Source organism: Musa acuminata, chromosome BXJ1-11, assembly GCF_036884655.1.
Source record: "Musa acuminata AAA Group cultivar baxijiao chromosome BXJ1-11, Cavendish_Baxijiao_AAA, whole genome shotgun sequence".
Taxonomy (NCBI): domain Eukaryota; kingdom Viridiplantae; phylum Streptophyta; class Magnoliopsida; order Zingiberales; family Musaceae; genus Musa; species Musa acuminata.
In genome coordinates this window covers 4,281,180-4,396,286 of record NC_088337.1, presented here as the reverse complement: position 1 = coordinate 4,396,286, position 115,107 = coordinate 4,281,180, and the positions used below count along the sequence as shown (strand labels likewise).

Here is a 115,107-nt window from a genome sequence, read left to right as displayed (position 1 = left end):
TGATTTTGACTTTGCAGGCAAAAGGTGGGGTATTTGATGTGTCACAACCATTGATCATCATATCATATCATGGCTTGGGATTCAAGCTTCCTTTTGTCTTATTGAGGCAAAATAGTCTCTGTATCACATGGGATTTAATCATGATTGTGAATGCCATTGGGACCAAATGTTCCTTGAAAGAGTTGTTGTGCTATCTAAATAAATAATTAATCATGCATGGTTGATTGGCAACACTACCATCATGTCACTTGATTGGATCAGAATGTTATGGTGCAACCTTATAAACTATGTAAAACTAATATTTTTTGTTCTTTTTATAATTTAGGTGAATCATCAAGATTTACCAAATGAGTGTGCTCCATTTTGGTAACCCATCATTTTCTTTCCTTTGTCTATATTTTGTTGATTAGACCTACCAAAATAGACAATTATGAGAACAATGTTTGCCTTTGTTTTTGGATAAATCTCCATTGTTCTTTGAAATGTCATAATTCAGTAATGATAAATTGATGAACAAAAGAGAATATCCCATCCTTTTCTTTTCCTACAAGTATTCCTCTTACAACATCAACACCAAGTTTGCAATCAAAATAAAAAGACTACTGGTCAAAGTTTGAATAGAAAAGTGTAATTATTTTTTATGCATTGCTAATAATCCATGAAGTAATTATTTTTATCATATGCTAAGAATTATTTAGTCTAATTCTTTTTATATAAGGATCAAAAGAAATTTTTTGAAACCTAATAATCATAAATTAGATATGTAATATGATATGCTTTTCAATTAAAAACATCTTTCCAAATGATAAATGGGAAGAATATATATATACATATATATATCATTGGAGCAAAGTCAACTCTCAAATCAGTGTCACATCGACATCCAACAATCTCATCATCGACTTAGGACCTCACAATCTCCTATCATATAGAAATTAGCCAATCATCTCATAATTAAATTTATTTCTTTATAAATAGGAACTTCCGAGGGATAAAACTCTCTTTAGATTCTTTCTTTCTAAATTTATTAATCAAACTAACATGAATTTATTTCTTATTGGGAACAACACAAACATACCCCTTAGGAGACCTTTATTTTTCATATAGAGAAAAAGTACCCAAAAGTAGAAACATATTTTTGTGTTTGCCCTAGAAGATTTGATACATGAAGAACACCTCTGTCCTCGAGATTCTTTCATGATAGATCCACAAACCTAACCTTGTCAAATGAAAAGTATGACTGACTTAATTTCTGATAACTTAAATCTCTTGTTGATGAGTGATTTGAAGGTGCTCAACTTGTTTCAATGTTTACAAAGGTTTTAGTTACATGTATCCATCAATACAATGCATAGCATTTTGATGTCATTGGAGCCATGGAATCAGTCAACTTCATTTTATCATCAAGAAAGTATGTGACAAGAACTAATTACCTAACTCTTTGACTAGGAAAATAACCATAACACTAATAGATTCCTCCTCCTCCTCCTCATAGTCCAAACACTACTTGCATGGCTTTCATTTTTGGACCAAATCTTTGATTGACAAAGGCAAACCCAATAGAACATAATTAGCATCAAAGGAAGAACTTTGGGTTGATATTGATGATGAATCGCATACAGATTCTAAAAGCTCTTGAAACGGCAACAATCTCCAAGCAACTCTCGACGAAGACATCATGCATCTCCTTTTGACTTTTAGAAATGCCTTCTCACAATTAGATGAAGACACTCCACCTAATTAGGATCTTTGGCTCTTGATTCCATTGATTTTGATAGGTGCAAGATCTTTTCTTGAGTCATGAAATAAATTCCGAATCGAACACAAAAATTTCATCTCTATATAACAGTAATTTAGAAAGAAAAATAATAGTTTAAAAAATATTAATATATACCGCCTTATCTCTATATAGATAGAGATTATAATTTTTTACAACAATCTTATTATTGTACTGAAACTTACGATCGTTTGTCACGTTAAAAAGAATATAATGAAAAACAAGTAGAAATTGTGATCAATTAATTGTATGGGGGTAAAACAAAAACCATATGACATTTTTGGGGATAAAATAGTTGTTACTCTATAATTGAAGTTGATTGCGTCGTCTTCTTCGTGTGTTTTGGGAGCTCTAAATTTGTTTGGGTCGGCCTAATTTGGGCAGCAGTTGGATGGGGGACTTCGGTTTGGTCCGATGCGGACGATTTCTTGTTGCGTCCGCCTAACTCGGACCGAGTCGTCTTGAAAGTCCACGTGCTTTCCACGAGCCGATGCGGTGGTGCGGGCCAAGTCACCTTCGGTTGAGTAACGTCTCCGAAAAGGCCACCCCCGACTCCCCGTCCCCACCGATCTACCAACCGCGAGGAGCGTGTACCGCACCCCCCCGGGATAAGTCCTGCGCGGCACATGGCGCCAGGCTCAGCAGCCAACCGACGGCCGCCCCCTTCCCCCACCCACCCTTCCGTAGCCGAGTCAAACGGCGGGGCCCACCAGTTTGTCGCTTGCGAGGTAGCCAAGCCCTCGGAAGCACGTCCTGCGTGGGCCCAAGCAGAACGTGGAGGGCCGCGCGCATCCTCGCCGTCCACCTGGCACGCATTCGATCTGTACCCTTGGGAAGGCGGGAGCGAGGCGAAATTACGCGCACGCCCTTGGCTCTTTGTTTCCCTCTCTACAAGACGGCCCCGTCCCCCTCCGACGACTCTTCAAAGTGGAAGGCCCCCTTGCTACCTTCGCAACCAGATCACCGGGCTATCGACGATGGCCTCCGAGCTCATCTACCGCGGCGGCCACGACGCCCACCCGCCGGAGAGCGGCAGCGGGTACACCCCGAAGCCGGAGAAACACCTCCTCTGGCTCTGGCGCCCGCTTCGCTACCTTCTGCGGGAGCAGCGCCTTGTATTCGTGCTCGTCGGCATGGCCCTCGCCTCCCTCCTCTTCGCCCTCGCTCCCTCATCTTCCTCCACCAACTCCCACTCCTACTCCTCCGCCGTGGCGTCCGAACTCGCCCTCCGGTCGGCGATGGACCGCCAGCAACAACAGCACCACCATAGGGCGGCGTTCGAGGCGGCGGCGAGGGGATTCGTCGGGGGGAAGGTGCCGCTAGGGATCAAGCGGAAAGGGCTCCGCATCGTGGTGACGGGCGGGGCCGGGTTCGTGGGCAGCCACCTGGTGGACCGGCTGATCGCCAGGGGTGACAGCGTGATCGTGGTGGACAACTTCTTCACGGGGCGGAAGGAGAACGTGATGCACCACTTCGGGAATCCCAACTTCGAGCTCATCCGCCATGACGTCGTCGAGCCCCTGCTTCTCGAGGTCGACCAGATCTACCACCTCGCCTGCCCCGCCTCCCCCGTCCACTACAAGTTCAACCCCGTCAAGACCATCATATCCTTTTTCCTCTCTATTTTTCCTTTCTTCTCTCATTAGTCTCTTCTTCTGCATTTTTTTAGTGCTAAAAATCTCTCTTTTCCAAGTTGGCTGAAGTTTCTGGTTTTTCGTATTCATTCTATAGATCATTTTCAAGTTTGCATTTTTTTTGCTTTTTATTCCTGTAATTTATATTCCCTAAAGGTCTTTTAATTTTGTTCGTCTTTGGTGGTAGACTGTCTCTGTTGTGTTCTTATCATTAGATCTCCTAAAATTGGCTTCCTTTATCTCTTCCATCACCTAAAACTAATTCTTATAGCCTTGTCCTACTCCGTTGATCATTGATAAAAAGGACTGTTTTTTGGCTCAGTACTGTTCTATGTGATCTTGGTTCTTTAATTCTTGGTGGTGGTCTCCTCATGTCTACAACTTGATGAAAACAGTGTCCCTTTTAACCTGGTCTTCAGTAATTTGAACTTCTGAAAGCTAGTAGTTGTTGAACAGATCTTAATGTTGGCCTTTTGAGATCAAATTGTTGCTTGTTTCTTGTTCCAAAATGTTCGATTTGGTTTCTGTGGTTGTTCTTAGTCTTTCAGCCAAGATTAGAATAGAATAAGAAGGAAGAAAAGCAAGAATCTTTCTTTTGCCTGTTAAAAGCCTTGATTCATTGAGCTTTTTTTGTGGAGTGCACAAGACCAACGTTGTGGGAACTCTCAACATGCTAGGCCTGGCCAAGCGAGTGGGGGCCAGGTTCCTCCTCACCAGCACCAGCGAGGTCTATGGCGATCCCTTGCAGCACCCTCAAGTTGAGACCTACTGGGGCAATGTTAATCCCATCGGTATGCATCTCTCTCTATCACCATGTCTCTCATTTCTTCAGCTTTTTCTCTCATAGAATCTCAAGTGTAATAAATTTGATCTAGAGTTGGTGAGTGTCCTGTTTTTTCTTCCTTTTGTGTATTAGTTAGATGCTTACTTTGTCATATAAAATCTATAAAAGAATCTAACAAGCTGTTGGTATGGGCACAGGGGTTAGGAGCTGCTATGATGAAGGCAAGCGTACAGCGGAGACACTGACCATGGACTACCACCGTGGTGCCCAAGTCGAGGTCATACACCTTCTAACTAATCCATAATATAATGTGTCTCTGCTCTAGATTTAGCTTCTTGATTGGCTCGTTTGGTATTTATTATATGCTAAATTCCTTTGATACAGGTGAGGATTGCTCGAATCTTCAACACTTATGGGCCCCGCATGTGCATTGACGATGGCCGGGTTGTCAGCAACTTTGTTGCTCAGGTGTGTGACAACTTTGCTGAGATTTCGAGATTTCTGTTTAGTTTCAATAAATAAAGCGATATGCATTGGATTAATGAGTGCAAAACCGCTGTTTGAATTTGATACATGATTTAGGCCTTGAGGAAGGAGCCAATGACGGTTTATGGGGATGGAAAGCAGACAAGGAGTTTCCAATATGTTTCTGACCTTGTAAGTCTTCTTCCTATTGCTCTACCAACTTCAACTTTTGTGTCCTTTCTTGTGTCATATATATGCTTGTTTTTTATGTTGGCAATTGTGATCATACAACAAACCAATAGCTATGGTTTTGGTACATATTAGGCCCACATGGACCAGTTAGGTTTCTCAAGTTCTTGTGGTTGGTGGGGGTGGGTCCAAGTGTTATTTGGACATTCAAAAACAGCACATTCATGTGCAGAATCAATCTACCATGTCTAAACAGATTGTTCTCCTTTCCATTGGCTTCACATTGTTGTCCTTTTGCCCAGTAGTGGTCACATCTTTTAGACCCCAGTTGGTCCTTTAGTTAGTCTAGCAATCAAAGTTTAGATACTTTATTAAGCTTCAATTCCTGGAGGTCATTAATAAAAGCATAGTGTTGTTTGCCACATATTTGTTGCAATATTATTTCTAATTCCATGAATCTTGCTAGAATGTTCTATTCCTGAATATGATTCTGACCAATTTTATTCTTAAGATGAAGAGAAGCATATCTATTCTATACTCAATAAGTACCGACCGATACACACCGAGGGATTAGCTCTAGTTCCAAAAATAAATACATAGACACTTGTTGAACAAGAGGCTTCATGTATTTTAAGAATTCATTGGTGGTCTCTTCAAAAGGTACGTAGAAAAGGACAAATAAACAAAAATGATATTGGTAAAGCGGTAGTCCATGCTTGACCAAGGGACAGAGAGTCCTCATATTCAATGTGTGAGAATCTTCTACAAATTTTGCTTAGTGTTTAACAACAAAATACAGGTGGAGGGCTTAATGAGGCTGATGGAAGGAGAACACATTGGTCCATTCAACCTGGGCAACCCTGGAGAGTTCACAATGCTGGAGCTTGCTAAAGTTGTGCAGGAAACCATTGACCCCAATGCTAAAATCGAGTTCCGTCCCAACACAGAGGATGATCCTCACAAGCGCAAGCCTGACATCAGCAGGGCCAAGGAACTGCTCGGCTGGGAGCCCAAGATCCCTCTCCGCCAGGGTCTTCCTCTAATGGTCTCCGACTTTCACAAACGTATCTTTGGTGATCACTCTGATGCTAAACCATCCACAACTTCCACAGCCACTGGAACGGGATCCTCCTAAGATTCAAAGTTCTCTTTTGGAACGGGATCCTCCTAAGATTCAAAGTTCTCTTTCGGACCTGGTTTGTGCTATACAGGAAATTTACAGACTATAAGAATCCCATTTGGTAGAAGCGCAGCAAGAGAAGGATCATGCCTTGATTGTTTTAGGTTCTAAATGACTTGGCGATTATTGTCCTTTTGCTGGTTGCTGTATAAGCTACTAGAGATTCCTGCATTGCAGTGGGACAAGTCCCTTTGGAGACATTATTGCTTTATTTTTTTTTCCCTTTAGTTTTGAAGCAGGTGTCCTCATGTGTTGTCATCTAATTTGAGTTTAATACAGGTGTTATATTTGCTTTGAATGAATTAATAGAATCTCCTATATGTTGTCTTTTTGTCATGTTCTGATGCTCATGTGGGTGCCATGCCCTCCTCTGTTCTCAGAAAATGTTATGCTCATTGTTCTGGTGCAGTATCAGTTTTTTAAGCTTTGGTAAGTGGTTAATAGCCTTTTGGATACTTTGGTGTATTATTGAAATAAAGGGTTAAATCAAAGGCTATAAAAGCTGGATCTGATTTCTCCTTGCGAAAGGTTGTTTGTTTTTTCATCTCCTGACACTCAATCAATGCTTCAACCAATATTTCTGTCTTTTACTTGCTTAGCATTTGAAATAGTTGGTATCACTGAGACAATGCTGAGTTTGCAGAGAGATCAGAATCAACAGAAATCAACAAAACTGAATACTTGTATAGGACATTGTGTGCAAGTTTAGATGTTCTCCTTGACCTTGAAACACAGATGAAATTACTGTATATTTATTGGGGGCACATGTTTCCTATGCAAATTACCAACCTGATGTCTAATGGCATAATGATATATTGGTTTTTTTGGTCTTCTGGTTAATTACATTACTCAAAGATGATGAACAATTGGTATATCTCCATTTATTGGCAAAAAAGTTGCATGCAGCTTGGTCAATAGTCCACTACCAATCTCATACTACTGGTTGAGAAAATAGATGGAGTCATCAGAAATCACTTGTGAGAGAAGCAGCTGCAGTTTCTCCAAATTATCTCAGTTGAATGTTCAAGCACAAGTAGCAGATCAGAAACTGATTTAAGTTCCCAGATCACCTATGTGAAGTCCCTTGCCTACAGTCATGTTAATGTCACAAGAAACTCAAGACTAATTTCAGTAGCAACAATGCTGGTGATGCCAAAAATATCAGCACTTGTGGTGTGTGTTGATGACTAACCACTGATTTCAATGGAGTCACTGAGTTCATCAGGTTAACCTTGCCTAAAGAGTCACACAAATCCTTATATCTTACCTCATTCCACAAGTTCACCCAGTATTTATCAGTTGGTAGAGAATTTAGACATGTTCTTTAGCCAAAACCAGACAAGTATGATCAGATTTAATAGAGGATTCTAATGATAGAAATAGGAATCTTATTCTAAGTTCATCTACCATAAGTAATACTGAGCTTAGTTGACTAGGTTTTGGGCTGCTTCCAGTGAACTGATTAGACCAAAGAATGTTGGCTTCACTCTCGAAGAGTCTATATTACTGATGATAAGCATCATTTGTCTTCAACAAATACTCACAAAGAATTATTTATTTTGGATGGACTTCATACAGTTTTTGCTCGTTTGAATGGACCCAAAAGATAATATTGAGGATAGAGGTGACTGTAACACTTGTAAGGTCTTAGTTTCTCTATTTTCCGATTGATGTGAGATGACTCTAACACTTAAAAGATGCCTCCGAGATGGTAGAGATATGACTGTGACGTCAATAAGATTTTGATTCTTCTACTCCTTAATACTAGATATGTATGAGATAGCGTAGGGTTCCTCAGGTTTTAAAATGAAGACTAAAAGGCTTAGAGCTCAACACTGTAGAGAGAAAGTGAGTTGCATGAGGTTATAATTGAAACATCTCTTTTACCTTTATTTAGAGGGGACTAATTAAGATCAGATTTTTAGACTTAAAAAATTTATATTAAAATTCATGTAATTATGAAAGTGATACATCTAACTTTATTTATGGTAACGTCATCAGTTTTACCGATTAAAGTATAAAAATGATGGATAAAAATATAATTTTAACATCCTAGTTATGTTTTCGATTGTGATGGACAATAATATCGTTGAGAGTTGTGAGTGATTATTATGAATGAGAAGGGATAGCGATGGCGAGAGGTGAGGTAAAGAGAGAGGAGGAAGAGGATGACGCAAATACTGACACTTTGTATTTGCGTCGCCATTGCTCAACAACTGTATCGGTGTTGACATAGATGCAAATATAGAGCGACGTCGCTCTACATTTGTTTTGGCATTGTCAATGATGTGGGGAAGGGCGGTGCCGCTCTGTATTAATGTGAGTGTCGATACAGATGCCTAGCAGTTTTTTCGTCATTCTACATTTACGTCAACACCACTCGACAACTATATCGGCACCATTCGACAACTATGTCAACAATGATGCAGATGAAGAGTGACAAAAGGGTTGCTTGGCATATGCATCAGTATTGATGCAGATGCGGTGTGATGTTGACAAAGATGTAGAGTAGTGAAAGGGTTTCTCAACATCTACATTGACGTCGACACAAATGTCAAGCGGCCCTTTCGTCATTTGACAACCGCGTCAACACCGACACAATTGTCGAGTGGTGCTGACGTAGATACAAAGCGTCAACATCTGTATCATCCTTTTTCTCCTATCCTTTTGCCTCACCTCTTGTCGTTAGTCTTCTTCCTTGTCTACAACAACTACTAGCTGTCTCTAATGACGTTGTCGTCTGTTATCACAAGAAACATAACTACGATGTTGAGATTATTTTTTTGTTCATCGTTTTCATATTTTCGATAATAAAACTGACAATGTTATTGTAATTGAAATTTAATATTTCACTTTCATAACTATAAGAATTTTAATATAATTTTTGAAGTATAAAAATCATAGAATATAATTAGCGAAGATGGACCACTAGTCAGGCCAGTGTTGTCGTATGGGAGTATGGGCAGCCATGGAACATAAGTCAATATGTAGCCAAGTTTGTCCCTCATCAGATTGATTAACTAATGAGGGAATGAATTGAAATGGTTCTTATTGACTAACTAATGTGTTACTCTCAACTATTTATTGATTAGTAGGTGTTGTTAGAATATAGATCAGATCATGTATCATCTATTATCTTTGAATTTTCAGGTACAGTGATAAAAAATTTATCATAGTATTAAAATGAAGGATCCTATATTTAAATCTTATTCAAGTCACATTAAGGAAAAAAAAAAAGTATATCCTAATCAATTCCAATTTCATGTGTTGGGTATGAACCAATCTGACATCTATGATGAGGTTAGAGGAAGATTTTTTAAAATCATATTCACCTACTCAAAAAAAAAAATGATAAAAGATCATGATATAGATAAGTATGGAATGATAACTTTACATTTCTTACATGCTCTAATCCTCAATCAATCTATGATTAAGTATCAATTATATATTTGAGTGCATAATTTGAGTAAACGATTGAAGAAATTTTTTTCCTCACAACCTATGTACCTCAATGAATGAAATCATCTCTTTCACAATAAATTTTTTATGGTATCATAGCATTCTTGCTTCAACCATGGCTCCCTCTTCCTCATAACCCTACTAACCTATTGGCGAATGTTATTCATCTTTCTCGCCTTCTTTGTTATTGTCTTACAACTCTTGATTTTTGCTTCTCGCTTTCAGATTCTAGCATTGTATTGAAAACGAAGACGTGTGACTTCTCCCTATCGATCTCCTAGCGTGACTCATTTGCAGTAAATTTACTTCACTTTGTAATCTAATCAGCCTTCTTTAATGATCGATCGACTTCTTTGATGATTCTCTATTGCTATGTAGGTCTACTTGGTAGGTGTTCCCTCTACTCTTACCTACTACCAAGCATCTTCTTTATCGATGTCCTCATCCCTTTCCTGTTAATCACCAAACTCACTGACACCTTGGATCCACGATTGACCTCTCAACAATAGTCCAGTGCCTTCCACCATCCTCTCAACTATGTCATCAATACTCGTGATCGAAAGAATGACTCAAGAGAGGAAGAAAGAGATCATCCTCTCCTACACATCTTAGATCAGATCCTCTCTTGTGCACTTCTTAGATCTAATATCTTTCATTAGATTAGATCCTCCCTTGTGCATTTCTCATATCTTATCTCCTCCAATAGATTATATCTCCACTATTTGTGTATCCAAAATATATCATTAGTTGTTCAAGATTTTCCTAGTTGGATCACAACATCTTCTCAATATGTGTTCCTCATCTGCATTTGACGCTCTAATTATTGTTTCCTCAAGAAACAATAGTTCATCTCAACTTACAGGACTTATATATATCAATAAACCAGCTCTAATCCCTTCAAGCTCTTGAAAGATGATAACTATGCATTTTAGCAAGCACAATTCAATAATCACCTCTTTGGATATGATCTATTACGCTACATTAATGTCTCTCTTAGTTGTTCACTAAAAAAGATCCAAATATCGAGAAAACACATCCTAATAGCAAACATTGATCACAAATTATGGCTACGATAATATCATCTTATTCTACAAGTCATTCAAGTATCAGTCATTGCTTTCATCGCACCACTAGTCATTGGTTTCATCGCACCACTAGTCTCTTTATACTGCATAAGAAGTCTGGTCAAAGTAACAAACAATCTTTACAAATTGCTCTCGCACTTGCAAGCTAAGTCTTTTATGTACTTTGATGAAGATAACATAAAAGAGAAGTACTATTACTGACTATATACAAAATCTAAAAGTTATTATAAATGATTTACCTTTAATGAGTCATCTTTTAAATAATAAAAAAGTCATTATTCATATACTCAATGGTCCGAAAGACGAATATAAAGAATTGACGATAGCAATTCAGGTAAATAACTCACTAATATCATTTGAAAAACTATATAATAAATTGATTGATCATGAAATGTATCTGAAACAAGAAGAGAAGAAGACGAGATCAATTATCACAACTTAATTAAATAAAAAATATAGAAAAAAGATAATTAAGGCAATAATAACTTTAATAAAAGACCAAACAAAATACTTTTGGACATATGGGTAATGCACAAAGTCATCACTTCCATTATATTATTAACTCTTTAATCATGGTGGCAACTTCAACCTAAACAACTCAGAAAATAACTTCAACTATCTGTAGTTTTGATTTTTCAACAATAATAATCAGTAAAAACTCATCTGTCACCTTTGTGATAAAATTGGACATATAGCAAAAGTATATTGATCTTGATACAAGCCTATTACTATACTTAATTGGCCTCAAACAAACATCATGACTACTCTGCTTACCTAAGCAATTAGATTGTTGATTCTTGTGCTTCTCGTTATATCACTTCTGATTTGTAAAATTTATCTATCCATATTAACTAGGAAGACATCATCATTAGTGGCGGTAATGGAATCTCTATCACTTATATTAGTTCCACAACATCTAATTCACACACAAATACTTTTATACTCGATGATATTTTATGTACACCTTACATCAAAAGAAATATTATTCTTATTTTTTAATTTTATAAATAAAGTAACACCTCTATAGAGTTCTTTCTTAGTTCGTTTCAATATAAGCATGAGACATCCTTGGTCTAAGGTCATAATAAAGACAACATATATGAGTGACCATTAGCTTCACAAAATACTAAGCTAATTACTCTTGCTTTACTTGTTGCTCCAATTGATGTGTGACATCGTCACCTTAGTCACCCATCATCCTTTATTTAATAATAGCTAATTTTTTGTTTCTCCCTTCCAACTTTTAAATCAAGTAGAATTATAACTCATTATAATGCTTGCCTTAGTAATAAAAATTACATACTACCTTTTAGAACATCTTCCATATCCTACTTTAAACCATTTGAAATCATTTACATTGATGTTTAGAACTCTACTCCAACCAATTCCTTTGATAATTTTAGATTTTATATTATTTTTATATATTATTTTATTAAATATATATGGCTATATCCTCTCAAATATAGATATGAAGTGGTCATAGTTTTTACTCATTTTAGAAAGATAATCGAAAACATCTTCTAATCTACCATTAAAACAGTTTACTTTGATAGAGGAGATGAATACCAAGCTCTAATGATTTATCTCTCATCATGTAATATATAACATTTTAAGTCACTACTACATATATCTCAACTAGTTAGCTTCACCAAACAAAAGCATCGACATATAGTTGAGATTGGCCTCACCCTCTTACACTAAGTCTCTACGCTACTAACCTTTTGGTTAGTAGCATATCAAATTGTAATCTACCTCATTAACAATATGTTCACCCCAATCCTACAACACTAAGCATTATTTGAAAAATTATTTCATAAAATCTCATATATTCATTTAAAGTAATTGGTTATTTATATTATCCTTAGTTATACACATACGTTTTATACAAGTTAACACCAAGATCTAAGCCTTGTATATTTATTGGGTACTCCCTTGAATATAATATTTTTCGATGCTATAATCCCCAAATTCAAGAGATCTTTCTATAACGTCATGTTATATATTTTTTTAGTCTACCTTTCCATTCTAATATCTTACTCATTCAATAATGTGAGCTATTACAATAATACGAGTACACTTCAAACCTCCTCAAATGCACTTCTCATCGTATCAATCAGTAATTCTCATCGAGACCCATACTCTCTTATTATTTCAATTTAGCAACACCTCACTTCCTTTATAACTTCTCTATCTTCCTCTCCACCTACTCACTTTATAATGCTTAATAAATCAACGTCCTCGACACCAAATATGATAACTTTCTCATCTCCTTGGCCAAGTGACATCGAAGTGCATCAGCCTAATCAAGTATGTGTCACTAACTTTTCATTAATTCTTATACCTTCAACATAACCCAATAATGCTATCAAGCTTGGATATTATATGACAACACGCTCTAAAAGACATTCAAACAACCTTAAGTCCTTGATCTCTATGCTACTACAAACTCTCCATCTGAGCTTATTGAACCCACAACCATTACCCAAGCCTAAAAACCTCCATACTGGTGCAAAGTCATGTATGAGCAATATAATGCCCTACTTTATAATACCACGTTGACTCTTGTACCATCTTACCTCATACAAAATGTCATAAGGTGTAAGTAGATTTTTTGAATTAAGTAGAATCCAAATGAATCCATTGACTCATACAAAATACATCTAGTGGTCAAAGGGTTTCACCAACGACTAGATGTTGATTTCACAAAAATTTTCAATCCAATTATTAAAATGATAATAATTCGATTGATCCTGAGTTTGGCTATGACTCAAGATTAGCATATACGACAACTAAATATTAACAATGCTTTCTTATAGGGGACCTTATCTGAATATGTTTTTATGTAGTAACCCCTTCACTTCATCCACCCTTAGCATCCAAGCCATATTTGTAAATTATGAAAAACTATTTTATGAACTTTGCCAAGCTTTGAGAGCCTAATATATTGAACTTGGCTTGTTTTTTATGTTAACTAGCTTCGTTAACTTTAAGTTTGATACATTTTTATTCCTATGATAATAAAAGGGATGTACTATATATATTTACTGATTTATGTGAATGACATTATCATCACAGATAATAATTCTATAGAGATTAAGTAACTGACAAATCGATTGTCCATCAAAGACTTAGAAACCTTAAGTTATTTTCTGGGAATGAAAGCAACATTCACATCTTTTAAATTTTTCTGTCTCAGAAGAAGTACATTCATGATCTAATATTAAATACAAACATGTAAACTATCAAAAAAGTCATTACCCCACTCTCAACTATTGAGTCAATCAAATTATATGATAGATAGCCCTACTACGAATCTAATATAGTACCGACAAGTACTTGGTTCCTTACAGTATTTATCTCTCACACGTTCAGATAATTTATTTGCAGTCAACAAATTATTGCAGTTAACAAATTATCACAATTCATGCATCGACCGTCAACTACGTATTATTTTACATTAAAACATATTTTATGATATCTTATAAGGACTCTCAATCATAGACTTCTCATTCGTAAACACTCGTCACTTCACCTTTATTCTTTTATAGATGTTGATTGTGCAAGCAACCTTGATGATAAAACATATCAGCTTACCTTATAGCAAATCTAATCAGTTAGAGTTCCAGAAAACAAAACATAATTGTAAGATCTATCACTGAAGTTGAATATTGAGTTATCGCCTCCACCACTACACTACGGAGCTCAATTGGGTCACCAATCTGCTACACGAATTTGGTATCACCTCTCAATCCACTCATACAATATACTATGATAATGTTGGTATTACGTACTTATCTGCCAACCCGGTATTCCACTCACATATGAAACAAATTATCGATTTCTATTTTGTTAGAGATCAAGTTGTCAAACGTCAATTATATATTTCTCTTGTCCATACTTTTGATCAACTAGTAAGCTCTCTCACAAAACCTTTTGTCTGAAGGATATTTCAATTGCATTGATCTAAGATTGATATTTTTAATGAAAACTTAATCTTACATAGGCATGATAGATTGATATTTTGAATGAAAGCTTAATTTTACATAGGCATGATAAAAGAACATAATATAGATAAATATAAAATAATAATTTTACATTCCTATGATAAAATATCATGATATAGACAAATTTGAATGATTACTTTACGCTCCTTATATTCTCTAATCCTTAATCAATATATAATTTAAAAAATAATTATATATTTAATTATATAATTACAAATTTTTCTTTCATAATCTATAGAAATGAATATGATCACGATAAATGAGATCAACAAATTTTTATTGAACTCCTGGTAAAGAAGATAAATATTAGAGATTAACTTGTTTTCATGGCCACCATGAAACTCGAAGAAAAGATCTCTCATGGCAGAGTCATAACTGCGGAGAACTCATGCAAAAAAAAATACATTTGATATTTCTTCCTAAAACCCAATAAATGATCTTTATCAACGTATACATGTGAAAGAAAGCACGACCACTACTACTCTTTGCGATGCCGTGCACGGTTTTGCATCTGATAGGCCTGACATCCTGTCAAAAAGCGTTGCAAATCGTCATGGCTGGGGATATCTCCGAGAGGATTGACTGATGAGCAGCAAATTGTCCTTCAACCAATCATCGTAATTGATCACAAACCAAAGGGCTATCATTAATGAGTTTGTGTTGATCCTCTTCAGCAGGAGAAGAGATCGAGACTGATGAGCCAAAGATCAATAGCATAGAAACAAGCTCCAAACCAAACTGGCACACATGAAATGTATCCCATGCAATGATGCTGGGTGTTGGTTTAGGACACTAGCAGTTGGACATCTGGTCGGTGCATCGTCTTTTGGTGCTTTTGGGCGAGCAGATGGAGTGTTGGCTCAACCACAACCAGGGTTGCCCAGCTAGCTAGCTTGCTTGTCAAATGCTTGTCCTTCGTACCGAGGAATTATTTCCCAGGTTTTGGATCTTTTGGCCACCGAGGTCCCAGACTTGTAAGCAGAAGCGGGGCCATGGTTAACGAAGTGGAATGTTGTATTTATCTCATCACCGGCCACTCCCCATGAAGCTAGAGAAAAGCTTTTGGGGGTGTTTTACCTCACCCTCTGTGTTGAGGACATCAGTGCATCAAAACCAGCACCGAATCCCCCGAGAATCCCTCGCGCTCCTGTTTCGGGAATAAAACCCTACTGTCCCCCGGAAAACCCTCTCCCCCTGCTGCTGCTTCTTCTCCACAGCTTCTGTCTCGTGATGCGTGCGTTGCGTGTGCGTCACAACCTACCATCACGTCCCCTCTTTATTCCCTCTCGGAGTGCAATAACTTCTCCCTGTTCATCTCCTCCTCCCATTTAAGCTTCACAGGAACAGTCAAAACCACGCCAGCCAACGTAACACGTGTGGCCACTACCCAGAGCAGTGCTCGGAAACTCGTCTCAAGCTCGATACCAACTCAAACATGGGCTACGTATAACTACGTTATACGATACATATATATTCATCTTAATTTGCCTTGGCACAAGAAGCCAAATAAGGTAGAGAAGAAGAAGAAAGAGATTTAGAGGCGCATGCATGTCTTTGTTTATGTTCTTGAGTTGGTAAGATCTTCCCATGGAGAACAGGAGAAAGAACACTTTCGAGGATTCCATGGATCACCCTATAACAAGTCAAGAACATAAATGATTGAATACAGAAGCCGCTTTCTCATACCTGCAGGACGAGTTGGTTTGCGGGAGATGGAGGAGGTGAGAAGCCTATGTTGGAGAAGGGGAGCACGTGCAAAGGTGGAGAGTTAGACGAGAGAGCGAGAGAGAGAGAGAAAAGCTTTGCACGTGCCCTGCTTCTCCAACAAGGGCTGCCTCACCATAGAAGCAGCCTGGTTCAGCTTTGGGGCTCTTTGAGGGATGGCGAGGGAAAGAGTAGGCACCTCCATTTATAAGAAAGCGGAGAGAGAGAGAGAGAGAGAGAGACGGATTCTCGAATTGGGGTTGCTTACAGGAAGAGGCGGAGAGGAGCAATTGAGTAGTGCTGGGAATGGTGTGGAGGCCATTCCTCACTCCCATATTAATAGAAGAATTGAAGTCTGTAGGAATACTTCCCACAGAACAAGTGACACTTCACCTTCTTCCCCACAAAGCATACACATATATATATACATGCACGTCACATGTACAAACAAGTAAACAACCCACATATGTAATTAATACACATTGTTATCATGCAAAACACTAGATATATGTTGCTCAATGTCAATGAAGCTGAGGTTGACAGCATTACAAGCTCCACATATGATGGCTTTGAGCTTTGCTCATCTGCAAACAAAGGGAAGACAAGAAAGTAACTGTTAACGAGAAGTAGGACAGGGTAAAGTAGAATACATTATCTCTGGAATCTATCTTAGTTTAACACATCATGTAGTGGTACCTTTAGACAACTAGGCAACATAGTTGGTTGTCTTTTTGCGTCGACATTTTCATCATCATCCTTGGAAAAAGTTTCCAACATCCAAATTACTCTCAAGTATAGCATATATTATATGTCGAAGATTATACTGAAGTAATTGAAAGAATAAGAACGTATTAAATGATCAAACTCAGTCGTCATGATCCTTTACAAACAATTAAAGTATGAGGGAACCTTATATATGTTTTATTTAGTTATGCTTCTCATATATGTTCACAAAAGAATTAATAATGGTTAAAAATGATAGATTTTGGCAAGAAAATGGAGGTTGCAAATGGATATATGATCATTGCAGAAATCGAAACAATAAAAAGAGAAGGACAAAAGGAAGAAAAGAGAGGCTGTGAGTGAGGTACTTAACACACACACACACACTCTCTCTCCCTCTCTTTCTGGCGTCAGTAATGGACTGTGGATTGAGCTGTGGAGGAGTTTGCAAGAGACACAGCGGTGGGGTTGCGTGAGTCACAAGCCGTATGGACAAGATCATATGATGGACACATAGAATGATGGATGGATAGAGATATATTTATATATATATATAAATATAGACAGAGAGAGACATATATATAAATGTGGCTCGGAGTAACTTCTGTTACTGAGTTATGGCTGTTCTCCAACACCGGAGTATGACGGACATCACATCATCCATCATCCCCCACATGTGTGTTTACCACGAAGGTGAGAAGCTTTTTATGCAACACATATACAATCTGTCTTTAGCATGATATTTCCATACAACAAAAGGATTTTTGTAGCATAAACACAGCTTTTCTTGTAATATTTCATACGTTCTTCCTGTGTTTTGTAGCATTTGAGGAGAGTTGGTAGTGGGCAGGCAAGCATTCATGTCACCGTATATTTTTCCACTGCATGGAGTTAAAGAAGGTTGCATGATTTGGACTGCCCTATTCGAGCACAAGAGCAATGGAGAGTGTTCAAGGTGTCATTATTGTTCCACCAAAATGACACCAGCTTGCAATCGATACACCTGCATTCCTTGGATTGTGGCTGGATACTTGCTGTGTGTTTGCCAAGCACTCAACCCCTTGGAATTGGATGCTTTTTTACGTGAAAGATTACGAGGAAGGACACTTTTAGATTCACATGATCGAAGCAGGAGATGAAAGGGGAGAAACCGGGCAATGGCTTTTGACCTTTCCATCCCATCCAGCTAGTTTAAGGAACTGCTTCGGAGATGAGGGGGTTGAAGCAGATCTTAGGCCGCTTGATCTTAATGGAGAAACAAGAAAGAAGAAAGAACTTGTAGCAAGAAAAGAAGTTCTTAATTGGAGAAATAACAAATGCCACAAACGTACAAGAAAAAGAAAAGGAGAGTCTTCCGATATAATTTTCTTAATATTTGGTTTTAATTGGCTTGGACGAGTTATTTTGGTCGAATTGTATCCGTACGGTTTAATTGGATCGGGCCATTGGGCTCGGGCTGAAGCCGAACCGAATCGATTCTACTACTTCTCCATCTCTTAAAAGGGCTAACGGGTCGGGCTCCATCTCTTAAAAGCCACCCCTTCGTCGTCGGCCTCACTCCACGCGCAGGTTTTCCCTAATTTCCCACGCCTCGACTTCGCTGCCGGCGCCGTCGACCGCTACTTCCGCTCCTGTCCCTCCGCCCGATTTCTTTCGTAGGTGTTCTCTCATTCTTGTAAATCTTGTGTAGTTCAGTCATTGCATCACTAGATTGATCTTAAAATGATCTCTTTTATTGAGATTAGACACAGATGATCTTTTGTTGGGCGTTCTCGTACGTCTTGTTATGTTGGGGTTGCTTGAAATCTGGAATGACATTGTGATGATTTGTGATTGTCTGAATTCACTTGTTGTGATTCCTTGAGCCATAGGTTTATAAATTGAGGAAGCACGACTGTGTTCCCTTATATTTTTTGGCTTTTTTTTTTAGTAATTTTATTAAGCCTTTTCAGTTCTCGTAATACTGGAACTGTGGGGGGGGCAACTTGCTGCGGTATAGGGTTATCGTTGTTATCACTTCAGTTCTATTGGTTCCACAATCATCTTGCTTTCAAGTGATAATTATGTAAATCATTTTTCATTGGAAGATGTTATTACCTTCATCAGAGCTTAGGGCGCGGACTTTTAGCTTGTGCCATAGCATCTTCGTTGAATTTGCTTTTGTTGATTATTTAGTATTACTGTTCAATTAGGCATTTACACTATGAAAATAATGAAAAGAAGTGGCATTCTTTTACAAGGATCAGAACCTTTTATGCTGGCTTATCTGATGGTCTTCTCTATTCACCATCTTGTAGATCATGATACAGAACATGACTTGAAGATGGAATCTCTTTACCAAATTTAGGAACATGTATATCCCTCCCATTGAAGGCTAAGAATGTTATTTGGAGATATTTAGAAGTTTTGAGATATCAAGGAGCAGGGTTTCCAAAAACCTTACATAGGAAGATAAGACGTAAACATTTCTTATGGGAATTGAGTTAAAATCTAATGCAGTTATGAGAGATGACCTACTCTTGAACTCGTCCAGTCTGATAGCTATTTCCTTAAAGGTATAATCACTTCAACTTGAGAGTAGAGAAATCTTTTGGCAAATATTCCTAAGGTTTCATCTAATTTGACAGTCAACTCTTTAAGGGAAGTACAGCTCCAAAGTACATAGGCAATTTATGAAGAACATGTTAATAATGTATTAGAGGAGATGAGTTCTAGCGAAAAGAATACATGAACGGAAGTCCATTGTGAAAATATGAAGAGTTAAAATCTTTAATGGTTCTTTTTCTTTATTTAATATGATTGATTTGAGGTTTAATGTGGTTTATATGTCATCTACTATGTTATAATAAATTTGTTTTTACATATTCCATTATTAGTTTATAGTAGACGTAGAGCTCGAAAGTACATAGGAAATTTATGAAGAACATGTTAATCATGTATGTGAGAAGATGAGTTATAGCAAAAAGAATACATGAACAGAAGTCCATCGTGAAAATATGAAGAATTAAAATCTTTAATGGTTCTTTTGTTTGGTTTAATATGATTGATTTGAGGTTTATGTGGTTTATATGCCATCTACTATGTTATAATAAGTTTGTGTTTACATATTCCATTTTCAGTTGATAACAGTTGGTACAAAATCATTTTGCATAAGTTTCCGTTATCAATTGGACATCCCTTCTTTTTAACAACTTGGCATTTGATTGCATATGCTATTGTTTTTTCTACCAACACAAGTCTACAATTGATATGCACTACCATCTTCATTGACCTATCTGCAAAATGTCTTTGGTTTTTGGTAATTTATATATCTCCTTAAAAGCACTTATGACTCATGCAGGTTGGTTGTATCTATAATGTGCATTTACCTATCTATGTGCATCAAGTTTTCTTGAGAGTTGAGAAAATACATAAGTCACATTGATTTTTCTTATAGTGTGCAGCTAGACTAATATTTTGAAGCCTTTTTTGTTTCTGTCTTCCAGCCTGGCCAAAGCTAGCTATTCTTCATTTAACCATCTTTTTCACAAAAAAAAAAAGAAACCCATCTTTTACACTACTACTAACTAATGTCACACTCTAGCATGGGATGGTTGCTAGTTACTTTCTTATATTGGTAAAGAATCCCATTAAGATGACACTCTTGGGTGGATCAGTGCAATACCAAGATGGTTGGATATACCATGTTTCAGTACACCCTTATGTCAACCGGTACAGGTCCATCTGAAGGAGGACAAGGAGATGGGGGAGGAGGAGGAAGGAGAGTTAGAGGAGGATGTGGTGATGCAAATTTCTAGGAAGAGATGGTGATGTCGTAGGGAAGCGGTTGAGGAGAGAAAGACAGAGACAAATAAAAAGAGAAAGACAAACTACATGATTATTGTTAGTATTAAAGGGAATATCAGTATCAAGCGGTAGGCTTACCATCCTGTACTGGTTTTTTTTTTCTATCCAATAAGCTTGGTACCATAAGCTTACCAAGCGATACAGTTCAACTGAACCAAATTGAGCAAAATTGTCCAGTCCATGTCTCTATTGGTTATCAGATCCATAAATACCGGCTCATCCCAATCAGTATCGGCCAGTATTTTATGCCTTGCTATTTGAGGTCACAATCATATAAGCTTTGCATATTTAAGATAATCTTTATATCCTCAGTAAAAAGCTTTGTAATATTGTTTTTGTATGATATAATCCATGCTTCTAATTTGCCTGAAACTTTTGGCATCCACTATTATTACTTGGATAAATTTTGACTCTTGAGAATCTAACACCATAAAGCTTTGCAAGAAACCATAGTTGCAAAATTAAGTTATTGTTATCACAATTTAGTACATGAAAAAAGTACAGAAGTTCATAAGGAAGAAACATAAGATAGAAGGGAAAGAAAAATATAGACGATGGCTGAAACTGTCATATGATATCCCAAAAACCTTTGGTCATCAAAGCTAGAGACTATGTGACGCTTGGACATAAACTCAATCAGCATCTCATGAAACTAATAATACCCATCTGTTTAACTTTTAGGTCAATTTGTTCAGTTTAAAGGTTACTGATTAGAGATTATGTCAACCACCTGTTTGGACCCCAATCACAAAATGGCAGTATAAAGTTTATATTGTAAAAAAAAGTAAAAAATAGTGGAAGGGAAGAACAAGAAAAATTAGACAACTTCTTCTAGAACTTAAATTTAGACTAAGACTATATTAAACTTAAAGCTAACCTGATTTTACTTTGCTTGAGCTCCTAGTCTGCATTGGATTGCATCGTAACTTTGTAAATAGTTGGCTTGAATCATGGGGAACAATGCCTCCAAATATTATGATTGCAATCTCACATGTGCATATAGCAAAAACTTATTGACCTCATCAAAATTAAACTTATGTTTAATTTGTCTATGGAGTGTGTGAATAAGATAGTTTGTTGTTGGTCTGAGTTAGTGTTGTTTCTACTTGAAAATTTACCATTGATTCTAGCCATGTTTAGAGCTGTCTTGAATGTTCTCTCTGGTATCTTCGTTTTAAAGTTTGCAACCAAGGTTGATAAGATTGGGATTGGTTTTGGTCATATGATTTAAAGCAACACTCGTCCACATTACTTGAATTGAACCATGGACCAGTCCCTTTTTAATTGAAATACAGAGAGGTTTAAGTCTAACTACACCAGTCTTTTAAAAGCAGTAGGCATGTCCTCTGGTCATTTGCAGATTTCTTGTACCAGTGAGATCAGACAAATCGATGTAATTGGCTTGATATCAGTTGGGATTAGTAATAAAAGCAGCTGGAGCTGGCTTGATTAACTGGTTGAACGCTAGGATTGGCCAAGATTAAGCATCATGATGGCTATCTCACTGGTGCCTGATGAGGGGCTGAGAAATATAAAGTACTTGTTGCGTATCCATATCTGATAATATTTGAAGTCAATATTCTGATAACACATGAATTGTTTAAGACCTATGCATTTTGGCTTGTGAGTTAGATTTTCTTTCTTCCATGATCTCTCCGACCACTTATGACTGAGAGCGATGCATTATTTTTCCCGAAATAAATATCAGATGACAGGTATTGAAGGCTTTGGCATGAAAATATGTTTACAATCAGAAGTTCTAATGAGCTGCTGTGACATCTGATAGAACCAAATATATGAAGGCTTCGGCATGAAACTAGGTATACATCAGAAGTCCTAATGAGGTCTTGTGACATCTTATAGCACTAAATATCTGAAAGCTTCAGCATGAAACTAGAGCATTGTTAGGCCTACTATTTGTTGTTACACAACCTCATTTATTAGTGCAATATAATGCTAAAAACCACTACCGTTGAGAGTAACATGACTTTGAAACCTTGTCAAGTTTGTTTGGAACTCTCTTTTATTTTCCATCTTTGCTTTACATGTTGATCTATTAAATTAGATCTCACTGCATTTCTGTACTTTGAGATGTGCACAACTAAATGATCAGATGATCATCCATTTTACAAATTCCCTCCTTTTTCTTTTCTTTTATTTTTTTGTATGTGCTGTATGGGTTTTAGAATCTAATGCTTCTTTTTTATCCTTTTAGGTTATCAGCTACTACAATTATGGTTATTCCTCCTCCAGTTAGGCCACCAAGGATCATCATGTACCTTAAGCCATATGTGCTCAGGATGCATTTCTCTAACAAATATGTCAGCACCCAGGTCGTCCACACCCCTACAGCTACTGTTGCTGCCTCAGCAAGCTCAAAGGAAAAGTTGTTGAGGCCGGTCATGGAGTCCACACGAGATGTTGCAGCAGCTAGCAAGATTGGGAAGATTCTTGGCGAGCGTCTGCTACTTAAGGGTATCCCTGCTGTTTCTGTGTTCTTGAAGAGGGAACAGAAATACCATGGAAAGGTCAAGGCTGTCATAGATTCCGTCCGAGATGCTGGTGTGAAGCTGCTTTGATGTCTATTCCTGAGTATATCCCAGGAGTATTTCCGCTTTATGATGCTACTTTCCATTGAGGCATTGCACTGGAACAGTCTGCCATGAGATTTGTCATTCAATTGCAATTGCTCTTCTGAAGATGGGGATGAAAACGAACTAGAGCGATTTTATGAACATGAGTAGTTCATTAGCTCACTTGGAAATGATTCTCTTTAGAGCTGGACTGCTAAGAACAATGTGTTCTTTAACTAGTTCCTGAGTTGCATATCAATTATCCGCAGACATACGTCCAACTTATCAGATGTCACTGTAAAATAACAAAGTATTTAAAAGTTATCCTGTCATTTGGTTTTTGATATGATTAAGCCTTTTTAATTTCTGCTATCAACATTTTGGTTTAATGAGTTCTAGAATCATCATATGTTCCTTTTGGCCAATTTTTGGTGGTGTATGACAACAGCCTGGAGGCTAATTTCATGAGAGCTTTTACCATGAAGCATATTATAATCTGAATTAATACGAAAGACAATTTGTGCTGCTGCTTTCTTGATGTCTCGGCATCTCACGACACAGCCTAACAAGACGCCATACACCTCTGAAGACGGACTACGACACCCAATAATGTCAATCCTGGAAACATCTTTCTCACCACATCCCATATATTCTTAGCAGCGTTTCCTACGCACTTCGCTTCGGAAGTGCACGTAAACACCCGACAATAATCAACAAAAGTGATGTATATATCATATCATAATTGGCGTAATAATAATTTGCCCCCATCAAGAGAGTTGGATGGCGTGGGGAAGACGATGGAACCATCACAATCATGCAGTGAAGATGAAGAACTCGGTGCGATGTGTCAGCCACCGGAAGGAATACATTCCCTTTATTCTCGTGGAAGCCATGCTTATTCCCTGTTTACTAAGGTGTTTTGCTCGCCAAGGACATTGGATTCTTAACACATACGGACTGTGACTGTGCCCGTGAATCCATTCCATTGTGAGGTACTCCAACACTGTTCCAATTTAAACCTAGTCGATGAAGGGAATTTGGACGTGAGCACAAAAGTATATTTGGTATTCATACAAAAAAAATATATTATATATTTTTTATTGTAATGGGTAACAGACGAAAACTTTTCGAGATTTAAAATTATGATCTTACGATCAACTGTTAAAGTTTTTATATAATGATTTTTTTAAATTAGAACATGATAGTTTAACTTTCCTTTATTTCTTATTTATTTATTTTATTAAATTTAAATTCAATTATGTCATTTATTTTAACTCATAGAGAAAAGCAAAAAGTTTAACACGTGTCAAGATAAACTTGCCGTCTTCTCTTCCGGTGAAGCCGAGCATCAGATCCCATCCCTCTCATCACGTGATGCTGCATGCTAACTCGTACGACCACTGGCCCCCACCTCCCTGCCACATCTCTCCTCTCTCGCCCTTTCCCTCGCACTCGCCCACTAACTTACCCATTGGTCCTCGACCCGTGCCTAGCTGACACGTAATCTGCAGATGACGCGTCTTCGTTCCATAAGTTATACTGTCAATAGCGTGTTTCCTGCAATCCACAGGAACAAACCCACGAACCAGCCGATCTTATCCTGTACGGTGGTCTCTTCCTCACGCCACGTCATTATCCTGATCTAAATCGACGGTGCAGATCGGTCTATCGCCTTGACGCGGTCTCTCTATAAATGCCCCTCTCCTCTTCGACTAGAGATCTATTATCGGCGGGGCTGCTCACCACTGAGCTCTCCTCAGGGGCAGTTCCGTGATTTCGGGGGCGGATTATGGGCCTTCTCGACAAGCTCTGGGACGACACCCTCGCCGGGCCTCGCCCCGAGACCGGCCTCGGCCGCCTCCGGAAGCACTCCTCCTTCGGCTTTCGCTCCAATTCCGGCGGCAAAGGTCTCGCCTCCTCTTTCTTTGGTTCTTCCTACTCTTGGACTTGATCTCAGATCCGAGGCGCCCCTTCATGCGATGCCTTTGGTTCGACGGTTTTGATGGTCATCATGTGGTGCCGCAGCAGAGGGAGCGGCGGCGGGCCGAGGGATCGCCGGATCGGATACCGGCGGCGGCGACGAGGTCGCAGTGCGGGTGACGCGGAGCATCATGATCAAGAGGCCGGCCGGGTGCCCGTCCCCGGGGAATGCCACACCGCCGGCTTCGCCCGCGGGATCTACGCCCCCCATCTCCCCCTTTTCCGGTGAGGGTTTCGTGTCTTCATCAGGGTAATCTGGAGGGCATTTTGGATAATCCGGAATATATTCTCTCGATTTTACTTATTTGTCCCTTGCTTGTGTCCCGACGTAGTCATCCTTGCAAGGTTAATTAGGGTATTTAATCATCAAGAAGTAACATATATTACTAACAACCTTGAATCAATCTTAATCTGTCGTGAGGAGCTAATTATGAATTACTTTCTATAATTAGCTACTTTTAGCATCTTGTTTTTGTACTTTTAAAATTTATATTAGAATCAATGAAAGTTAAAAGATAATTTCACAAAATTTAAAAAAATCAAAAAATATTTTATTAAAATTAAATATTTTAATTTTTTAAGAATAAGAATCTTAATGTAACTTTTGAAAGTATAATAATCGAAATATTAAAGATAATTAATTACAGGAGATAATATGTAATTGATCCATTATAAAGAGTTTGGAGCTTCAGGGTATATGTGGATCATCTCGACCTTCTCATACAAGAATAATAATCCAAAACTAATAAGTGTTGAATTGTTAGGAGCAGATTGATGATAAGATTGCATATGTTTGAATATATCTACCTCTAGTGTACCAATTTTTAACAATGTTCAGTAGCCTCACACTTGAGAGAGTTGTGATGACACATATGTTGTTTGTTTAATGCTCTCTGGACATGACGACGTAGGTTCGTTTTCTTGTCTTGGTACCATCCGACATGCATTTTAGAATTATTTACTGCTTAATGATGTAACATCTCGTATTGTTATAAGCACGATTAGATTACGTGAAGATATAGTGAATCTAGCTAAACATTATTAGCATATTAGGGTTGACCGAGTACTTTCCTGGTGTTACTAACCAGGAGGCAGGGAGTGGAACAGATTTAAGAGGAAATCACCATTTGATGCTTATGAAAGAGTGGGACGAGGAGAAGGAGGAGGAGGAATGGTGGGTGTCGGAACACAGGATGCTGCTGCTCCTCATGAGGTTTGAGCTGTGCTGAGCTCCCTCTTCTCTCCTGTGTTCTTATTAGATTACTAACCTTCTCCAGGAGAAAGAGAGATGCATGTCAAGGTCAGGGTTTCTTTCTCTGATGTCCTACCTATTTTGTTGATGCTTGTAGAATTCTAGGTGTGTGGACTGTGGAGGGGGTGAGAGTCCATAGAGGAGCTCTCTTTAAGTGTAGGGTTGGGGAGGCTGTTTGCTTCTTTGTTGTTAGTGGCACTTGTTATGTTATGATGTCTTTTGCATGTTAATCACTGGTGAATGCAGTTTCTGGAGATATATATATATATATATATTGCTTATATGATTTTTATTGGATCAGAACATCCATGAAGCATAGTGCCAATTCTCTCTCAATTTCTCATGAGAGAGATCCTAATGATGTAAGGTTCTTCAATTATTTGTAAGTTCCAGGTCTAAAACTGTACAAAGATGAAATGTGGAGATCTTATCAGTTAGGTGGACTGGGGGGCACCTCTTTGAATAAAGACTTAGCACCTGACAGTGAGACTTCTGGTTTAGGGAATCTTAATGTTACTTATAAAGCAAGCATCATGAGAAAAGGGAGGACCAACGCAAGTGCATTTGATTAAGACATTTCTCTGCTTCTCAATGCAACTTTGTCTGTGTTACTTATTTTCAAAGCATAATTTTTTTTGTTGCTGATTGGTTATTCTATTTCCAAGCAGTAATTTGCTACTGATTGACTATTCTATACCAACAAGTGAGCCATTGATTACATAACTACATATACAAATTTTTCCAGCACTCTTTGTTCCATGTGACATTCAGTTTAGGTAATGTTTGAAGTCTTGATGAATCTAAATACTAATTTGTTGGACTATGTTAATGCTTGTGCATATGTTTGCAAGATGTTAGATAATGTTTACATGTTTGTTTATGTATGAAAACCAAGAAAGATGCTTCTTTTCCCATTCTTTCAAGTGAATATAAAAATGAATCAATGGTTGTACTATTTCATCTAATTTAGGTAATGATAGGGTTCAGAAAGACGTACATGATAGGTAGATTTGTTCTTAAACAAAGATCCACTTGGTTGATTTATTTCATTCATTTGATCATTGCAAAATTGTACGACTATTGTATTATAGTATTCCCTCAACTCTAATGTGGTACTCAATTGGTAAGAGGAATTGTGAGACAAATCTAATAGTTCTCAAGAGCAAGGGGAAGTGTCTAGTTGAAGCCATTTTCAAACTTTGGTTGGATATATTTGACCTACAAATATTTTATTGTCATTGTTGCTTTAAAGTATTTTTTGAGTTAGTTATATATTACATTATGTAATTAGTTATCTTTAGCATTCCTATTTGAAGTTACATTAAGATTCCTATATTTATAAAAGTAAAATAGTTAATTTTATTTTTTCTTACATCGTCAATTTTATTAATGAAAATACTACACGTGCTTAGTGGTAAATTGAAATGAGACAGAGTGGTAAATTCTGTGATATTTTCGTTAGTAGAATTGACGATGTAAGAAAAAATAAGATTAAATATTTTATTTTTATAAGTATGAGAATCTTAATATAATTTTTGAAATTATAAGGATCGGGATATTAAAAATAATTAGTTATAATTTATAATTAGTTCATATTTTTCTTATGTCTTTCATCATGACAAAATGATCGAGGTTTATCATCTCGTTGCCTTAATAATGTCTCAAATGGATGATCAACTTATTGAGATAAAAGGATATTGCTATTTCACCCCCATCAAGGCATATACCATTGCAATCAACTACTACCTTTAGGATGGAATATTACAATCAACCTTTAATGGCTGTCAATTCTTTAGGTTTTAAACATAATGATAATTCAATGCCTTTGGTTGAAAAAGAACGTCACAATTGCCATAATTTCTACCTATTGCACGCACTCTCATGATGCAATTAACAATGAATGAATCACATATATCTATTTGCTAATGAAGTCTTAGTTATACACTGAAATAGGTTGGTAGAAGGATTATGACATCAACTGTTCATTTCAGAAACCAGTGGTTTAGAAAAGCTGCTAGTTATCTGAAATCATGGGTATTTTCAGATTTTATAAGGCTTAGGACTTATATTAGGAATTTATTAAAAGGGTGTTTCTTTTTTGTTTTTTTAATGTCTGATGACATATAATGACGCATGAAGATGATTCTACTCTCATGATCTATATGGATGAGATAATTGATCCATTAATTTATATTAAATTATTAATTTAAAATATTTATATTTAAAATAATAATAATAATATACCTATCAATCCCTTATAATATAATTAATTTTTTTTTTAATCTTATTTCGAATGTGAGATTAAGCTAAGGTGTTGAGGTCTCTTATTTTCTATCGAAGTTTCTCATCATTCCTAATACTAGATCGATTCTGATATCATTTATCATGACTCGACTAACTTAATAATTAAACTAATTAATTTCTTGAGCTTAAATCACTAACTCAACTAACTTAATAATAATATACTCATCAAATTCTTATAATTAAAATTAAAATTTTAAATTTCAAATAAATTATGATAAACACCTGATTAGGAGAACATTGTTATTCTAAGAAATCATGAAGTACAAAGGGATCAAATATCTAAGGGATGTTAGCTTCGTTGTTTGCCACAATAAGCCGTTGTTGTTGGGACTCTTGATATGATTCCCCTGATAGATTGGAGGCTTCAGAATTCATGTAGATCATGTACAAGATTAGCTGAGATGTTCCTAGGATGAATCCAATGCCATTTGGTATCTGCATGTTTAAACAAATTGTCAAATTTCAGCAAAATTCAAAATCCATTTATTTTTTTATTAATGCATCACCACATAGTAATGATAAACAAAAAACAACAATGTACTATTATTTTCTATCATTAGAATCGCTTATAAAAATAAAAACTAAACATATGAAACATGTATGTATGTATGTATGTATATATGTATGAATAATTATGAATAATTAGGTATAGTTATTATAAAGAATAGAATAAGATAAAACATTATAATATATTCTATTTAGACAAATTAAGTTGATTAAATTAATGTGTTATGAGAGGTAAGGAAAACTAATATAATTTTATTAAAATAACAAAAAGTTAATTTAAATACTCTCAAGGGATATTGTTCTTTGTGTTGGAAAAAGATTCAGTGGCAACATTGACATATGGGGATCTTGTTTTGTTGCATTATTATTCTTATTTCTCTCACATATAGTGATTTTCTCATGCTTAATTTTATACCAATTTAGATTTGATTCTTTCTACTTCCACTCATGTGGATTAGAGGCATTGCACACATCCTCTATGTATACTTGTACTACCAAAATAAGCTTGTAATAAGAGAATTTATACAAGGATAAGATGATCAAACACAGCAAAGAGGAACATACCCCAATAAAGATATCCTTATCAAGTATTGCATAGAGTGTCCAAATTCCACCATTTAGGAAGAGAAAGAATGAAAGAAGGAATGGCATATACTCCACACTCCTTGTGATCACACTTCTCTGCTTGTATTTGGAAAATGCAAGTCCATAGAAAGTTAGTGCTTTAATGTAATCAAGACAAATGCAAGATACCACTGCCAATGTAAGTTTAGTTATTGTGTAATCTGACATCTTAATTAACTATGTCTAAAATAATTGTCAAGGAAACATGAAGCTATTTCCATTTTCTTGGTACTGTTATCACTAAAATATATCTATAAGCAAATTAGAGTACACAATTATAGGAAAAACTTGGATTCTAAATAAAAAAAACCTACATAATAAAAAAGGTTTCTTAATGAAGATTTCAATCAATACACAAATTTTAAAAGCTTAATTTATTAGGAAAAAAATCAATATATTTATGCATATCGAATTAATGATAATGCAAACTAAAATGATGAAATTATCTTTAGCCTTTGAGGATATTTTGCATGGACTAGTAAATTCATATTATCCATCATATTTAACTCTATAAATTGATATAAAAATGGGAAAATAAAAAAGCAAGTGATAGAGACCAACTCTAAACGAATAATAGTGGCCACGAAAAGGGAGATAAATTAAAAAAGACCCCGATTCAGATGAACTAATTACCAAATTGCAATTAATTCCATGTATGCATTCATCATTTAATCTTAATCTTTGTTGTTCGACTAATCTTTCTCCTCTTTCGCGTGCTCTATGTGATCGGTTGTTTCATGTCAAACTCTACGGCACAACAACAAGACGACACAGACACGCAACATCATGCTGAGCCTTCAAGGAACCAAACAACGACGTCATCAGCAACCCCCCTCCCCTCTTCCACAGCTTCTATAAAAGCTTAGAAACCATTAAAGAAGGACGACAGCAAACGATGATCACGTAACGTGTCTTGATTCCAGGAAAAGAAGTCATGCAATGAGTTGGTGCAACTTGTAAGCTACACTCACTAACAAAACAAAAAAGCTGTTTCTACTTGTCACAAGCAAACGACCAATCCATGGTTAAGATGGGCTTTCTCGCCACCTTCGTTTGATAGAAGCGACCTTTGAATCTTGATCATCCACATTTAGATTATAGCCAATAATTTATTCTCATTTTAGCATGTGCAACATGTCATGTCGAAAGTCAACTATCCAGCAGATGGGAATCCTATATGCTTATATAAAGATATTCTAATCTTCAACTTGAATCTAATGAATACCTCAGTTGACCTGTCGACCCTCTAATCCAAGTATTCAAGAAGAGTTCAAGTAACATTGGAAGAAGTAATCTTACCATTGCACAGAGGGGCGATCCATACATGAGCACATTGAGAAAGGCACACACGAATCCTATCACCACCACCCTCGAGCTCCCATGGACAGCCAACCTCGTCACCAGAGCCACAGCTCCAAAGAATCCAACATCCAGCGCGGCAACCAAAACAGCCGTCTTAGCCTTCGATCACACCCAAGAGTTCATGATCATAAGCTTACAAAAGCTAGCATGTCGATCTGAGCAACCACAAGCACTTGCGTACCTTCAGCGGTGGAGCAGCATACAGCAGAAAAAGGGCGACGTAAACTGCTTCCATGACGACGCCGACGCCGTTGACGGTGACGATGAGGAGTCCCCCGGGCTTGGTGATGCCGTAGTAGACCCATAAGGAGGAGTTGAGGAGGGTGATGACGTAGGGAGACGGCTCGAAGTCTTCGGTTGATCGATTCCTCACTATCCTCCGAAATGTATTGCTGTTTGTATGAGAATACAGTGTCCGTTCACGAATGCAATCATATGGAGATATAACATGGAGTTGCATCCAAGCAAAGAGACCAGCATGACTTACATGGGAGAAGCAAAGACCAGAACTGAGATAACATTGCCTACCAACGATACAGACCAGCAGTTAATCACATGAAGAGATCTGAAACGAAAGTGAGAAATAGATCGAACAGCTACAGCTCACCAACTATTCCTACGAACAGCAGCGAGGCCTCCATTGCTGGTGAAGGATGTGCGAGGAGAAGGGTGAGAGACAGGAAGAAGATGGAGAGAAGCGTCGACAAATGGAGTACGTATATAAATAAGCGTGGACAAACCCCAAGTTTCGCCACGTTTGAGCCAATAGGCTCTCCACAGTGTGTGAAAGCACTGTTCATGCTTACCTTTCTATATTATTTAAAAAATATTTTCTGATATAAAAATATATTTTGTAATCCGATCCGTAGAATGCAATAACATTGATCTACAAGAGAATTACTCTCCTTCTTTTCTTTTTTTATATTTTATAGGACTACCGTGAGTTGTAAAAAAAAAAATAAAGAGAGATTAGAAGAGATTAGAACTGATTTGTACTATTGTGTTGTTATCGTATATTTTCGTATTGAGTTCATTCGAGTTCTTATCTATCTTATGTAAATAAATAAATATATATATATATATAATCGATAACCATAATTAAATTTTAATTAGATATATAATATATCTTACATAATTAAGTAGAGTCACATAATATGATATTCTCTCACCTAGCCCATTAATTAATAAGATATAAAAAAAATTAAAATTAAAATAAATAAAAAAACTATTTTAAGATAATTTTACTTAATTGAATCTTAAAAATTTTGAAAAGTATTTTATATATAACCATAAATTTTTTAAAATAAGTCAATAAGTTCAATAAGTATAATAATATTTTATTAAACTTAACTATCAATATGAGTCATGGTGCTTTGTATATCATTAATATTTACTTATTCTATATACCATAACACTATTAGTCTTTCTTAATATAACCCATAATGACTCTTATAGTTTGTATAATCAATTCAACTATAAATAATATGATAAATATAACTAATATGATACTATGATAGAAATAAATATAAATAATATGATAGAAATAAATAACTTTAATTAAGTAAATAAAAAAAATTAATAATAAGATCCATTTAAATATACATTATTATATCTTTTATGAGTTGATCGTAAGTCTTAGTTCTTTAAACTCTTTAAGTTATAAAGTTTTAGTAAACAAATTAGCAATCATCAAAATAGTGCTAGATTCTCAATTGACACTTGTTATTTCTATTTTTTTTTATGATCAAGTACTTTATTTTATTCTTAGGTTATTTTATTGTCTACCCAGTATTTTAATTATACATTTAATATATAGTCTCGTACAGGTTTAAACATATAATAGACTTTCAACAATGCCTAAATAAGAAATATCATTTATTTGATTTTTTTTCCAAATATTCTTATGACATTAGTTTTGATTGAATTTTTCACCTTTGATAATAGGTATATTATTAGTTGAATAAAGTTATATACTAAATCCCTCCAAAATTTGATTAATATTTTTTTTTTCTGAGGTAGTCCTAGTAATATTTGAGATCTATCTCTAAATATCTCAATACCAATAATATAAGCTACCTTATTCATATCAGCTATTTTAAAATTTTTAATAAGAAGTATCTTTATTTTATGTAATAAACTAATATTACTACTAGCAAATAAAATATCATCCACATATCATACCAATATAATAAACTTACCCCTATCGAGCTTCATATATAATATATATATTGATCCAAGGATTGCGTTATTGACACATACTTCTCGGTACGAGTAGCACATATTAATCGAGAGGATGTCGATATGTAGACTACCCTTTACCGGGGCAATACCAATATGCTTTTTTCGCTTTAAAGGTTATCTCTAGGTCAACTTCTATTCTTGAGCGTCTTTTAGTGGTAACTCAAGTATAAGTCTTACAACTCGAGGAGCTATTCCTCCTGAGACAGGTCCACCAATGATGACATCAATCTGCCTTTTCATCAAACCCTAAGGTAGGAGTGAGAGTTCCCAATGCTTTCAGACAAAATGCTTGGGGTGTCCTCGTTATATGAGCTCTTTAATTTGTTTATTCAAATCATGATAATCTTTAATGTTGTGGCTATAATTTTAATGGAACTGAGAATACTTGGATCTATCTCTTTTCGTTAATAAGATCTTATTATGTGAGGATCCCTTGAGAGTATCTTTTCCTTTATCTACAATGAAACTTCAATTCTAGTCGTCTTTAGATGAGTTAACTTAGACCTTTAGCAAGGTAACTTAGGTTATTTATTTATCCTCCACTGCGATGAGCTTGAGGTCGAGGTTGATTGTGGCTACTTCTATTTCAGCCTCTTACGTGACTCCTTATGTTTGCCTGAGACCATTACCTTGATGATGATGTATTAATTAATCATTTGAAGTACCTTAGGTATAATCACTAGTAGTCTTTCTATCAAAGACCAAAAAAGATAAGAGGGCCCGAGCCTCATCATAAAGATTTATATTATGAGTGATAAATGAGTATCTACAACACATTGGATTTCATTGATAAATCATGCGATGAAGTCTATAGACATTTCTTCCTCCACCTCCCCTTGTCTAAGTCCGAGGAGTGTTGTCGCTAAAGGCAAAGGGCATATATTTCTAAGAAAGTGAAGTTTAAACTCTCTAGCTAGCTAGGCGCAAGAGTAGATGAATAATAACTTCAAATGAGCATACCATTCTCATGCTGAATCTTTTAACATGGTCAAAAATGTGCAACACATTAGAACATTTGAAATGTAATATAATAATATTTGAGCATGAAAAATTATAATGTACTTCATCAGATTGGCACTAATATTGAACGCTTCCAAGAATGGGAGATAAAAGTTTAATAGTATCGATTCCTCTTGGATTTTTGAAGTGAATGATGATCGACTCAGATGGGTCAAACAACACTTTCTCTTTTGACTATTAGAGCTCTCACTATATCTCCTCCGAATGATAGTTCATTTGCCAAAGTTGGATTCATAGAGAATCCTCCGTTGAGTCTACTGACTAGGCCTTAGATTTAGATAGGATAGACTGAAGGTGGTGCGGTTCACTAAATTCCATGGTTGGGGATTAAAGTACTTCGATGATGGTTCAATAGGCCTCGAGAGCTCTTGGGATGTTATTATCGCGTCAAGGTAGGGAATCTTGATAGGTGCCAATGGCGATGGAGCCGAGACTATGACTAAGTTGGTGGCATCGTTTGTTGGACCAATTAAGACAATAGTAGAATGACGACCTATATTATGCCTATTAATAGTTGTACTTATTAAGTGAGATTTAAGAACATTTTAAGGGAGACGAGTAAGTGGCTTAGGGTCGTCCTTAAGGGTGAGAGACTAGGGTTATTGAAGAAGCACCAGTATCATATCAATGTTTATATCGAGGTGGATGCACTGATGTGCCAAAAGGGTGGCTATTGGCCCCCTTGGGTGAGAGCACTACAAGTAGGGGGCAAAACCTCTTCGCTCAAGCATTCATTGAGGGGAATAAGTGGGTGTTCTTACGATATCAGACTCTCATAATACAAAAAATGTTACAATAAGATGTCGTTGGCATATTGACCAGCCCGATATGTTCCAAACTGTGTGTAAGGTTATCTAAGCTACGATCGAGGTAGAAACACTGAGCCCTTGAGGTGTCACTTGTATGAAGATCAAGATCGGTAAAAGGTTTCCGAACCTGATCTTTTTAATGCTCAAGTTAGTAATATAAGGTGGGTGAGTGTAGTCATAAGTGATAAAAAAAAAATAATCTCTCGTAACATTGAAAATTAGCTCTTATCCATGATAGTGAATAACTAAAATATTCTATGAAATATTCTTTGAGGAGAGTAATATTTAATCATCTTTAACAATCTCAATTTGACTTTTTATCCACTTATGCAACAAAGGTGGAGACAACCTATAATTGCTTGCACAGATGAAGATACATAATGATTGATAATGTCCTCCCTATTAAGTATAATAATAATTTATTATAAATATTTATCTAAATCATAATTATATATGCATATAATTTTAATTAGGAACTTGATAATGTCCCTCTTTTTTTTTTTTTTCTGTTTGTGACACGGATAGTGATATTTTTGTTTAAGATCTTTGAGTTTACATGAAAATTATTAAACATCCTAAAACAGAGAAATAATAGAACGTAATAATAGAAATAACAAAAAATATAAAATAAGTCATTATATCAATTATTTAGAGTAGACTATATGAACTTTCTTATATTGATATTTTTTTCTCACACCAACTTGTTTTATGTTTTCCCCTGCATTGTGCAAAAATCAAATCTACACAAATCGTAATGCTTGATATTTCCCTTACCTAAGATCACCTTACGTCCTTTAACTGATGACACCTTACGTAAGAGTAGGCTCCTCTGCCACCAACACGTGTATTTACCTGTTTGTTCATTGGTCTGATCTTAGCCCGGTCTTCGTTGCATTTCATAACGGCCGTTACCGTCCTTGCCGATTTTTATGATTCTTAACGTTACATGTACATTATGACGCCCGTTATCTTCTACATTTCAGCTTTATTATGCTTGCCGTTCCGTCCCGCTTCATCTGCACGCGACACCGCGCCGCTGCCCTCTCCCTCTCTGCCCGCACTCCAACATAGCCTTCCTCGTCTTTCACCGCGTTCCGTTGCTTGTCGTTCGATCTTTCTGCCCTTCACACCATGTTCAAAAAGTGAGCTTCCCCATTAAACCCAAAATTTCGTCAATGGTGTCTATAAATTTCTTTTCTATTCAAGAATCTGTTGTTTCTTTTTGAGTGGGATCAGGCATCGCTAATCGCGGTGTTACATGTTTCTATCGATCTGCTATGGGTTTTGTTTCTCTTGGTGCCATGAATGCTTGTGATTTTAGGGTTTCCTCCGCCGACGTTTAGTCTCAATTACCTGTCGTGCTGCAGCCGTAAGGCGTTGGGATGTCTGCCAATTTGATTTCTTGGTTGGTATTGGTTGGTAAGCCTTTCATCTTTATATATGGGACGTAGGAGTGTAGGCTTTGTTGATGGGAGGAAAATTGTTTGGTTAGTGGCCTATAATCATAATTATTAACGCAGCTGATGAGTTCTGTGAGGTAGGAAAGTAATGCTGTAACAAAGAGGAGTAGGCCAAACCATCTCTGGGGTCAGGGATCTTTTGAAACATACATAGGAGAAACAAGATTAAGGGGGATTGATTTCTCTGCATCATAACCGTGGTATTGCTGGGCCCTTCCTCAAATTTAGAATGCAGAACATCCAAGGAATCTGTGGCTTGGTCGATTGTTTTATTGGATTTGTTAACTGGGAATGCTGAGCATGCATGGAATGTGATGATTGGTCCATGATTTTAGTATCTCTGATTGTTAAGTGAATTTAGTCTTGGACTTTTATGCATTACTTCTTTGTGGAGACTTTTATTGAGTTGCAAACAATTTTGCTATCTGTGAAAGAACTAAAGAAACGCAGGTTAATGTATTGATATTCATGTAGATCAAGGGAAGGAGAGATTATTAGAGTTATTAAGTGACTGAAAGCTTATAGCTATTAAACAGTTTGATTCAACATCATGAACTTTACTAGCTTGTCGCTGATTGAGGTATATACTTTAAGAGTTAAAAGTAGGTGCTCGATTAAAATTCTATAATAATCTGCAATGTGGAGACAAACTCTTTGCTCTTCATAATTTGCACAATCATGTATTGGTTCAGGGTCCAACTTGGATGAAATAATAAATAATTTTAGGGCACCTTCAAGAACGTAATGTTGAGAATGTTCCCAAGTTTAGGCCTTTTCTAAACCGGATAGTAGATAAACCTATCATAACAGCAGAGACTGAAGTGAAGTGTTAGCATGAAGTCTTATGGTATTGAAAGCTTGACAATAATCATGGCCAAGATTTGCGATTTCGAATTATACCACCCTTACGGGTGGTATGTATCGGTCCACCTGTGAATCAGTCCACGTAGCGGGCGGTCTGCTCAATATAGCGGCCTGGCTACGGCGAGGCTAAGGGAGAATCATCGAAGAAGGAAGAAGAAGAAGGAGAGGGTGTTCGAAGAAGTAGGAAAATTGGGAGAACCTCGGCGCGAACTTGTTTCCATGCCCTTTCTCGATCCCGATCTGGCGTCACCCTCCCTCGACGATCCTGATCTAGGAGGTAACAACTAGGAGAGTCGTAAAGAGGAGGATTTGGAGGCACGGGGATCAAGGGAGGTGGTGGCTAGATCAGCGGAAGAGGCAGCCTCCTTCATTGCCTCATCTGCGACTCTGTGGCCTTCTTCTTCGTCAAAGGCTAGAGACGTCTGCGACCTTCGTTATGTTCTTCGCCGAAAGCGAGAGATGTCTGCAGCCTTTGACGTCTTCGTTGCCTTTTTCGCCAAATGCTGCAGACGAGGCGATGAGGAGAAGAGGAGGCGACATCGCCTAGGTTGCATACGCCTTTTTTAAAAAATATTTTATATTTTTATATATTGATTTTTATATTTTTTATACAAAAATTATATATATATATAGGCGTACCGCTCGGTATAATGTACCGAGCAAAGCTCGATACACCGATATGGTACGAAATTTCAAATCTTGATCAAGGTTTTAACAATGCTAGATGATTGCAGATAGAGAATTCTAATATTGTCACAAGGCTAGATGTCTAGCTTGACCACATTAATAAACAAGTATCCTGATAAATAAGAACCTGATAAATAAGTATCTTACTTCAAGTAAATTTGCCATCTGGGAGTAAGTACTATTATTAAGGGAGTCTCACGGCCCATGGGATATGGCTGCTTGTTCCATGGTCCAATGTGTTATCATTTTTGTTATCCTGCTTCCACTGCCCCTTTTTGACTTTATTGGAGGTTAGAATCCCCAATATTTGAATTGGGAGTAGAACAAGCCTACTGTAGACCATCTATATTATAGTAGGGGTGTAAATGGACCAGAAATGGATAAGAACAATAGTGATATCCACCTTTAATCAGTGCACACAAATGCAGATACAGATAGTCAGTGGGGTGGATGAAGACCATCTATGGATTATATGATGGTTACTGATGCATGTTGATCATTGCACAAATGCAAACACAAACTATATTTTGGATATGAATTTAAATGTTCCAAAATGGATATTGATTTTGATGGATGCTGAAGGAAATTAGATATAATCAACATGCATATGAAGTCAAGTTACTGGACTATTACTAAAACACATTTCGATTTTCGCATACATATAAAATAAATTTTAAAAAACTGAAAAAACTATGCAATCAAGTGATTGGAATATTACTAAGTGACATTCTGTGAATTGCATACATATTAAGTAAATTCAAATAAACTGAAAAAAAAAGCAACAATCAGCATACAACAAAGAAAAAGATTTGGTAGTTGGATTGGCTTAAAAAGTCAATTGAGGCATGAACAAGTAGGTTGCTTATTCACTTTTTATTTTTTCTTATTACTAGGTGTCATACTAGTGTAATAGATTGATTAACATTAGTTCATATATATTTGGACATCCAAATCTGAATCCAAATGTTTTCCAGATATATAAATCCTGATCCAAATTTCAATCTGAGCCGATAGCTATGTAGTATCCATGTGATCCAGGTATTTTTGGATTCAATTGAACATTATGTCATCAATTTTCAAATGAATTGTGCATTGAAGTTTTGTTAAGGCTACAATTCTTTCAAATATAATTTTTTTCCTTTTTTTTGGTGAGGACTAATGGAGCATTACTGCTATAGGCTTGAACCTATTTAGCACTCTTTGTGAGGTTTCTTTGGGCAGTTCTTTTGGTTTAATAGAGGTATAATAGTTGGATAATATTTAGGAGAGATAGTAGAGGATTTAGAAGCTAAATTTGGCTATGGAATCATTTTAATGAATAGATTCTTGATATGCCATGCTCTATATTTCAACCTTCCTTGACCTTTCCTCTGATCTTTAAAAAAGGACCCCTGGGAATCTTGCTTTAGATGTACTTTTATATATGGAATACTTAGCCATACATTTCCAGATAGAGCTATCATATTGAATACAATCTATGAGATAATCTTGATGACTTTTTGAGAAAATTAATAACCTATAATGATTAGTGGAGATTATAATACTGCCTTTCTACTTGATGATATCTCTATATCCATACAGGGATTATATTTTTATTAAGTTAAGATGGTCTGGGGTATGATCATTCAGAACACGAACATTCTATGTCATGGTATGGGCTAAGGTACATGGTACACCACTATGATTGATTTTTTTATTTATAAAAAAGTTGATTATTTTTTAATTATGAATCACTTTGGTAACTTGGTATATCAGGTAAGATATTTTAATCTTACTAAGTGTCAACCGTGCATTTAATTGGTTCAAAAACAATGGTGGTTGAAGAGCTGAAAGCTATAAACTCATTGTTCTTTTAAGGGTGCTCTTGTTTTTTGCTTTTCTTGAATGGATTTCAGAGTATGTATGGCATTTCATTTTATTTATCTTTTGCTTATAATCTCTATAAAACTAAATTTATGCTTATTTTTAGTTAAGAAATTCATGTTTATTGAATCGTATATTGCTGACTGAAATAGCATTGTTACTCCAATCTCCAAATGTTTTGAAGATTCTCCTTTGAGGATATATCTGCACAAAACCAAGTGAAGGCATCCGTACAAAGGAAGATTCGTCAAAGCATTGCTGATGAGGTTTGCAGTTCTCTGTTGTGTTGAAGCTTCTCCAATATGTTTCCTTTTTCTGCAGTGCAACTATTATATACCATGTTCTTTGGTGGTATTATATATCTCCTTGTTCTTTGTTATAATTTTATCTGATATTCTTACTCCATTAACAGTACCCTGGTTTTGAACCTTTATTAGATGACATACTACCAAAAAAGGCACCACTGATTGTTGCAAAATGGTTAGTATAATATTTTTGCTTATACATTATTTTAATGGTTGATGATGTCAAGAGAAAGGATCATGTATAGTTCTACTTGTTGCTATACTATTGCATCTATATCATGTCTTGCTACTTAAGCTGACTTAGATAATTATACTTATCATTGATTTCCATTTACTTGTATTATCATTTTAGCTAATTGCTTCACATTAACATATGCCTTGTTTTTGTTTGGCTAACATTGAAACATCTTTAAGGTTGTTCTATCCAAGGTTTGCCATTTCAGGTATCGGATCTGTCTCGGAGATTTGTCAAGCTGGTATGTACCAATCCGTACTGATGTACCGACACATGGTATACCAAGTGTCGGTGTTTAGGAGAGAAAGAAACAGAGGGAGAAGAGGAAGGGATGGTGGAGGAAGGAGGAAGAAAGAGGAAGCGGTGGAGGAGGATGAAGGACGAGGAAGAGGAGAAGAGACATACCAAAGAAGTGATTAGGGCAAATATCTTGCATGGTGGTGTGCAATGTGGTCGCAGCAAGCGGAGGTTGTCAATAGCTACCTGTGTGAGAAGCGGCGATTGTAGCATCAGTTGTGTGGCAGTGTGCAATGTCGATCGTGGCAAGTGGAGGTCGTGGTGGTGAGAAGTTGCAGGCTTGCAACACCAATCATGTGAGATGTGGAGGCGATGCGGAAGTGGGATTTAGGGTTTTCCACTTTTCCTTTTATATGGACTGGACCGGGGTGGGTTCGCATATCAGTCAGCGTTTGGACTGATATGTGCCGCCCGTTTTGTATCAGTCCGGGTGAAATGGAAGACTCTGGTTCTATCTTTATGCAATCCCTAAAAGATTACGGCTGCAAAGAAGGTTTTACTATCTAGGCAAAGAGGAAGACTTAAATATGAAAATCTGTAGGAATCTTTTGTAGTGCAGAATGAATATCTAAATTTCAATTTTTTCCAGTGATTCAGGTAATTTGGCAAACACTTGTTGTTTAAGAATTACAACAAGCACTGGGAATTTAAAATACAGGAAGAAAAAGCAGTTTCAAGCAACCAAGCATGAAAAAGGAAAAAGAAGATTCATGAACTGTATAAAATAGGACATAATCTAGTCTGTTTTTCTTTATCTTAAGTTATCTTAACATGGCCGATTTACCAACTCCAACTGGACTCCTAATCCATATCTCAAAAATTCAATACAATAATAAAGAAAATTCGTTAGAGAATACTATTATGAAGCAAACATAAATCAGAGTTTCTTGTTGGAATAGCTCATGCCAAAGTCGATGCATTGATTTCCACTTTATCCTTTTACAACAGATCTTGTTCTTAATAGTGGCTCTCTCTGCCTTGAATATTTGTGTTGTCCGTATATTGGATTTTACATGGATTGGGTCTTTTGACTTTGATAATTTTCTAATTTAGTTTGTATTTCAGATAACTTCTGTGTTCACTGTTAGAAGTAAAAGAGTTCCCCTTTTTAATACTGTTCTCTCGCTTGTCAACTTCGTTATATTATCATTTTGAAACATTGACTGTTTCGATTATTAAAATGAATTTCTTTATTTGATGAAAGTTATGACTATTTTTGTCTAAATATGCATGCTACCTTATTGCTGATCGCCAATCATTTGGAGTTCTAAACTAAATTCAAGTGCGCTAGTGCATTCCCTTATCATTCCTTTCCTTTTCTTCATCTAGTCAGAATCATCTCAATCTTGTGCTGGTGAATAGTGTACCACTTTTTTTCAACATTCGTGATGGACCTTATATGCCAACATTGAGGCTTCTTCATCAATGTAATGTATCACTTGTACCATTTTACCTTTCAAGTTTTGCAGCTTAGTTTTTGGTCCCTGGGTATATTACGTAAAGAACATTCCTGTTGCATGAATGTTTTAGCTAATTATAAAATCATCTAACTTGGATCCATATATCCTTTATCTTGTTAAATATGGCTAGTCAAATACCAATCTTCTAATTGGTATTTATTATGGAATCAATAATGTTCCATTATGAACCATGGACACTTCAAAGTACTTGTTTGTATGTCCATGTTGGACCATCTTTTTTATTGGATAATTGAAAAGTATATAAGAACAGGTCTATCTTTTTCACATATTTATTTCCATGTATAGCAAATTTGTAAAACTTGATATTATCTGCTGTTTGGTATATCAAAATTTTGACATATTGTTCATGTGGATCCAACTATTTGATATCAGCTCCATGGATCTTTTCTTGCCATCTAACTTTGTCTAGGAGTTATGACAACAATACTAGTCAAACTAGGAGTCATCAAATCTCTTTTTATCATTTCTTAGGAAGTTTCTCTTGCACCGCTATTCTGATTTCTTGACTGATACATCTATAGATATCTATGAACACGTTGGTACAATCCTAAATAAGTTTCTCTCGTTTTATACTCAAATAGAAGTTAGAACTATCCTTGATTCTTCTCAAATGTGGTCATTCCATATTCTATCTTTTCTGGTAGCCTTATACATCTATTTCAATATCCTCATCTTAGTGACACTAACTTTCATATGCATTGTTTCAAAGCTACCCAATATTATGATTGTGAATTTATTTACTTTATTTATGGATTTAATTATTTTGCAATGATTTTCTATTTATGTAAATAATTATTCTTCTTCTTTGAAGTTACATGTATGACAATTATAAAATTGTATAAATTGTTATAATTGCATCTTCATGTATAAAACTTGCCAATATGTAAAAGATACATCTATAATGTCATGTCCTATTCTACAAAGATTTTTCATGTTAGCATGTTTATTTCTGCCCTTATCCTGTGCCCAAGGATGTTACTGGGATAGATCCATTCATGATCAGAATCTATCAAGGAATGCAGAATCCACATCCAGATTCAAGCCTAATAATTATCTAAGTGGGTTCAGAGTTTGGATTGGTTATCGGATATAAGATTACTACCATTATGGATTGAGAAATCATACCTGATCTGATTACTCAATGCCTCCAGTTCTAGGACCCAAACCCACTTTATTGGGTTAAACTTAAGTCAGATAAGCAGGTAATTGTGGTCCACTGATGCTCTACCATGTTCATGTCCATGGTTCATAGATGCCACACCATCCCTGATAGTATGTGATCCTGCAGAAGTTGAAAAGGAGTGCTTCTCATGTATCATTTCTATCTAAACATGGTATTATAACTGCATAATTATTGTTTTTCTTCTTTTGCTCTTGAAATTTTACTCTTTTCAGATCCAGACATAATGAAGAAGTTTCAAGTAGATAGAGGTGCTATCAAATTCGTCCTGTCAGGTGCAAACATAATGTGTCCTGGTCTCACATCCCCTGGTGGTGCATTGGATGAGGAAGTATTGGAGGAAACCCCTGTGGTACTCTCTCATCTAGCATGGTCATATTTATCTCAGTATAAATAATAAGAATTAAAACTTATTCAGTAGGACCAGCATTGAGATTTGTCTAATTGTAAATCTTGACCAAGTTCTACTATTTGTCTACTTGGAAACTCTGTTATTACCATTGACTATAGTGCTTGCGGTCATATCTTATGTACCATAGAACTATTGGCATGGTATAGAGGCATGCGATGTCACTGTTCTTTATCATGTCTGTGCATGCTGGTGTGGACCATTCTGTGCCTGTGCACAGTAAACATGCCTCAAAATTGCATTCATAGGTCCATACGTATGACCATGACATATCAATGCATAATGTTGAACAATATGGTTGTCATCCCTTGCCAGCCTGTGATTGGCATGGGATCAGCATTGGAGTACTTACTGTCCTTAATTACGTGGGTTACAACTTTACTAATTCGGCACATTAGTGAGTACTCTTGTACAAATGGAAAATTGGAAGTGATTGTGCAGAAAAATAGACAGCAGTATTTGAGAATACATCTTAGATTAAATGCACTTTCTATGGACCAATCTTCACTGCAAACTATGATCTGATTTAGTATCTGGTTTTTTTAGCTTGATATTCAGTTGTTTAAGTTTTCTTTTCAGGCAATAATGGCTGAAGGAAAGCAACATGCATTGGCTATTGGGTATACAAAATTGTCAGCAAAAGACATGTGAGTTTTCTTGTGTTTTTCCTGTTGCTTTCAGTGGTAGAAGCTATATGGTAGGAAATTACACCTTTGCGAACTGCTAAATCCTCATCTCAATAGTGTGTCTGTCTCTCTTGAACCTTTTATTTGTAACACCAAATCTCCATTGGAAGTTGTAAAATCCGTGCAGATTGATTGTTAGTCAAACTAAGGGGTAAAATTGGAAATTGAAATATCTGTTTCACGTGGTAAAGATGGTTTTAGTTGCTATTATGGCATCTATATATATGGTTGAAACAAATCACCTTAGATTTGTATCCCAGAACATTAAAATGTTCCTAGTAGACCAGAAATTAAGTGATTGGTTTCTTCTGAGTGTACCAAAGGCAGCAGATTGTTATCTTATATGCAAATGTCTTGCTTTCTTATAGATCGCAGAGCAGTATTAATTGGTAGAAACCGATCACTTTGGAGTTGTGTTCAAGGCCTTTTTTTGAAAGGAAAATATTATTAAAGACTAACCTGGGGTTATAAACTTGAGCTACACGAGGGTCAGTAGAAGACCAAAACAATGGAAAGCTTATAGTTCTCCCAAAATTGGCAAGCCGATAGGCCACGTCATTTGTGGCCTTGGAAACATGGACCACATAGAGAAATAATAGCAAAATTCATAGAGAAAGATCTAAAACCAATCACTTATAATTGTGGATGTGAACATCAATGTCTTATCTGTTATTTTTTTTTATCAATTATTACACCTTATTTGTGAGTTCAGAGTTCAAAAAAAATGCAGTAGCTGAAATAGTCGTTAAAAAGCTGAAACCATTCAATCTAGATTTGTCGTCAATGCCATTGAAAGGCATTGCCAATATTTTCTGGCTTAATGGCATGTGTAATTAGATTTTCTGCAGAAATTCAGTCGGTAAGCAAGTGAGCATTAGTGCCACCATGCAAAGCAGTCAAAACCTAACTTTCAAAATCTGTGGTCTTTGCTTGTTCTATTTTGTAGCATGTAATGTTAGGATGTGATTATTTGCTGTTGGTGCAGAAAGACTGTCAACAAGGGTATTGCAGTTGATAATATGCACTATCTGAATGATGGCCTTTGGAAGGTGTGCTTTCTTCATTTCTTTTCTTTTGTTGAAATAAAAAAACATTTAAAAAGTTCCATGCTGTCTTCCTATACAAGATCTTATTCTTTTTCATGTTATGTTGTTCCTTCACGTAGATATATGAGATACTTATTCTTCCATCATAGTCTGTTCGTGAAAATTTAGGGAATGTAGCTCTTCCTTGTGAAATTTGGCTGTCTTTGATGCACTGGACTTGCACCTTTGCTTCTGTCTAAGAGACACCATTATCTACAAGTTCACCTCGACCAAGCCTGTCAACCAAAAAACTAGTTGCATCTTCTGTATAATAATACCTGCATACATTCTTGTTTGTAGAGCTGATGGGTCTGCATGAGCTGTGTTATCAAATGCTAAGTAATAAAACATGCAGAATGATGCTTGTAATAATTAATCTATATTGTTGTACATTTGATTTGAGAAAAGATTATATATAGCATTAGATTTTCAGTTTTATTTCAATGCCTGTTTTTATGAGTTTTAAGATTCTCTTACGAGCCCTAATTTTCCTTGTTACAGATGGAACGTTTGGAATGAAGGAAATGACTCGAATTATGTTTCCAGTCACAAAAATCCAGGCAAACTTTTTATTCTAGCTTGTAACTTTCTCCCCCAATAGCCAAAGTAATCAATCACTTCATCAAATCTAAATAGTGTACATTGTAGAAGCAACTTGCAGCTCTAAAGGGAGGGAGGGAGGGAGGGAGGGTGTTGGAAGCTACTTGTAGCAGCTTAGTACTAGAGAGTGTTTTGAATATATTAGTCAATCATTAGCATGTAACTTTTTATAAGACCGTATTGTAGATTTATTGTCACTTTTATTTCTAGTATTTGGAGACATGCACCTAAAATAATCTTCTTTGTAGCCTTTGGTCTGGTTGATCTTGGCTAACCGAGAGTGGGGATAGAGCTTGTCTTTATTTATACTTAATAGAGTTGAATGTAATAATAATCCATGATGGTTCTTTTAATCTTATAGCAATCACATCTAACATCGCTACCAAATTTTCAAAGTAACAAAAAGAATATTTATGAAATTAATTTTCATAGTTTCACTAATTTACAAATGAAAATTCATGAATTATTACAATATTTTGTACGGTACCCAAATCATCGAGTCAAAATTAACATCGGATAGCAAATGGTGGAATTGTTAAAATATTAAACTAAATTTTATGTTAAATAAATATTCAGATTTGAGAAGATTGGTGAAGAGTACCCGTCATCCTATCCAACGGATTAAATCTCACCATCGTACTGTAAATACCCAATCTCTGCTAATGAGCAATGCAAACACCGTCTCGAAGAAAAACGATGCTTTGGGAGCCGGAGCGCTAAAACCCTACGAGCTAGGAGGGAGAAGCAGCGAGCGGTCATGGTGATCAAATTCGATACCCTCATCTCGACTCAATTGCCTGAAATTCTTCCCTCTTCTCTCATTCGGGATCCCTCCACGTCCTTGGTTCGATTCAGGGAATCGATCTCGTCGCCGGCGGCCGGAGCAAGAAGGCGAGGGGCACGGCCCCGATGTCCGACGATGTCTACCTCATGCTCCTCGTCAAGGTCACATAGCTCTTATTGTTCGTCTTTGGTTGATCTGAGCCCTCTCTCTCTCTCACGCACACTCATAGACAGAGAAATTCTCACATCAGATCTGAAATTGAACTGGTGGATTGGTTTGTGTTCTTTGTTGGATCAGCTCTACAGGTTCTTAGTGCGAAGGACGGGAAGCAAGTTCGATGCGGTGATAACTGAAGAGGCTTTTCATGAGCAAGATCAATAGGCCGCCAATCTCCCTCAAGAGGCTCGTTACTTTCATGAATGGAAAGGTTGGGCCTTTCCTATCTGTTGCTTTTCTCTCTAGATTTTCTGGGATTCGGGTGGATGTTGTGATTGGAACCCTCCTAATTCATTTGATTTGGACCAGGACGATAAGATTGCTGATTGTTGTGGTTGTTGGGACGGTGACTGACGATGAGAGGGTCTATGAGGCTCCGGCGCTGAAGGTGACGGCTTTGAGGTTCATGGAGACCGCAAGGGGCTAGGATTCTGAAGGCTGGCGGGGAATGCTTGACTTTTGATCAGCTTGCTCTTCGAGCTCCATTTGGGCAAAACACGGTATATACACAGCACTTACCTCCTTCTTCTATTGCCTTCATTTCTCAAATCATTCTATTGGCTTCTCTAAAATCCTGAGTGGTTTTGATGATATTTTATGTGCATAGGTGTAACTGAACTAGTATCTACTGAATTATAAGAGAAATTGTTTTCTGCTTATGGTCACTCTGTTGGAGACCAAGATGACCAATCTATAAATGCATGGGAGGACAACTGTGTGGGGTAGCTGTTGGATGATCATGGTATTATTGCAAATCAGTTTATTCATATCAAAATGTAGCATGACCAGACAAGTGTTTACAAAGTTGATATGCTATATATTACCAAAATATAACATGATCATCCACGAATAATGTAGTATCAATATATGGCATGGTCATCAACATTACATTGAGCCTATCCTCCACATGGACTAAAGCAAGGAATGATTGATTCTGAGACAGGAGCGTGAAATTGAGATATATATGCAGGGGGGCAGGGAGGTAAACTGAGCATGAGAAAATGAGATAGATAGAGAGAGAGAGATTACAGGGGTACAGTGTAGGTCAATGAGACAGTGAGTGATGAGTTTGTGGACTATCATCATTTTCTAGCTACAAAGAAGGATTGAGATACAAAGTCCAAAATTCCTTTTATCTGGGCACTAATTATTTCTTAAAAGTCCAAAAACAAGTTAACCTGTTCACTCAAGTATTTAACATATTTGTATGGCCTGATAATTTTAAATTATAGGTTAACCTCTTTAACCGAAACATATGGATCTGTTGGTTAAAGAGACCATTAGGTCTGAATATCTGCTATGTGCATAGTGTAGAGTCTGCTAATGCTAAAAACAGCATAAGTGAACCCAAATCTTTGTCACTGTTCTATATTCAATATATACCATTATTGAGGCTGCTTTGACCATTACTTAGAGCAATGTTAAAAGTAAACAATTCCATCATGCTCATTCTGATAAAATCAATCTTGAATCCCCTTGTTTTATGCTCCATTCAGCATGGTTTCTGACTTGCATATTCTTTAAAAGGAAACTCTCTGTTTTGGTTCCTTGAAAGCAAAACATTGCAACAGGAAAGGAGTTTTGTTTGCTGAAGGAACAATATTTGGAACTAGAACTGCACAGGTTGCAAAATCCAGATCTCACACCCTGTTTTCAGTGTTTTGTTTTAATTTTTAAAATTATGAAAACTATAAAGTTTTCTCTGATAAGTTATAAATGCTTTTGACAGAACACAAAAAAATCTTAAACAAACATGTTTAATTCTCGGTTTTGGAGATTTGTTCAGAAAATAAAAATGATGCTAGGGATTACTTAAGTTTCTGATAACTTCTGGAAAAGGAAGATAAAAAATGGTTATTAAATGGTATAGAAGTGATACATAAAGTTCTGAAAATCCTCTCTTGTTTATCCTCTCAGTTTGGTGGCTTCAATTTGTTATTCAAAGTCATTGATTAAAGATTTTCTCCTAGAGGTTCTACTCATGTTCTTTTCACACTTGAGGTTGAACATCAGGCTTATAGTCGCATTTAGTTAGATGTTTCTTATGAATATAGCAGCTTATTTTTCATCATATATGAACATAATGGAATAGTTTGACTATTAACTACCTAATCATGAATCTAGTTTTAGATTGTGTAATCTTATCGACCTGTTATTAGGTGCAAAACTTGATGCTTTATCATATTCATTGCTGTTCAGACCGTTTCTTATTTGTGCTCCAGTCAAATGTCTATTGTGTGTGAATGTGCTTTTTAAAATTATATTTAGTTATGATTATCTGATGAATTGTTGCTTACCTCATTGTTGGAATTTGTTAACCTTAGCATTATGCAAATTACTTCTCTTTCCTCATTGTGCAACCAGTATATGTACCTGACATGTAAAATTATGTAAAGCAAATATGGAAAAGAATAGCTTGATTGTGTTTCTCGGAATTTAGTTTAATGTTATATACAGGTACTCCTTCGGGGTCCAAAGAATGCAAGGGAAGCTGTGAAGAACTTTGGTAAGGCACCAGGAGTTCCACAGGATTTCGGGTTTAAGTGAGGTCATCTCGTTCATGTTACTTCTTTGTCATTACTAAATGCTGCTGTTGTAGCATTAAGGGTTTACTATTATCATCAGAGTAGACATTTTGTTTGAACAAGTACCATTTTAAGAAGCCTGATAATTTTAGCTGTTAACTAATTTTGGTCCAAGGCATCACATTTATTTGATCTGCCATTTGAATCCAGATGGTTCTGTATACATTTAGCTCAGTGAGTTTTCCAACAACGCTGCACAAGGATGAACATCACCGTGCCGAACCTTAATCAATGTGCCTCGGTAAGCCAGCAGACTTCGTGATTCTTTATATAGCTGCATCTATTCAACGGTGATGAACAAATATTTCTTTATATAGCTGCTGCCATCTTCACATGCATCTCCTTTTCTTTTCTGTTGTTGGAGTAAAGCTGGCATATTAGAATTTTTATTGATGGTCAAAATGGCTGTAGAGCATAAAGCAGGCAGAAAGTTATAGCTTGCATTTAATGCTTCATAGCTTATATATCTAAGTAATCGGACTACTGAACAATTACCTGCTTTTACAATAATAGAATTTGTAAATACAAGCTGCAAAACAGCTTGATCGAAATTGCCAATATATGATTTATGATATAGGATGAGTGATAGATTTTTTATTTTCTATAAAGAGGTAGAGAGAAAAGAAAAGAGATAATAATAGAATGATAATTGAAAAAAAAAAAGGATAACTATTAGGACGATGGCATCATACCATCGGAAATATAATCATGATTTTGTACCGCTCATCTGTAAGTAGAAAAAGAACATGATACATGCATTATAATGTTCTACTCTTTTTATATACTCAAGTACAAGAATAAAAAAATATAAAATAAAAAAATTACAATCATATCAAATCAAATATGTGATCTATTTATTCCTAAGATATATTCTCGACTTGATTTGAAAGATATTTTTTCTTAGTTTCACAACATTATTAGAGGTGAATCTTTAAAATCTTGGATCAATAACGAATTTGATTTTCTTCACTCTTTTTTTTTCATCTTAAATAAATATTGTCATCTGACACCTTATGACATGCAAGACATCTCTAACTAATAAAATTTATTTAAATAATATATAAACTAAACTGCTCGAGAACTCATCCTGAGTTCATAGCTAAACCAAAAGAAAACACAGATAATAAAAAATATATAAATCTAATGTAGGAGATGATAAAGAGATAGAGAGAAAAAAAAAAGATAATAATATAGAAATAATAATAAAAAAAGATAACTACTATACTCACTTTGGCATAAGAAAACACAATAAAAAAAATATAAATCTAATGTAGGACTTTGATGATAATGAGATAAAGAGAGAAAAAAATAATAATATAAAAATAATAAAAAAAGAGAATTACTATACTCGCTTTGGCATAAGAAGTAAACTCCAAGACCTTACACCTTCGCATGTATCAGAAAAAAACTATGATTCATCTCTAATTCATGTATTAAAATATTCTAACCTCTTTTTATAGACTTGGGTATAAGAATAAAAAATATTAAAAAATATAATCGTATAAAATCAAATATATAATCTGTTCCTTATTTTGAAGAAAATAATATTCTTGACTCGAAGAATAATTTTTCTTTATTCGATGATAATATTAATCCATAGACTTCAATATTAAATAGAGATGAATCCTTATAATCTTCCATCAAGATTTACAATTTTCAGTCAATAATGAATTTAATTTATTTACTCTTTTCTACATTTGTTTTTTTCATTTTGAATAAATACTATCATTTGATATCAAATAACATATAAACCAAATTACTCGTGCCTTGATACAGCTAAGTTCCTCTCCCATTTTCTTTTTTGTGGGATTGCTCTTAGGAAGGTTGCTATGAAACAGCTAAGTTTCTCTCCCATTGTGTTTTCGTGTTTTTTGGGATTGCTCTTAGGAAGGCTGCTATGATACAGCTAAGTTCCTCTCCCATCGAAGCATTTGCCATCGTTGTTTTGGCAAACTGGAGCTGCCCACCGATTTGAGCTACACCCACCTCCCACTTCAATCCGTACAATAACTGCGGAGGCACCTAACAAGCGATGACAAAGTGGGGGCAGTCTTAGCTCGTTGAAATGATGTGCTTCCAGTTTCTGGCAGCACAGGAATGGTCAACTTCTCCGCTAGACTATTATGTTCTTGTCCAAAAAGCTGCGAAATCTCAATTTAGAGACGAGCATGGAATTAAAACGACCGCAACTTTACCAGTCCAAATGCTAAAAGCATTCAGATCAATCTACCGTATGAAAAATACATTGAGAATGATGATGCCACAAGACCATATTTTAAATATAGAAAAGGAATTCTGATCAATTATGATTGTGAATCTCTTCCAGCTGCTGCCATTGTTCTACTTTATTTACCTACCTTTGTCCCTGCTTCTCATGCAGTTGCATTGAACGCTAATTAGGCTTTTGATGCGAGAAGCAGTTCAACCTTCTATCAGAATGATGGTGAGTTTTTGGTGTTCATTCGAACTGCATGTATCCATAGAGGTAGAGCGAAACAGAATGCAGCAATTCCTTGACTTGGGAATAATGAAAGATCACATGGAAGAGTCTCTAACACAAAAGCAACAACAGATCAACCAACAGAGCAGGAACAGTATCCTGAAATCCTACTCTTCCCGACTCGGAAGAACCACGACAAACCTCAGAGATGATGAAATGTACAACACAGCGCTTGAAGAGATGACAGCAATCATATATTACGGACCATATGATGTTGGCAGAATGTCCTCAAAGCTCCAAAGCATCTCCATGCCCGAGGAGACCGGCGGGTTACACACTTCCGTTGCACTCCCTGTGATCCCCACCTGCGCCGCCTCTGGTTCCTTGTCCGGCGCTAACGATGCTTCGGCGGCAGAACCGCCCTCCATGTACGGGATCCCGAAGAAGTTCATGTAGCACTCGTAAGCCATGAGCTCCTCCGACAGCCTCCTCACCTCGGCGTCGCCGCCGTCCGCCAAGGCGGGGAATTTTTCCAGCTTGGGTTCCATGGAAGTGCGGGCGAGGTTACAGGGGACGGACTGGTCGACCTCGCCGGGCTGTACCTCGTTGGGGAAGTTGACCTTGGCTTTCTTGCCGCGGATGCGACGGGCCTCGCGGTCGTAGGCGCGGGCGGCCTCCTCGGCTGTGGCGAAGGTGCCGAGCCAGACGCGGACGCCCTTCACGGGGTCGCGGATCTCCGCTGCCCACTTCCCCCAGGGTCGCTGCCGTATCCCCCTGAACAGGTTCTTCCTCTCCCGCTTCCGAGGCACTGCGCTAGCAAAAGACGCCATCAAGACGCCTCCTTTCATACAACAATGAGAGAGAGAGAGAGAGAGAGAGAGAGAGAGAGAGAACCTTTGTCCTGAGCAGGGACATGGAGGGGTGCGTCGGAGTTGGGCCAGAGGTCAGACGCGGAGAGGAGGTTGTCAGGGTTAGGGCGGCGGCGGTGCTGGTGGTTGCGGGAAGGGATGAAGTCGGAGATTATGGCACCTCCACACATCTTTGCTGTTCGGCTGGCTGCTATGCTTTTCCTACTTAGCTTGCTTGGAAGATGGAATTTTATGAGAAGGGAACGAGTGTCGAAAGAAGGAATAAGGCCGCTGCCTTCGTGAACGATAGGAAAGGAGAGTAGATGAATGCAGAGTAAAGCAATAGACAGAGGAGAAGAGGCCGTGGTTGGGGGTCTACTTATATACGAGACATGGACGCGCTGATGGCGGCGCTACTGGCGAAACGAAGGATTGCATTGAATGGTTAGATTGCGCGTGGACCAGTTTAAGTGGCGATCTGGGCTGTTGACCAGTGTACAGAGCACGACTTTGAACGATCTTTCCACCCAAGCCTGCCATTTTATAATAAGCTATCCATCTTCCTTCCTTAGCTGATGACAACCTCAACAAACTAATCTATATGTTCATCTCCACTGGGATCCCGAGCGCGACACCGACGGCGCCGAACCAACCGCACATAGAATCTTCCGCCGCCGTTTCTAGGACTTCTTTAGATCTTTTCCTAGATTTTGAGCACTTCTTTTAGACCAAAGAGGCTGGCTGAGAAGAGTCGTACATCGCATGTGACTTTGCTCGTACATCGCAAGGGATTTTGCTCATTGGACACTGTCACAGTAATTTCCTTATATAATATTCTAAACATTTTTCGTTATCGTTTTCATCCTACCATAAAATCCTGCACATAACCTCATCACCTCCACCCCATTGTGCTCGGACACCTCAATATGATCGCCTTCGCTCTACCCTATCATACGAGTATTCATCCCCTTCATAAGGCCCCATCACTCCTTTGTTGCTTTCACCTGCCATTGTCACCTTTGTCTTATCGTGAAATTGCATCACCTTTATATGGTCTATATAATCTTAGGTGAAGAGAAAAGAAACAGAAAAATAAAATAAAATCACAGTGGAGTTTGATAGTGGGATGAAAATGATTATGATAGGACGAAAGTGATCACACGAAAGACAATAAGTTGACGGATGACGACGATAAGAGATATTTATGATATTACAAGAAATAATGATATCAAATGGAAAGAATGATAATTAGAAACACTTTTCGAGAAAAGTCTGAAAAGAAATTTTATGAAAAGTCACCCAAACAATGGTAACCAAGCAAATAATATGAATAATATGTTTATCACATCGAGGAAGAACAACGAACACGAAATCAAAATTTTCTCTTGCAATTAAATTCTTGACGACCGCAAGACAACATATTAGTTTGGGAAACAGGTTGTGATTTATCATATGAAATTAAATGTCTCAATCTAAAACATAAAATTTGAATATGTATAGTATGGAACTATGCATTTCGTCAAAAGAATCATATACATATACATATGTTACGCATGAAATTTATTTCCATTGATGCAAATCCAATCATGTATATTTGAGATGGCAAACCTATCCATCAAACAGAGAAAAGAGTATTATAATAGCGGACTGAGAGGTTCAGCTGCCTCACCAACTTTCATAGTTAAATGTTATTTCTATATAAATATTTCTTTTATAAAAAGTGCTGCCACACTATAATTGATGGATAAAGCAAAAGAGTGTGAACTGTACAAGTCCACAAGTATTGTCATGAATTGTTTGCTTTGCTTAGAGTACAAGTCGATTTTGATTGTTGATGAAGCATTTGACATGATGCATATAACAATAATTAATGTGGTAATGACACTAAGAATATACTAAGTTGAAGCTGAATGAAGCGCTTACGATAGGCACACACCACAGTAGACAAATGAGGGTGTTTTCTTAAAATGATGAAACCGGGATTCGATCTTGCGATAAATTGTCAAAGGATTGGCACATAAGTCTTATTATCGAATATATTAAGGAATATTTCTCACTAATAGCACAATGATATTTAGACATAAAGTTGTTTAAAGTAAACTAATATAATCATCACATAATATTTTATAGTAGTCCTCTCCTATTATACTAAAAATTTTTCACCGGGTCAATTCTAATTGAGAGTAAGAGTAATTTCACTTCATACACTCTAGGTAAGCTTGTATTGGAGCTTGATGAACGGTCTTGACACATCCTCACGTCGTCCACCTTTGAGATCAAATGCTAAATCTCGCTCTTCTCTCTCGATTTCATCATGGAACCTAATCATAAATTTAATCATGAGATCTTTACCTTATTACTAGATGGGGATGCAGCACCATGCCATCAACGATGGCAAATGACTTAGAACAAACCCAAGCTATCATTGGTCACCCTCCTAAGATATTGCCTACCTTAGCCACAATAAACGAGGGGCAAAAGTGGACGAACTAGGGTGGAAGCTATAAATAAAGATGCAACGATAATAACGACCTAGGATGGAGATGACAAGCAAGTACAAGAGCGGAGACTACGGACAAAGGCACAATGATAGTGCTTAAGATAAATTATCAAAACCCTTTTCAGTTAAACTAGTAATTGATTCATTCACAAATGAAAGTTCTGACATATAAGTCTTATCATCAAATATATTAAAGAATGTTTCTCACTAATAGCACGACACATTTAAACACAAAGTCATTTGAGGTTAACTAATGTAATCATCACATAATATTTTATAGTGGTCCTCTCCTATTATACCAAAACTTTTTGGCTAGATTAGGTCAGTTCTAACCGAGTATTGGAGTAACTTCACTTCATACACTCTAGGTAAACTCATATTGGAGCTTGATGAATGATTTCGATACTTTTGCACCTTGTTTGCCTTTGAGATTAAATGCTAACACCCTGCCCTCCTCTCTGACTTCATTATGGATCGTAACCCTGAATTTAATCATGGGATCTTTGCCTATTACCTGCTGTAGCAGGTGAGCACCATGCCTAGTGAATGACGTGAAAAAACCTAAGCCACAATTGGTCACCTTCCCAAGAGATTGCCTACCTTAGCCACCATCGTGGTAGCAACAGACGAGTCACAAAGACTGTGAGGTGAGGGGCATGACAAACGAGGACAAGAGTGACGAACTAGAATAAAGGTGACAAATGAGTACAAGGGTGGAGGCTACAAACAAGGATGTGATGACAATGACGAACTAGGGTGGAGGTAGTAAATGAGTGCAAAGGTGAAGGTTATGGACAAAGGCATGACAATAGTGACTATAAGGGGTGAAGATGACCATTGATAAGACAGAGGCTATGAGTAATCTTATCTTTTAAAAAATAAGAGGCGTGACCCAAAAATATACCAAAAAGGGATCATTACCCAAGAAAAGTTAAAAATCGGAGACTTTTGAGAGAAATTTATCTTTTTATTTTTTGGATGACAAATTTTTTTTTTTTACCCAAACCAGTGTAATTTTAAAAATTATCAGAATCAAATGTCCTCCAGTCAAATGGTAGTATAATTTGACGCACGAATATTCTTGCATCATTTGGTTTGTGCATTGCTTATTAAACGTATAAAAAAAGGTTTTCAAATATGAGGATCCTTTTGAGTTAAATGTAATCTAGATATTATCAAGTATATGAGATAGAACCGAAAATTTGTCCATCTCCCTCTATTTCACATGTTGGACTTTTCTCATTTCCTGTTAATTGGGAAAGATCTGAATAGGGATGAATTAAAATTCATTTTGCTCGTGCTCGTGATCACAAATGCGATGGGTATTAGTTTTGCTGTTAAAAAAGGGCTGATGCTTCTTATGCTCTTCTTCCTTGTAAGTTTCTTAATGATCGTGACAGACTTGACTGAAACATAAACTAATTCTAAATTGTTGATCGACATTCTTCATAGAAATTCTCCATCTCCTTGGAAGATTTTAAGGTTGTATTATCTATTATTATTTTTTATGATCTTAAGATAATACATATATTTAGTGAAGAAAAGCAAATTTCATGAAGAAAAGCGTGTCGTTAAATAATTCGAACCGGTGTGATATGTGATAAAATGAGAAAATGAAAAATTAAATCGTAAAGGTAAAGAGAAAAGTACATATCAATTAGTAGTCTATTTATACACGGTGAAAGAGAAGATTTCTTTAAAGAAATTTTCTGAACTGCATGAGAAAATCTTATCTACTATACAGTTGAGGAAATCTTTTTATTATCAGAGAAAATCTATCTATTATCAATATGAACATAATGGTTGATTTTTAATAAACAATAGCGTGTGTCAACAATTTGTTAGCTACTAATAAGTTTTACTGATGAATTATCATACGGATGTTTAGCTGAGAACCCATTTTGCTAAATGTACAATAAGATGGGCGTCTCTTATTCTGTCAATTTATCTAATTAATTAGCAACAAAAGACAAGAAAAATGACAAAACATTAGCTGTGTCTTTAAAGAAGAGGAGCTTAAAATCTCCAACTCCAAAGCTTCTCACAGCGAAACATTGCGTGGGAATCGGTCGCAGACACGGTTGTCCTATCGCCAGCGGTCGACCACTGTTTCGTCCGAAAACATAGAGATAAAAATTAAAGAAAAAGGGATAAGTTCGAGAAGCTAAGATGGTAGTATGCAAATGACAGTGTTCTCACTACGAGCACATGTTTCTTGAGAAATCAAATATTAAATATTTTAAAATATTTATTTTTTATATTATATTTATATATCAAACTCAGATAAGTTTAATGTTAAGTTCAAGAAATATATTTTTATTAATTACAATGAAAGAAAGAAAAATTAAAATTATGTGGATTCACAAATACATAGATACATGATATCTCAAGATATTATATTTGATGAAGTTTCTTCTTATTATCTTCTACATATAGTTTTTTTTTTAAAATATCAAGTACAATAATGAAAGTCATATATATTCAAAACCTATGGTTGAGTCTTCTTTTATCATCTAATGTTTTTATAAATTTTTACTCTTCTTCTTTTATATCTACTTCTATTTTTTTTTCATCACCAATGATGAAGAAAAGTGATAGGGAGAGTACTGATGTTTATGAAAAGAAAATTTCAATATTGAAAAGATCAAAAAGAATAATTATTAAACTAACATGTTATAGAGATAAAGACAATATAAGTATATGTTATTATTTATTTTCTGAACTAAAGGAATTAAGGAGTGGGAGGATGAAAGAAATAAAAGTTCTTCAAAAAAGTAAAATTTGTGATCTTATGCTAAGCTTACAAATGTTGATCTAATTACTTGCAAATGGATCTATAAGATTAAACGTAAGTCAAATGAAAATATAGATTTTTATAAGACAAGACTTTTTGTAATAGGATTTTTTTTTTAATAATATGAAGAAAACTATGATAAAACCTTTTGTCATGTGATCAAGATACATCTATTAGGATAATAATTACTCTTGTAGCGAATCTTAGATCGAAGCTTTGGTAACTTGATATGAAGAATGCATTCCTATTTGTAAAATTGATAAAGATATTCATATGGAACAACCGGGTATACTTCTATTTTCAAACCAAATCTCTCTTTTGAAGATTTTTAAAGTAAGTTAAGACTTATATTTAAAAGTATACGGGAAAGTATTAAAGGTTAAAATATATCTTTTTGAAGATCTTAAACTATTATCTTATTTTTAAAATAAGATGATTAAATAGAATTGTAATAATAAGGTACTCTTGGTTTAAATTATATTTCACACCTATAAATAGATGACATCTACATGTATTGATCTATCATTATATTTCACACCTATAAATAGATGGTATCTATACGTATACATCTAACCAAATCTCAAATATTCAAATCTATAGAACTAAAGTCCAAAAATAGTTCAAGGTCTCTATAAGAGTTTTTCTTTTCGAAAAGTTCAATATAATTTTTTTCAACTTAGTTTCTTTTTTTTTCTATTTGGTTTGATCTTAGGCAAGTAGTATCGTATTACTATTATTTAAGAAAGAATTATACTTACAGATGGTCTCTTCATTTTTTTCACATTATCGTCTTTCTTAGTGGCCACAGTTTCGAGGGTTTTCGAGAGGAAGTGGTCCATGTTTGTTGCTGAAGCAATTATCAATAGTGTCGTTGACAGTACTTTGATGCTAATCCTTGGCTATTTCCTCGATGTGGGTGTTGGATTTGCAAACCAAGTAAACTCGCTCTACATGTTCTAATATAACATGTCATATCGTTGTTGTTGTCGTCGTCGACAAGAAATTATGTAGCCTCAAACAATATAATATAATATAATTTGAGCATAGTCGATGTCCATTTATCTCTCTTAGATGGCACCCACAAGCTTAGTGAAATGCTCGATATTACCTTTTGACATATGATCACCATCGGCATCGTTGCCACCCATGAAGAATATGGGAGATAACATATAAGTGTAGTCATTTTTCAAGTAGTAATAACAAAGTACTATTAGTCCAAGATTAAATCAAATAGAAGGAGAAAAAATCAAGACGGAAAAGAAAAACTATATTGAACTTTTCAAAAAAAAAAATTACAGAGCTCTTGAATTATTCTTGGACCTTAATCTTATAAGCCTAAATACTTGAGGTTGGATGAATCTACACATATAGATGCCATCTATTTATAGGTGTGAAATATAATTTAAACTAAGAGTCCCTTATCCTTATAATTTTATTGAATCAACTTATTTAAAAGATAAGATAATAATTTAAGATTTTTCAAACAATATAACTTTTAACATTCTCCCTTAAAGTATATTTTTGGAGATAAATCCCAACTTGTTTTAAAAATCTTCAAATGATTCTTTGGATAGAGATTTGATTTAGAAATAGAAGTATATCCCGATAGTTATTTCATATGAATGTCTTTGTCAAATTCATGATGTAGGAATGCATTCTTCGTATAAAATTACCAAAGCTTCAATCTAAGATTTGTTACTAAAGCAATCACTATCCGACATTTTTACCATATGACAAAAGATTTCATCATATTCTTCTTCATGTTTTTTAGAAAACCTTACTGGATAAGGTCTTATCTGATCTATACTTTCATTTGACTTATATTTCATCTTATAATTTATTTGTAAGTAATTAGATATTTATTTGTAGGTTTTGGCACAAGATCCCAAGTTTCATTTTTGGAGAACCATCATTTCTTCATTCATGTATCCTCCCATTTCTTAACACCTTCAGCTTCATCAAAATATGTAAGCTCAAGATCATCAATTGGTTCAGAAAAGAAATAGTCACATATACTTATATTATCTCTATCTCTATAATATGCTAGTTTGACAATTGTTCTTTTTTATCTTCTTAATATCGAAAGTTCTTCTTAATGAATATTATTACTCTCTCTATCACTTTGCTCTACCATTGGTGATGAAAAAATAATAGGAGTAGATGCAGATGTGGAAGAAGATAAACCAAAATTTATACAAGTATTAAATGATAAATGAAACTCAACCATAGATTTTGAACTCATACCACTTCCATTTTTGTGATTGATATTTTTCAAAAAAACTATTTGTGGAGGATAATAAGAAGAAACTTCATCAAACACAATATATCGAGATACCGCATACTTATATGTTTGTGGATCAATATATTTTCAACTATTCTTCATTTCATCATAGCTAATAAAGATGAATTTCTTGGCATTAGTATCAAGCTTGCTTCTCTTTGAATCTAGAATTTAAACATAGCATAGAGAACCAAATATTAGGAAATAACTAATATTTGGTTTCTCACCAAACATAAGCTCATATGGAGACTTTAAATTGATTAGACTAAGGAGAGTTCGATTAATAATATAACTTATATATGTTATACCTTCTGCTTATAAGACTTTGGATAATTTTTTTACATGAAGTCAATACTTATAAGTTTCTAAGAGATGTTGAATAGTCTATTGTACCACACCATTTGTTATAGTGTATCTGTACTTGTAAATTCTCTTTTGATGTCATACTCTTTGTAAAATAAGAAGAAACTATTATAAGTGAACTTTTTGTCATTATCGATGCATAATCTTTTAATTTTCCTTTTAAGAATACTTTCAACTGTTAATTTGAACTCTTAAAATTTTGAATAAAATTTTAACTTTTCCTTCACAAAATAGTCTCCAGTGAACATTGTAAAATCATCAACAAAGAGAAGTATATAATAAGAACCTAGACAAGATAGTGTTTGAGTTGAGCCCATTAGATAGCTACTAATAAACTCTTAAGGAAAATTTACATATTGAAAGTGATCTATCAAAATGTTGCCTATATGTTTTGCCATATTGACAATCTTTACAAACTTTATTATTAAAAGTAGTAAGATTAGAAAGATCATTAACTAGACTTTTCTACATTATAATCTTTAATTTGAGAAAACTTATATGACAAGTCTAGCATGCCATATTGATGCACCATGCAATAAAATATATAAATATTTGACCCTTCTACTAGTATATACTATATCCGCATTTAATTTTTTTATGTTGTGAAGAAACATGACTTAATTAGGACCAAAAAGAGCATAATTTTTAGCATCAATTGTATTTATAACAAAGAAGAGATTTTTCTTTATACCTAAAACATGATACACTAATAGAATATTATCTTTATCTAATGTTATGACGATACCTTTTGTTTTCACTTGGTGAATAGTATTGTATGCCGTGATAATTACTTCATTACCTTCGTATTGATGATGATTGATGCATTGGTATCATCACCAATAAGATGATGACCATATCCTAAATCAAATATCTAGTGATGCTCGAAGTTGATAGATGTCATGGTATTAGTAGTTTTAGTCATAAAATATTTGTCCCAATAGTATTGAAACAATCTTCTTTATTTGTAATATTTTCTCCTTTAATCTTGACACGATAATTTTTCTTGATATGACCTAACATGTCATATCTATAATACTTGATTTCTTTCGATATGCACCATTGTTCGAAGAAGACTGGCTTGTTATTAGCATCATCATTTGTCTCTTTATCTTTATTATTATCTTTTTTATTTATAAAAAAGGTATTTGTATCTCCTCTTAAAGTAGAAACTTTCGTCATTTTACAAGTTATAAATTACTAAGAAGTAAGAAGATTTTTTTACTCTACTAAGGATGATTGTTGAACTTATCATTGAATAGATGTAACATAAGAAACATATTTTTTCGAATACCATGAATAATATAATATTTTATTTGTGTATTAGAAATAGGCTCATCTAGATCTAAGAGTAATACATTTGAACATAAATTTTTAATCTTCAAAAAATATTGAGAAATTGATATATCAGCTTGGATAGTATTTATCAAATCATTCTTCAAATACTAAAGCCATCTTTTCTTTTTTTTTTGAATGTATCAAGAGTGATCCAAATCACTTAAACTGATTTACAACTAATAACATATTCAAAACGATCATGAGAAATAGATTTTTAATATATATTTAGTTTTTTCATTTAATGACCTCTATCTCTTCATGGCGTCTCCTTCATCCCATAGATCTTCCCCTATATGATATTATTATAAATAAATCTTTTATATTTTATAGTTAGACTGATTGAAAAGTTTAATATCAAATCCACTAATGCAACTATAATAATCTATAATCGAAAAGGTTATCTTTTTCATCAAGAAGATCTTGAAATATATTCTGTTATCATGAAATATAGATTATCTTGAAATATGATTCTGTTATCATATTAAAAAAAAAAAAAGAGAGATCACATTCAAAGTACAGTCCTTTCTCAAATAATAGTAACAAGGTACCATTAGTCTAAGATCAAGTTAAATAGAAGAAGAATAAACCATGATGAAAAAAATATTATATTGAACTTTTCAACAAAAATTTTTTTTATAGAGATCTTAAATTATTCTTAGACCTCGAGACTGAATACTTACTTAACACTTGAATGAATCTGTACATATAGATATCATATATTTATAGATATAAAATATAATTTAAATGTCTTATCCTTATAATTTTATTTAATCAATCTAATTAAAAAAAAATAAGATAATAATTTAAGGTCTTCAAAAATATATTTGAACTTTTAACACCGCCAGCCTCATCAACTTTGCTACTGCTAAGATCGAGGAAGGTTGGGGGTGGCGTGTCAGCTTGGCCCTCGCCGCTGTGCCGGCCGCCATCACCACCATAGGCTCGTTGCTCCTCCCTGACACTCCCAACTCCCTCGTCGAGCGTAGGCACAACCAGAAGGCCAAGGCTATGCTCCGAAGGATCCGTGGCACCGATGACATCGACGAGGAGTACAAGGACATGGTTGCGGGCAGCGAGGAGTCGAAGACGATCGAGCACCCTTGGAGCAACACAATGCAGAGGAAGTATAGGCCTCAGCTCACCGTGGCCGTCCTCGTCCCCTTCTTCCAGCAACTCACTGGCATTACCGTCATCATGTTCTATGCCCCGGTGTCGTTCGAGACCATCGGCTTCGGCGATAATGCCTCCCTCCCTCATGTCCGCTGCGATCAGTGGCCTCGTCAACGTCTTCGCCACCTTTTTGTCTCCATCGCGACCGTGGATAAGTCGGGAAGGCGCCGACTCTTTCTGCAGGGCGGTGCACGAATGTTCATTAGTCAGCTATTACAGCTAACGACCACACAAATATTGCTGAGTGCACAGTAGTAACATATAGAAGAAGATCCATAAATCTTTTAACTGCCATTGCTCTGTTCTTATCTGCTGCGCTTAAGCGAGCCATCTTTCTTGTTGTAGTTGATTGTAGGCACCCTGATTACACTCAAATTCAAGAAAGCAACCTGTCGAAGACACAAGCGAGCCTCATCGTCCTCTTCTTGGCTAGCTGGTGCCCAGTGAGATCTTTCCCTTGGAAGTCCGATCGGCAGGCCAGAGCATCACAGTCTCGTACAACATGCTCTTCACATTAATCATCGCTCAAGTGTTCCTGACGGCACTCTGCCACTTGAAGTTCGGCCTCTTCTACTTTTTCGGGGGATGGGTTCAGGTCATCACGCTATTCATTGCTTTCTTCTCGCCGAGACGAAGAACGTGCCGATCGAAGAGACGATGCTACTGTGGGAGAAGCATTGGTTCTGGAACAAGTCTATCGCCGATGAGGATGTCCATGTTGGAAACGTGGATATAGGCAAAAGCAAAGTGTAGGTCGTCACCATTGTGTCATGGATTGGCAAAGGAAGGAAGACGAGATGGATGACCAATTCACAATGGGACATATGCGAGTGCTTTAATTGGAGATACAAGAATTGATATGTTGCACACACCCTTACCACATTTATGTACATATGATTTGTTTTCATCACATCTTATTCATAGCAAAGTTTTATCAAAATGAAATGTACATAAAAACATCGAAAAAGTTAAGATTGGTAAATATTTTTAGAAATTTTAATTATATTTAAATTAATTGATAGAGTTTTAATTAAATTAAAACTCCTTGATAAATTATGGTTTATTCCTATAAATACACATCTTGAGTTTGGCCTTAATGAGAGAAAGAGTTAAGACACTTTGATTGATTGCTGATTTCCAAAAAGAATTGAGAGAAAAATTTATGTAAGAGATATAAAGGGGAGTCAGACCTCAAGAATATTATATTTGATCTTATATATTAAAAAATATGATTTTTTCAATGAATATAGACAGAGATTTACTAAACTACATTAAATGTTACATTCAAAGTTATGGAATCTACCTGAAGTTTTTCGCTTGTTAATCTCCGAAGTTTTTCTTTTGATTTTTAGTCTTTCTTCTCTCCATCACTAGCACTCGAAACCTAAAAGAGACAACAAGAACATGAATATAAATTGAACATCTCATCTTCTCTTTATCTACCTTTAATAATAATGTAGGAGATTATATATTCAAAGTGATGGAATCTTACTTCTACCGACTAAAAAAATGAATATAAATTGAACAAAGAAATTTAAAATTCACAAGAAAAATTAAAAGTTCATTTTCATCACATCTCTCTCAATCTCAAAGTCTCTTGTTACAACTCACAATGCTAATTAAACTTCTAATGTTAAATTAACAAACTAGTCAAGAAAACATTGGTGACATTTGGTCCATGAACTAAAATTTCACTCCCAGAAATTCCAGAAACTCTACCAACATATATCACGTATATATTTATATTAAAGAAAGGTATACATAAGAAAAATAATTAGATTTTCATAAGTATTATTAACAAAATTAAAAGGCTTAAGTGCTAAGACTATGTGTATATATGTATACTAACTAATCATATTTTGACAAGCATTGTTAAAATATTTTTTTTCTTTTGAAAAGATTATTTGTTGTCTCTCTCTCTTTCAGCAATATATTTGTCTTGCTGGTATCATAAGCTCCACAGCAAGGACGAATGCTATGGTAAAGTGAGATCTAATGTCAGTGTTTCTGTAGCTGTTGGATATGAGGGAAGGCCAAGTTGAACTGTATCTCTAGTGTTCCTTTTGTTCTCTCAATTTGCTATGAGCACTCTGATGTTGACTGTTCCATCGATGTTCTGTTCACAAAATGCAGATGGTCATGCTTGCATTGTGATTCAGTAATGGCTGACGAGGTGGATCAATGGGTGCTATGTATCCGTGAATGCTATTACTTCACTTCCCATCCTGCATCTGCCCACTTGTTGAAGCTCAAGATTCTTGTCTCACTTACTTTCTTCTTCAATAGATGGATTCTTAGCCATTTCTTACTGCTTTGGATCCTCAAACACCGAGATCAAAAGACATTAATGAATGGCACCTTGTACTGCGAAAAAAGAACTGTCCTCATCCCATGCTCTGTCTGACTTTTCTGCTGCCTCTTACTCCAAAGCTGCATTAACTAAATGAAAAGATAAAGGTGTCAAAGCAAACTGCCCTGCGTCCCTCCACGCTGCTCTCAGCAACTACTCCGTGTGGTGATCAGGAATCTCTCGTGTCCTCTGGTCTCTCTACTTGTCAATAATGTGTGTGCAGCTTTCTATGTATTTGGTTCTTTTTCTTTAGTATGTGGGATAGTTGCCAAGATGGAGTGGATTTGCCTCAGCTGAGTTGCGGTGGGATGTTTGTTGGTCTGCCATTGTTGACAGAGAAAGAGGGGGCTTAAAAGACTGCAGGGTGCTGCTCCCATGTTGTAAGAGCCGCTGCACCCTTGTTCTTGGCTCGGTTCCACAGGGAGACATGCATATAGTCTGGTGAGTGATGACAGGAAGAAGAAGGGAGGACCACATCACATGCTTGGGTCTTGCATATGGTTCAGTCTCTTTCCGTCAGTGGGGGCAAAATCTGTGTGCAGTTCACATGTTGCTCAACTAATCAAGCAGCATATTACAGTTTCATGGCAAAGCTCTTTGCGACGTTCCATTGAAGATGGATACTCACACAGATATTACAGTTCACATCTTTGGTTGCTCAGATGTGAGTATCCATCTTCAATGGAACGTCGCAAAGAGCTTTGCCATGAAACTGGTAATCAAGCAGCATATTACAGTGCTCTGATTTCAGATGTCAAATCAAATCTAAGATTTGATGGAATAGCTTATCATTTTTCATGTTATGGCAACCAAAGATTGTTTAACCACTGACATCTTACAGTAAAGGTTTATTTGGATACTTAACCTACACAGTTATGTTGGCAAATGACTTCTCCTGGATATTTACTGATAGTTCAGCTTCGTCTCCACTGTAATTGAGAGGCTTGATGGTCCAATGACATCCATAGAGAGAGAGAGAGAGAGAGGATACTATTCCATCTTATGTTCCCGTTCTGGAGTGGATGACAGGAGATTCAACATGCTACTTGGTACCGGGATAAGTGTTCCTCATTGGCTGTGGCAAGAGACCGGTTGTGAAGAACTTAGCCTTATCATGATAAATAATTAGAAACATCAACTCATGGTTAACACAGACAAACCCCACGCCATGTTAATAGTGGTAACGCAGACGAAGTAGAAGCCCCAAAAAGTGGTTGGGGGTCAAAGGCTGCCCTGTGTAGTACAGGCCGCGCACAACATTGAACACCGAGTCTAAGCCATAGATAGATGACAGCAGTCTCCCTAATCGTCTACTGACCCAAATTAGACCTAGAAACAAACCCTCCGATGGCCTCCTTAGCTGCACCGGGGTCCTTGATCGCACACTACGAAGCTCTTAAGCTCGACTTAGAGGCTATGCTACTTAGTTGTTACGTAGCACCGGGATTAGAGTTGGCCGGAGGAGTGGGCGAGGTAGGCGAGGGCGCCGACGAGGGGGGCGTTGATGTAGGTGGCCGGCTCGGACCGCGCGTAGTCTGACCGTTGGTCCGGGAACCGGTCCATGGCGTCCGGCCCGCCGACGACGGCGCCCGTGAGCGGGTTCGGGTTTGGGGCGGAGGTGTACAGCGCCGTGAAGCCCGCGGAGCACGGGATCTTAGCCGGGTGGGCCGCCACGGACGGCAGGGACGACCCCCGGTGGTGCACCTGCTGCGGGTACCTTGCGCCGTAGCCCACCATGTAGGACATCTTCTGCGGGTTGTCGCCGAGGATGTAGTCCACCTGGGCCGCGCCGCCACCGGCCACAAAACGGGGTTATTGCCAGCACGGGTTAATCCCGCAGGGCACCGATGCAAGAACATCATTCCCCACGGTTTAAGTGCACGGAGGACTCACCTGTCGCTTGGCGATGGAGCGGAGCTTGCGGGGGGTGACGGTGGTGCCGCCGCAAGAGACCACCTTGGAGGAGTAGGTGAGGAACTTGGCGTAGGCGACCAACAAGAAGGAGGTGGAGGTCACGTACTGCATGTTGCTGTCACCCATCTTAAACAGCAGCCCACCTGTGTTCAAAGATACATTCAGATCACTTCGCTGAAGCTTAAAACATGTTGACGTATCTCTTCAGGGAGAGGGGTAAAGAGGCAACCTGGAGTGTATTGGGTCTGGGAGAAGGGTGTCCCCGGGATGAGGGAGCAGATAAAGTTGTCAGCATGGCCCTTGTAGTCATGCAGAGACTTCAGGTTTTGGACCAGAAAGGCCTGTAACAAGGCCACCGGAAGAAGAACAGCTATAAGCACAGCCCATCACTCAAAACAATAGTGGAAGGTTGATGGGAGTCATATTAACCTTGGAGAGGAGGATTCTGGCTCCCACATGCTTGTTGTCCCACCCAAAGGTGTTATCAGACTCGTCAGCTCCGAGGGTTTGACCGTTGGCCTCGATGTAGTTGAGGTACGTCGGATTCTTGGTGGCCTTGTGAAGCCATGCTGCTCCCCAAAGCAGCTCATCCTTTTGACCAGTGGAAGAAACAGAGGTTTATAGTCTATACCAGAAAACAGAGGTGGAGAAGGGGAGTTTTTTATGCTCTTTGCATCCAATGGAAGAGAAGAAAGGAACCTGATAGCCGGAGTAAGAGCAGTAGAAGGGGCAGACAACATTCTTCAGCCCATTGCTGTAGGAACCTCTGTACTTGTCAGCAAACTCAAACACCTGAAACCCAATATAAGAGTGTTTGGAAGGGAATATTTTGGTTGGTAGCAATAGGCTTTTGAAAGATGGTTTTAGCTATATTACACTGATAGCTCTGTTCCGAAGAAGCTTGGAGTAAGCTGGGTCAGATTTCCTGAAGACCAGAGAAGCAGCGGCGAGGGCGGCGGCGGTCTCGGCCGCGACATCGGAGCCTGGGTTGCTGTTGTCCACCTTGTAGACTGTTCTTGGGGTGTCCATGTCTTCTGGCCTCTCCCAGCAAGCGTGATCCTTGTTTGGATCTCCCACCTACAGATCGACAACACAATGGCTACGTGACACAAAGTATCGGATTTCTATTCTTAAAACCATCACAAGCTTGGATTTTTTTCCATTACAGAACCGCTTTGTCTTCACCAAGAGAAAGGAACAGAGAGTGCCGGAAGAAGAGGAGGCAAAGGAACAGGGAATCATGAAGGAGAACTGAACCTGAACATATATGGTGTTCGGATGAGCAGTGGCTTTGAGGAGGTAGTCAGTGGCCCAACGAACCGCCGCTCTGGCGTTCTCCAGCTCACCCTTCATCATCCCGCCGAACTCTATCACACTCCAAGACAGCATGGTGGTGGTGAAAGCCATGGGGAAGCCAAACTTCACGTTGTCCCCTGCATCATAGTACCCACCAACCAAGTCCACCTACATTTTGTCAACACGAAACGAAGTTAGATTCCTACAAGCAACACCAAAACCAGAAGGAGAACGAAGTCCAGAGCACTTGCATTCATGGCGGAGCCATCCGACAGGCCAGAGTTCCTCCTCCATGTCATTCTCTGGTTCGCAGGCAGCCTCCCCGACCTCTGCCCTTCGAAGAAGAGTATGGACTTGGAGAGTGCGTCTCGGTAGTTGTGGTTCGCAGGCCCATGATGGCCTGGAGAGCCAATGGCACCGGAAGCAAACAGAGAGAGAAGGAAAAGTGAGAGGAGAAAAGGAGGACGGGAGTGAGCCATTGGCCTCCAAAACCAACCTCAACTGAAGCCAACTAAACTGAGCCCACGACCACAGCCGAAGAGCTCTGAGAAGGGAGCCCCATTTATAGAGCCAAAAGCAACTACTCTGCTACTCCTCTGCTCAGCCATTATTATTAGCACTAGTTTTAACACTTCAAAGCTTCACACCTTAAATACCACCATATCATTTCACTGCACCAACAGGTCAAATGAAAGAACATGCCCTCGCTTCTATTCCCTCTTGCTGTTGCAGTTTGCAGATTTAACGACATCGGCTTAGACATTTAATAAGGCCGCCAAATCTAGATGTGTTCATAAGGATTAATGGCGTAGCAGGTTAAATTGTTCTGAAGTTGTGTGTTCTTTTTATTGAAGAACGAGCACAAATCCATATATCTCCCTTTGATAAAAGGTCATTTAATCTCAGTTTTCTCATGTATCCCGATGCACTGGTTCACATTCACATGTGATGCCTTGCTCTCTTGTTCAACTCAGAACTCAGTTGTCAGTCAGTCGTCAGTCACTTTTCTACAGAAGCTTACATTTGCCTGCTGGCTACTCGGAGCAAGCAGTAGGTGACAGACATGAATCCTACCAAATCCTGTGACACCCAATGGGAGAGACCACACAGGGATATGCAAGGCTTAAATAACGCATGACCGGAGCTTATACATGATTAGACATCTCTAAGACTCTTAACTACGCCTTAGCTAAGAATCCTAGGAGCGTTCCCCAAGAACACCTATCTAATGCTGCTCCATATGCTCCTTAGCGAGGACGACTGTGGCATTTGGATGAGGGCAAACGAGGCTCGCTTTGAAGGAGAAGCTCTGATGGATGCCGAGTTAGGAAAAGGCAAGTGACTAGGGATTGGTTGGTCTCCTTCCACCACTGCGAGGGAGAGAGCGCATCCTATGCGGTGAGCTGACAGTGTTGCCAAAGGGTCAAAAGCGCAACATCGCGTGTCGCAACCCCAACCACCATTCTACTCGATTACATGCACCCCATTAGCTGTTGCTACAGTAAGGGATAGAACAGAGAACCAAAATGGAAAGAAAATATTGGCTACTTGCTCATAATTCTCCTCTCAGAAGACGGCAACATACAACACGAGCTTTCTGAATATTGATCTTTGTAGAGAACTTTCTTTGTAGCAGCGGAAGCTCGACACCAATCTCTCATAAAATGACAGTGTTGTATACATGTTGACAAAATCATTGTGGGATAGAAACATAGAAAGGGAGGAAAAAATACAAAAGAAAAAGGAGAATAAAGATAGAGGACAGATTTGACTGGAGAGAGAGACACATTATGCTGGGCTGCTCTTTTTGCATGAGGCTTCAGGGTTTGGGTCATGTGCTGTCTCATGTGTCCAATATGCCGTGACCCCACGAACACGCTCTCTCTCTCTCTCTCTCTCTCTCTGTGAAGCCTTTGAGTTTCATGGCGGTATATCTCCACTGCGCCTCCCAAAGATCAATTCGTTTGACCACCTCGGGCGCCGCAATTTGAAGGAATATAAGGCTTTTATTTGCTTGTCTCCGCCGTGGATGGCGGATTTAGTCGCTTGTTCTACTCCTTTCCTCTTGGGGCGTGGTGCTGTCTCTCTCCTCGAGCAGATCTCGGCAGGATTAGAGGAAAGAAAGGTGAAGGAGAGAAGGAGAGAAGGAAAGAGAAAGCTGAAGACCAACCAAATCAAATGGAAAGTAAGAAAGTAAATTATTGTGTGATTCCAATGGGCCCCACTTCAGTACCGGAAGCCTTCGTTTCCCCTTTCTTTTTTCTTTTCTAAGTAATAAAAGGCAGATTCCACACCTTAAATCATGACCATATCAAAAGGAACGACGACAACAATAATAATAATAATTTTAATTTTAAATTTAATTTTAATTTGATGATCAATTTTGATTTGCCTTAAATAACGACATTATTCGTATAAATTAAAATGGGAGAGATGTTGAACGTAAACAACAGTTGAAATTAACAGTGGAGTTAACAAAATCGCAAAAAGAAAAATTACATGTTTAACGTAAACTACATCTAAATTAGTAATTATATCTATTAAATAATAATAATAATTAAAAATTAAAGAGAGAGATATGGCTAAATTTCAGGATCTCACTACTTTTTAATGTCTTAAAAAAATAACAGCGTGAATACAATTAATCTGATCAGCATTTGCAATTGGTAGCGAACTAATTGGTCTGACTCGATTCAATCCATCGTTCTTAATTCCTTGACATTTCTGATCTAAAGCCAAATTGGAACGTCAAGAGTCCAATTACTGATCCTTTCCTATCAGATGAACCAAACCCGTGGGTTGACATTTGAATAGAAACGGTCAGATCTGATCAACGGGCAGAGGCCCAACGGTCGGGCCGGCTTTGGACAAATAGGCGGTTTATATCAAACCCAATTTGGACCGAAGCCTCACACTACTCCACATGTGATATGGTTCGGTCTGGCCTTACAGCCGGGCCAATTGAGGGGCTTCAACGGTCGAGTTATTTACCGTAATACCACATCATACCCCACAATGTAAGGACTCGTAGCTCTTAATCATATAACTGAGAAACAGATTGCGGTACAAAGATGTCACCATAACAAGCAGAATGCTTCAACGCTTCCAAAGAAACGTTTTATTCCACACATCCGATGTTCGTCACACTCAATCGGAGGAGAACGACGATGAGGCAGACTCGGTCAAGAAAAGATGCAATCGCCGTTGACTTAGTTCAACCCTGCGGTAAAAGGGACGGAGGTCGATCCCAGCCATTGATCGCCTTCGATGAAGGACTCCACCGTGAACATGCTGGCTTCGGCGGAGCTGTTGATCACCCTGTAGCCCGGCCATTTCACCCTGTTGGCGGTGCTCGATCCCGGCCCGCGGTTCATGTACTCCCCGTAGTATAGCGTGCTCAGCGCGAAGTCGCCGTCCCACTCTAGCCACCCCGCCGGGTTGATCAGGCTGTCCAGGAGCGACTGCATGTACACCGTCCTCGAGTACGCCTTCCACGGCCTGCCGAGGTAGGTGGAGAAGTTGGACTGCACCGGCGCCAGGTCGGAGGCCGCCGCGACCTTGCAGTTCTGAATCGAGATGCCGGTGTTCTGGTTCGGATCCTCGCGGCCCTGCGCCGTGAAGATGTTCTTCTGGTTGGATAAGGGCTTCCGGGCGTACAAGTTGCAGTTCTGGAGCACGACTCCGGCGTTTCCGAAGATGAAGTCGATGGTGCCGTAGACGTCGCACTCCCTGTAGAACTGACGCAGGGAGTGGGCGTAGAGGGTGTCTTGGTAGCCCACGAAGCTGCATCTGTAGAAGGCGGAGAGGTCAGCGCCCACCCTGAGCGCTACAGCCTGGTGCTTGCTGGGGCCTGCTGAGTTCTCTATGGTCATGTCCCGCATGAGGAAGCCATTGCCGACGATAGCTGCCAAGGATATAGTAACACAAAACTTACAGAAGCATAGCAACAGTAGAAGAAACTCCATCTACCATTTCACTGCCCTCTTCACCACCCTCATAAATCCTTAAACTCGATTTGTTTAATCATTAGATTGCATATAAATCATTAATCATGCATGATCCAATTAAAACATCACTATTAGATGCTAATTAGCATGTTTCTCGCAAATCAAACTGACATGCGACAGCTTCTCTTGACTTGAGAAAACATGCACGTTCTTCTTCTCGGGTCCCGTGATACATGGATTTATTATAATTATAATGCAACCCTATCTTTTGAGGATCTAAATCTATATTCTCTTTTGGATCTGGATGCAGAAAACACGGCCATAGATTTGCTGTCCCTCGTCTTAAAGCTAGTTCGGTGACCGACATGCCTTTTGGTTACCATGAAATGAATGGAAACTTGCTATTCTGTCCGTTTCTGCTATGTGTACTTTGGACACGCCATGCGTCAATGGACGGACCACGATGAGAATTGACAAAGTATGAGGCCGTGTGCCACGACGAATGGTAACGCTTACTGTATCGTGTGGGACTCGTTTACATGAACTAAACCGCGTCCAATAATTTCTAGATTCCGCGTCAGAGGACAAAGGTGTGGCTAGCTGTTCACTCTCCTCAATAATACAACAAAGTGAAGTGGATCACGAGCATTGGACTGCAGAAATGACTACAGAAACAAGAGCAAAGAGTTAATACTCAGTTACAAGATGTTAAGTACCTACAGCCTGATTACTTTATCTAGTCTGAACCACTCACTGTCGGACTCATGTGGAGTCCTCAACTTAATGTGGCACTTAAATGATCGAAGGGTTACTAGTGTTTTCCTCCTTCGTCCCAAAATGCTGCATGGTAGATTTTGACTGTGCAAGTTCTCTTCTGATAGTGTACTTAATCTCCTACATATCTTAATGTTTCGGGTTCAGACAGAATTCTAGCTGCACTACCATAAAGGCTGTAGTGACCGCCAGCGATTTCCGAATTAAACGCTCACTGTTAGATCTCCTATCCCGACATGGTTATAGATATGCTAGTTGGAAAGTGGATAGATCTTTATGGACCTAAGTTAGTGTTATAGTGAGAAGTACAGTCAGGTGGCAGAATAATCGAATAAGAAATTTTGGGAGGAGGACAAGGAGAGAAAGGTTTCTTACCGACGGTGGCAGACCTGAAGGTGGTCCATCCATCGACCACATTTCTGCTCGCCTTCACCACCGTCTTCCCGATGCCGTCGCCCATGAACATCAGGTTGGTCTTGCTCTTCCCCACCTCCACATTCTCTAAGTATGCCCCCGCCTTGATATATATCACGAACCTCGTCTCGCTTTTGCTCGGCGCCGCCGCCACCGCGTCGCTTATTGTCGTGAAGTTGCCGCTCCCGTCCTTGGCCACGATCAAGTTCGGGGTCGTGGTGTTCGCCGCAGCCTGCAGCAGCCTCCGGTCTTTGCCTGACACCCACACAGGGAACCCCTCCGCCACCTCCCCATACCCCTCCAAAGCCTCCCTTCGCGGATGCGGCGGCTTCTGCCGCTGGATCTTCTTCATCATGGCGAGGGAGTTGCTGACGAGGTGGGACACGTGGTAGAGCGGCTGTTCAATGACCGAACGGTACCCGCCATCTTTGCCGACGTAGGCGAAGCCGTCAAGACAGGTATACTGGTTGGTGATGGCGGCGGAGAGCAGTGTCTGGACATGGTCGACGTGGGAGCCGGGGTTGGCGGTGAGGTCGGAGGTGGCGTCGAGCAGCTCGTCGAGAGTTTGCGAAAAGAGATCGAGACAGTCGGTGAGGGCGTAGCGTTGGCGGGTGTCGAGGGTGTAGTTGTGGTGGTGGAGGTATTTGGTACAGTTCTTGGCGGACTTGATAACGGCGCCTTCGCTGGCATTAATGGTGGCGCAGATGACCTCAGGGAGGGACTTGGAATGCAAATCCGGAATGGTGGAGAGTGTGGAGGCGCACAGATCGGGGTACAGGGTGCCGTCACAGTGGCCTGTGGCGTCTTGGAGGTGTGAATGTACATGGAGTCGGTGGTGGTAAGGCACTGGCTTTGACACATTGGACAACGTTAGAAGCAGGAGAAACAGAGAGGAGAAGGCGACGCACGAAAGGAGGAGTTTGCTCCTGCTGCTGCTAGTCGTGCAGAGTGTCGGCACGGTGATCATCTTGACGATGGAGAGTGGAAGTTCAGAGTTGAGAAAGAGGGGCGAAGGCAGGCAGGTTAAGTAGGACTGCGAGCGCTACGATCCATATCTACAGACCTGTCGGCGCGTCATACTACGGTGTACTATTCTTGTTGGAAAGGAATGGGGAGATCTCATCTCATCTGCAGTAGGTGGGGAAGGGCTGTTTGCGTCGGGAGTGAAAGAGGGGTGAGAGAGGGGGAGTAAAGGGGCCATTCACGTGTTCTCATTGATTCCTCTTGCAGACAAACACATCAAGGAAGAAGGGATGCGTACAACAGTAGGTTGGGCTGACTCACCCGGAGATGAAGGAGATCCCTGTAGACGTTAAAAGTTCATTTATAGCCACTTCTTAATTAGTGTGGAATAGAATCCATATTTCTCAAAAATAATCTCATATTTGTCTCTCAAAAGGAAATTAGAAAAGCAACTATTCTTAATTAGGGACTCTGAATCATACTTGGGGAGGCATTTACAGCAAATATACATTTTAAGAAGATTGTTCGACTTGGGATATTGATTAAGCAATTTATCCCATTAAATTAATTAGAGAGAACAACAATCAAATAAGAAAAAAAGTAATAAAAGTTTAATAGGTATCAATTATAAGTTCTGAATATTCCAAAAAGAAAACTCTTGAATTCCTTGGGCCTACATTTAATCTATAGAGTGATGATGATGACACTCGAAGAACAAGCTACTAAATCCATCTCTCTATCAGTGTCGCTCCTCAACTTTACTCAGATCACAGAGGATTCTCCACACAGATGTACATATGTGCAGCCAAATTAACAACATGGAGATGGAATACTTGTCTGGTCAAATATCTCAGAGAGTTGTCAAGTCGAAGAGGCCACAATTTCATTTCCCATCGCATGTTTTGTAGCTAAGACAAAGTTGACATCAAAATTATTATGATAGATACAGCATTTGGATGACTTCAAAATTGAATAGTCATTGATGCACAATAAAATTAGATTTAACCCTGTAAATGTGGGAGGAATTAATTATACACAATAAAATTACACAATAAGCACATGGAATTACCATATAATAAAACTGATTATTTTAATAAGTTTTACACGACTTGTTGCAAGAAATCTCCACATCCTGTTTACTGTGTGATCTCATTAATTTGCAGCTCATGTGATGAATCAGCACTCGGATTTCTGAGGTCAAATCTGCAGATGGGATGGCGGCACAATTAAGATTCCAGATATCTGATCCCTATGCTGCCGAACAATGCAACACCGTACAACATCTCATGTGGACGTGAATGACCGTAAAGCTCCTACAAGCCGCTTATATATACCTCATGGAAGCTCTCACCATCGCCATCATCCGAAGAAGATCCAGAAGCTCTGCATCACACTTGGAAGAAACATGGCTTACTACACCTTTGCCTTCTTCCTCCTGTTCTCCTTCTCCCACCTTTTCGTTCGTCCCACTCGCTCCAACATCCTCCCGTCTGTTCCCATCGACCGTTCCACCCCATGCAACTTGACGCTCGACCCCGACTTCTGCAACATCGTCCTCCCCCATCGAGGCTTCCACAACCTCTACGACTACGGTCGCTTATCCCTCGCGAAGTCGCTCTCCACTGCCAAAGAGATGCTTGACTCGATCAACACCTTCCTCGCTCGCCCCTCGGTCTTGCCGCCGAACGCCATCTTGGCGCTCCAAGACTGCAGGCTGCTGTCGGGCCTTAACGTCGACTTCCTGACGGCGGTCGTAAATGTATTGAACGACACCGACTGCCTCCTCGACCACCAAGCCCAGAAGGTGCACGCCATCCTCTCAGCTATCCTTACCAACCACCAGACCTGCTATGATGGCCTGCAAGTGGCGGCGTCGGCGTGGTTCGTCAGGAACCTCGGCACAGTTCCTCTGTCCGTCTGCAGCAAGATCTATGGTCTCTCCCTTTCGCTCTTCAAGAACTGGATCCCAAAACAAACGTGTAGTAGCCACAAAGGCCAGGCTCACTCAAGATCCCCCCACAGGAGGGCACTGTTGTTCCACGAAGTCGGGGTTGGTCGGCACGGCGAGCTGCCGCTGAGGATGTCGGCCCCGAAGAGAGAGTTGTTCGAGAGGTGGAGCGGCCGGCGGCTCCTTCAGGCCACCGACTCCGTTCTTGTGCACGACGTGGTGGTTGTTAGCCCAGATGGCAGTGGGAACTTCACGACGATCGGAGACGCCGTGAACTCGGCCCCTAATAATCTCAAAAGCAGCAATGGCTACCACTTGATATACGTCGCCGCCGGAGTCTACCAGGAGTACGTCGTCATCCCAAACCATACGACGTACTTGATGATGATTGGCGAAGGGATCAACCAGACGGTGATCACCGGAAACCATAGCGTTGCTGATGGCTGGACCACCTTCCACTCTTCCACCTTCGGTATGCGGCCGCTCGTTCAAGATTCCTAATTGCTTTGGTTCTCATGAACTGTTGTCCATGTAATATTGTCGCTCTGCAGCCGTCATGGGAGAAGGATTCGTGGCGATGAACATAACCTTCCGAAACACCGCCGGTCCAATCAAACATCAGGCGGTCGCGGTCCTCAACGGGGCAGATCTGTCCACCTTCTACGGCTGCAGCATCGAAGGCTACCAAGACACGCTGTACACCCTCTCCATGAGGCAATTCTATAGGGACTGCGACATCTACGGCACCGTGGACTACATATTTGGCAACGCGGCGGTGGCGTTCCAGAGCTGCAACGTCTACTCCCGGCTGCCCCTGCACCGGCAGAGCAACGCCATCACGGCGCAAGGCCGGACCGACCCCAACCAGAACACCGGCACGTCGATGCAGTTCTGCAGGTTCCTCGCCGCAGGTGACCTGACCTCCAGCGACGGGACGACGAAGACGTACCTCGGCCGGCCGTGGAAGAAGTACTCGAGAACGGTGATCATGGAGTCATTCATGGATTCGTTGATCGATCCTGCGGGATGGGTACCATGGAACGGCAAATTCGCGTTGGATACGTTGTACTATGCAGAGTACAACAACACCGGCAAGGGTTCCGACACGGACAACCGTGTTACCTGGCCAGGATACCATGTCATTAGCAGCGACGACGCCATGAATTTTACTGTCAGAAACTTCATTCAGGGGGATAATTGGCTACCGCATACTTGGGTAGCTTATGACAGTGGATTGTTCTAATTGACTTATGGTTGGAATCGACTCCAAGTAGAACTCTTTCACGGTTCCGTCCATTTGTTATATTTGCTGCTCAATAAAGATATCAAATGATTCTTCTCCTGAAATACTTATGAAACCAGATGTAGCTGCTTTCAGTACTACATATTAGCATAATTGCATCATACCCCAGCGTATTCTGTTCTTTAGAGAAGAAGGTTTGAGTCTCAATATATGTAACTCGCTAAGAGGGAGAAAACAGAGGAAAGGATTCTGTTCTTTAGAGAAGAAGGTTTGAGTCTCAATATATGTAACTCCCTAAGAGGGAGAAAACAGAGGAAGGAATTATGTTCTTTTGAGAAGAAGGTTTGAGTGTCGTGTAACTCACTATCTGTTGGGAAAAACCTGTTAACGCGGAATATTTTTTTTTTCTCTTTATGTATCAAAATATGTTCCTCATCAAAATACCAACTTGATATCAAAATAGAAATATCAGCCAGAACAATATAAACAATAGAGCAATAAATCAATCACATAGTGAGACCAAATTTTTAACGTGAAAAACCCAATGTGAGAAAAACTACAAGACCGTAATCCACCTCAAACTTCCACTATCAATAGTAATGATAACAGGTTTATAGTAAGTCTTCTCTAGAATAACCAGAGGATCACAATAATATCAAGATCATATATCTTGGCTCAAGAATAGCATATCTTCATCGCATAGATGGATCTCATCGTAAGAGAATTTTAGATCTCACAAAGTGGGTATAACAGAAAAGTACCTCAGAGATGGTAAATTATATATCAACACCGTTAGAATTATAGAACTTGCTGTAAGGATTCTCTGCATAAAATTTGGGCCAAAACTGATAATGTTTGGCCACCGATCGTCAAGCAGAAAACTCAAACCTTACTTTCTCTCTCTATATTATTTCCTCTCTCTCTCTCTTCACCTTTTGTCTTTTGATCATTGATTAGGGCTCCAAAGGCCCAATTGTTTAAGCCCACATATGGGCTGAACCCAACACTATGGAAAGAAATATGTAAAGAATTTATTGTAAAAGGAAGATACATATTTATATAGATGGTAAGAGAGACTTTTTTCAATTATGTGTTTAAATTATGCACTCAAATATGTGGTTGATCTTCAAATCATAGATTGATTGAGGATTAGAATACGTAAAGAATGCAAAGTTATCATTTTATATTTACCTATATCATATTCTTCTATCGTACTCTTGCAAGATTGAACTTTCAACAAGATGTTAATTTTGGATCGATGCAACTAAAATATCCTACGTACGAGAGACTTTGAGGGAGTTTGCTAGTTAGTCAGAAGTATAAACGTGAGAAATATGTAGCTGACGTTTGACAACTTGATCTTTAATAAAGTGGAAGTCAATGGCAATGTGTTTCATGCGTGAGTGAAATATTGGGTTGACACACAAATAGGTGGCATAAACATTATCATAGTATATTGTAGGAGTAGATTGGGAGTTGATGTCAAGTTCGTATAGTAGATTGATGATCCAGATGAGTTTTGTAGTAGTAGTAGTGATGACTCAGATTTCGTGGTTAATTTTGTGACTATATTTTATTTTTTAAAACTTCACCTGATTAGATTTGCTCCAAAGAAGATAATGTAAGCTGAATCATCAATATTGTCTGCCCAGTCAGCATCGATGAAAGCATGAAGATGAAGTAAAGTGTTTATAAAGGAGAAATCCATGATTGAGAATCATTTTAAGATATCACATAACACATTTTAGTGCAGACCAATGTATAGTGAAGGGTTGATAGATGAATTATGATAATTTATTGACTACAAATAAAATATCTGTGTGTTTGAGAGATAAATACTATTACAAGGAACCAAGTACTTATCGGTATTGTGTGGTATCTATATTAGCATTAACATCATATAATTTGAGCGACTTAATGGTGGAGAATGAGGTGGTGATTTCTGTGGTATTTTACATATTTATTTTTAATAATAAATCTTGAATGTATTTTTTTGAGATAGAAAAAGTTTATGAATATTATTTCTACTCCCAAAAAATAGTTTAAGGTTCTTAGGTCTTTGATGGATAATCAATTTACCAATTACTTAAGGAATTATTTTATCTCTATGGAATTATTACATGTGATGATAATATCATTCATATATATCAATAGATATATAATATATCTCTTTTGTTGTTATAGGAATAAAGAGATGTTAGACTTAAAATTAAAATCGATTAATATAAAAATTGAGCCAAGTTGGGTATACCAAACCCTTGGAGCTTGACAAAGTTCATAAACAATTTTTTGTAATCTAAATATCGTTTGGATATTAAGGGTGGATGAACCCAGAAGATTATTACTGCATACAGACATCTTTAATTAAGATTCCTTATAAAAAAATATTGTTAACATCTAATTGTCATATATACCAGCCTTGGGTGATAGCTAAACTCAAGATAAGTAGACTTGTCATTGGTTTAACAATTAAATTAAAATTAACATTTGGTTGTTGGTGAAACCCTTTGGCCACTAAACATGCTTTGTCTCCGACAATGGATCCATCTAGATTCCACTTAATTCGAAAGATTCACTTACACCCAATAATATTCTATGTGAGATGAGTTAGTACAAGGGTCCATGTGGCATTATAGAATCGAGCATCATATTCCTCACATATGGCTTTGCGTTAATGTGAAGATTTTTCGGCTTGGGTGATGATTGTGGGTTTAATAGGCTCAAGCAAAAAACTTGATATAGCATGAAGATCAAAGATTTGATGTGTTGTCATTTGATGTTGAGGCTTGGAGGTGTTATTAGGTTGTATTGAATGTATAAAAATTAGTGAAGAGTTGAATGACACGTACATGATCAGGTTGATGTACTTCATGTCACTTGGTTGAGAAAAAGACAAATATCATTATGGTGCTAAGGGTGTTATTTCATCGGACATTATAGAGTGAGTTGGTAGAGAGGTAGATGGAGAAGCTATAGAGATAGTAAGGAGTTGCTGAACTAGAGTGATCGACTAAAGGTTTAGAGAAGAATTATTGATTGATGTAGTGAGAGGTGTGCTTAAGAGGGTTTGAGGTATAGTCATATAAACCTAGTGTTTGATGGTTGTTGTAGTGGCTCATGTTGTTGAAAGAGCAAGATTTTAGAAAGAAAAGAAGCATGACATGATACAAAAATAGCATGACATGATACAAAAACTTTTTGAGTTCAAAGATCGTAGCATTGAAAAACATTATTTTCAAAGGAGTACCCACGAAGATGTAAGGCTTAAATCTTGGTGTTAACTTGTGTAAAGCGTAGAGGCGTAATCATGAATAATATAAACAACCAAATACTTTGAGTGATTGAAGATTTAGGGTTTTGTGAATTTCAAATGATGACTAGTGTTGTAGGATTGGGGTAAGCATGTGGTTAATGAGATAGATAATAGTTTGAAAGGCTATTGACTAAAAGGTTAATAGCATGGAGGCTTGGTGTAAGATGGTGAGACTAGTCTCAACTGTGTCGATATTTATGTTCAACAAAACTAATTAGTTGAGATGTGTGTAGTGGTGATTTGAGATATTATGTTCAATAAAACCAATTACTTAAAATAAACTATTTTAATAGTAGACTTGAAGAAATGCTCAACTACTTTTATAAAATGTGTAAAGAATGTTGTGACTAGATTTATGTTTGAAAGAATATAACCATGTTATTTAGTAAAATAATATAAAAATAATAAAAAAAATTAAAATGTACAAAGAAGGTGATTGAGTAGGGTCTCAAACATTAATGTAAATGATTTCAAGTGGTTTAGAGTAGGATATTATAGACATTTCAAAAGGTATTATGTGACTCTTATTTTAAGGTAAGTATCACAATAAGTTGCAATTCGACTTGGTTTGAAAGTTGGAATGGGGTATAGAGATTGTTGAATGAAGGATGTCAAGTAACCAAGACGACGATGTCACACATCAATTAGTGTAACAATAGAAGTAAGAGCAACTAACTAGGTGTTTTGTGAAGCTGACTACCACTCATAGATGTTGTATTTATTCTAGCCTCGGACCAAGGATGCCCCTATATATCATAAATATTATCTTTATAATAAGTGAGTCAACAAAGAATTCATTAGAGGTGTTATTTTATTTATAGAATTGAGAGATAGAAATAAGATTTTTTTTTATGTGAGGTACACACAAAATATTATCGAGTATAAAAGTGCTTGTGCCTGAATTAAGTATTGTGGAACCAGTACAAGTGATAGATATTTCATTATCGTCATTAATGATGATGTCTTCATTGCCTCTATAATCGATGTAGATAGATAAATCCTATAAATCAGAAATGATATGATGAAAAGTCTCAAAGTTAATAATCTAATTGTTTGGATAAACAGTTGAAGTAGTCATGATGTTTACTTGAATCTTGGGTCGAGATAAACAAAATTTTATTTTATGTCAAATTTTGTCACAAAGCTAATAGGTGATTGTTTACTAATTATTATTGTTGTGATGCTAGAATTGTTGATAGTTATAGTTGAAGTTATTTCCTGAGTTGTTTGGCTCTATGTATTGTACATATGCTCAAGAGGCATCTTGTTTAGTCCTTTATTAAAGTTTTTATTTCTTTAATTGTCTTTACCTTTGGATTTTTTATTTTGAGATGTGATAGTTAGTTATATCTTCCTCTCTTCTTGTTTCAAATATGTTTCATGATTAATCAACGTATCATATAGTTCTTTAAATGATAATGGTGAGTTTTATGCCTGAATTATTATTAACAGTTCCTTATATTTATCTCTCAAGCAATTGAGAGTATGAACAATAACTTTTTCATCACTAACGAGATGACTTATTAAAACCAAATCATCTATAATATCTTTTAGACTTTATATATAATTAGTAATCGTACTATCCTCTTATGTTGTTTTTATCATAGTAGATAAAAGACTTCGTATACGAGTACGAGAGCGATTGACGAGGATGGTTTATAACTTGGATATGCTTCTACTATAGTGTTGCACAAAGAGATTAGTGGAGTTATGGAGCCGACATGTGAGGCTTGAGTGACTTATAAAATTAGATATCTTGTCATAGCCATAACTTATGATCAAGATTTTTCATTGGGATGGGTTCTCCTAATATTTAGATTTTTTTCCGGTGGACAACTATGAGAGCTATCAATATAACATAATAAATCATATCCAAAGAGGAGATTGGTGAATTATGCTCGCCAAGATGTATAGTTGTCACCTTTGGATAGTTTGAAGGCGATTAGAGTTATTTCATTAATAGATATGAGTTCGGTAAGTTAAGATAAATGCTTGTTTCCTGAGGAAATAATAATTAGAGCATCAGAAGGAAGACATGCTAAAAAGATATTGTGATCTAATAAGAGAAATCCAAAACTAACTAATGATTTAGTTTGGATACAAACATGGTAGAGATCTAATCTATTGGAGAAGATCAAATGTGAGAAGTGCATAGAGGAGGATATGATCTGATGGAGGAGATCAAATATGAGAAGTACATAAGGGAAGATCTGATTTGATATGTGCAGAAGAGGTTAATCTCTTCCTTCCTCTCCTAAGTCATTCTCTTGATTGTAAGTGTTGATGGAGCAATTAAAAGGATGATGGTAGGTAATGGACTATCATTGAGAGGTCAACCATAGATCTGAGGCACCAGTAAGTTTGGTAGTTAATAAGAAGGGGATGAGAATACGAGTGAAAATGCTGAGTAGTAGGTAGGAGTAGAGGGAACGCCCACCAAGCAAAATTGCACGGTAATGAAGGACCACCGAAGAAGCTGGTCGATCACTAAAGGATGCTTATTAGATCAGTAAGGTGAAATAAATCTACTGGAAAGGAGTCACGCTAGGAGATCAGCAAGGAGGAGTTGTGCATCTTCATCTTTGATGCAATGCTAGAATCCAAAAGCATGAAGCATAAACCGAGAGTTATAAAGCAACAATAGGGAGGGCGAGGAAGAGCGAGCATTGCTTGAAGCAAGATGGCTTTGATACCATAAATAATTTATTATGAAAATGATTTCATTCATTAAGGTAATACATATTTATACAGGTTGTGAGGGAGAGATTTCCCTCAATCATATGTCCAAATCATGCATTCAAATCATGTACTCAAATCTATGATTGATTGAAAGGTTTTTAGAACACAAATTATGTAACTTAACAACAAAAAAAAAATAAAGTTACTATTAACTCTGACTTTGTACCTTTATCTAAAACTATAATAGGAGAGAAATAGAACAAGAATTCTGCCAAACGAAATAAATCCTTGATTCAAGCATATAATACTACTACCCAAACATGTCTTCATATCAAAGAGAGAGATCGATGCCTAGTTGATGACGTCCTTGTAGTTCTTGAATTCGAGCATGACCTTGGTGTCACCAAGGTGCTCCACTATGTCGACATACTCCTCGTACTACGTTAGGCAGTTGTTTAGCTTTGGCCAACCAACCTACCTCTCGTGTAGCTTATAGATAAAGGTCGAAGTCTCCATGGCATTCTTGGCCGCATGGTCGTGGATGACTACTGTGGCCTCACTCTTCAAGTTTAACGATAGCGCTTTGAAATTGAAATATATCTTAATTCGAATTAAACGGGTCATTATATTGAGGGCAAATTCAAAAAAAAAAGTTTATATCTTTAAGAAATTCTCATGTAGCGCTCCAATTTTAAAAAATTCTGGTAGAGCACCGTTGGTCATGTGAAAATATCATTTTCCTCTGCCTTGATTAGATCCATAGATGCCCTCGCCTCATCGTATTGCCCATACCTTTGCAGACCCCATTAGTCACACCCCCTCCTTTCTCACCCGCGATTGACGATGAGGGGAGCCTACAGGAAATGATGAGAGTGTCCCTCTCCTTCCTCCCTTGTGAGCGATGACGAGGTTGCATAGGCCACCCCTTCTCTTTTCTCGCCCATGGTCGATGGTGTGAGAAGGGGCCTATGGGTGACGATGAAGAAGTTCAACTTCCCCTCCCTCCTTCCACCCATATGATTGATAGTAAGGGTGCATGGGCCATCCGCTCGCCCTCCTCGCCAGTGGTCGATAGCGAGGAGGCTTGTGATGGCGTGAGGGGGCCTACAAGCAATAGAGGCAACTACTGGAGTCTAATGAGGGTGAGGCCTCTATGCACAACTGCACCTATGCCACGAGCAATGGGCAATTATTCGAGATTAAGGGGTAAAGGGGGAGGTTAAGGGCGTTAATAGGGCGAAGGCGCAACCAAGAGTTAGGCAAAGGTTAGTGGACAATAAAGGTAAAATTATTATTTTTTTAAAAGGGACACTCTATAAGAATATCTCAATGTTAGAGCATTATTTAAAAATTTTAATATATATATATATATAATTTTTTTAAAAAAAAGCCCCAAACTTTAAGAATTTCCTATAAGCGCTCTTTGCTGCATAAAAAATATCATTTTGCCTCTACCTCCATTGGACCCGTCATTGCCTCCACTAGCCTCACCCCTTGCATATCTCGTCTACAACCCTTATACAAGAAAGGAGAGGGTGTGGGAGCCACCATCACTGCTCGCACCCCTTGCGTGAGGGCTTGCTACATGTAGCTCTTGTCATCATCACTTGTAACCCTCATGTGAGGGCCTACAAACCTAAGCCCAAACCTAGCCACCCTCCTCCAATTCGCACGAGGCCACCTCCCACCTGCCCACCTATTGGGTCTCGCCATTACCACCTCTATGAATCTTGTCGGATACATCATCGCCTCCGCATGCGTCCAACAATGTTCTGTAGGGTTCATAAAGATAATGATAACCATCACATCCCCTCCTTCCTCACATGAAGATCGTAAGCAAGCACGACAAGGATAGTGCAAGACGAAGACAACAATAAGTCTAGACCAAGGGCAAATAGTCATTTATAGAAAAAAGGAGTGTTTTGTAAACTTTTTTAAAGCTGGTGCATTCTATGAGAAATTCTCAAAATTAAATTTTTTTAAGAAATATATATATATATATATATATATATATATATATATATATATATCAATTTTAAGCAAAACTTTTTTATATTTTTTTTCGAATGATATCTCCCATTTCAAAATTTTCATTTGCTCCCTTTTTTTTTTTAATACACTAAATGGCTCTCTCATCTTTCAATAAAATAATTCGCGTCCACGCTCTATGGACCAACTCGACAGATTGATCTGCACAGTTGTCTTGTTCGGACCATTTCTCAAGTAAATTATTTTATAACGTGTAGATCAATTCATCATATTGGACCGATGTACAGACTATAAATGGAATTTGATTTGCTGAAAGCGTAAGAAGGATATTTAGGATATTAGAGGAAAATAAGAAACCAAATGAAAAAAAAAAAAAAACATATTTTTCAGAATATATATATATATATAATTATATAATTTAGAATATTTTAGCCATCATCAAGTTCTGTCCTTTGTCTATTCATAGTCCTCATGGAGCAAAGAGAGAACGAGGATTCCAGCCTTGCAAGCCAAAAATTAAGATATTTTGGTCAATCCATATCAGGTTTGGGCGTCAAGACCACCACAAGGACATAGTCCCATAGCCGGTCAGAATCAAAGTTGTATTAAGAGTTTTGGACCACCCAGCTAATTCTCTATTCCATCCATCACAACCAAGCATTGAAATAGATTGCAAAAGAAATATATGGAAAATAAACAAAATCAGTGTCGGTAAGAGTTCTTCCCCTTGCTAAAGAGGAGGAGACCTCTTACAAGAAACATACGGATGAATAAGAAGAAGAAGAAGAAGAAGAAGGAAAGAAATTTATATGGAAAGAAAGCTACTCCCATGTCTCGATCAAATCTTCTGTATTCCTGCATGATGTTCTTACAGTATTGGCAATCTGAGGACGTTTACAGTGAGAAAACCAGAATTCTTGGAGGCCAAAACCTCAGACCGCAAGTTCAGGAGCTTCAGGATCAACCGAAGCTCGGCAGACGGGGCAGTCCAAGTGAGTAGCCAGCCACATATCTATGCAATCCACATGGAAAACATGCAGACATCTGGGGAGGAACCGCCCCTTCTCCCCCTCCTTGAGATCCATCAGGCACACCGAGCAGTTGAGCTTCTTCTGCGCCGTCGAGTAGGCGAAGACCGGCAGCGCCGAGAGGACATCCCGACCGGCGCCACCGCCGGCTGTCCTGCTGGTGTTGGCTGCGGTGCTAGAGCTCCGCAGCCTGGAGGTGGCGGCGGCGGTACTGGTGGCAGCAGCTGCAGTCCGGTCGCCGGGCGGAGGATCACATGTGGATCTGAGGCAGGAGTACGAGATGGCAAGCAATATGACCGTGCAGAAGATCCACAAGATGATCAAGAAGAGAGCAGGCATTCCTTGGCAGCCACCATTCAGAGCAGACTGGTGGTTTCTGGGAGACCCCGAGATGATGTTTGTTTATAGAGTTGTTGAGCATCACCAGAGGAGAGAAGACTTGCTGCTTGACCTTGTGAATGTGTTGCTGCATGTCAATTAACTTGCCAAGCCCACCTGGTATTTAATATCACCCGCAATTAATCAAACCCTATGCCAATTCACCTTGGTTAATTCCCACCTCATCGGTCGTTGGGTGGTCCTGCGGATGTGATGTTAAGTGGTGCAATTCCTGGTGTTAGCTACTAATAAAATCCTAATCCTAACTTGTTAATCATGTATATATATACATATATACATGTTTGGTAGGAGAAGAATCAACAAGTCCGGTGATGACATGAGGGGTCATTAATGAACTTAGAAAGCAACTCCACTAGCGACGAGATGGGGACGAAGAGGAGTCACACGCAGTACAGGAGAATCCAAGATTAAAGCTTGTCCTCAATGTTGCAACATGGAACCTTCCGCCTTCGTGTCGTTGTATAAGACTCCGTAACGTTGACGCCAAACCATTGACGTGGGAACCGTCCGCCTTTCATCCTCGTGACATATAAAAACTCGAAGATAAGGTTCTCCATCGATTTCATTGTTGGCGTGGGCCACGGCCTTCGTGGTCTCCACTCTGCGATCCTATTGGGGCTTGACACGTCAGCAACGATAGATATACCCTGCTTCGTGGGTTTCATATCCCTGTGAAGCCGGTCATGATGAACCTGCCCCCATTAATTATTGGGTTGGTATAGGGGAATCGTCTACCCACAAAACAATTTTCTTTTGGGATAGAAGAAAGGGGGAAAACCCAAAGAAATAATTGCAAATATCTCATCGAGAAGATCTCACCCTGAAGAAGGTGAACGATGTGGTAGATGCAGCCGAGAGACTCGGCATGGAAGGTCCACAAAAACATGATATTTCGAAGCACCTACTTTGCCAACGGAGTGAAGACTCCACATGCAGCCAGATTTTAGACACTTAACTATGGAGGATCAACAGTAGCTCTACAAAGAGGTCAAGAGGCGCATGAACTCAAGTGCCTGTCGTCGATGCACCGAACATGGAAGCAGTGGGAGGCGCCGCACCATCACGCCGTCGTCGAACTCCTTTAGACGCACAGCGCAGTCATTCTTCCCTCCCACGTCTGCACGAGATCCTTTTGCGGCTGAGCCCACGAGGCAACGGTGTGGTGGTGGCGGGACTCGGCCGCTACAATGACGGCCTCCCGCGGAATGACCAGGTGGTGATCTTGTTCTTCCGACAGTTCTTCATGGAGTGACAGACCCAAGCAAGGATGCCATATCAGAAGATAGCTGCAAACATTAATGGCCAATATTATGATGGCGACGGTGTTATGGTGATCTCCCATATTGGGCCAAAAGATGGATGTTTGAAGTATTGGAGACGGAAGAGCTCAGACAAGGGGTGGAAGATGTAAGTAGAAGATGACTAGATTCAAAGGACAGTACAACTCGGAATCATTTGAGGTCATCTCTCACCATTCAAAGCATATAGGTGGCGGACACTTTGGTTAACACGTTGATCGATATCTCAGTATCATATGTCGACATCTTAGTATCATATGTCGACACCTTGATCAATATCTTAACATCATATAATTCATATCTCATATCACATTATGACACCTTAGTGTCCTGTGACCAACACATGATTTGCACGAGGATGACAATTATACCACAATAACATGGTCGAGGGAATCAGTAAGACGTTACTATTGATAGAAATGAAATACAATAGATCTTGACTGTTATCAACTATATCCTGAATTTAGTATGACATTAACACAATTGAGTTCGAGATAAATGTACAATCCCCCATGATTGACCTCGATCATAGGAATAACGATCCAGAGAGTCTATTATAAAAAGGCTCTCTAGATATGTTCGCTAAACACTCTTGAATACTACTCTCAAGTCTCGTCCGAACTCTTCGAACTCCAGACTAACTTAAACATCGAATGAGATATTTATCAAAGTGATATTGTCATAGTTTTGCAAGGATTGATATTCACAGAGTTAGATAAAAAAGTCATTGGTCAAGATTGAAATGAGATGAACATGGAAGAATGTCTAGATTAACTCCAAATCAATATCCGAGTAGACAATCAATTTTGAATTGACCTAACATGTACTATCTACATGACTTCAAACAACCAATTATATCCAGAATTGGGCTTTGAAGAGGTAAAGCTTCATTTGTTCTCATTAACGTAATTTACATAAGCACAAACTTGATACTTTCTGAAATATGATTCAGACAGTGATGCCTTGTGTTCTTTTGTTTTCCTCTATGAGGCACTAATGAAGGATCACTGTACTTATTTCTTCTATTCTCAATGTCTTAACCTACGTAGCACAATCGACTACTGACCATTGAGAGCTGAAGCTGACAGCATGTTGTAGATCTCATTTAAGTAGTCAAAAGAATCATTGGAAATTAAGAACGTCGTTTGGAACAGTTGTAGCTTCCAAATGCTAGACTGCATAGTTTGGAAGCGTAGGACATGCTCTTGCAATTCAACCTCTCATATCACAAGAATCAAGTGTCTCATGAAGTAATAAACGACCAAAAAATACTAAACAATATGGTGAGAATAGTAATGGTTTTGATAGACATGTTAGAGTTCCATATTCATGTTTTCTTTACCCTAAAGCGCACTTGCCTAGTAGTAATTGTATGCATTTGTTCTACCGCAAAGTGCATTAGCAAGTAATTGAGTTCTAGTGCTACTCCTTTACCCCGAAATGAGACCTTCGTCGTCGCAATCCCAATTGATTTTTTGGAAATTATATAAAAATTATCATATTCCTCGATCAAATCTGGTCTGATTATGAATTGACATCTCTAAGCTAAACTAAAAGGTAGAGTCGGACGAGTAGGAAAGTTTCGGTACGTATGAAGGTAATTGAGGGCGTCCACGAAACAATCGTATGAGGTGGTGGTGATCGACGATTTGTTCATGCGACAACGAGACCTTACAACGCCATGGCCCGGCAAACCGGGCAGCTCGTGTGAGACCTCAACCACACGTCGATGCAGTCCACATGGAAAAGATGTAGACACCTGGCCAGGTGACGCACCTCGTCTCCGTCCCGAAGCTCCGTTATGCACACAGCGCACTGTTGCTTCTCGCGGGTGGCGGCCGCCGAATAGATGTGAGCGGGCATCAGTACTGAGAGCAGCTCCGGGTCGAGGCCATAGGGAGAAGGGGCGGCGGTGGTCACAGATCCGGAGATGTTATCGTTCGTGGTGGTTCCGCGATTCCGCCAACGAGCCCACCACTCCTTCAAGGAACTCAGGACGCAGGGGATGCAGAAAGCAGATAGCGCCATCACTGCAATGAGGCACAGTATGAAGACGACGCCGAAATCTTTCGCCATAGACTTCCTCAGTTCCTCTTGCTCAGGGGAAGAGGAATCCTGCAGCTTGCTTTGATGACTCCTCATAGTTGCCGCTGACATTGTTTTATTATGGAAGATGGTCGATTAGCTTAATAAATTATATGCAGATGCCAGCAAATTCTCGTTTGCAAGGAATGCATCCCAACACAGAAGTCAGCGAGTCCTTTTTCGTTGGGCTACATAAAAATGTCAAGTTTTGAATGTTTCTGCTCTCTCTCTCTCTCTCTCTCTCTCTCTCTCTCTCTCATGCATTATGATCTAAGTAGATTATTCATGCTACAGTACTAAGTTAATTATGTTCGCTAGCAGGAGAATGTTTGAAGCTTCCTTGTCATCCTTATCGTCTTTTGAGTTTGTGATGGAGAATATTAGAGTCAATGTTCTGTTTCTTATGGTGCTACCTCGGTGAACGTTTTAACCTACATGAAAGAACGCACAGGATTCCTACACGCTCTTATTTCGAAGTATGGAGGTATTCCATTATATATATATATATATATATATATATATATATATATATATATATATATATATATATATAATACACCATTCTTGGAAGGTTTGATCAAGACAATAATCACCGTTCGATGTTCTGACTTTGGGATGCACCAACTCCATTTCTTTCTCGCAGTCATACTATGTCAAGTGATAACATTTAAAAAGGCACCCCGGTGGGGTATTAGTTCATTCTATGACTCAGCACTACAGACGAATAAATTAGATCCGGTGCTATGTACCAGCATAGGATGAATCTGAATCCTTCTCCATTAGATAATAACTACACTGCTTATTTGGATTCATTCTGCCAAAGGCCTTATCAAATGATAAATGTGATTTGTACGATCAAGTTGTATCTCTCTAGTTTTCTTTTGACTCTTTGTTCATTGTAACCCAGTACAGTATAGCACAATGATCTGATCAAATATATCAGTTCACAACATTTAAGAATTGCAAGATCAAAGTGTCAGGAGTTTGATTCTGAATCAGCTGTGTCAAGAATTTCATCAACTATAAGCATGTATTGGTGTGTGTTCTTCTATGCGCACGAATGTAGAGGAAGAGGTTTTGGAGATGTCTTACAGTATTCAACCAAAGAAATGAAACAATTAGTGGAACACAGCCATGGGTTAATGCATGTATCAGCAAACACAAGTAGAACAATATGCACGTATCGGAGACTGATTCATGCGAAACACAAGCTGATGCATGCAGCAACGACGACGAGGTTTCATTTATCATGCAGGATCTGTATATATCAGATAGAATAGATACGGCGTATACAACATCTTAAGCTACAAGACCAATCTCAAAACCTTGTTCAAGATCTTCTGCTTCTTCTAACATCAATTCACTCTGAATAGAGGCGAAGCATCGATCATACTGCGTCCTCCAAGTCGGGAGCTGTAGTTTCGATGGCCGAGCGGCAGATGGGGCAGGTGGAGTGCGACTGCAACCACGTATCGATGCAGTCGGCATGGAACCTATGGTTGCATCTTGGAAGGAGCCGCCCTCTCTCCGCTTGTTTGAACTCCGCTAAGCACACACTGCACTCCAGCTTCTCGTCGCCATCCATCGAGAACACAAAGATCGGTAGCGACGCAAGCGTCGCGGGATTAGGTCGGGCGTTTCGAGCTGAGCTGGCTCCATGGGGAGGGCCGACCGTGGAGGTTTCATTCAAGCGCAGAGACTTCCAGCTGCAAATGATCCGGCACATGTAATGGCACAAGAGAAGGATGAGGACGACGCAGAGGATGGCGAGAAGAGGGTACAAGACGTGGCCGCGGCCACGGTTGAGCCAGCTGGGAGAGCCTGCAGCAGTCGTAGGGGGAGCGCTACTCAGGCTTGCTCCGCTGAAGCTTGCCATCTTCCTCTGCAACAGGAGGACGGTGTAGTTGACGTGGTGGAGGAGGAGAAGAAGGAGGAAGAAGAATAGATGCAGATGCCGATCTTGACGAGGCAAGCCAAACTGTCTGACCTCAGGCCATACATGGCCCACGCGTGGATTCTGGCTCTTCTCTTCTATCTAGGGTTGTGCGCAGCTGAAGCGCATCACATGGGGGTGCCACAATCCATTTCTTTTTTCTTGGACGACATGGATACATATGTTTTCTTTTCTTATTTTAGTATAGATTCGGAGCATCTATTTTGTCGTGTATAAGAGCAAGAGACCACAGTAGGTTTTTTTGGTCAACTGACTGGCAGCCGACGTGTCATTGAACAGTGAGGACGCTGCCCTACGGATGGGAAGTGGCGACCATCAGATACGCCATTCATGTACCGATACGTCGTCAAACGCGAGATTGGTAGTAGAGCAAGTCGTCGACGTGGGCTTGCTCGAAAATGTGAGTCGAACTCTCCGCTTGACATCATCACGACTTCAGCTAAGGATTAAACTATGTCATGTTGGGGCAATCCGGGTTGGGGATTGATTGACTGGGCCGTAGTGGAAACTTGCTGCAGAGCTTTGAGGCCTCGAAGAGACAACCGAGACGAAGAGAAGAGACACCAATCTAAGATTTTTATTCGTCGCCAGCATCATCTCTGGATTTGGTTACAAGATTATAGATCACATGCGTATAAAAATCATACATAGATCTAATATTATCGGTAGGACAGGCAAGGATCATCGCTTTAGGTGTTGGATAGTTTTAGTAATTTACTCAGATTAGTATATATATCAATATATGAAACACTAATACATATCGATGTTTAGAGAAACAGAGTAAGGAGTGATGGATGAAGAATAAAAAGAGAAAGAAAAAGGAGACGTAGAGGAAGAGGAGAAAGAAGCCTAAGAAGGAAAAGGATAACGTAGAAGAGAAAAGAAGAAGAAGAGGTGGTGGAGGAATAGGAATAAAGAGAGAATGTATGGGCGAAAGAAGGAAGAGGAGAATGAAATGAGCCCATAGTGTAAGCAAAAAAAAAGATTATACTATGATTGTAATCAAAAGTATGGTAAGTCGAAAACAAAAGTTAAGTAACTCTTGAACATGATAATCAATAAGAAATATTGGATATATCGTAAATCTAAACTAAACTCTTATTCTTGTCTCTTTCTATTTTTAGGACCACGATAATTGATGGAGTAGGGATTTATTGGAAGGTTAGAGAAGAAATATATGATCTTATTATCTCTAAAAATTCTTGTCTATATATATATGCAAGAGCAGAAAGTTGAAGAAAGATAATTAAGAAAGTCTATCATATCAAAGTCATCTCCTAAAATATCTTAACATAGGTGGACTTCTTTTATACTGACCGATAAACTTAATTAGAACCTGAGTATCTCTTAACCAATTAATTGGGATCGTAAAATCTATTATAAACTTAGATTGTCCAAAGCAAGCGTGAGGTTTAGCTTCTGAAGTAGTTATCGTTTATTTATCATCTATTGTATTATTAAGATTTAATGATCAAAGATGGACGACGATAATTAGAAAGTTGCAAAAGAAAGTGAAGATGTATGATCAAGTGTTCATTCATGTTCCGAACATCCAACCTAATTCTCCTTTATTTGTTTATTCTTCTTCGTTGCTACTCGTTCAAGTGAAACATCTCAGTTGATGGTTAAAACATGGATCTCATCATGCTACGACATGGTAGACGCTATCATAACGACAACAGGGACATGACATCTAATACCCCAACACATCTGAGATTGCAGAGATAATGACATACGGTGGGACAAAAGGCTCAAAGCCATCCCACGTTCCCCCCCTCCCTTCCTCTTGCCCTCATCACAAACAGTAATGAGAGATCTATCTCAGCGACCCACGCAACTAAGGAGCGATAAATTTTACCTTCAGTTAGAGAGAGAAGCAATGTTGCATGTAAACATAGGTCTGCTAAGCTAAGGTTATTGTAAGTTGGTAGGTCACGAGAAAGGGACTCTCTCTTAGGGCCCTCTCAAGTGGACGCACCAATCTTGTTCTCATGCACAAACGCATGCGACAATGAATGCATGCAGACCAAGGGAATTAAAAGGTGTGCGTGGAGGTGCCACTGCACTTATTATTATGCCAGGCATGGCATGCAATGTTGCCTCCCCTCCCCTCCCCTCCCCTCTCTTCCACGCCTTGAAACTTCTATCTATCTATTTATGTCCAAAATAAATATTAAGAACAGTCTTCCATTTGTTAAGATTGTTGGGTATGATCCATTGTATACAGTGGTCAATGTACCACCGCTCAGGGAGTCAAACCGGGCCCATGAGATGGCCGGGCCCCACAGAGAGCACCGATGGTAATTTTTCGTTCACTGGCCATGTCTTTGCTATCAACCTCGCAAGTGAGGTACGGTTCCACCCACACATAGCGTTTCCCGATTCTCCTACAAGCGGGACGAACCCTGCAACGGGTCCGACAACGGTGGCTTTTAGGTAAATAACGTCGATCGTAAGGGCGTTCATGCGACCTTCCTGCCTTAAATGAGACACGGGGGTTTCGGAAGCCCTTCGCCTTGCGCCTCTTCGTCTCCCTTGGGAGGAAGCAAGATGAACAAGTTTCCAGTTTTTCCGATGACGCCGGAGGCCAACCACTACAGCGACTACGGCTTCGATCCCCAGATGGACTACTTCCAGGTATGAACGCGCTGCTGCCTCCTTCCTCTGCTTTCGTTGCATTGACTCTTTCTTCGCCGGCGTGTTTTTGATGGGTGTGTGCTTTGCCTGCCCTGAGGAGAAGGTGCTGGAGGAGGCACGGCGGCACTCGAAGCGCAGTGACCCGCGCCCGCTCGACTCCCTCCACTGCAAGCTCCAGAAGCCCATCTCCAAAGACGACGCCAAGTCCAAGAAGCGCCGCCGCGGTTGGTGGAAGTCCGCCTTCCTCTTCTGGAGGCGTCCCAAGGTCAGCTCCGAAGCCGACGAGCAGCGCCGCTCGCAGCAGCGGCCCCACAACGCCCACCGGTCGGCGGTCTCGGGACCCATATACGCGACGGAGAGCTGCGGCGGGGGGCGCCGCACCAGCCGCCCGAGCTCCGGCCCGCTTACGGCGGCGGAGGTCGGCGCTGACGCGGCGGGGCTTGCCTACCTCAGCCTCAGGGACCTCAGCTTCGTCGACGGCCGCCGCGCCTCGACCCACGCCGCGGTCCCACCGGCGATGCCCATCTACCTCGTCACCTGAATGGGTCCGCAGCAGCCGTGCGCCTCCTCCTTTTTGCTTTTGCCCTGTCAGGCTCTCCTTCTGTGGGCCTCCTGGTGGTAGACCTCGTAACAAAGATTGCATTTTCCATACCCAATCGGAAAGGCGAAGGCTCGCAAAAAGGCTAGCTTTTTATCTTAATGTTGCTTCTCCTCGGAATCGATGGTAGCTTTTCCCTTTCCATGGTCTTTCTTCTCGACCTCGCGTTTAATCTCTTTGATGTGAGAAGAACTGGGACCATCAATGAGTGCGGTGAGACGGACGTTATTCTCACCTCGAGTGAGCGCAACCATCGCCGTGATCGCAACGTTGTTCGGTCATTAATCGCCCTTATAACTAACTAAGCTCGTGTTTGGTTCGGCGCGATGCGAAGGCGTTGCAATTTGGCAGTTTCTGAGTGTTTTTTTGTTTTTGACATAATGCCATTATATTATATTTATATGTTTTATTGCAAAAAAGAGAGGTATATATATGTATTATTCAACAAAAAAAAAGTGAGAAAAATAAGAAAAAAAACAGGGGTTGAATTATTCGAGTAATTCATACGCCATATCGCGTTCTGCAAGTGCAAGTGCGTTAATGATGTGTCCGTCTTTCCAGTATCACGTCACAAGAGAAGTCGGACATGGCATGGCATGGCAGGCTTTTGGACTTGAATAATAGAAATGTATATGATGGACGACGAAGTGTAAGTAAGAGATTGGAGTCGTTATGGGCGCGTTGTCGACAAGAGGCGTGCGCTAAACAAAAGTAGCATCGTCTTGTGTTTGGGTTATGATCTGTAATCAATGATCGTGTTATATTTAACAGCGACAAGCTTACGAGATTACCTGTCTCTCTGGTAAAGCAATCCCACTAACAAGTCCTTGCAAGCCAAGAAATCTCATCAGCTTTAAGTTTTTCTCTTTACTCGGAAATGTATCTTATTATTACACGAATTTTATAAAGGGCAAATATTATCATATACAAGCATTACATCCAATATCTTGTTTATAGCTTTATATATGATAAAGCGATTGAGGCTTGTGCTAGGGACATTGAAGTACATGAAAAATATCACACACACCATAGCCAACAAATGCATAGGTCAACAATGCTACAGTGATGACAAGGTTGGGTTTGCTATCAAGAGGGGAGATTAGTGACGAGGATGATCATGACGATGGATATCCAAGAGCATTTATCTTATTACAATTGCAAAGTTCAACGACCACTATAGTGATAACCGGAGGAATGTTGAGCGATCGACGTCGCACTTAAACTAGAGGGTGTAGGTGAGGGGCGTGCTAGTGGTGGCATGGCAAGTGACAACAAGGGCAAGTAAGGTTTCATCACGTTAACGAGACAATGGTTAAGGGTTTTTTTTTAATAGAATAAATAAAATAAAGGTGCTAATAGGAAAAACGGGAAATTAATGATTTTTTTTTTGCGGAATTTATTTTTATAAAAATATATTATTAAAAATTAATGGAACGAGTACATCCATGTCACCTTCCTGCCTTCCACGTAGATGACCGTCAACTTCTACCGACAGGCGCAGGCAGGCAAAGCACGTTGACCGAAACGAGGGTTCTCTCGTCAAAGGAAATAAATGAGCCTGGGTTGGTCGGTGCCAACTACAGGACCCAAAACAGCAGAAGGAAGAGACGTTTACAACGCTGAAAGGTATACAGAAATCCATCAAAATCTCCCGTACAGATATGAGACTTCATTTTTCCGACGTCTGAAACCTCTGACGACGCTTCCTCACACTGATGTAATAAGGACACTGCACCAAGTTTTGACCGCCATGGATCGGTAGCTCGGATGAGACGAGAATAAGTCGTCATGGATGCTGTAGGTTATACCTTGATCTGGGCGAAAATGGAGGCAATCTGCTGTAGAATATACCTTGAACACCATCACATTTAGTGATCCAAGACGGTGTTCGAGATTAGTGAGACCGAAACCTTAAATCCAACGGTTGGATGATGCATCCAACAGTTGTAAGAGGAGAGAAGGATGTATCTGAGTCTTTTTTTTTGTTTTGGTAAGACTCCGAGTTAACCTCTCAAACTTTTTGCTAACTTAATTAATCGATCCTTTAGTTTAAGAATAGATCATTATTAGAATTAAACAACAACAAATTCATACATCATAACATCATCGACAACCCTTATCCAGCCAAAATTACAGGAAATTATTTGTATAAATATTTGATTGTTTGTTTTGGGCGATGGGTATACCGTATGATTTTATTTTTTTGGAACATGTGAGTTGTAGAAGATACTTCTAAAGATAAGAGAGACCTGGTGGACTTATGAGCTCTTGATTCTCATACTTCTCAACTAATATTGGGATTAAATGACCTTACCCTCAAAGGCGCCTTTTGGAGCTCACATGCTCTGAAAGGATAAAATCATGTGAATACGCTCATTGCTCAAAGCGAATAATTCCTCGCGAGCTTACGAACTACACCAATGGTCGACCGACCAAATTATCCCTTATTAGATTGGTGCTAGAAGGAGGGCCCGATGCTTGTACCTTGGTTGAGCAAACTCACTCCCAAGTCGTGCACCTCGGTTATAAGCCTTTGGTACCCATATGGGAGGGAGCAATGATAAGACCAGTTAGTCTCACATTAGTTAAGGAGTATGGGAGCCAAGGACTCATAAGTTTACTGGGTCTCTCTTACCCTTAGAGGCACTTTTTGGAGCTCATATGCTTCGAAAGGATAAAACCATGTGAGTACACATATTGCTGATAATTCCTCGCGAGCCTACGAGCTGCACCAATGGCCGATCGACCAAATTGTCCCTTATTAGATTGGCACTAGAAGGAGAGCCCGATGCCTGTACCTTGTCTGAGCAAACTTACTCTCGAGCCATGCACCTCGATTATAACCCCTTGGCACCCATATGGGAGGGAGCAATGATAACACAAGTTAGTCTCACATTGGTTGAGGAGTATAAGAACCAAGGATTCATAAGTTCACCGGGTCTCCCATATCCTCAAAGTTACTTTTTGGAGCTCACATGCTTCGAAAGGATAAAATCGTGCGAGTACCCTCATTGCTCAAAGTGGATTATTCCTTGCGAACCTACGAGCTGCACCAATGGTCGATCGATCAAATTATCCCTTATTAGATTGGCGCTAGAAGGAGGGCCCGATGCCTGTACTTTGACCGAGCAAACTCACTCTGGAGCCGTGCATCTCGGTTATAAGCCCTTGGCTTCCCTATGAGAGGGAGCATTGATAAGACCAGTTACTCTCACATTGGTTGAGGAGCATGGGAACCAAAGGCTCATAACTTCGTCGGGTCTCTCTTACCCTCACGCTTTTTGGAGTTCACATGTTTAAAGCAGATAATTCTTCGTGAGTCTACGGGCCGTACTAATGACCGACCAACCAAATGATCCCTTATCGGTATCAAAACTAAAAATCGTGAACAGATGCGAAAATAATCAAATAATCCGAGAGATATAAAAGAGATCGAGAGATCGTTGACCTAACTTTCGTCAACCTTTAAAATGTAAGACCTTTGTATACAATTTTGGCAGCACATGATCCCACTAGTTAGCTTGGGGTTTTTAATTGGGTTATTTATATTAGATTTTATTATAGCATCATTCCCTTTACCGAACCATCTCATTCGTATCGCCATAGGTCATAAGCTTTTGATACCCTTTGCTTCATCTATTTGTACTCTTGGATCAAAATAGATTATTTTGGAGTAAAAGCGAGATATTATAAATCACAAGTTTATTTCCCCACCAAAATTTGGCATTTTAGCACAACAGATAACCAATTAATGACATGTCCTACAAATTTAAGCAGTCCCACTCTTAATCTCAACTCTGATTAACAATGATCCCAGACTCACTAAATATAAAAGGAAAATATCCTCACAACAATTGGGTGCATCATACATCATTCTTTAATATTTGTCCTCATATATATATATATAATTTCTTGAAAAAAATTATTTTTTTAAAAATTTTGATAGAGTACCTTTTTTATTTTTTCTCTTAAATATGACATTGCCCTCTTGACCTTCATCTCGCCGGTCATCGCCGATGCCCCCCTTCACCCAAAGTAATATTAGGCCTGTCTCAATCATCACCTTCATCCCACTACTCCTACTCATTATCGTCCATCGTTATTATCGAATAATCTTATCATTCTCATATGGTCCCCCTCAATTTCTTTTTTATCATTAATCTTAGTAAAGGATGGATGTGATCGAAGACCATGAGGGTAAGGATATACGAGTAAGGGGAGAGGGAGAGCTCACCCTTGCTCGTTGATCCCTCTGTTAAGGTGATATAAAAGAGGACAAATCGTGTGCCTTGGTCGTTATTGCTTTTGCCCTCATCGCTCCTCTTCCGTCATTATCAAAATGTCTTGTCATTTCTATCCCCGTCACTAAGTGACATCTCACCCCCTCTTATTCTATTCATCGTTCTAATTTTACTCGTTTCGTCATCGATTTTCGTGAGGAACAAATATAGTTAAGGATTATCGTCCTAATTTTATTATTTTTGTCATTCCTGAGAAACAAATGTAGGTAAGAATTATGAGAGTTATATATATAATTTGGGATATTTTTTTAAGAATATATATATATATATATATATATATATATAACACAGGATGTTTCGGCAGATCTGTAGACGTTCTATTTTAAGCCCGCAAAATTCGAAGGGGGAAAAGTGGAGGCCCGTGTTTTCGAACTCTTTGCTGTGTGTCCTCGCTGTAGAACCCCTCCTTATCGCTCTGTATTGGCAGTCTGCTCCACCCGAGGATGCCCTCCGATCAGTTGTCGCTGGAAGGGGACCACCGGTACGTGAAGATGCAGTCCGAACCGCCTATCGCAGTGCCGTCGTCGCGTTCCTTCCGGCTGCAGGAACACCCGCGGATCTTTGACGAATTGCCCAAGGCGGACATCGTATCTGTGTCCCGGCCCGACGCCAGAGACATCAGCCCCATGCTCCTCTCCTACACCGTCGAATTCCGTTACAAGCAGGTCTAATCCGTTCTTCTCTTGGAATTCCTCGAGTTGGGTGTCTTTTCTGTTTTGAAAAGGTCGTAACTTGCTTGTTTTTAGCTGTAAATTCCAGTGAACTCATGACTTTCGGATGATTCGGTACCAATTTGGTTAGTCTGATGTTTTTCGAAGTTGCTTCTTTTATTTCATTATCGTGGTGGGGCTTGACGGTATTTTTGTTGGGCGGATGACGTGAGGGATTTCTCGATTAGTGCTGCGGAGCGAGAAAACTAGTCTGCTAGTGGAATTAGAAAATATACATATAGGCATGCCTAATTGTTACATCTGCGATGCATCGCGCTAAAGTTGTTTGCGCCTCTTCTTTATGCAAGATAATATTCGCATTTTCTTAATGGTTCTGCCCTATCTTGTTTCACTTTCTATTGGCTTGAGGATGGTGTTTTGCCCCTCATGAATCATGAATAAATTAACATCCTTTTCCTGCTTATACAGATATTCTTAACTTTCACTCGTACTACACTGGAATGAATTGTAGGTCAGCAATAAATTATATGACAAAATTCCTGTCAAATCGAAAGAACCGGAGGATTGAAATCTGGATTTTTCATTTTGGTATTACGTACATTACAATTGCATGTAAGATTGCCAGATTTGTTACATCTTTTATGTAGATATACCTGGTTTATTTCAAAGTGATACTAAAAATTCTTTTAAAGTCTATTTATAGCTTGGGAGCAGTTAAGTAGTGTATCATGTGGGTGGAACATACTGCAGAGTTATGATCTTATATTATTGGATTTACCATAGAATTTGTAGAATAGTATGGTTCTAGAATGGAAACCCATTTTTATGATTACTAAACTGATTTATCCAGGATACCAAAGTTCTAGGCTGATCCTAAAAGTATACCTTCTTAGAAAAAGAACAATATCATTGTTTGCCGGCCAATTTGAATATTAAATCCACTTACACAATTGATGATACTTTACAGATAGTGCTACTCATCTATTTTAATATAGTGACAAGAAATTAACAGTGAACCATTATTGTTCCCAGGTTTTCGGGCCAAGTAGACAGACCTTTTCTCACCATTACGTCAATGACCACATATCATTTCTTACTGTTTCTAACAAAGGGTTCTTTGTGTTTTTTACAGCTCACTTGGCATAACTAATATCAGTCAAATAAGAAACAGTGAGATATTGGGACCAGAGAGAGAGAGAGAGTGCGTGTGTGGTAAGGGTGATTTACCACTTGTATATGTACAAGAAGGAAGCAGTTCCTGCTGCCCTAGAGGCTAGGTTCAATTAAGACCAATATGCCTACTAGCTTGGATCTCTCCCAGTCTCCCTTCTCCTACATTCAGAAGGAGATAATTTGGTTGGACTTAGTTCTACATCTCGTTTTCTTGTGATACTGACCCTTTTTTTTTTGGCTTAATCTGCATTGATAGTTTCGTTGGACATGTTGAAGTCACCTTAGGCTATGAAACCTCATTTTGTTCTTGGTCAGTATTTTTTCTGCGTTTGAAGGTATACCAAACATATTGCAGAAGTCAATTTATTTCTTGATATCTTCTGTTATAGTGTTTTTTACCATTCAATTTTAACAAGAATAATTTTATTATTATTTAATTTTGGCAATAATATCTTTTGTCACTTTCTCATTTTTTTAAAATATGGATAGAACTAGTCAAGTATCAGATGCATTTAGCACACTGAATTAAGTTATATACAAATTTGCACTCTCGATCAGAACAAAATTTTGCTTCTGGAATGGGTTCATGCATGTCGTCCTCATTTAGTGGTTGGGTACTATCAGCTTTGTTGTTGAAAATTATTGGAGAATACTGTTGTTGAAATTAAAAGGTCTGTTGTTTGCATGCTGTGACTGTTCAATGATACCGGACTTGATTTTTCATGTTGTTCCATATATTGTGTGATGTTGGCGGGAATGGTTTTATATTCATAGGCACTCCCCAAATTTAAATTTTGATCTAAAAATCATCATGAACTCAGCCTCGGCAATTTTATTTGTCAGTTCAAATGGCGCTTAGTAAAGAAAGCCTCACAAGTATTATGCCTACATCTTACTTTGGAGAAGCGTGCATTTATTGAAGAACTTCATGAGAAGCAGGAACAGGTGAGTCCAGGGGGTGCATGCTACTTCTTGAATAATATACTCCATGTCCAATATGTTTCCTCACTGGTCCTTGGGAACTAAGGAAAAAGGTAGCAGAAATTCATGATAAAGTTAGAGATAAAGTATAAAAACAAAATTTGGCAATAAGCCATGATATACAAAGTTTCACTTATTTTAAAGCCGAGTTTCAGTTTCTACCTGTGTTTTAAGCTAGTGATCTCAAAAAACATTTCATAATATTTTCTAATATACATTTTCTATTGTGTCTCTGTATCTAATTTGAGTATGTTTTTTTCTCTCCATATCCCAATTCAATATTTATCGATCAGTTGAATATAGACTTAAGCACTTGTGACGCATTAGAAAAGCACTTTAGTCCACTTATTTATATCTGCTTAAGTGAATTTAATGTGAATCTTTCATATATGCTTTAATGAAGGTCAAAGAGTGGCTCCAAAATCTTGGTCTTGGTGAGCGTGTCACGCCTATTGTGCAAGATGATAAGCCTGTTACTTTAGCACAAGAGGAGAACTTGTCTGCTAAAAGCAGGTGGTTGTTGGCATTCCCAATCTCAGTGCCCATTGTATTAGCCTCAAATGACATATATGTACAAGAAGCAACAAATGAGTGATGTTATTGTACTTGATGATGGATAATATTTCATCTTGTTAGGGGAAACTGTGATCTTAAATACAGTTGGATGCACTTGAAAAGTTGAAATGTCTTTCTTGAAGGCTTGATGCCATCTAAATAGATTATTGCAATTTGATTCATGTCCAGTATATTAGCAAATGTCACTACAAAAATTTACTTAGTCTAATTTACTTTTTTGTTGCTTGTTACATCCTTGTTTTGAATGATTACAAATGCGGTACCTGCTTTTAGAAAATCTGAATTCTTGTTCCACCCATTTGTTTTGAATAAGATTTAATACATACAAGCTTGCCCTATAAGTTTGAGGAGAGCAAAATTTTTTACCTGCATTGCATCCTAAAATCCAGATATTACTCTTAATGTACATATATTATAAACTTGGCCTACCTCCTTGATCCTTTTTTATTTGTGTCTATCGAAATCCCAATTATGTTCATTGTTCTACTCCATGAAAACTCTGTTAAAATATTGCCTACTTAAATTAGGTAATATGTATTTTCTAGTGTTACATTTTGTTGGTGCAAGTAATAATTGTACTTATTGAAGGTTCAATGCCTTCGTAAAGAAAGGATGCACTTTTATCACAGACACACATGCACCAAAGCTTGCGCTAGTTACTCTGGATGATCTTTTTATTAGTCATTACTCATTAACCAGATATTTAAAGATGGTTTTAATTTTTGCATGCTTTCTCTCCTTTAGCACATTGGTCCATTTTATTTTTGATATTTTACTGTTCTTGATTTTCAGTACCTCTTCTTGCCAAAAACTTCTCTTTCTTTTTATGTGCATGTATATCAATAGCATATGAAAAGTCACTCTTGAACACCTATGGCTAATGTAATACTTGGTTGTTGTTCAACTTTTCATAGTTTTACTGCAGGTTGATTGTGGCATGCTTGAGTTTGCCATAATTTATCTTGCATGCAAAATTTTCCAATGATAACATATTTAATGGTGTCCACTCAAATGCATAGTTGTGTATTGGATCTAACTGAAATTGATTAATTATTTTTCTGTTAATCCAAGAAATTGTGGTATCTGCCAACTGTTGCCTTTGTTAGTGCTTTGCTGATGCTATTAAATCTTTGTGCAGAGATATACCTTCTAGTGCTGCACTGCCAATAATCCGGCCATCACTGGGGAGACAGCATTCTGTTTCTGACAGGGCAAAAGTGGCTATGCAAGGGTATCTGAATCATTTTCTGGGGAGCTTTGATATTGTAAATTCTCAAGAGGTATTGACTCTTCCAATCATCTTATGGATTAACAGGAACTCATGGCCAAATTATCCTTGTTAATGGGTTAAAAATTCCAAGCTCTTATTGGATATGTGAAAGACTTGTGAAAATTCCAAGCTTTTATTGGATATGTGGAAGACTTGTGAAGCATCATCAAACTATATTCATTATGACTTCATATGTCAGTTACCCATATCATATACTTTTGCAAGTTGCACACACACACACACACATACATAGATATTATATATATATATGTATGTATACATACATATATGTGTTTGTGTGTGTGTGTGTGTGTCAAGGTTCTGAATAGATATATAAATATATATATATATATATGTATGTATGTATATATATATATATATATATATATATATATATATATGTATACATAAATATATATATATGTACATATACATATATGTGTTTGTGTGTGTGTGTGTCTCAAGGTTTTGAATACCATATTATACCGGTGTACCAATCAACTATCGGTACGGTACGTATTGAGTTGTATCAACATATGGTATACTAAAGTGTACCGATATACCGTTCGTACCGGTCCTCTATTGGACTGGTATGTACGGCCCATACCGAGCGGTACGGTACAGTATCACAAACCATGGTGTATAGCTTACACCATTGGTTGGATACTATAGTAAGTGTAATTTTATTTGCTGACAACATTTTATTTTCTTTGATAAAGCCAACATCCTTCAATTGGATATCTGATGAACATGATTTTATTTAGATGGAATAGATCTTGCTCACCATTATATTATACTAATTTTTCAGCATCTGTTGCAGGTTTGCAAGTTCTTGGAGGTCTCAAGGCTAATCGTTTTTGTCTGAGTATGGACCTAAGCTAAAAGAAGATTATGTTACAGTGAGACATTTACCAAAAATTAAAAAGAGCGATGATGATAGAAGTTGTTGTTCCTGCCATTTGTTTTGTTGTTATCATGAGAGCTGGTGAAAGGTATTTTCTATGATCTTGCCAATTTAGAAAGTTTGATTATTTTTAAAAATATTATCATAATATACAAATTGTACTTCTATATTTATAGAATAAAGCTGTTGATTTTCTCTACATATACTAAGATTTATATTGTTATTGATCACATTATTATAGATGCAGTCTCAATTGAAATGGCCTGCAAGTTGTTGTCGCCATGTCCCACAACCCCTAAAATGGTTCAAACTGAAAATTGAACCACGATAGTCTACATAAAATTGGATGTAACTTCATTTTAGATAAACTCATGCTTTAAACTTTGTCAGGTTGGCTACCTCATTCAATTCTCAAATTACAATATGTTTGATGATTTTATATTTACCAGAGCTCTTTGAATTTTTTTTACCTTGATTTTGTTACTAGTATTTCTAGTAATTACATGTTTTGAAGGTTACATGTATTTGAAGTAGATTTATGCTAGACTTGCGTGGATCTGGTACCATAGTGGAAAAGTTAAAGAGGAAATGACTCGATCGGGGGCTAGGGCTTTGATCTAAGCATTAAATCATGATCCTAATATACAAAATGGTACGAAAAGTTTGAATAACAGAACTAACAACTAATTTTGATTGTAGGCTTTGCAGTTACCTAGTAGAGGAGAAACTTGATGTTTTTCTTGAGTTTGAACCTTGGTTTGTCAAGATTTAAATGTTTGAAAGAGACTGAGAGAGATGAAGAGACTTTTGAGAGAGACCAAGTGAAAGAGGGGAGCGAATGATGTGATTTTGGGTGGAAAGAAAAAGAAATAGTTCAGTAGGAATCAGGTGACTAGGCAGTAAGCTTGCTATGATGGAAATCAAAAGACTTTCCATATACATCTACAATTGCCAAACTAACAAAAACTCGAACTATTAAACAAGGTTTGCAGTTTCAGTAACTGGACCTGTGTCGGTTCATGACCAGACCAATCCAATCCATTTAGCATACTGTACCGTGTGTTGGTACGCTGGTATGTATTGGAAAATCTTTGGGGCAGGGAGAGGACAGGAGGAACAAGGGTTGAGAAAGCAAACGAAGAAGGAAGAAGAAAAAGGTGGAGGAAGAAAAAGAAGAAAGAAAAGAGAAATAAGGAAGAAGAGGAAGATGGAAGCAAAAGAAGAAAGAAGCTGAGGAAGAAGATGGAGGAGGAGGAGGAAGCGTACCGGAGCAGAACCACAGGCGGCTAGTGGCGACAAAGGTGAGTGGCAGCTGTTCGGACCTTGTTGCAAGCACGAGAGATCAGGATGCTCCGAACCATAACTATAAGGGAAAATTAATATTATTTATTAGAATGTGATCAAACTGCCTTGTTAGGGTGATTTGTGATCTGGTCCTAGATCAGACGGTAAATACTGCCAAGCTATATTGGACCAGCCAGTTTAGCAAACCTTGCTGTTAAATAACTAACATTTTTGGAGTCACCTTGCATGGGAGACTCGTGGATCAACATGTTATTCAACTCAAAATAGTTAGAAGCAAGGTTTGTAATTTCGTACCGTACCGGAGTTTCAAGTTCAGCTCGGTATGGTATGGTACGAGTATATCGAGTGGTACATTCTGGCGAACTGTTCAGTGTGTATATATATATATATATATATATATATATATATATATATATATATATATATATACTGCTTGTGTGGGAGAAGTTTCTTCTCCCCACGCAAAATAGGGCGGCGAGGCGACGTCGCCTAGTGTTTCTACCTGCGTGGGGAGAAGAAACCGAGGTTTCCTTCTCCCGACGACGCTCGGTTTCTTTTCCCCACGACGTCGCCGAGGCTTCTTCTCCTCGCGCGGATGAGAAGTCACCGACGATGTCGAGGCCTCATTGCCTCAGACGAGGAGGAGGCGACATCTCATCTGCGGCATCCGGCGAGGGAGGGCGGCGACCGATCGGTATCGTCGAGGGAGAGCGGCACAATGACCTGTGTCATGCGTGCTAATGGTTGAATTTACTGCAAAAAAATGAATGGTCAGTATAGTTGTGTCTCCTTTCCTTGTGTTTGTATGGGAGAACATGCTGGAGTTATGAAGTATAAGATCTATTTGCTCGAGGTGCCTTTGTTCATGCTTCAACTATTGATCTATTTGTCATCAAACCTTTCCTGCATGGTGTCCTTGATCTGCATAGACATTCTACCATGCAATTGTTTCTTATAGAAGTGAATTTTCTGTTTTATGACCTGTAGTTGCATAAGGGATGTTTTCTATTTTGCATGATCTTTTTCCTTTTTTCTGAGATATATTATTGCTTGATATTTCTGTTAATGGCATTTGTTTCTCTCAGGTATATGTGCACAGAAAATTGATGATAGTTGATGATCAAGTTGCATTGGTTGGTTCAGCTAATATAAATGATAGAAGCTTGCTAGGATCAAGAGATTCCAAGATTTATTTGACTTTCTATACTTAAAAAAAAATAATGTTTAGAGAAAAATGCTAGTGATATTATGTTACCTAGATTGTCCTAATTCTGTAACTTTACTATTTTCATTGAGAACATGCCTTGAACAATTTTTTTAGTTTTAATCAACAATGTACTTTTCTTGTGGTAATGTATGATGAATACTCTGTAGTTTGTTTCTTGTTCATGTTCATATAATTCGAGTAGTAAAAGATGAATGTTTAATAGATTGTTGTTTGTTCTGTTTTACCTTTTGCATGGTGGCTCTTGAAGGACAAACATAATTTACCTATTGCTAGTAGGTTTATTTTCCATTAAAAATTAGTAGCTTTATTTCTATGATGTGATTGATGGATGTCATATGATTTGGAGGCATTCCTATTGCTAGTAGGTTATGCTGAAACTTTCCCCTTCTTGTAGAGTACCAGCAGACAGCAGTAAGTTATACAAAAATGTATAATAAAAGATAATTATGCCATGGATGTCCATGATGTTGAGCTTTATGTTTAAGTGGGTTTCAGGCATCCAACTGTCAAAAATGATGTTGCTGGAGCTTGTTTCAGTTAGTCGGGTCTGTGCCTCCTGCCTTTTAACTTATTGATGTTTTTATGCTAGGACATTATTTCGTTGTATATGGTTAATTGCTTTTTAACATTGATTTCATTCCCTTTTGATGGTGGCATGCCTTTATTTGCTCAGATCGATGTGCTTATAGAAGATAAAGAATTTGTTGAATCACTTATGGATGGACAATCATGGAAAGCTGGAAATTTTTCTCGTAGTCTTCGCCTCTCACTGTGGCTGGAACACCTGGGTCCCGTGTTGGACAGGTTTGTAAACTTTGGATGCCATTCATAACTTTTTCTTTGGCTCTGATTCTGAGCAATTTTAGTGCTCTGGTTTCAAGATATGTAGTTGCATCCCAAGTCATATCATAATGAGACCATATCTTTGAGTGTTCCTATCTGACACCAAACTACATCGTAATATCCACATATATCTTACAGTGAGCTCCTTTTAATTGTGCGCCACAAGGAAGATGTATCTGGTTTGAAGATAACTTCTTAAATAGAAACTTCACTGTGAGGACAGATGCATCTGGTCAATATTGGAAGATGTGTCTGACACATAAAATTGAATAGAAACATCCTACATGCTTATCAGTTCTTGTGTTTTGTTTTTGAAGTTTATGATTTGCTTCTTGACAGATCAATCAGATTCAGGATCCTGTCGCCGATGCAACATACAGGGACATCCGGATGGCGACTGCTAAGGTGAGGAAACCAAAACCTTGAGTAGAACCCTTTTTTTTAGTGGTAGTTCACTCCATTTCTTTTCTCAAAACATATTGATTACCTTTGCTCATCATCCAGAAGTCATCTTATATTATTCCAATTTCCAAGATTAATTATCATTTGTGCAGAATATTTTCCTTCCACCTCAATATATTATAGTCAAACAAGTGTAGAACAATCATCTTTGGTTTGCGTTTGATGATGCTTGAATTTCAATCCTTCTCTTGTCATGACAGGAAAGTTTTCTTTTTCTTCTTAACATTGCAATATTTAAAAAGCAATACTGAACCTTTCATCATTCTACATTATTAATATCTTAAGCCAAAAGAAATCATGCTAGCTACTACTGGTGGTTCTGGGAGATAATAGCTATAAATGTATACAACTTAATGTGCTTGGTGCTTTTGTTCCGAAATTTGTTTGAGATGACCATACATTTAGCAGTGTTTCATCTTCATTATGCTTGTTCACTTATTTACAAGATGTCACCAAGTCTTGTTGCCAAAAGTGTTGGATGCATTTACGCAGAAGTGGATGTGTTTAAAATTGCTTAATGTTGATGCGACGCAAGTATATCCGGATAGCCAACTAGCAATTTTTTGAACATACATCAGTTTTTGGCTTGGTCTTTTTGTGACAAGTGAGACAGCATTTGAAACAAGCATTCCTCATGAAATTTCTTTATAGAATAAGTGATTTATCTCTTGAACAAGTCAAGATTGACTGTCATGCTGTTTGGCAAGGTTTGACATGCATAGAGTATGGTCCAGACTTAACACGCTATGCAGTGCTCAAATGTGCCAATCATGCTGACACATGACCAACCCAAATTTTGGCTCGTGCAACCCTGCAAATGGAGGGTGGCATTTGGCACAACATACATGTACTGTGACGCTATTAGCATGTACCCATGTGCCCTGAAATGACAATCCTGAAACTCAATTTCATCAAGCAATTCCTTATGGAGTCTAAAGAATGCATATGCCATGGTGCCTATATCTGCTTATCATCTGAGTTGTTTTGCTTTATTTCAATGAGAGGTAATGAATTCTGTTTCTTTGGCAGACTAACACCACGATCTACCGTGATGTCTTTTCATGTGTCCCCAATGATCCTATCCACTCCAGGTACTATTTTATGCTTCAGCTTTCCTATTATATTTCATGCTACTTTCTTTTGGACAACATCAAATATCTTCAGATCTGCTTTCCGGCAAAGCACCAACTACTGCAAGGAGAAAATTGGGCATACAACCATCGATTTAGGAATTGCTCTCGAGAAGCTGGAGGCCTATCAGAATGGAGACATCAAAAACACGGATCCAATGGAGAGAGTACAGTCAGTGAGAGGTCACCTTGTTTCTTTTCCTTTGGATTTTGCACATGTGCAACGAGGATCTGAGGCCGGGTTTCATCAAAGGTGAATTCTAAGCATCTCGAGTGTTCCACTAAGCAGTATATGTTTGTAAAATTGAAGGTTGTGCACATGCATTATTACACAACCACATTGATGTTAATGAACATGTCAAGCATTTGTAACAATATAAAAGAATAAAAAAGGTGAGGCTCCTTGAAGGAGCAAAACATAATGATTCGTTGATTCGTTTATTCGTTTCTAGCGAAAATAAAAAAGAGTTTTTTGTTCTTAATCGACGTTTCCTCATTTTTTATGGAAATTGTGTATGCTGGCATCCGGTCTTCATGTTACTTTTTTTTTTTTTTTTTTTTCAAATACCTCATTATATATATTGAAATTTTTCTACAACATTTGGAAACTGTGCATCTGAGTTTTCTAACTTTTTTTGGGGAAAAATGGTATGATTGCTCACATAGATCTTCCATTAGGTTTGAGTGATAAAGGTTTTATCAAATTTTACACTAACATAAATCTAAACAAGAACATTATGGTTTTAGCAAGGATAAAAGTGTCTACTGTCAATGATTTATTAAGAGGATATGAGGGTGATATTTTTGGTAATTTTAGGGCTCTTTAAACTTGTTTTGAACTACTTGGATGGATTGGTCATTTAAATTTGGACTGTCTTTGCTGCTGCTCAATGGCATAGCATTGCCTTGTGATTCTTGTTGTTAAGGTTCCTACCCAATAATTATCATCAATGAATACAACCTTAGAATTTGAGTTCAATATATATTGCACGATTTTGAATTAGTACTTGTGTTTCCACTATGCTGAGTTGACTTGTAATGGTGGTTTTTTCTAATACATTATTATAATGTAATAATAATAATAATAATTCATACAGACATATTAATTGCAAGAAATCATATTCAATATTGACCCTTTTTAATCATTTTGATAAGGGTGAATGTTTTTCCTACAACTCATCGCAGTCGATCTTCAAACGATTCTTTCCCCAAAAGAAAATTTTCTTTTTCTTTTTCTTTTAATTTTCTTTACCCCTTGTCATTGGTTGATTCGGAAGTGTGGCTAAGTCGACAGCATATAACCCATCTTATGATGGTACAGTCGGCTCGCTTGAAGACGACGTGACGACCCTCTCGTTGGCACCGTCGTCTATCTCGGAACAATACGATCAACCGGTATACCCTCACCTTGGGAATGATACTGTCAATCTTGACCACCCTGTTGCGACTCAGCACAATCGTCTCGGAGCAGTGTCATCTTGACAACGTGCATTGCTGAACGCGTGTCTATCCCAACAAATCGTGACCAACATTAGAGAAGGCAGCCAACTTGCGAAGGAACCCTTCGACTAACTTGACGGTGTTATCAACTTGGAAGGACGGCTGGTATGACTGTCCTAAATATATGATTAAGCTGTTGATGATGATGATGATGTGATCGACTTTGAAGGCACGATCATCTTAGAGGTGTACCAAAGTATCAACGTGGAATATTTATATTATACTATTTAACTATGCTTAGGTGGCACTATTATATCGTTATATTAATTAGGTATGCTTTCTTCTTTTATTCTGTAAGTATAAAAATTATAATTTTATTATTTTTAACAACAGTGGAAAAAATTTTAATCTCAAAAACTAAAATAAATAATAACATATAAGATCATAATTATGTGCCTTTTGATTTAAAAAAAAGATATCTGATCCGAGAATATAATCCGTAATTCCTCTTTTCTTATCAAGACCATAATAATAAGTTGTAGGATAATGACTAAGAAACAATAAGATTTATAGTTTCTAGATTTCTTGTTATTCATAGATAAGAATAAAAAATCTATAATAAATAATTAGAAGAGTGTTTTTCATCAAAATATCTTTTAAAAATTATAATCAAAATCTAATTAAATATATAATATATCTTATTTAATTAAATAAGATTATATAATCTAACTTCCTTTATCTTCCGTAGACATGTCCTTTATACATATATACAATTTGGTGAAAGCTTTCCTGTCAACACTAATTTTCCATTTGTCCTTTATACATATATACAATTTGGTGAAAGCTTTCCTGTCAACATAATTTTCCATTTTTGGGAAGCCATTTAGGCAACATATTTAATTAAAACTAACTAAATATGATCACATATTTATTTATTTTTTTAATAACATATAATAAATATTTAAAATATTAAAACTAACTAAAACATACAAGTTTTGTTAAAAAATAATAATAATAATATCAACCAATATTATAAATATAAATATTTATAGAGGTATTAATTATACTCATGGATATAGGTATCCATGCGGACCTACTCCCAATATAATAGGAATAAATAAATAAATAAATAAATAGTGATGAAGGGTATTTTTATTACTCGCATGGTTATGAGACGAGAACGAATAAAGAACTCATTGCTTTTCTTGATACTCACTTATCAATATGTGAATTAAGATATTGGGCTCCTACGTTGGGTGAGCCAATCATCCACTCAATTCAAATCAGATTGGATTGAGCCTTAGTTGAGTTAATCGTAAATCAATTACGAGTTATTTGATTCAATTGAACAAGATGATATACTATCAATAGATATTATTGTTTATATTTATATATAATTATATTTAAATATTTGTATGACATATAAATTATATAATAATAATAATTATTATTATTTATAAATTCTGATATTATTAATTAGTTTTGATCAATATATTTATTTTTTAAAAATTAATTATGAGAATGTGAAGCACCCATAATTTCTTACCTCAAATGGGGATTTCCCAACCTATCTAAATAGAGAATGGGATGGGGATTGGGATTGGGATTGGGGATGAGAGATGGTACGAGCGAAACATTTCTCAATCTCGTCTCGTCCCATTAATATTTTTAAATATTTATAATAATTATATTACACCTGATTGATTATATATATATATATATATATTTATATTTATATTTATTATAATCATAATTTTATGATTGACTTAAATATCCTCTTAAGTAAATAATAAAAAAAATCTAAGTTAAAAATATGAAAATAATCTTTCTTTCTTTTATATTACGAGATCAGATTTGTTTTATGTAAACAAATCATTCGAATCGATCAATTTATTTTAATTTTTCAGCCCATCCGATTGAATAATCAAATCAGTCACTTCAGCTGCACCTTTCACCATCATTGCGTTCTCTCTTCACAAGGCATCATAATTTAGCAAAGGACCA

At 37.9% G+C, this 115,107-nt stretch overlaps 13 protein-coding genes and 2 pseudogenes across 21 annotated transcripts; 9 read left to right on the top strand and 6 right to left on the bottom strand.

Annotated features, from left to right (window-relative positions):
• The first annotated feature begins 2,754 nt into the window (after positions 1-2,754).
• On the top strand, positions 2,755-6,365 carry LOC135596955 (UDP-glucuronic acid decarboxylase 4-like). 2 transcript variants are annotated; one of them, XM_065089274.1, is made up of 6 exons: positions 2,755-3,382; positions 4,056-4,202; positions 4,393-4,472; positions 4,580-4,663; positions 4,778-4,852; positions 5,649-6,365. In XM_065089274.1, the coding sequence occupies exons 1-6, from the start codon at positions 2,755-2,757 to the stop codon at positions 5,982-5,984; spliced, it is 1,350 nt and encodes a 449-aa protein (XP_064945346.1). In that variant the 3' UTR covers positions 5,985-6,365. The 2 variants fall into 2 exon arrangements, with proteins under 2 accessions (XP_064945346.1, XP_064945347.1); XM_065089275.1 differs by having other exon boundaries at positions 2,755-3,386; positions 4,060-4,202.
• Positions 6,366-18,527: 12,162 nt separating this feature from the next.
• LOC103970472 (uncharacterized) lies at positions 18,528-23,769 on the top strand. 4 transcript variants are annotated; one of them, XM_018820252.2, is made up of 3 exons: positions 18,544-18,659; positions 22,559-22,670; positions 23,066-23,769. In XM_018820252.2, exon 3 carries the CDS (start codon positions 23,085-23,087, stop codon positions 23,427-23,429), a length of 345 nt encoding a protein of 114 aa, XP_018675797.1. In that variant the 5' UTR covers positions 18,544-18,659; positions 22,559-22,670; positions 23,066-23,084; the 3' UTR covers positions 23,430-23,769. The 4 variants fall into 4 exon arrangements, with proteins under 4 accessions (XP_009382531.1, XP_009382532.1, XP_018675797.1 ...); XM_065089273.1 differs by having other exon boundaries at positions 18,555-18,663; XM_009384256.3 differs by lacking the exon at positions 22,559-22,670 and having other exon boundaries at positions 18,528-18,659.
• A 1,377-nt stretch (positions 23,770-25,146) lies between these two features.
• LOC135596954 (dormancy-associated protein homolog 3-like) lies at positions 25,147-26,936 on the top strand. Of its 2 annotated transcripts, none has more exons than XM_065089272.1 (3): positions 25,147-25,330; positions 25,452-25,628; positions 26,492-26,936. In XM_065089272.1, the coding sequence occupies exons 1-3, from the start codon at positions 25,213-25,215 to the stop codon at positions 26,620-26,622; spliced, it is 426 nt and encodes a 141-aa protein (XP_064945344.1). In that variant the 5' UTR covers positions 25,147-25,212; the 3' UTR covers positions 26,623-26,936. The 2 variants fall into 2 exon arrangements, with proteins under 2 accessions (XP_064945344.1, XP_064945342.1); XM_065089270.1 differs by having other exon boundaries at positions 25,449-25,628.
• Positions 26,937-29,150: 2,214 nt separating this feature from the next.
• LOC103970470 (bidirectional sugar transporter SWEET16) lies at positions 29,151-32,156 on the bottom strand. Of its 2 annotated transcripts, none has more exons than XM_009384250.3 (6): positions 32,060-32,156; positions 31,940-31,976; positions 31,634-31,844; positions 31,390-31,551; positions 30,031-30,150; positions 29,151-29,394 (listed from the first exon to the last, which is right to left on the bottom strand). In XM_009384250.3, exons 1-6 carry the CDS (start codon positions 32,091-32,093, stop codon positions 29,239-29,241), a joined length of 720 nt encoding a protein of 239 aa, XP_009382525.2. In that variant the 5' UTR covers positions 32,094-32,156; the 3' UTR covers positions 29,151-29,238. The 2 variants fall into 2 exon arrangements, with proteins under 2 accessions (XP_009382525.2, XP_009382526.2); XM_009384251.3 differs by having other exon boundaries at positions 30,031-30,147.
• A 4,373-nt stretch (positions 32,157-36,529) lies between these two features.
• Positions 36,530-47,027, top strand: LOC103970469 (uncharacterized). Of its 2 annotated transcripts, XM_018820998.2 has the most exons (8): positions 36,530-36,664; positions 40,581-40,662; positions 40,809-40,876; positions 42,563-42,660; positions 44,110-44,246; positions 44,883-44,950; positions 45,975-46,038; positions 46,576-47,027. In XM_018820998.2, the coding sequence occupies exons 1-8, from the start codon at positions 36,654-36,656 to the stop codon at positions 46,591-46,593; spliced, it is 546 nt and encodes a 181-aa protein (XP_018676543.2). In that variant the 5' UTR covers positions 36,530-36,653; the 3' UTR covers positions 46,594-47,027. The 2 variants fall into 2 exon arrangements, with proteins under 2 accessions (XP_018676543.2, XP_018676544.2); XM_018820999.2 differs by lacking the exon at positions 40,809-40,876 and having other exon boundaries at positions 42,567-42,660.
• Positions 47,028-47,115: 88 nt separating this feature from the next.
• Positions 47,116-50,358, top strand: LOC103970468 (large ribosomal subunit protein eL18x-like; annotated as a pseudogene).
• Positions 50,359-52,745: 2,387 nt separating this feature from the next.
• Positions 52,746-53,994, bottom strand: LOC103970467 (ethylene-responsive transcription factor ERF071-like). Its single transcript, XM_009384249.3, has 2 exons — positions 53,594-53,994; positions 52,746-53,507 (listed from the first exon to the last, which is right to left on the bottom strand). Exons 1-2 carry the CDS (start codon positions 53,736-53,738, stop codon positions 52,957-52,959), a joined length of 696 nt encoding a protein of 231 aa, XP_009382524.2. The 5' UTR covers positions 53,739-53,994; the 3' UTR covers positions 52,746-52,956.
• Positions 53,995-56,541: 2,547 nt separating this feature from the next.
• LOC135596392 (sugar transport protein MST6-like) lies at positions 56,542-64,245 on the top strand (annotated as a pseudogene).
• Positions 64,246-67,485: 3,240 nt separating this feature from the next.
• On the bottom strand, positions 67,486-70,097 carry LOC135596953 (endoglucanase 3-like). The gene is made up of 8 exons (XM_065089269.1): positions 69,802-70,097; positions 69,512-69,718; positions 69,131-69,331; positions 68,954-69,046; positions 68,684-68,845; positions 68,484-68,595; positions 68,234-68,397; positions 67,486-68,119 (listed from the first exon to the last, which is right to left on the bottom strand). Exons 1-8 carry the CDS (start codon positions 70,027-70,029, stop codon positions 67,787-67,789), a joined length of 1,500 nt encoding a protein of 499 aa, XP_064945341.1. The 5' UTR covers positions 70,030-70,097; the 3' UTR covers positions 67,486-67,786.
• A 2,471-nt stretch (positions 70,098-72,568) lies between these two features.
• On the bottom strand, positions 72,569-75,751 carry LOC103970465 (pectinesterase). Its single transcript, XM_009384246.3, has 2 exons — positions 74,647-75,751; positions 72,569-73,454 (listed from the first exon to the last, which is right to left on the bottom strand). Exons 1-2 carry the CDS (start codon positions 75,650-75,652, stop codon positions 72,760-72,762), a joined length of 1,701 nt encoding a protein of 566 aa, XP_009382521.2. The 5' UTR covers positions 75,653-75,751; the 3' UTR covers positions 72,569-72,759.
• Positions 75,752-76,823: 1,072 nt separating this feature from the next.
• LOC135596391 (probable pectinesterase/pectinesterase inhibitor 41) lies at positions 76,824-78,839 on the top strand. Its single transcript, XM_065088449.1, has 2 exons — positions 76,824-78,068; positions 78,148-78,839. The coding sequence occupies exons 1-2, from the start codon at positions 76,913-76,915 to the stop codon at positions 78,837-78,839; spliced, it is 1,848 nt and encodes a 615-aa protein (XP_064944521.1). The 5' UTR covers positions 76,824-76,912.
• An 8,913-nt stretch (positions 78,840-87,752) lies between these two features.
• Positions 87,753-88,187, bottom strand: LOC135596390 (RING-H2 finger protein ATL17-like). Its single transcript, XM_065088448.1, has one exon. The coding sequence runs from the start codon at positions 88,185-88,187 to the stop codon at positions 87,753-87,755; it is 435 nt and encodes a 144-aa protein (XP_064944520.1).
• Positions 88,188-91,216: 3,029 nt separating this feature from the next.
• LOC103970897 (RING-H2 finger protein ATL39-like) lies at positions 91,217-91,687 on the bottom strand. Its single transcript, XM_009384815.2, has one exon. The coding sequence runs from the start codon at positions 91,685-91,687 to the stop codon at positions 91,217-91,219; it is 471 nt and encodes a 156-aa protein (XP_009383090.2).
• Positions 91,688-96,067: 4,380 nt separating this feature from the next.
• On the top strand, positions 96,068-96,961 carry LOC103970464 (uncharacterized). Its single transcript, XM_009384244.3, has 2 exons — positions 96,068-96,221; positions 96,325-96,961. Exons 1-2 carry the CDS (start codon positions 96,069-96,071, stop codon positions 96,760-96,762), a joined length of 591 nt encoding a protein of 196 aa, XP_009382519.2. The 5' UTR covers position 96,068; the 3' UTR covers positions 96,763-96,961.
• Positions 96,962-101,428: 4,467 nt separating this feature from the next.
• LOC135596952 (phospholipase D zeta 1-like) lies at positions 101,429-112,085 on the top strand. 2 transcript variants are annotated; one of them, XM_065089267.1, is made up of 9 exons: positions 101,429-101,785; positions 103,808-103,909; positions 104,349-104,458; positions 105,660-105,801; positions 106,612-106,783; positions 109,623-109,773; positions 109,902-110,032; positions 110,411-110,476; positions 111,563-112,085. In XM_065089267.1, the coding sequence occupies exons 1-5, from the start codon at positions 101,564-101,566 to the stop codon at positions 106,654-106,656; spliced, it is 621 nt and encodes a 206-aa protein (XP_064945339.1). In that variant the 5' UTR covers positions 101,429-101,563; the 3' UTR covers positions 106,657-106,783; positions 109,623-109,773; positions 109,902-110,032; positions 110,411-110,476; positions 111,563-112,085. The 2 variants fall into 2 exon arrangements, with proteins under 2 accessions (XP_064945339.1, XP_064945338.1); XM_065089266.1 differs by lacking the exons at positions 101,429-101,785; positions 103,808-103,909; positions 104,349-104,458; positions 105,660-105,801; positions 106,612-106,783 and having other exon boundaries at positions 108,423-109,773.
• The last annotated feature ends 3,022 nt before the right edge of the window (positions 112,086-115,107 follow it).

What these genes read in the sequence shown, in the direction of transcription:
- LOC103970467 (XM_009384249.3), bottom strand. Translation starts at nt 53,738, where the DNA reads ATGTGTGGAGGTGCCATAATCTCCGACTTCATCCCTTCCCGCAACCAC. An exon ending in TGTCCCTGCTCAGGACAAAG is followed by an intron (nt 53,508 to 53,593) that starts GTTCTCTCTCTC and finishes TTGCTAGCGCAG; the next exon opens with TGCCTCGGAAGCGGGAGAGG.
- LOC135596955 (XM_065089274.1), top strand. Translation starts at nt 2,755, where the DNA reads ATGGCCTCCGAGCTCATCTACCGCGGCGGCCACGACGCCCACCCGCCG. An exon ending in ACCGTGGTGCCCAAGTCGAG is followed by an intron (nt 4,473 to 4,579) that starts GTCATACACCTT and finishes CCTTTGATACAG; the next exon opens with GTGAGGATTGCTCGAATCTT. An exon ending in TCCAATATGTTTCTGACCTT is followed by an intron (nt 4,853 to 5,648) that starts GTAAGTCTTCTT and finishes AACAAAATACAG; the next exon opens with GTGGAGGGCTTAATGAGGCT.
- LOC103970465 (XM_009384246.3), bottom strand. Translation starts at nt 75,652, where the DNA reads ATGATCACCGTGCCGACACTCTGCACGACTAGCAGCAGCAGGAGCAAA. An exon ending in CTTCAGGTCTGCCACCGTCG is followed by an intron (nt 73,455 to 74,646) that starts GTAAGAAACCTT and finishes TATCCTTGGCAG; the next exon opens with CTATCGTCGGCAATGGCTTC.
- LOC135596954 (XM_065089270.1), top strand. Translation starts at nt 25,213, where the DNA reads ATGGGCCTTCTCGACAAGCTCTGGGACGACACCCTCGCCGGGCCTCGC. An exon ending in CTCCAATTCCGGCGGCAAAG is followed by an intron (nt 25,331 to 25,448) that starts GTCTCGCCTCCT and finishes GTGGTGCCGCAG; the next exon opens with CAGAGGGAGCGGCGGCGGGC. An exon ending in CCCCATCTCCCCCTTTTCCG is followed by an intron (nt 25,629 to 26,491) that starts GTGAGGGTTTCG and finishes GTTACTAACCAG; the next exon opens with GAGGCAGGGAGTGGAACAGA.
- LOC135596391 (XM_065088449.1), top strand. Translation starts at nt 76,913, where the DNA reads ATGCAACACCGTACAACATCTCATGTGGACGTGAATGACCGTAAAGCT. An exon ending in CTTCCACTCTTCCACCTTCG is followed by an intron (nt 78,069 to 78,147) that starts GTATGCGGCCGC and finishes GTCGCTCTGCAG; the next exon opens with CCGTCATGGGAGAAGGATTC.
- LOC135596390 (XM_065088448.1), bottom strand. Translation starts at nt 88,187, where the DNA reads ATGCCTGCTCTCTTCTTGATCATCTTGTGGATCTTCTGCACGGTCATA.
- LOC103970464 (XM_009384244.3), top strand. Translation starts at nt 96,069, where the DNA reads ATGAGACACGGGGGTTTCGGAAGCCCTTCGCCTTGCGCCTCTTCGTCT. An exon ending in CCCAGATGGACTACTTCCAG is followed by an intron (nt 96,222 to 96,324) that starts GTATGAACGCGC and finishes CCTGAGGAGAAG; the next exon opens with GTGCTGGAGGAGGCACGGCG.
- LOC103970897 (XM_009384815.2), bottom strand. Translation starts at nt 91,687, where the DNA reads ATGAGGAGTCATCAAAGCAAGCTGCAGGATTCCTCTTCCCCTGAGCAA.
- LOC135596952 (XM_065089266.1), top strand. Translation starts at nt 109,675, where the DNA reads ATGCCATGGATGTCCATGATGTTGAGCTTTATGTTTAAGTGGGTTTCA. An exon ending in AGCTTGTTTCAGTTAGTCGG is followed by an intron (nt 109,774 to 109,901) that starts GTCTGTGCCTCC and finishes TTATTTGCTCAG; the next exon opens with ATCGATGTGCTTATAGAAGA. An exon ending in TCCGGATGGCGACTGCTAAG is followed by an intron (nt 110,477 to 111,562) that starts GTGAGGAAACCA and finishes TTTCTTTGGCAG; the next exon opens with ACTAACACCACGATCTACCG.
- LOC103970469 (XM_018820998.2), top strand. An exon ending in TATTGGAGGAAACCCCTGTG is followed by an intron (nt 44,247 to 44,882) that starts GTACTCTCTCAT and finishes TTTTCTTTTCAG; the next exon opens with GCAATAATGGCTGAAGGAAA. An exon ending in AAATTGTCAGCAAAAGACAT is followed by an intron (nt 44,951 to 45,974) that starts GTGAGTTTTCTT and finishes CTGTTGGTGCAG; the next exon opens with AAAGACTGTCAACAAGGGTA.
- LOC103970472 (XM_009384256.3), top strand. Translation starts at nt 23,085, where the DNA reads ATGGTTATTCCTCCTCCAGTTAGGCCACCAAGGATCATCATGTACCTT.
- LOC103970470 (XM_009384250.3), bottom strand. Translation starts at nt 32,093, where the DNA reads ATGGAGGCCTCGCTGCTGTTCGTAGGAATAGTTG. An exon ending in GCTGTTCGTAGGAATAGTTG is followed by an intron (nt 31,977 to 32,059) that starts GTGAGCTGTAGC and finishes TATCGTTGGTAG; the next exon opens with GCAATGTTATCTCAGTTCTG. An exon ending in CTGGTCTTTGCTTCTCCCAT is followed by an intron (nt 31,845 to 31,939) that starts GTAAGTCATGCT and finishes TCATACAAACAG; the next exon opens with CAATACATTTCGGAGGATAG.
- LOC135596953 (XM_065089269.1), bottom strand. Translation starts at nt 70,029, where the DNA reads ATGGCTCACTCCCGTCCTCCTTTTCTCCTCTCACTTTTCCTTCTCTCT. An exon ending in CCAGAATCCTCCTCTCCAAG is followed by an intron (nt 68,596 to 68,683) that starts GTTAATATGACT and finishes GCCTTGTTACAG; the next exon opens with GCCTTTCTGGTCCAAAACCT. An exon ending in CCAGACCCAATACACTCCAG is followed by an intron (nt 68,398 to 68,483) that starts GTTGCCTCTTTA and finishes CTTTGAACACAG; the next exon opens with GTGGGCTGCTGTTTAAGATG.